At 41.2% G+C, this 120,691-nt stretch overlaps 7 protein-coding genes and 1 pseudogene across 27 annotated transcripts; 5 read left to right on the top strand and 3 right to left on the bottom strand.

Annotated features, from left to right (window-relative positions):
• Window positions 1–6,096: 6,096 nt before the first annotated feature.
• LOC138405909 (rab5 GDP/GTP exchange factor pseudogene) lies at window positions 6,097–8,600 on the top strand (annotated as a pseudogene).
• Window positions 8,601–12,952: 4,352 nt separating this feature from the next.
• stx12 (syntaxin 12) lies at window positions 12,953–22,595 on the bottom strand. 2 transcript variants are annotated; one of them, XM_020090305.2, is made up of 10 exons: window positions 22,288–22,595; window positions 21,456–21,595; window positions 19,099–19,168; window positions 18,644–18,743; window positions 17,083–17,220; window positions 16,887–16,930; window positions 15,833–15,938; window positions 15,652–15,724; window positions 13,893–13,975; window positions 12,953–13,806 (listed from the first exon to the last, which is right to left on the bottom strand). In XM_020090305.2, exons 2-10 carry the CDS (start codon window positions 21,553–21,555, stop codon window positions 13,714–13,716), a joined length of 807 nt encoding a protein of 268 aa, XP_019945864.1. In that variant the 5' UTR covers window positions 21,556–21,595; window positions 22,288–22,595; the 3' UTR covers window positions 12,953–13,713. The 2 variants fall into 2 exon arrangements, with proteins under 2 accessions (XP_019945864.1, XP_019945863.1); XM_020090304.2 differs by having other exon boundaries at window positions 22,259–22,398.
• Window positions 22,596–27,487: 4,892 nt separating this feature from the next.
• On the bottom strand, window positions 27,488–36,231 carry matcap2 (microtubule associated tyrosine carboxypeptidase 2). 2 transcript variants are annotated; one of them, XM_020090396.2, is made up of 7 exons: window positions 35,927–36,231; window positions 34,555–35,225; window positions 31,242–31,385; window positions 29,773–29,905; window positions 29,241–29,546; window positions 28,924–29,021; window positions 27,488–27,780 (listed from the first exon to the last, which is right to left on the bottom strand). In XM_020090396.2, exons 1-7 carry the CDS (start codon window positions 35,949–35,951, stop codon window positions 27,622–27,624), a joined length of 1,536 nt encoding a protein of 511 aa, XP_019945955.2. In that variant the 5' UTR covers window positions 35,952–36,231; the 3' UTR covers window positions 27,488–27,621. The 2 variants fall into 2 exon arrangements, with proteins under 2 accessions (XP_019945955.2, XP_069371856.1); XM_069515755.1 differs by having other exon boundaries at window positions 34,555–35,221; window positions 35,927–36,210.
• Window positions 36,232–38,170: 1,939 nt separating this feature from the next.
• anln (anillin, actin binding protein) lies at window positions 38,171–53,744 on the top strand. Of its 11 annotated transcripts, none has more exons than XM_020090753.2 (24): window positions 38,171–38,381; window positions 40,541–40,691; window positions 40,781–41,218; window positions 41,724–42,046; window positions 43,029–43,386; window positions 43,650–43,852; window positions 43,935–44,042; window positions 44,156–44,270; window positions 45,106–45,410; window positions 45,529–45,668; window positions 45,773–45,914; window positions 46,102–46,237; window positions 46,427–46,609; window positions 46,936–47,062; window positions 47,311–47,359; window positions 47,609–47,662; window positions 48,917–48,949; window positions 49,044–49,062; window positions 49,408–49,520; window positions 49,797–49,850; window positions 50,216–50,302; window positions 50,394–50,501; window positions 52,110–52,282; window positions 52,371–53,744. In XM_020090753.2, exons 1-24 carry the CDS (start codon window positions 38,364–38,366, stop codon window positions 52,483–52,485), a joined length of 3,552 nt encoding a protein of 1,183 aa, XP_019946312.2. In that variant the 5' UTR covers window positions 38,171–38,363; the 3' UTR covers window positions 52,486–53,744. The 11 variants fall into 11 exon arrangements, with proteins under 11 accessions (XP_019946312.2, XP_019946311.2, XP_069371852.1 ...); XM_020090752.2 differs by having other exon boundaries at window positions 43,026–43,386; XM_069515751.1 differs by having other exon boundaries at window positions 38,218–38,381; window positions 44,156–44,243.
• A 2,333-nt stretch (window positions 53,745–56,077) lies between these two features.
• On the top strand, window positions 56,078–66,135 carry LOC138405824 (asparagine synthetase [glutamine-hydrolyzing]-like). Its single transcript, XM_069515745.1, has 12 exons — window positions 56,078–56,219; window positions 57,564–57,820; window positions 58,781–59,018; window positions 59,094–59,279; window positions 59,369–59,470; window positions 59,839–59,966; window positions 60,057–60,183; window positions 61,215–61,321; window positions 63,271–63,371; window positions 63,689–63,770; window positions 63,903–64,058; window positions 64,906–66,135. The coding sequence occupies exons 2-12, from the start codon at window positions 57,572–57,574 to the stop codon at window positions 65,113–65,115; spliced, it is 1,686 nt and encodes a 561-aa protein (XP_069371846.1). The 5' UTR covers window positions 56,078–56,219; window positions 57,564–57,571; the 3' UTR covers window positions 65,116–66,135.
• LOC138404821 (asparagine synthetase [glutamine-hydrolyzing]-like) lies at window positions 56,089–84,438 on the top strand. Of its 3 annotated transcripts, none has more exons than XM_069515747.1 (12): window positions 56,089–56,219; window positions 75,995–76,250; window positions 77,131–77,368; window positions 77,443–77,628; window positions 77,718–77,819; window positions 78,188–78,315; window positions 78,406–78,532; window positions 79,521–79,627; window positions 81,541–81,641; window positions 82,013–82,094; window positions 82,227–82,382; window positions 83,218–84,438. In XM_069515747.1, the coding sequence occupies exons 2-12, from the start codon at window positions 76,002–76,004 to the stop codon at window positions 83,425–83,427; spliced, it is 1,686 nt and encodes a 561-aa protein (XP_069371848.1). In that variant the 5' UTR covers window positions 56,089–56,219; window positions 75,995–76,001; the 3' UTR covers window positions 83,428–84,438. The 3 variants fall into 3 exon arrangements, with proteins under 3 accessions (XP_069371848.1, XP_069371849.1, XP_069371850.1); XM_069515748.1 differs by lacking the exon at window positions 56,089–56,219 and adding an exon at window positions 68,666–68,798; XM_069515749.1 differs by lacking the exon at window positions 56,089–56,219 and adding an exon at window positions 76,966–77,040 and having other exon boundaries at window positions 76,123–76,250.
• A 1,439-nt stretch (window positions 84,439–85,877) lies between these two features.
• On the top strand, window positions 85,878–108,270 carry LOC109631541 (asparagine synthetase). 7 transcript variants are annotated; one of them, XM_069516685.1, is made up of 12 exons: window positions 85,878–87,134; window positions 96,520–96,775; window positions 97,656–97,893; window positions 97,968–98,153; window positions 98,409–98,510; window positions 99,340–99,467; window positions 99,817–99,943; window positions 101,292–101,398; window positions 105,219–105,319; window positions 106,648–106,729; window positions 106,862–107,017; window positions 107,683–108,270. In XM_069516685.1, exons 2-12 carry the CDS (start codon window positions 96,527–96,529, stop codon window positions 107,896–107,898), a joined length of 1,692 nt encoding a protein of 563 aa, XP_069372786.1. In that variant the 5' UTR covers window positions 85,878–87,134; window positions 96,520–96,526; the 3' UTR covers window positions 107,899–108,270. The 7 variants fall into 7 exon arrangements, with proteins under 7 accessions (XP_069372786.1, XP_069372783.1, XP_069372782.1 ...); XM_069516682.1 differs by having other exon boundaries at window positions 85,878–87,148; XM_069516681.1 differs by lacking the exon at window positions 85,878–87,134 and adding an exon at window positions 92,867–95,257.
• Window positions 108,271–108,779: 509 nt separating this feature from the next.
• tac1 (tachykinin precursor 1) lies at window positions 108,780–113,645 on the bottom strand. The gene is made up of 5 exons (XM_020090520.2): window positions 113,224–113,645; window positions 111,664–111,766; window positions 111,558–111,581; window positions 109,447–109,503; window positions 108,780–109,342 (listed from the first exon to the last, which is right to left on the bottom strand). The coding sequence occupies exons 1-5, from the start codon at window positions 113,338–113,340 to the stop codon at window positions 109,296–109,298; spliced, it is 348 nt and encodes a 115-aa protein (XP_019946079.1). The 5' UTR covers window positions 113,341–113,645; the 3' UTR covers window positions 108,780–109,295.
• Window positions 113,646–120,691: the final 7,046 nt, after the last annotated feature.

The raw sequence follows: 120,691 nt of genomic DNA, 5'->3' as shown, positions 1-120,691 counted from the left end.
AGCTCACATTCCTGGATAATTACATGCTGTGAACATTCAATTTGATTTGTATAGCGCCAAATCTTAATATACATTACCTCAAGGCACTTTACATAGAAGGTCAAGACCTTAAAATCGTATTAATATAGAGAAACCTAACAGTTCCACAATGAGCAACACTTTGGCGACTGTGGAGGAAAAACTCCTTCATTAACAGGGAGAAACCTCTAGAAGAACCAGGCTCAATATGGGCGGTCAACTGCCTCGACCAGTTGGGGGGAGCAAATGTTAGCATAACTTTACCTCTAAAGTCCCACAGTGTTTTACATTTCTCAGGTAACTTTGATTTACACACCCAATTTATTATGACCAACAAACTCTAAGTTCAGTGGCCCTGCTACACCCATCATTTATCCTTTTGAGTAACCTACTGTATGTAAACCTGGTAGCAACCATGTCAGCCATACCTGGTTTTGCTGCACTATACACCATCGTCTTGTCCACACAAAAGCTATGAAGTCGAGTTATTTAGAATATATAGCCCACTAACTTGAGTTTGACTGTATTTGTGAAAAAGTGAGTGGAACAGTTCTACAACCATGTCATTTTTTTCCTCTCAGTAGAGTGCTGACAGCCTCTGAGTGAAAGAGACTGTATCAGAAACCATTACCTTTCACCGTCCCCCACCTTTTTATTACCAGTGCTACATTTACATCTGGCATTACATTGTGTCTAGAATCCAGATTGTATGATATGATATCATACCTGATAATATTTACACTTTAATCTGTGTCTTCACATTTTCCACAATGAGATCTGATTCAGACCTGAGCTCTGTTCAGAGATCCTCCTCTTTTTGGCATAAGGCCAATAAAAAAGGAAAGGTGCATGAATAACATGAGGACTTAGACGTGGACTCCTTCCTCTGTTTACTGGCTAATGGCTGCTTGCTGCCTGGCTGCTCTCACCTTACGAGTTAGGAACAGTCGTGTGTTTATCATTTCATGACAACATGGTCTGGCTCTATCAACTGCAATCACTCAAAAGATATTTTGAGACTGAAAACTATAGTATACTACTCATTTGTTAATCTTAATCATTGACCCAAAATTTATTTTAAAACATAATCTCAGTTCCCTTTAAAAACATCCTCATTCCAAAGTATTCTCTTCATTTTTCCATGTGCACACACACACACACACACACACACACACACACACACACAGCAGGCCCTGACATCCCAGCTGTGCTAGTCCAGATGGAAAATGAAATATGAAAAGTTATGTACTGTATGCATATTGAGGTCATGATGTTGACATAAGTTGCTGGTGGGTTGGATGCTGTAACAGCTTGACCTGCATGGGGCAAGAAAAATGCATGCAAGGAGTATGGATTTTAATCTGAGACCAGACTGAGATTTACATTTTTCTCATCTAGTATTTTGTGAATGAAAGAGAGATGTTGTTTTTAAGTGAATAACACAGCGCTCTCTGTGATAATACATAACGAATGGGAAAAATGCAAGAAATGTCTTAGTCTATTGTCTCATATTCAGCTTTGTAGGCTTATTGGATTATGGAATTGCAGTGGAGTGTACCTCTGCCGAGGACCTACAGTCCCCGTGTGAAACCACATGTAATTTCCCTAGATCCAGATTTGATCTGGATCTTTGTGGTGCTAACTAATTGACCAACAAAGTTTCTGACAGTCATTATCTCTACAAAAAGCAGCAACATCCTGCTCTCTCCAAAAGTCTTGATTCAAGTTGATTTTTATATTGTATTTGAAAAATGATGAACCAGGTGTCGGTACTAGCTGTGTGCCTAGGTTGATTTAATGGTGTTTTTGAAAAAAGATTACAACTTAGAATGCACTACTAAAACTAAGATTTACAGCACTGTCATTGTCTCTGCCAAATAGATTCACATAAGGTCACTGTCACTATGGAAATCTAATCACTTGCAAACAAGGCAGAAATTGGCTTTGTGAGGTCACAAGTGAATGTTTGTGCCAAATTTGAAGAAATTCCCTCAAGGCGATATTGAGATATTGCGCATGGGCGGACAAAAACATAATGCATTTGGCCACTGGCTGTCACTAGTAGGGCGACATAAAGACAGAAATGGATGGAGAGAACACATTTTCACGACATCTGCCTGACAAATTAAAAATCTGGGGCCTGAACACACTAATAAGAGTTTCTAGCCTTGGGAGCATTCATGCGGTCAGCAAAATTTCACAAATTTCAATCAATCTGCCTATTCAACAATTACCATGGACAAATTTAGATATGGAATCAAAAACGTTTCATCGTATGTTGTGGTTGCGCTAAGAATTAAAAAATACATATGTGTATGTACATATAACAAAAAGCCAAGAATAAAAACCACTTCAGTTCAGATATCTCTGGAAGTAGCAGCTCCATAAGTTAGGACATATCAGTAGGTTTGCATTGTCCATGTCCCTCAGCCCATTTTGGAAGTCTCTTTTCTTCTTTTATTTTGTTTCAAAAACACAAAACCAATGAATAATGGCTAAAAAATGGTGTGAAGTTGCAGCAAATATTGAAATATATAGACATTTTAGTTTTCCTTTACCTTTGTCCTAGTGCAATGTCATTGACAAAATATCATTTAACATTTTGTGTGATTTTCCTTCAACCAATTGGTCGTTTATGTCTTCCTCTATGGCTTTACCGGAGAAGGCCAGTGACCTGGCAACAAATCCAGTTGGTCAATGACTTGGTTTTTGAAACCCACCGTTTTGGTTCACTCTCATCAACTTTGTCTCCAGCAGCAGTAGGAGAACTCATGTCCCTGTTGGATGCTTCAACAGAATTGTTGGTTATACACTTTGGATGGGATGCTAACATGTGATGCTACACTGAATTGTCATTCCATTGCTTTCCTTTAGAAATTGAGAAAAACTCAACTACTCAAGAGGCAGGACAGGCACCAGCCACTGAAATCAGCCCCTTGTATCAAACAACAAAATGTAGGAGAGATGATTATTGCAGTGGGGAATCACCCTGTTCTCTGTAATCAGATGTTATTTACTTACCAGAACTCAAACTGTGTTATGACGTCAAGGTGTGGGTTTGGTGATGAATGTCAATATTGTACAATACTAGTTCATTGGAACTTACTTGTGGTATCGCCAGTAGATGCGATGATGCCTGATCAGCTGAATACATGTTTAACCTCTTGTAACAAAGGCTGAAAGCACATGGAAACTGATTATTTACCCGGAAATTTGGCCAATGTAAACACGTGTCTGCATTCCCTTGGCATCACTGGAAGATATGAGAGACAGGTACCACTGTATTTCAACATTTCTACATGTGTTACACTCAGACAACTGTAATTCTTTATTTACACAAAATTAAATGAAAGCTGATGTAACCCATGTTCAAACTTCCATCACATCTGTCATTGAATTATCTTGTTGAAAACAGGAGGTAGAAAAAGAAACTTAAAAAAATCAATAAGAGCTGAAGGAATGTTCTTTACTGCAGCCATGATTCTCGTTCATGACAGGAAGTGCCAGTCAACCCACAGGAATGCAAATAACCACAGCAGTCACGGTTTTCCACAAGTGAGAGAGACCTGGAGGGAGTGTCTATAAGTCAGAGAAAAATGACTGTGTGTCCTTTTTGTCTGTGGACATGCTGAAAAAACAATACATTCTTATTATGGAGTGCACAGTTTATGTCCAGGGACATTAGGGATACTAAGAATGAAAGTAAAGTGCCCGTGATAGCTTTGTTAGCTACTTACTGTTGGCTTGAGCAACCAAAAAAAGTCAGTGTTTCTGCTCTTCATAGTCTTCATAGCTAGGTAAAATGTGCAGCCTCAATTATTTACCTTATTTCTGTGTGGGTGTACTGTGTTTATTTACACCAGCTAGATAGTTCTGTCAAAATGACTTAAATTGTAAAAAGTGACATTAAATGAGAAAAATACATAAAGCATGAAACAGCAGATGTATGGTTTTGGGAAAATTCCATTCAGGCAGCAGATTTTTGAATAAAGGTATAAAAGAATGTAATAGAAATATGAGATTAATATATCATGAAATTACATTAAATCTCTGTAAACATGGTATCATGAAAATAAGAAAGTGGAAATTGCATTGAGGTTGCTTAAAACTGTAATCATAAAAATGACATATGTAATGGGTCTTGAGCATGTTTGATAAACTGGGTCAAAACTACCCACTAGGAAATATTCAGAAAGTAACCCTATGTTTCACCTAGTTTAATGAAATTCAGACGGCACATGCTTTTTCCCAAAACTTAAAAAAAAAGCCTCTTGGATTCCTACAGCCGACGAACAGATTGATTTCTAGTGTGTTAGAAAGTTTGGATGGCTAGAGTGATTGGTTTGGAAAATGTACATCAGTTACTTGCCCCACCTCCAATGAAGTACAGTGCACAGTCACTTCCCAAAGGTTGTCAACTGAAAGCAATTAGATCTACATGCAGTATGTAGGCATTCCACACAATAAATGTATGATACATTTAAAACTTCATGAAATGTTTTGGTATGTAAATGGTAAAATGGTCTGTATTTATACAGTATAGTATATACTAGTATTGATGACCACTCAAAGCATTTACAGGACAGTTTGCCATTCACCCATTCACACAGACATTCATACAGTGTATCTATGGGCAGCACTTTTTTGCATTAGGGGCCATTAGGGGTTCAGTATCTTGCACAAGGACACAAACATTACAAGTATGAGATTCACTTGCTGGAGCTTGTAGCCACATCCAGTGGCCCTCATTAGCAGATAGAGATTGTTCAGTTGTTGGCTCAGCTGTTATCACATGATAAAAACATGGACTAACATGATAACATGTGGCTGTGAATGCATTGTGCCTCTCCCTGTTCAAACAGAGTCTAGGGTGAGATGTGTGCCCTCTTTTCCCAGCTGTCCACTCCTGGTTGAGATGCTGTCTGATAACATGCATTCAATATCTTGGCCAAGAAGTTACAAGAAGTTAGGACTGCAAACCATTCAGCAACTCTAGATCTGTGCTGATAAACGCTTAAAATAGGATCCCCCTTTGGGAATAAGACTGTAATGGTGAACAACATCATATTGACCTCAGTTGACAGCTGTTGGGAACACAACATATTTGAGTGAGTTTATTTATCTTCCTAGTGCTTCTGTGCAGTGTCTACAGAATGGGTTGCTGCATAGAGCACACATTTTAGTATGGCACCAATCTTGACAAACTTATGTGATAACAAGGGTCCAGGTTGTTGGAAGAAAAGTCATTTTTACTTTTCTCTAAAAAGTTTTTTATGGGTGCTACTTTTTCTGTAACCGTTGACTCCATACAGCTCTGTGCTTAACACACAAATATGTGATTGATATCGATGCAGCATTCTCATCTAAATCTTAAAGTAAATTTAATGCACTTAAACTATTTCTTTCAAAGTGCATCAGGATAAGTTTATGCTGAAGACATGGTTGCATGAAGGTGCCAGTAGAAAAGTACCTTGTCCACACTGGCTGGAGCTGTGCTGTTTTGTCTGCGCGGAGTTGGCAGAGTTAGTCATGTCCCCTTGGATTTCAAGTGGAGCAGGTCTGAGAGGAAATACCGCTGGCACAGAGCAGGAGCAGACATACCTCACCTCTGACAGTCTGGATAAAACACTTCAGCACTGCTGCAGGCTGAAAGCAGATCAAGGAGAAGGCGGTGGCCAACAACACGTTGCTATGTGTTGCTGTAAGCTGACAAGCCTCAAGGACAAGAGAGGGGATTTCTGAGAGCAATCCCAAAGGTTCTTTATGGAGTCTAGGGTGGCATATCACATTGCCCTCCTGCTTACCCCATTCTCTGTTTCCTGAGTTCATTCATACACACCCAGACAGGAGAGGCCCTTGAAGGCCTTCTAGCGTTAACATTTGCCCGTCTGGAAATAATTAAAGAAGGAAAAAAGGTGGATGAGTGGGTTGGACCAATTTTCCCAGAGTCCATGAGACCCACCCCAACTCTGCACTGTTTTCACTGGTATTTACTTCTTTCCTCACAATCCCCCTGTAACACCATTTCTTAATCTTTCGGTTCTCTCCTCTGCATCACACCATCTGTTTTGCCTCTAACTCAGGCACTCCACAATGAATATGTTGACCAATACTCAGCTGTGTCATTGTACTCTATGACTTGCACAGCACATTCCTATCAAAGTTCACTGTTATTCAGATATTGTCAATTCGTCTGAGCTGAGTCTAGATGAGAAGTCATTAGATCCTTCTCATTGTGGCCCCAAGGGAGACAATAAACACAACTTTAAAATGCCAACCTACCAACGAGTCACAAACAAACACTGCCTAATAAACAAGAACTTGAAGATCATCACACTGTACACACAAGTTGGCTCCTAGAGGAAGTATCTGTGTGTTGAGTTTCACGCACAGTAGTCTAACAGCAATCAAGAAGTTGTATTGATTAATGATAGTTAATGATAATTAGTGCTATGGAATACATGTCATTATGCTAAAATAGTACAGGCAAATTCCAATAATTCTATTAATGTCCTCCAGTCGTCAGACTTTATTCACTTAAAATGTACAATTTTGAATACAAACTTTTATTTTGATATTTTTCAGTGATAATGTAATGATGCAATTAACTTAAATAAAGTAATATCTTTTATCACATTTGCTGGTTAATCATTATTCATTGATTAGTATTAAGCTATTGAGCTGCATTTCTTTGTGTTTTTATTACAATATGCATTGTATGAATTCCCTGCCCTGCAAACCATACAATTATTACAGTGTCCATAGGTGAAAAGTCACTGTTCTGGGTCAGAATTATGAAGCTTTCCTTTGGATAATCTCACAATAATTATCTAACTTTGGAGTTTTGTCATCTAAAAAAAGGTGTTTTCCTTTGAAGTCGTATCATTTTACAATAACTGCATTATTTTACAGTTCTGCCATTATTAATTGTCTTCCTTTTAAGCTTTGTTATCTATTAATAACAGTAATACTCTGATCTTCTGATGACGGCATTGCTTTGAAGTTGTTAAGTTTTAAGATTGTTCTACTTTCAAGTCGTCATTGAATTATTGGTTGTGTCGTCTAACAATATCTGCCAATAAGTGTGCCATTTGACAAAAACTATCACTTTGAAGTTTTGTCTTCAGCTGGGCTAATATAAACATCCACCAACAGTAGATGGGAGCTGGAGTGACAATAACATTATTCATTATCCCTGAGAATTGTAAGTCCAAATATTCTGCAAAGATGATGAGCCAGTGGCGAAGGAATAGATCTGGACCAATCATACCTGCTTTGCAAGAAGGGATGTGGTTTTTATGGCCTCTCATTGTGATAGCTCAATGATTTTATCAAGTCAATGAAGTATGGCAGGGAGATCTTCAAACATTGCCCGTCCTTCAATGAGAGCATGGTCTATAAGCAGAACATGGGTGCTGATGAGCTGTCAGGTTGTGTGCAAGACTTCTACCAGAAACCTATCAGAGCGCCTCCAGACTCAGTTCAAAGGTTTGTCAGATCACGCACAGAACGTTATGGATGATGTAAAGAAGTACGTGATGACTCGTCTCTACAAGGATGTGTTCTGTCCTGAATACACCGATGATGAGAAAAAGGCTCTGGCCATTCAGAAGAGAATCAGAGACATGCACTGGGTCACCACTGAGATGCTGTGCTCTCCACAGGATGAGGAGATCCCTGATGTTTCTGACAACATATTCAAAGCCATTACAGATTTGATTTAAATGGACCTGAAGCATGCTCAATGACAAACTGCAGTGCATGTTGCAGCAAGCACACCTTAAATGCCATCAAAGCCATCAAGAATAAGGTTGTGTCTGCAGACGACTTCCTCCTGACGCTCATCTACATCATGCTAAAAGCAAACCTTTACGACTGCAATCCAGTCCATCACCCACTTCTGCAACCCCAGGAAGCTCATGACTGGAGAGGATGGTTACCACTTCACTACACTTTGCTGTGCGGTGGCCTTCATTGAGAACCTGGATGGTCAGTCTCTGAGCAGTTTGAGCTGTACATATCAGGCCAGGTGCCCCCCCCACTGGCCAAAGACCAATGGAGCTTCCTCCTCTTCATCCTCCTCAGGCAGCTCAGCTCTCAGTCAGGTCCACACATGGCTACACCTGCTCAAGGAGCGTGAGGAAAGGCAAGTTGTCAAGGCATGTTGATGGCTTCATGGAGAAGGCTCGCCAACTGAAGAGCGACCTTATTGACTGGATAGATGAAGTGGAGAAGAAGGAGCAGTGCGCTCTTGAGAACTTTCCACCAGAGACGCAAAACCTCTCCACAACCACAGTATTCGGGTCTACAGCACAGACAGCAATTGACTCTGATATCATTGAGAATGAGCTCCTGCCTCCACCACGACAGCCAAAGGCAACCACGTGGAGAGGTTTTACTCCACCCTCCCGCTGTTCCTCACTGTTCAATTTATCTGTTTGTGCGCACATGCCCCATTTCCACTCCAGCCACCTCCATGCCATTCATCCATTTCCTTCTTTCATAGGAGTTCTGTAGGAAGCCCATCATTCAACCCCCTGTCAGGAGCCCCAAAAACAAAACTTCCCCTCCCCCCTAATAACCCCTCCAGCTCATGCTCATAATTTCTGATAAATTGACTGTGTGTTTCCCTGACCATATGCTATAATACTGAGATGTTTCTATTGTATTTTCAAGGTTCAATTGTGTGCATGTTCGTCGGACAGAGAATCTTCTCTGTTGACAGATCTTGTAATAAACTCATATATTCAAGCAAGGAAAACTGAGGTCTTTGAGTAAACAGAAACCCAGCTGTTGATTAGGAACTTGGCTATAGTATCTATAGAGAAGAAATCCTTAAGGAGACACCTCTAAGCGAATCAGAGGTGGGCAGCTAACGATCAATGGGTGTGCATGAGTGTCTTCGTGTCAGTGTGTTTGAAGGGGCAGGAACAGTAACTGTCATATTTAAGAACTGTCAGACTGGTTGTTATAATGAAATGAAATATATGAATGGATAGATAGATAGAGAAGTTCTCAGTTCATGATAGAAGTTCCACCAGCAGTTTTATCAAAGAGTAAAATTGTAAGCCTAACCTTAAATGTAAAGCGGATGTCCAACCCAAACTGGGAGCTTGTTCCACATGAGAGGAGCCTTGTAGCTGAAGGCTACAGATTCAACGAACTACAAGAGAGAGAGCCTGTGTTTAGGGAACAAAGTCAATACAATGTTATGAGCTCTTTATTTATGTCAGGACTCGATTATTATTTTTGTGTGTGTGAGGAGCAAGTCTATGACTGAAAAGTCTATTCTGAATTTTCCAGGGAGCCAATGCATAGAGGATAAGACAGGTTTAACATGATTTTTTGTAGTTGCTGTCGTGCTGCAGCGCTTTGGATCACTTGGAGACTTTTCATAGACTTACTGTAATTTGGGCAGCAGTGGCTAGGGAGGAAGAGCCATGGCTGCTCCAGTGTGCAAATTGCCCTTGGGCAAGATAGAGAACCCCAAATTGCCCCTGATGGGTATGCCTACAGTGTGTGAATGGTGCAAGTGCAGCTTATCATGGTGGTGTAGCACTGTTAGAATATGAGAGTCAATCTGCCTTGTAGTTTAAAGTGCTATATAAATACAGTCCACTCAGCACTAACATCAAGCAGGACTTGGCCATTGTCTGAAACAATGAAAAGGTTAACCTACAGCTGTCCTGTTTCTGTGCTATGATAGATTCTTAATACTGATTGAGAGTCTTAAGGCTATTCGTGTGCAAATAATCCCATAACTGGCATGCAACATCTTTTTAAGATGTATAGAGGGGTTGGATATGGCTCTAATGTTACTAAAACATGTTAGCTACTGAGGTTGTATCATTTCATTTTAGTGAATGTGGTATTTGTCCATCTCCAAAAAAACTGAGCAGGTTATGGTACCTGTGGAGCTCTAATGAGACATTCTTTCTTTTTGCTCTTTCGCTTAAGGACTGAAATGTACCATTCTGCCTTTGGGTACTCGGTCAGCAAACTATGTGGAATATTTGAAATCTAAGAACATACTATTTTCAAAGGTATTTTATTGATGCTTTCCTTGTCTTGGGTTGTTCTAATGCTTTAAACAGTTGTGCTTGACTCTCTTTTGTATGAGCTAAAAACAAGATGTTGAAACAGGGATGCTGTAAGTGTGCAAGTACACACAGGCTCAGCTCCTCAGCCGAAGGACAGCTGCTTTCTGTGATGCTGTTTTTTCTACCCCAGTAAAATGTTCCTGGTTTTTCCATTGATGCATGAATGTCCCATCCATCCAGAACCAAGCTTTCACTAAAGGAATGTGACTGACACATTTTATTCCAAAATAGCTCAGTAGCTCTGTATCTCAGTATGTTCATATTCTAGACTACTGCTTCACATGCTCGTACAGCTCCATGCTGTATTTCTTAATATTGCAAAAGGGCAGGTGGAGCACTGGTGCATTGCCAGCAAGCAAAGCCTAATGTTTAACCTAGTATTTAAAACAGTGAGAGCCTGTATTAGCTTATTATGTGATTAGTCTCACTGGACTGTTGTGCAACTAGAGCTGAACCTGTTTCACTTAATGGCATATGCCTCAAAACTGAAATACAAGTTCGATATGCTGAAATAAAATTGCTGTCAAAAATCTTATTTCAAATCACTGTAATATAATGCAGTCAGATCCAAGCACTGGACTTGAGCTAAAAGTTAAAATTATGGTTGGTGTTATATTTGATGTTTTTTTGGCTGCATGTTATAATTTAGTTCCAGCTCGTTGCTGTTGAGCTTCTGAAGCAGCTGGATTTAATAAAAGACTGGACATTAGTCGAGTCAGTTGGAGGGAGTCCTGCCACCCCTCTGCTCCGAGTCAAATATCCATATCAGTAACTCAACCAGACAACCAACGAGGAAAAAACACAGGACACCAGAAACCTTGTGCCAGTTACAGTCGAGACATGTGAGCTCCCCCAAGTTGTCAAACTCCTTCTACACCAGTGTTCTTCCTTCTCACGCACCTCTGTGCTACTTAAAGACAGATGGAAGATTGAAACTGGCAGCAGGGAGTGGTGCCAATTACCTGCTCTGCGTGGAGGCCAAAAACATTAAAGTCAGACTAATGTGATAAAATTAGAAAACCAGTCCAAGAGCACATTAGAACTCTTCATCTTACATAACTACAGTTTTCTGTGCTGGACAAAAGTAATAAAACTCGTATTTAGTGCCATTTTTGTCATTGATAAATCAGATATGTTCCTCATCTTTATGTCGCAAAAGTCCCCCGTTCAGGTTTTAGGAGAAGGGGAGTGGTCAAGAGTAACAATCTAACGCAACATACGACGAGTGAGGAGATGGGAAACAACAGAAGGTTGGTGGTTCAATCCCTGGCACCTCCAGTCTACATTCTGAAGTGTCCTTGGGTAAAATGCTAAATCCCAAATTGCCCCAGTGATGTGCTCACAGTGTATGAATGATTTTTAAAAGCACTGTGTGAATGGGTGAACATGACTTGTAATTAAGAGGTTTGATTGGTCGATAAGGCAATTAAGAATAAGAAATTCAGTTGACATGAACCATGTGATTAGCAGGTTGTATTATAATTGTGAGGTAAACCAGTAAAAAAAAGAGAGGGGCAGTGTGACTGAGGGTAGCAGTAGTGAGAAACAGTACTTTCACCCTGTGTGACTGACGAAGAGCGAAGTTGAAATGTTGCACTTCTAATACACACAGTCCACATCCATCAGCTGTCAGACAGGTGTGATGAGAGAGTGCTGCCTCTGCACGTGGGGATGAAAAGTCTGGAAATGCACTGCCCCCTTTTGGAAAAATATTATTACTTCAATATTTTATATAATATTTCTATACTGCGTTTTCATTGTTGCTTTACCTACACGTCACTTACTGTTTTTATCTCCCATGGTTTGTGCTTTCTCTCCTTTTCTCATAAGGAGCAAGACACTACTGAACAACAGTTGTTTTATTACTATTATATTATCACTATTATTATATACTGATACAACTATCATTAATATAACTAACTCTATAGAAATCACTCTTTTTATTGTAACAACCAGTCTGACAGATTTTAAATATGGTTTCTCTCTCTCTTGTCTCCTCTCTGTTCTCAACTCACCCCAACTGGTCGAGGCAGTCGGGTTCTACTGGAGGTTTCTTCCAGTTAATGTGGGAGGTTTTTCTCTCCACAGTTGCACATTGTGGAAACGGTTGGGTTTCTCTATTACTTTACCCTATTCTTTCAATGTGAAGCGCTTTTAAATGAAGCACAAAATAGAGAGTATCAAAGACCGCAAAGATGTTGCAGTTGATGACATCCATTTTTTTTTTTTGCTGCTATATCATTCATTTAGCTCAATTACAATAGAACGTGAGTTAGATCTGTCTGTTTTTCAAAAAGTCTAGTTGGAATGAATTTGACATGACACAGTATTGCAGTCAGACAAGGTTAAGCACTCCTCTGCTGCTTACAGGTGAGCCCACAGATAAGTTTGTTTTAATGCAGTAAAAAGACGACCAAGAGCCTCAGCTTTGCTTGAAACTTTGCCATCTACATTGTAGAACCCAGAATATATCAACACAACGCTTCTCAAATGCACTGGTGTCATGATTCATGCTCAGACCAGCTTTGCTTACTAGTGTCACCCATTTTTATTGGAAAACAACCAAAACTGTCAAGTTTAATGTTCAAATTTAGAATAAAAAGTGACAGCCCTGATGTGTATCTTTCTTTGTCAAGTTTAACATCATCATAACTGATAGAAATCATGGCAGAGATCACAAAAATAAAACTGTGGTTTACCTTTGTTTAGAATCAATCAGATCAAACTTCCAAAGATTCCAGGCCAAACACAGACCTGGACTTCCCTGAAGAAAAGCCCTGAACCAACATTTTAAGACTTGGAGGGGGGAAAACTGATGACACAGTCCAAAGGAGTGTTAGAAGAGTTTAAAACATTTATTATGCATACTGCCAGGAGTCATAGAAATTCATTTAAATATGTTTTGTTTGAAGACTTTCATTTTTTAAACACTGTCATTATCATCCAGAATGATCTTAGCAGAATATAATGCAGCATTGGGATATTTACAGACATGGGTTTCATTTATATTGGTAATCAGCTTCAGTTTTCATTTTACAACATGTATAGTACAATCACACGTGCCTTCACCACCGCTGTCATACTAGTCCCATGTAATGTCATTGTGAAGGCCAAGAGCCACAGCAGATCCTGTGGCCCTGCACATACTCTACATCAGCATTAAACCAGGTGACAAATAATCATTTACAACCCTTAAAACCATGGATTTTACTTTGACAAGCTGCATTTTTTATTGTTATTATGCTTATGTCTGAACATTTCTATATACAGCGACATACAGATATACAGTTACAGCTAGTGTTAGTGCAGTAAATAAGACAAGAAATGAATGACGCAAAAAAAGGAATCTCAGGTCTTAAATCGCTCCCCTTCACCACCTCATCTTCTCAGTTTCAATGTTGTTCAGCTATATTACAGCAACAGGCTGGATCAGGTGACGACAGTATGTGTTTCCTCACTGACCAGCCCACTGCACAAATGTACTCTACTGAACTTAACACACTCATCAGCCTCTTTTCATCATTCCAAGCAGGTATTTGCAGGTGAGAGGGGGCACAGTTAAATATAGAAGTGTCACATTGGTTGTACGGCCGACTCACTTCGCAGCTTGCCAGATGATGATGCTGAGTATGACAAGTACGATGGAGCAAACCATTGCAAGGATGCACATCTTCTTCCGGGACTTTTGCTGCGATAAAGAAGCAGACACTGGGGGGTTAGTGGCAGGGACCTCACTGACTGACAGCACTCAAGACTGACAGCTGCTGCACTCACCTGGTAGTAACTGGCTCTCTGGAGCTGCTCTGTTCCTCGTTCTACGTGAACTTCAGCATTTTCCACGTTCGCCTCAATGCTATCTGCAGGGCAGGACATAGAGAAAGGTGAGCTGAGAGCTACTGTACATAGAGCTGCTTTCAGACATGCACTGAACTCCAGAGGAGATATGTGAGAACGCAAATGTCCGAATGAGAGCCTAACTACAATACTTTACACTAAATAACCATTTCAGTGTGTAATACGTTTAATATACTCCCGCTCCAAACATGTCATCAATTGTCTCCCCGCTGCTAGAGTCTGGGATTCCTCACTGCTGGCTGATCAGTCAAACACGGTGCATCTCTCTGTTTTAGAATGCATCCCATGTGCTGCCAGGTGTCTCATTAAGTCTGTTGTGTTCCACTTTTCCTTTCGGGGCCAGTTAGAGAAAGGTTCTGCAGACTTTCTCTAACTGGCCCCCTTGTATAAAGTCAGCAGGTACTGATGTGAGAACACAGCAGGAGATCCACCGCGGGATTAACCAAGAGCAAGTGCGTATTTTTGGTGAGGTTTCTAACGGAAAAACACTAAGAAATGGTGGCGTACCCACAGAGGACACAGACAAAGAAGTAAAGGGAGTTTGTGGTGATAAGAGCCACTGGGGTAGTCGATGTGCTGAGAAATTAACCAAGTGATCTCTGCAGCGGAATTAACACATTACGTTCTGCCTGCTACACCACACTCATCTGAATCCTGCAGATTTGTTGCTGTTGTGATGCATCTGGGTTGTGCATGTGTGTAAGGCAAGCTGCGGAGAAAGTTCGGACCCAATCCTCCAGAGTGCCTGCGCAGGCCATGACTGAAAATGGCTTAAGATACAATAAAGTTTGGATAATATCTGCAAAAAGCAAAGGCTAAAATATGGTGAAGCAGTTTTGTATGCAAACTTTGACAGGAGGGCTGTTCTTCACATCCTGTCTCCTCCAAGCAGTCACTGTTGGTTTGTTTGAACAACAATCGAGATCATAAAATGTTGTTTTAGTTTCCTTAGACTAGAGGAGAAACTACATTAAACTTGAACTGTGAAAGATCTGTACAATTAAGCACACACACACAAACACTATACTCTCTTTATATGGTCATATTGTTATATGTATATAATTGATACAGAAAAATGTCAAGACTCTTTGGTATTTTCTATCTTTTTTTAGTTTCATTACAAAATGTATCCAGTCAATTTGTTATTTCTCATCCAGATTCAATACTCCTCAGTGGTTTACAAGTTACAAACTGAAATATTACACTTACATAAGTTCTCAGACCCTTCACCTATAGCAGCACTGAGAGCCTAAAGTTTTCTTGGTCAAGTTCCTCCCCTTCTTCTTCTTGGTTATTAGTCTGCACATCTAGTTCCCAATAACACATTATGGCAGGATGACCAGATGCAGGAAGAGAACCAGTGGAGCCTTCCCTGCTCCTGTGCACTTTTAAAGTTACAGATGTTATTGTATCCTTCCCCCTGGCCTGCGTCTTGACAAAATCCTGTGTCAGAGGTCTATGGAAAGTTCTGGTTTGGAATTTACACAGACATACGCCATCAACTAAAAGAAATTCAGTAAAGACCAGATAAACCCCAGTCCAGTTGGAGAAGCAGTGTCTGGTTTTGAATCACAAACAGAGCACAAGCAGCTGTTTTGATATGCATTGTCTCCTGGTGATACATTTTGAACTTTACGATCCACGGAGCCCTGACAGTAACAACGACAGTGCTACTCACCAATCATTTCTCCCTGATCATGAATCATCACTGCCAAGTCCTTGAAGATCTGGTTTACGTCCATGATGTCAGACTGAAACAGACAAAAAGCTACAATCAGTTGAGGCAGTTGTATCAGCCTGTAGCCATGATTGTGTTCCACTGTGTCCTGATTAATTTTAGAAATAGTAAGCAAACAGACCTCCAGCTGTCTGATGTTGGTTTCCCTCTCCTTGATGAGCTCCAGATCCTCCTCTGTGATGGCCGCCTCCTCTGTCTGTGTTGTCATCTGACCCCAGTCCTCTTGGCTTATTACAAACAATTTAAAATCGTGTTAAGAATAATATGTGAGAAAACAGACACAAACATTTTCTCCATATGCTAAAGCCGATCGTTCTTACTGTTGTACTTTGCTTTCAGTCTTGTTTTCTTGTGTACATGTATGAGTCATGTTTGCGGTGAAAAACATTTGTTTTGACATGAATTTTCCAAGCCACATTTAAATGAACCCACATCACAGAAACTAAGTGAAGAATTATATTGTATTTCAGTGTAGCCCAGCAGGAGGCAGCAGAGACCAGCCAACACAAACTGCAAAGTATGGTCATACATTTCTTTTGAAGAGATAAGCGTTCACAACTGAATAAATTTAATCTATGGCAGTAATCTATGGTCAAAGGTCAGACACACGCAACAGATTCAGAGTGACAGGAACACAGAGTGATGGACATGTTCTCACGTAAGAGACAGAACTGCAGTGCCTGCCACAACTGCAGTGGAAACTATGAGGTCCGACCATCTGCTTGGATGATGAACATTTTATGGACAGTAGTGCAGACATGAGGCAGCAAGAGCGGCAACGCGCCATATGGTGCTGCAAATAGTGGGAAGTGTGGATTTTTTGGGTTGAATATGGCCGGACAAATTAGATCATTGGAATATGGCGGTCACCGCAGTCTAGATACTTAATGGAATACACTGAGAGATGCTAGGTTTCTCTGTTTTAAGATGGAAATTATCAATATATAATCTCCACCCAGGAGGGTGTTTTCATTTCTGCATGTGTTTGTTTGTCTGTTAGCCAGCAGTGAACTACTGGAAGGGTTACCATGAAACTAAAGACTGATGTATGGACTCTTCTAGGTGCTATTCAAGTTTAATCTTAACAACTTGGGCGTCTGTGAATCACCTAGCAAAGTTCCATTTCCCTCAAACTGCCTGACAATGAAACTCTGACTGAAAGCCAAGTTACTTACTTATCAAAAGACACCAGCTTTTCATCTCGAGAAGTGTCCTCAGCCTGAGAGAGAAGAGAAAAGCCATTCATGGCAAAGTACATTGAGTAAAACACAGATCATCAAGAAATGGCTCACTAGAATCTGATATTTCTTCACTCCTGTCATGAATGCAGTTAGGGCAATTCTTCATCTGCCACCACTGACTCTTACTTACTGACAGACGGGATCCAGCCCTCGCTCTGGCTACGGACTCCTTTTCCCTGTCTGCTGCACGCCGCTGGATTGCTTGGAAGTTGTTGAGAGCAGCTGAGAAATCATTCATCAGCCGGTCCCTCTGGATCTTTTGTTGCCTCTGGACATCACAGAGTAGAGGGACACATTCAGTATGAGACCAGAAGACAAGGAGGATCTCAGAGATCAGACTATCAGAGTAATAATAAAAAATGCTGACATATTTGTATTTTTTTTATAAAAACGTCCTGTGACCTTGATTATGAAACGTATCAAGCAGTTTCAATTGAAATGTACTTTAAGCAAGAATCTATGGCTTCATATATCTAAGTCTGTTATAACTGCTACAGGGCTGGGTACTGAAATCTGGTGCCAATTTGAACCAATTCCTACAGGGGCAGTATTTACTGGGAGCAACAGCTTGTAGAGTTGGTGGCGGTGTGCACGTTGTTTGCAATCCACCAATAAACTGGGAGAAGACAGGCGGAACACAACAAACTTAAGAGACACCTGGCAGCACATGGGATGCATTGATGTGTTTGACTGATCAGCCAGCAGTGTGGCATTCCAGACTCTAGCAGTATATTAATGATTTACACACTGAAACGGTTATTTAGTGTTAAATTATTGTAGTTAGGGTAGGTTTTATTTTTATTTTTCAGTCTAAATAAACAAAATTCAGATGGATATGAGATTACTGTGAAACGAAAAAATTAATCTTTGCATTCAAGTGACAACTAATCAAAATGTGGAGAAATTCCTTGAAGGCCGAGTTATCGTGTTTAAGGGGTCAATGTGACCTTGACTTTTGACAACCAAAATTGTATCAGGTAATCCCTGGGTCCAAGTGAACATTTGTTCCTAGTTTGAAGAAATTCCCTCAAGGTATTCTTGAGATATATTGTGTTCACAAGAATGGGATGAATGGACGACCCAAACACCTAATGCCTTTGGCCAGGGGCTGTCGCTGGCTCGGAGGCATAATAAATAAGTGAAACAGAATGATAACACAATGGTTATATAATCTGACAGATGTTAAGTGTACAAGGTTTATTGTTGGACCTGAGCATTCATCAGAATTACATGCAAGAGGTTAGAGGTGGAAATCCCACAGTTCATTTCAGAATCGAAACTTAGATTAAAAAGAGAAAAAGTAAGAACTGTATTTGGGCTCTTACTAATAAACTGAATATATACTTAATGTGTTTATATTAACACTTTACATTTACATTAACAGTGTATCTTCCTGTGGCTGCTAATGAGTGAAGAGGGACTTTGATTGCAGTTTACAGGCTGTTAGTCAGAACCACACCAGGACTTTGCTCTTAGCACGTTTAAGTGGCATCTACTTATTTGCTGTTACAATACAAAGGCTGGTGAGCTGTGGAGGTTGGTGTAGTTGTATTTGAATTGTAAAATTTGAGTTTTGTTAATATTTTCATCTATTTTTAATATAAATCTGATTGCAGAGTAGAATTTTGAACTTGAGTCCAATACTTATTTTTTTCTCCTTATGCGAGTGACAAATGAAGAGCGACACTTACCTGCTCTGAAGGTGACAAGGGCAAAGGGATTGATCCCAAATCTTTCAGGTGCTTGTTGGTTTCTTTTGCCAATTGGTTAGTGTAGTGTTGTATTTGCTGCCTGTGGAGATACAAGCATTTTAGATTTAAACCCTACTAGTCAATCTGAGTTTCTACAGACTATCCATTACTCTTCACAATGAAGTACACAATGTCACAATGGTGTTGTAGTGCAGGTGTAATTTAAGTGAAAACCTATAACCACTTTGTCGTGCTTATTCTGTAGAGATGACAATGACGTGTGCACACACATTTCCTGTTGGACAGCTGAGGGACTATCCAGAGGTGACAGTATGTCTTAGTGCGTGTGTGTGTGTGTGTGTGTGTGTGTGTGTGTGTGTGTGTGTGTGTGTGTGTGTGTGTGTGTGTGTGCGTGTGTTTGGCAGGAGAGAGGGAGACAATGATTTGATACGTACAGACGATCCTGGAGTTCACTGGTGTCCTGTCTGGTCCCCAGCTGGTTCACCATGGTTTTGATCTGAGCAGCTGTCAAGAGAGAAAAAACACAGTAATAAGTTTCAGTGTTGTGATGGAAAAACATATGTGCATGTACATGATGTCAAGTAAACAGACTTCATCAGTAAAGCACTTTTCTACTCTCACCATCAGAAGTCACATTCCTTCTTCGAACCGCGCTCCTTATAAATAAAAGCCACACACTGAAAGCATCAGGTGCAATTTGGGCAGTGACTGAACCACTGACTTTGTCTGTCAAGATTTTCAGTCATTCAAGTCATAGTAGTTTTCCAGGAATTGTATGTAGGCAACTGATTAAAAAAAAACAAAGAAGCCTCTTGACGTGTCTTCAAGAAACTCAAGCAAGCCCAGTTACACATGTACAACTCCTAGAGAACCACAACCTTCTGATTAAAGGACAACCCACTCTTTGTCGTGAGCCATATCCAGATCATGTTTATTTGTAGGGCACAGTAATAGTGAACTACATAGTCAGACAGAAGAATTGAATGGCTTTTCTCAATACAGAGCACACTGCTCCAATACTTATCGAAGGGACTGTATGGAGATCTTTTGGATATAAGATCAAAAGATGAATTTGAAATCTAAAGAGTTTAAAATGTCAGCTTGTCAACAACTCAGGACAAACAACCTTTTGTTTGAACCCAGCCATTTCTCAAGTGAGCAAAACTATTGGAACATGTGACTGACTGAGCCCTTTACACTCCTTGTTCAAACATTAAATAGCTCTGAGTGTCTGCTCTTGTTTATAGTTTTGCTTTTCACCTGTGACGACTGTGCTGTTAAAAAGGAAAAACCAACAGAGAGATGTCTGGGAGAAGAGCAGAGACACTGGGAGACTGAAACACTGTATACAGACATTATAACTATTTGTCCTGGAGTAGAGTTCAGTGTTCGTTGCTCCTAATGCTCCATCATCAGTGAGTGAACGTGTGTAAAAAACACTTTATTGGATGGCGAGCAGAAATATACTCATCGGCCAAAAACAACTCATCAGCAGATTGGACTCCTTGAAGGACAGAGATCATCTGTAGAAAGGATCTGCTCAGAATCCAGAACATCAAGCTCTGTGTTGGTGTCATGACTGCTTTTAGAACAGGTTCAATCATCTTTAATGGCTGAACTCTATTGGCAGCATCAGAATAAACTCAGACGTCTGCAGAAACAAAACAATTACTCTTGGAAGGTTTAAGACTGATCAAGTCATTGAGCAGATCCTTATCCCATTTTAAATGCTCCTCTTAAAGAGGAAATTGAAGTAAACCACCTGAAACAAACATGAAGTTAAAGAGGCAGCAGTAAAAGACTGGAGAAGCTTCATAAATGATAAAGACAACTATGAGTCATACTTTTGATGAACTTATTACAAATAACAGATATTCAACCAAATGTCATTTTTTATTTTCATCCAGATGTTCTGTTCCCTCTTTTTTTCCTCATCTTAATATTGAGTGGTGCAGGGTCCTGATCTGTTGTGGACAGGAACAACACTTACGGTCATCTGTACTCACACTTTAAACCTACATATGGACATGTAAGTGGCATATTATAATAGACTTGAAATATGTGAAGCTATCATGTAACACTGAAAACATTTTATCTAATGAAATACAGAGTGAAATCCTGGACTTTAACAGTTCAGCGGGTCTTCAGTTTTATTGTTCCAGTGTCACATGTAATTGCAGTCACATGTCCATCCCCAGACTTGCAGATTGAGAATGAACACACTCCAGTAGAACAGACAACTGAATGTCTTGACATATTTATTGAATACATAAATCATTCATCAGCTGAGCCGCTAATCCTTTTGAGGGTCGTGGCGAGCTGGAGCCAATCTCAGCTGACATTAGGAAAAAAGCAGGGTAAAGGTCTGAGGTCTGTATTTATATAACGCTTTTCTAGTTTGGATGACCACTCAAAGCACTCTACAGAACCCACTCACACAGTGAATCTATGAGGAGAGGCAATTTGGGGTTCAGTGTCTTGCTCAAGGACACTTCAGCATGGGGAATGGGGAAAACTAACACCAGTCTATCACAGAGCATACAGAGACTAACAAATGTTCACCTTTACAGTTTTAGAGTGGCACCACCAAAAAAGCCTTTTTTTTTATTAATGCGATGTCACCTTGTGCATCTTTGTGACCTGGTTGAGGGACAGTCTGATGCACCGTATTCTTATAAATAATGAGTGACCATCCACTCAAAGTCTGGTTCAGCACAGCAGGCTGATGCAGATCTTTCCAACATCCCCAGAGCTGGTTAGTGAGTGAGCGCTTCAGCATTGGGACACTTACTGTTCTGTGTGATCTTCTGGATGTTGGAGCTGCATGTCTGTATGATGGTGTTGAAGTCCTGCGGGACAGAGCGGTAGTTCTCTGCTTTGCCGTAAGACATGTCTGCTAAAATGAGTCACGCCTCTGGAGTGGAATTTCCTCTGCAGACAGAGAAACAACATTTTTATTAGAAACCATTCACATGTGTTACTTAACAACTGTCGTCTCTGCTGGAGGCAGACAGGAGACAAAGCAATGGCAGTGATCGTGTGGGACCAGAACTGACCATAGAGCATCAGAACAGCTGGAGTAAACTATCACCCTGACACAGTGTTTTCCATTAACGTTTGGTTAACACACTAAGCTGGTCACATATTTGCTTAGTCACTCTTGCAGTGGATCACACTCTTCTTACGGTTACAAAACAATAATGACTTCATTGTTTTATTGACCGTAGAGATCGACCTACATAGATATCCGTGACTCGGTCTCAGTAACATCTGCTAGCTAGCTAACAAGCTAGCCTAGTCGGGTCATTTAAGCTCAAGGATCGCGTCAGACGAGTGACATCTGTTCAAACCCGGTGAGATCACAAGGTTCGTATACACGTGTCGGTTCCACGCATAAATCGTGTTCCACGATCCCGCTGTGTTTAGCTACAGAAAGTTACGGGAGGGAGAGCAGAAACGATCTGCACAGCTGTTAGCTTTGAAGCTAACTGACGTTAGCTCGTTCTGTTTCTGTTGCCTGTGGTGAACCGGCTGTTCTGAAACAGTCACGCTCGATCCTCCTCTATTCAGAGACACAGTCAATGGACAGCATACCTTAATTAAAAAGACAACGCAATACTTGCTGGATGTTCTGCTTCTGATGAACACAGAGCCGGACTGTTTCCTTTCTGCCGTTGATACTGTGCTGTTCCTGATCCGTGACGTCACCTTCTTCTTCTATGAGTTTGCTGGCGAATCTTGAAACAAGTTTAAACGCTCACAGCGCCATCTCCTGTGCGGGGTCCCGTAGAGTTACGGCGTTCAATCAGAACACTGATAAATAAATCGTCCTGCGGCTCAACAACCTGCCAACCCTCTGTGCTCCCTGAAGCCATGTCCTCCATTCCTGTCATGTGCAGGGCCTCTCTCTCCACATAACATTTACTGCAGTGCATGATGGTCGGTGTACATCTTCCAGTGATACACCTCTGACTTGTTTCACTTCCTCCTCTAGAAAAAAACATCAAATGAAAACCTGCCTTATTATCTCCCCCCTGCTGACAGGACATCCTCCTAATACAATAACTTACTGTTAACTAACCTACCGAATCTATGTCAGTCGTGTGTTGTAGTGTGACTATGGTATGAAAAAAACTAGGTGTCTGATTGTCACATGAAAATAAGTGCAGGAAACATGCCTGTAACTACACATTAGACAACAGATAGATTATGAGGACAGTGATGTCCCCATTTTTTTATTGGCAAAATACATTTCTGAGAAACATCCTGTCTCAGAAGGATGCTGATAAACGGGTCCATGCAGTTGTTACCTCTAGATTACAATATTGTAATTCTTTATTATCAGTATGTGAGTCTGTGAAAGGCCTCCAGTTGGTCCAAAATGCTGCAGCACGAGTGCTGACAGGAACTAGAAGGAGAGATCATATTGCTCCGGTCTTAGCTTATCTTAGCTTCTCTACATTAGCTCCCTGTAAAATTCAGAATAGAATCCAATATCCTTCTCTACATTGGCTCTCCAGAGCAGGGTCCAGATGAACAACAAATTATTATTCTAAATGTTATTAATATTTTTATAATTTATCATCATCATCATCATCATCATCATTTTTATTTGCGTTATTATTATTATTGTTGTTGTTGTTATCTGGTGCTGCTATCATTAATAACATCATTACATCATTATCACTCTCATTATTCTCGTTATGACAACCAGTCTGACAGAGCTGAAACATGATGGTTACATAACTGTTACTAGTAATGTTTATTGTTTGAATGTAAAGAATACTGTGAAAGAGATGTTTTAACATTATTTTCTATTTGTCTGAGTAATGTTCTCTGTGATCCAGACAGGGTGGACCAGTAAGGTGAACATGAGAAGACAGAATTAGTACAGTGGTGCAGTGATTGTCACTGCTGCCTCACAGCATGAAGAGTTAGGGTTTGATCAGGACCTGTTTGTGTCTCCACGGTAAAAACACCTGCAGGTTTGGTTCAGTGGGTTCATTTAAAACGCAACTCAAATCTTCAAAGGTGGTTTTCTAAAAATGATTTTTTTCCCCTGTTTCTTTGAGCCAGAAATACACTGTCCAATAGGGAGGTGTGGAGCCATTTCACAACAACCAAGTAATCTGCATTTCATTATTCTGTGCACATTGTATCCATCACTCCAGGTACAAGTGTGAGGAGGTGAGAGAGTGAGGCCTGATGTGTAGACCAATACCCTTTGTCCGGCATGTCACTGCTTGGAGTAATCAGTCACCACTCTGAAACTCAGTGGTTTCCAGTTTCCCAGTGAAACCAGACACTAGTGAATAGGAAGTGTGACACCTCCGGACAGGGTTTGAAGAAGCCAGCAATGTGTTGTGACACACTATAGTTTCCTGCGGTTGATCACTGAGAAGGGCTCCACATATTTAGCCTTAGCATTGTACTCATTATGAACTGTGGCTCAACCATATTGGCAAGCAGAGACATTTTTAAATCCATTTAGAATTCTAACAACGTAAACCTGAGCATCTGAAGTCTATGCCAACACTAGATAGATAAAAAACTTTGGACTGGAACTAGGTTTCTACTGTTAAAATAACCAAACCATTAAGACTGGTTGTATTCTAGTTATATAGTACAGATATTATTCCAAGGGTGGATATAGATGTCATTCATAGTGACAAACCCACCAAAAATGATATGTTCTGCAGCTTGTTTAAGGTCATTGGGAAACAATATATCAATGCAGCTTTAAATGAACTGTTTGACTACAGGGAAATTTAATTTTTGCATTCCCTTGTGAGGCAGATTTTGGCTTAGTGTTCGAAGAACATGAATGGGATCAACTCTGATCAAGTCAAATGCCCAGATGGCCACAATGACTGGACACAACATTATACCCAGGAACTGAAAGACACCTGCATATGGGCAATGATTCCCAATTTCTTTCATTCATCACTGAAATCAAGCAAGGTCTCTTTGCACGTAACATTCTCCTCAAAATACATGGGATGAATAATAAAGATTGCACAAGACAAAGGAACATTTGAAAGTCTGTAGAAAATGTCTGATTGTATCTACTGTTATTCATCCTGTGGCCATGGAATCCATATCCTGGTTTCACTGCTGATTGAAATGGATTTGAAGGAGTACTACTTCAGTTGAAATTTTGAGGTATTTACTTGAGTATTTTCATTTTAGCTGATCTTCAGTGTAATACATTTAAATACTGTTACTGCTCAAAGAGGTTCATGTCCAGTAATTCAGAAAAAGACCGATTATTAACCAGATTTGTTGAACAAAACTTTGTGTTATCTTCTTTCTGCTCGCATCAATCATCTCACAACCCCGCCGATTCATGTGGCAGATTCATGTGGCAGATTCACGTGGCAGATTCACGTGGCCTTCTGGAGGACTATACTATCAAACTGTATATGATGTGGTTAAGAGTCACTTCAAGCAGATACACCAGTATAATGCTGTTAGGGTGTTGATGCATGTTTGAACAATCCATTTAGTGTTATATCATTATAACAGTGCATCAGTCACAGGAGCAAATTCACTTCAAGACAAGTACTCCTGATAACTTGAAAGATATTTTGGTGATATTTACCTCAGCACCTTCACAGATTGAAATACAACTACTCGTTTGTCATTTTTACACACTTGTATTGGTACTTTTACTGCTGTGGCCTGTGAACACCTGCTGTGCTTCAATGTGCTTTATCGTCTCAGGTTAATTTAATACCATCTATTGATTATCAAGTTTCTACTTCTGTCATTTCTTCTTTTCCATCTGTCTTTCTCTGTCAGAAAGCTACTCATGTATTTGGTTGAGATCTCTTATTTTGGTTTTTGATTTGAGTTTGGAATGGGTTGTATATATTTCTCATCTGATGTACATTGTTGCTTATTGTTATTTTCTCCTTTTTCTAATGACGACGCTGGAAATTCCTTGATGCAAACATGCATGGAATCACAATGGCTTCCAATGAGCAAACTATCTGGTAACTTTTAACTATCAGATGTGCAAATTGAAAGGAACACATTGGGAGATGCAAAGCACACAAAAACTCGAGGGGCGGGGGTGGGTTATGCAGGGGAACCATTTTATTTATAGATTCTACTCATATCACAAAAAATCCTTCAAATAGAAAACATCTCATAGAAATGCCATGTTATTAAACTGTACCATATAAGAGGTCTTTGAGAGTTAAACATGCTCCTTGCATCAGGTCATCCTTGGTATAAGCAACATAAAAGCTCATCAGGTTTTACAGTAAATACACAAGGCATCCAACAGATCTGTCTGTAGCTGCATATATCAGTGCAGTTGACGAAGTAGATCCAAGGTAAGAAAGTGCAAATAGTCTAACAGGGCTTCAAGTCAGTGCAATTAGACAACTAGGGCTTCACTGAACACACCTTCAAAACTTCACTAACAGTTTCACCAGAACGGTGCTCGACAGGAATTCACAATCCTCTATGTGACAGTGCTGCACCATCCTGCGTCCACCATACTTCTCTCGAGCAACAAGTGTCCGTTTAAAATCCCAACACTAGACACACTACGACAGAGAACTAAGTGCAAGAAAGTGTTCACCTTCACCCCAGAGACAGATACAGAACACTACTGTAGGTAAGTACACTTGCAGGAGAGACACATAATCCATATCTTAGTGTTAGGTAAAGCTTTGCTAAATCTCATGGATGTTTCATATGTCACATTTCACCATATTCACGAACAAGAGTTCACAAACATTGAAGCATTCAGGTATTTAGGAATTTCACTGTCAGGTTAAAATGCTTGGGGACAGTATTAACATAACAGCACTGATACATTGTCACATCACTTCTTCTTAGCTTATCATAGATACACACAGACACATTTGTATTATAGGGCTGTTACTTCTTTAAACTTGGAATTGGAACAATTAGCATCTGTTTTCTTCAGTTAATTCAAATGTAACTGCCTTTTAAACCAGAAACTATAACAAAAATAACATTTTTATGTTAACAGCGCCTCAGCTACCTCACTGTATTCACTGTACTCAGGCAGCATTACTGTAAGGCAGCTATATTTTTTTTATCTATGGTGTTAAAGGTTACAAAATTTAAAAGAACAACGTATATAACTATATTCTCTTGAAAGATGTTATGGAATAATGGTAACCTGAGCAGAGAAGAGCCACACTCCTTTTGTAAGCATCTCTGTTGTTTGATTTAGGGGCTGCTCCAGGAGCACTTTGATAGTGCATGTATGTTGTGCCTGTGAAACCGTTGGCCCTCAAACTAGAACAAAACATGGGCTGTTGTGTTATTTACCATGTCTGAAAGGTGGTTTAAATTTGGAAAACTAAAGAGTGACAGCCCTTATTGGTATCTGTATTGGTATAGTTGGGCCAAGAAAGCGCAAGAAACTTAAGAATGGAAATGTATTGTATTGGCAATGTAATATATAAAATGTTCACATTTCTGAATTTTATTCAGCCCTAAACACAACTCACTGTCATGATTCTAGGGTGATCTACTGCATCAGTGGAAGTATTATTAGGCCAAAACCAATGTTTAATTATGAGAAAATATAACACAAGTCTGTCCTGCATGCAATATAGCATCTAGAACCATGCACATGGGTGGCTGTGGCTAAGGGGTAGAGCATTCATCCTCCAACCGAAGGTCGGCAGTCCGATCCCAGTCTTCCCCATCTGCATGCCGAAGTGTCCTTGGGCAAAGTGCTGAACCCCGAATTGTCCTTCATAGAACAAAAAGTGCTGCTAATAGATGCACTGTATGAATGTGTGCGTGAATGGGTGAGTGGCAAACTGTACCGTAAAGTGCTTTGAGTGGTATACAAACCATTTACATGGATGACTAGTGGTTTTAGGGGCATGCAGGTGACAGCTGACAGTAGTTTGACAGCTTTTATTCAGGCCTGATCAGGATTGTGCAGGCAAAATGAAGCAGGCTCAGATGATGGTCTTGAGCTCCTCGTCAGTCAGCTGGTTGACCATCATGATTTTGGTCAGTTGCTCGGTATACCTCGCCTGGTCCTGCATGAAGTGAGGGATGCGAATCTTCTCCATCTGAGCCACGGCTTTCAGGCGGTCCACATCTTCAAATGACACCTGAGCCCACAGAAAAACCATGGCAATGGATTCAACCTTCTTTATGGATGCACACAAAAAATTTCAATGTCAGACTCCAAATTTTTGAATATTGTAAATATTTGTTGAGAACTATTTAACTGGACTGATTTTATAACAAACATGCAGTTATTCATGTTCAACATCAATAGCTATAACATAGTTTTATTATCATCAGTGGATTCAGCTCTTCTGAAGCAGAAGGACATGTTCTGATTCCTCTTGAGAGAGGTTAGGTAAGCTCCAATAAACCCTGCTTTCTTTTTATTTCACTATGCATCTGAACTGCTTTGGAAGGTATCAGGAACAAGTACACTATTAATTACCACTGTGTAGGTTGTTGTGTGCAAAGTTGATGGATCTTGCTCAGGACAAAGGGTCAGATAGTGTAATATCAACAGTTATGCTAATGTTGCAGATTGTCATGGTGAAGAAGGAAATTAATCGGATTTCTGATGTACCAGCAAATCTAAACTCTAACTTGTACTTATGATCATGAACTGTGGGTTCTGCCAAGGTAGTTACAGGGACAATTTGGAGCCAAATCTGGAACCAGTGTTTCGATGGCCAAAGAACTGGCTCTTGGCCAGAAAAACTGGTTACAGGCTGGCACCAACTCATTACTAATTAAAGGAACTGAGTGTTTCAATTTCAAACAAATCAATGTTGTGAGACGTCAGCTGAGTCAGTGTTTGTCTGTGTGTCAGCACAAGCAAGAGAGCTAGGGGAATAAGGTTGGGCTGAATTAATGGATTCATGTTTTTTAATATAATATGTAATAAGTGCCAGTTTGTTGGTGTGTTTATACAGTTGAGGTGTAGAGACGTAGACAGCGATGTTCATGTGACACACTAACATGGCTCTAACGCGGCTCTAGCCCATGGAAAAACAAATTGATTCGCAAGTTGAACCAGCAGCAGCCCAGCACCGGAACTCAATTCACTTTGAAGGAAAAGGGGTAACAGAAGTCTGCAAAGATTCACTCCACAAATCTGGAGGGTGGACATTTGAATTCATCCAGTGACTGTGGTTGAAGAAAAAAGAAAAAATTGGCGAGGAGCAGCATCCAACTGGTGTAAGTCTGATCAACCACAATCAATAACAGAGATAGTTGAGATTCCTCACCTTTCCTAGAGCCATCAGTAGTGGGAAGTTGATCTTGTCTCTGTATCTCAGAATCTTCAGGATGCCATCAAGGTAGACCTGGTCTTTACTGAAGCACCCTGCAATGTGAGAAATTAATAAGGTGTGAAGATGACCAATTAAACTTTGACAAATGTACATTTTAAAAGGTTCATATTAATCTTTTAAAGGTTGTTTTAAATATATCACATGCGAACATTAAGAGAAGAAGTGTTACGATGTATGACTCTAAATTAGATACGTAATCAAGCCCAACATTAGCTGCATGAATCTCAGTTCCTGTTCATTGACAGAGTAACCTGGCTGTGCTGTATCGGTCTGGCCTCTCTTGGCCCTGACACAGTAGTCCCAACGGGTGTTGGGGTCCTGGACGAAGCGTCCCAGGTTGTGGAAGAGCTGAGAGAAGGACATGTGGCTGGCCTGGTAGACAGTGTAGTAGAGAAGGGCAGCACGCCACAGAGTGGGGTCTTTCCTAAACAGCACACTGTGGATGCTGGCAAGACCCTCCTCTGTCGGATTTAGGGGCTTCAGGTTGTGCTTTTTCCGTCCCACACTGCTGCTCCACGGCTGGTGGCAGTTGTTAATTCCACGGAAATAATGTGTCCCTGATGGAACAGGATAAGGATAATTTATACAATTGTATTCAAGTTCAAATTCGAGCCAACTTTATTAGTTGCAATATCAATTAAATCTTTGCCATGATCTGCTGATTTAGATGATCAATATATCAAGACTGGATGGCCCCAATCATACCTGTGATTAGGGAGGTTATCCTTTGATAAACAAAATCAAAAAATCTAATTTCTATTTTTTTTAAACTATTTTACCCACCAATCTCATGCCTCAGCATGCCCTCCAGCCAGTGCTCTCGCGCAGTGGAGATGTTGATGGTAAGTGTGGGTCTGCTGTTCATGACTGTCATGGAGGCTCTGGACAGGAGGTCATCTGTCACCTGGACAACTATCTGTCAACACAACAGCGATAGAACATCCACATTTGAGAACTATTTCAATTAGAACCCAGGTTACACCAAATGAATGTTAAACGACAGCTGTTTCCATTAGTGAGTGGTAACAGAGTTAAAGCATCTTATATTGTAATTGATGGATTATATACAATAATAGATGTGTCTATTAAACTGACACCCACTTGTGTTAGCAACAATTACAGCACTGTGGTTGTATGTCTCCTCCAACAAGTGCTTTGAATGGTCATCAAGACTAGACAAGTGCTACATAAACACAGACCATTTACCATTTATCTTCCCTCTCATAACTATTAATCACCACTACACCACAACAACCCACGCTTGTCTACACACTTACATGACTGTTACTAATGGCATACACTCTTGTGGGTGCTGCACTGTACTGGTACAGCTCTCACAGACCAGGAGAGACTCATTTGCCACAAGAAACTAAGGCTGCTGCTTTTAGACATGTACCGAACTCCGCAGTTCCTCTGGATTTTCACTGGAGGAGGTGCATATATAATCTAGTCCGTAGAAATCCAGGAGAAGTCGATGTGAGACACAGCAGGTCATGCATGAAAACGGCTAAGTTAGACTCTGCAAAGGTGCAGCTGAGCTAATGTTTGCGGAGTGAAGCGCTGCAGACATGTAGACTGCTGAGAACTTAATTTGGCAACCGCTAAAAAACAGAACTGATATCACTGAAAGATAACTCATCTATATCAGTAGTGTGTTTTTGTATCTCCCCAGAGAGAGAGGGAAGAGGGTCTAGTGTTCGAAGACAGAGCTCATGGGAGGACACATTTGGAGAGAGAAGAGAGGAGACAATGAGAGGAAAGGGCAAAGGAAAGAGAAAGATGAGACAAAAGCCCCACTCACAGGAAGCCTGTATGGGACCCAGTTTGATCTAGTTCTCTAAGACTCAGTCCTTGGTTGACCACAATGCAAACGTTTTAAATGCAAAGTTACTGTGTAACCAGTATATGTAAATACGCATGCACCCATAATGTGATGTGTTCAGTGAAACATTATTAACTGGGTGATGTAACATTGGTTGTTAGTTACATAAACACAAAAGCAAACTGGTCTGATGACCTCAGTGTGTGGCGGCTTTTGCCATGTATCACTTTTCCCTGAGGCACATTCACTTTGATGCCCTCTTGTCTGCTGCTGTGTAATGATGATGTACAAATCCACCATGACACAGACTGCAGAGGCCAGCCACAGTAAAATACCAGGCTCCACAACACACTAAAATTTAAGCCACAAAAACATGAGATTGTGCTGCAAACACTCTAGAAACGTCCGCTTACACCATGTCCCCTCTCACCTCCCCCATGCAGCCTTCCTTCTCCATGTATTTCTTGACATTGTGCCAGATGCGACTCTTGGTAAGGAGATTACCACCAGTGACCTGCTCAAACTTCTCATAGCTGCCATATCGCTGCAGTGCAAGCTCCATGATGTGGACTGCCTGAAAGAGATGAGAAATTCATTATGTACAAGCCGTCACGACGTATGACTATTAATAGTTAAAGACAACTGCAAAAACATAGCTAAAACAAAGTTAAACAGAGAAGAAATAATTAGTCACAGACATTAAACAATAAACTGTGATATTTTTCACAGGTCAATTAAGTCCTAACTGGGAAATCCTTGTCAATCAATCAAATTTTATTTGTACAGCCCATATTCACAAATAGCAATCTATCTCTTAGGGCTCATCCACTGAGGTTTCCCAAGGTATTACAGTTGGTCACGGTCCAATACCTGTCTATTTTGTTATGCTTCTATTTCTTATAAGGTTACATTTTTTTTATCACTCTTAAAACAATGATTCCCTGATTAACCTTGTCCTGGAGCATAATAGTTTGAGCCTGATCAACACTGGATCTTTGAGTCTAATACTAATATTGATCTTTGAGAGTGTGCATTACTGGTCTGTATTATTAGTGCTCTATGATGGTCTAATTATGTAATGGAGACACTGTTTCCAGTGTTTGGCATTTATGTTCTGCAGTTTTTCTTCTAAAATGACCAACACCAGTACAAGAATGACTGCACCAACTTCATATCAGTCAATTCATCAACTTGGCCAATTTATCAGTCTGGATCTGCTAATTACTACAATAAACTTTTCTCTTCTTGTTGGATAAGTACTTTCTCCAGCTGAAGGAGCTCTCATATCAATCCACCTTTACAAACTATCTTTCTTTAGTTCAAGATGGTGTCTGTGTTTGGCTTAACCGCTGCCTGCCAGTCTCGATTTGTCTGATGTATGCTGAGGTGTTCTGCTTTATTTTATGTTAATGATGAACTTGCAGCTTACATGCACGATCACCAGACTCATCTGTATCACATCATCAATGAAAGATCACTTCCTCCACCAACAAAGTTCCAGGAGACACCAGAAGAAGTGAGTGGGAAAGGCTAGAATCCAGGTGAAGCTGAAGCTTCAGAGAACTGTTGAGAAAATGGTGCCTGATAAATGTCTCAGAACTCTAGCCTTGGCTTTTCCTGCTGGTTCATGGAATGACCTCCCTCTATGGTTGGATATGTCACATTCTCCTGTCTCCATCCCTTAATTTCTCCTCCATAAACTGCTCACATTTCTCCATGTTTCCTTCAGAAAAGAACAAAGTCTTTACAGCTCCTAGGATGGTGCTGGTAAATGCTCACTCCATAACTGACAAAGTTTTATGCTGAATGACATTATTTCATCTAAAAATACTTTTTGCTCGTGATAGAAACCTGGCAAAGGGATTTGGAAACATCCATTATCAAGCCATGCAAAAATAATTATGTTTATCAGGCCTGGAATTTCTGACTGTGGAGGACTTCACTGCAGTGTGTCCCCTGTCCCTGTCCCCTTTTTTCCTGTCAAAGCATATATCTTAAATTCAATGACATAATTTCAGGACCATACTTAATTATTTTATATATACACTGATCAGCCACAACCGGACATTTTTTTAGCTGATCTGTGTATATCACGCCACGAAATGGTTGGAACGGCATCACATTGGCAAGCTGGTTTTCCAGGTTTGGGTGTGTCAGTCTTGAACGCAGCTGAGTATTAAGAGTCAGTTTTGAAAAGAACTGCTCACACCAATAGTTTGTCCCAAACAGGGAGTTTGCAGTGTAAAAACCTAGAGTGTCACCCCTCTCCAGTTGCACTTGCCACATGGATGCATGGCTTGCAGAGACAAAGGCGGATCAAACAAAAAATTAGGAAAATAAAGACCTGGTGGTCAGACTTTCTTTACATTACTTCTTGAGGTTGGAGAGACAGGGGTGTATGTTTATCCAGTGAGCACTTTTACCAGTCACACTGCTGAATCTTTTTGCTTCACATTGAATACATTCAGTCAGAATATACGGTACATTTATGTCAGAGAGGCTGCTCCACATTTCTATGACTTATTTATATTATTATTAGACATACAATAAATATCATACTATGAGACAAATGGGGTTAAAGTGACAGTCCACTTTCAGAATTCGGCACAGAGGAAGAAAACATGACCAAATAGGGCAGTCAGAAAAACCCGAGCATCCTCCACAGTATTGCCTTACTGCATCTCCTACTCAGCTCACTCACACATTTCCTGTTCAGCTCACAAAGTGGTAATGTTGAGAGAGCCTGAAATTGAACACCACCAGGATGTTTTTCTATTTAAAAAAAGATACACCCATACATTAGTGGGGCGATCGGAGTACAAAAATACGAAATATGGTTTTGAGAGTATCGTGTTTCTTCTACAACTTAGGCTATTCACTGAACATGAAGTCATGTTTTAAGTGTTGTTTTGAGACACAAAGGCTTACACATTTGTTCCCTGAACTAATTCATCCCAGCCACTTCCCACCAGCTCTAATTGGCCCTGTCATTCAATAGCTCCAGCATCATGTCTCTGTGATCGCTGTATCCAGCTTGACTCAGCTAAGCACCAACCTCATGCACGATGGGCATTGTTGTAGATTAGGTTAATGACCTGTCACTGCTTCTGGTCAGAAACTACTTGTACTCTCCTATTTGCAGCGTGCAAGCAGGCAACTTTTCCCTTTCGTGTTATTTTACTTGTCGTACAATCAAGCAACAAAGGCCTTGTTCAGACCTGATATCTGTTGCAAGTGATCCAATCGACCGGTAGACAGCTCAGGCGATCCAAATGATCAGAGCACATTTGGAGGTGGTCTGGTTATGGTTGTTATATAGCACTTTTCTAGTCTTGATGACCATGCAAGCATTAAACCACACCTTTTTCACGTTATAAATGCAAAATGTGTCCTTGGTCACATTGGAAGACCAACAACAGTTCATAAAGACTAGACAATCTACAGAACAGATTTCCATGACACTTAGTGACAAATAAAGAACCAATTAAATATTGCAGTGGATTCCGACTAAGGGGCAGACCTTTAACATCATGAGATTGATTTTTTTTACATTTTCCCAGAGAATAATTCATGGATCTGAAAGAAATCAGGCATATATATGGACTGTTGGCCTTTGATGAAGGGATGTGCTTTACTGATTGCTATTCCAGCTCTAGATGGTTTTGCTCTTAACTGCTTGCATACAACTGAACCAAACAGAAAAATGTAATTGCTCTAAAACACATTTGGTGGAAACTCCTTACCTGTGTCAGGAAGCGATCTGAGGCATTATTATGTCGTGCCAAGAGAAGCGGAGAGATGGGGTTGCTGTACTCAAACTGTGGATTGTAGTTGAAGTCAGACGTAAAAAACTTGACCTTCTCTTTCTCTACATTTGAAGGCTTGATGGCTGTAAGGATGCAGATTTTCTTGGCATTTTCCACTTCCCCCACGAAAGCTGCTTTATGCAACGATGGAAGTTTAGTGCGAGGCGAATTGGGGTAGCACATCTTCCTGAGTTTTGTACGAGGGTTGATGCTCATAGTGCTGCCCATTACTGCGATGCTCCGTGTTGGTTTAGAGAAACTGGAGTTGGTGCCTGAGATTACACAACTTGTCTGTGCAGGTTTACCACCACCACCTTCTTGAGCACGCACCTTTTTAAAACCCATGCCTGGATGGTTCCTTTTACCCAGTGTGGCAGCACATTTCACTGATGCTTTTGGCCTCTTGTACAGAGACTGCTTTGGGCTCTCCCACTCGTCCTCCCCCGTCTGCAGCCGTATGCATGAGCTGCTGGAGCCACTGCTGAAGAGGTCTTTGAAGACACTGGATGACATCTTCTCCAGGTATACTTGGCTTGGACTCAGTGCCCTGTCAGTAGAGTTTAAAATGTACTTTTTGGACATTTCTACTTTGGGCCAGTGAAGTCTTTCTGAAATGAATAACATGAGAAACCATCAAGAGAGGACAGTGTGTATGTCTAGTGATTACTTCAGATTCACATTCACGTGCAGACTTTTTATGGATAGCTATAGACTAATCCTCTTATCAAGCCAGGATAAAATTAGATTAATTCCAGGACCAAGCTAAAACAAGGTGATAAAGATACTGATACAAGAACTTATAATGAGTTTGATAGTCATTCTTCCCATTTTGCTTTCAGCATAATGATGTGATTTTACTCAAACAGACCTAAGTTTACATATCCTTGACTTGTGTTTTGTCTGTATGACAAGTCTGTCACAGTGAATATTCCTCTCATCGTGTCTCTTGGTTGTTACAGCACAAGAGTCATGAGGGCTCTGCTGAGGAAGCCTGGTCCATCGTCAGGCTGAGAGCAGCCTCGGATCAGACAGGAGCACTGAGGCAGAATCCACTAATGAGCACAGCAGCACGGTGATGACACGAGAGCTGAGGAAAGTACACCTCGGAGCGTCACTGTCTCTCTGTGTGCTCAGATCAGATGGGCAACCGATCACCCAGCTCTCAGCTGATGTGATCGTCTATTATATTATACCAAACTGATATGATTCCGCAGTCAAAGTCAACGCTCCTGACATGTTGTTAATCCGTTAAGCAGAGCAGCTACAGTCAGAGGAAACGAGCATTACCTGACAAACAGACAAACATTACCTGTCACTTTGATCGACTCCAGCATCCTGTGTGAAGCTGGCAGGCTCCACCTGGGCAGCGCTGTTCGAGGAACGGTGAGGTGGTTTAGCAAAGTTAAACCAGCTCAATACGCCGGATAATGACGACCAAAGAGGAATTCACCGATGGAAGCGAGTTGTCTGTCGTAACAACGTAGTGGACACGCAGAAATGAACTGGTGAAGGATGACAGTGGGGACGGGCTGAGCGGACACCGTTCGTCCAGTCCGACCGAGAGATCTGAGCTGTCCCTGCACTGACTGCTCTGTTTCCATGGTTCCGCTGTTGCCTACGCAACACTCACGGACGCTGATGGGAAATGAAGTCCTTCTGAGAAAAGGTTTAGTTTAGACCATTTAGACAAAAACAGTCCTTGCCTGGTGTTAAACGGTCGAAGATACATGCACACATACATGCACATATTTCAAGTGGATTCAATTTAATCCTACTTTTGATCACACTCAGGTATTGTTGCTATATTAGACGCCATGATTGTAGTTTTCTTTATGATGGTTGCTCCTCCTAACTATTAACGGCCCGACCGTTAACATTACAGTTGTATTTGTCACATGCAAGTTAACACAGGGTCCATGTTGCGATGGTTTAACTGATATAAAAGTAGAAAGAGCTTACTGTAAAAAAGTCTAATACAATACAAATACAATAGAAAACTAAACCTATATACATTCAAAGGTGCAGTGAAGTAACAACTTTTACTGTATGTAGTGTTTGTGTAAATATTATTGCAAGTGTGCATGTATAATTATTGCTCCGTGTGTGTAAAAAGAAGCCATAATAACTATAAATATTATTTTTGACTATTGTCTATTTAAAAATTATATATGTGTATTATGTATTTTTTTGTATGTTTTTAATCATCATATTTTCTTTGTTTTGTTTTTTTCTTGTTTAGTGTGATATGTGCCAGATACCTTGTTGTTCTAATCTAACACAAGAATTTCCCAGTTTGGGAAACCCATCCATTATTTTTTTGTAGGCTATACACTACTGGACAAGCACAGGGCTATATACATATTGAAATTCCATACATATGCCCTGTTTTAACAGCTCTATATCTGATATCTTCTTTGGTGACTCATTTGTTTTAACTTCCTGTTGGGAGGGACGCAGCAAAACTTAATCTTAATGCATTACTGTTTTGTATTTGGATCTCAAATTACAGAAGGGGAGGCCATATGTCAGAGAGATGGTTAAAAATGCTATTTATTTATCAATGACTGATTATACAGTAGCAAATAACATCAATAAATTGCGTTTACAAATTAATTCATTTATCTAATAATAAAGTAATGTGAATTAGTATTTCCTTTGTAAAATTATTTGATAACTAATATTTTCAATTGCCTTTATTTGAATGTTTTTATGTTTTCATTAAAAATGAGGCTGGGGTGTCCTCCTCCCCAAAAGCTCCTGACAGAGGCTTAAAAACTGAATGCTGGCCTGGAAAGACAGCAGGTCAAATAATGAATTCATATATGAATACACTTTCACAATGATCGGGGTGGGAATATAGAATATGATGTCATCTTGAGATAAATGTTCATTTGCCACCCAGTTAGCTTATAATAGACTGTACTTGGGCTGGATGTCCACGTGACATCCATTGCACGTCTGTCCGTCCTGGGAGAGGGATCCCTCCTCTGTGGCTCTCCCTGAGGTTTCTTCCACCTTCTTTTCCCTGTTAAAAGTGTTTTTTGTGGGCAAGTTTTTCCTCACTCGAACCGAGAGTCTAAGGACAGAGGGTGTCACTACCTGTACAGATTGTAAAGCCCTCTGAGGCAAAATGTGTTTTGTGAATTTGGGCTGTACAAATAAAATTTGATTTGATTTGATACTATCTAGTCTGCGGCCGTTTTATGAATTTTGTATTTTTTTGTTTCTTGGCTTTTGATTTTGACAAAATCCTAAGAACAACTGTGTTTTTTCCTTTTTGTGTAAAACTAAAACACCCTGGGGTTCGAGTTTTTTGTTTCTGGTTTAAATCGACATCACGGGTTATACGATAATAAGATAATAATCTGACCAACTGAGCCTCCATTGAAGCTGTTGGTTTTCAGCACGACACTCACGTGACAGGAGGAAGTGTTGTAAACTGACGTCTTCCTTTCGCACGCCACATCCACGGCTGTGATTGGCTGACGGGAGAGCGAAGCTTGGCTCGCCGATTCTGATTGGTCCTCGAGCGTCTCGCTCAACGGCCGGAGTCTGCGCAGTAGGCGCAGCGCTGAAATTTGAAATTTGAACAGATGTTGTTTTGTGCGAGAGAAGAGAAGAGGAACCGAGGGAAGAGGAGCTGAGAGTCGCTTCAGCTCGGCCTGTGTGCACACATAGAGGTGGACGAGACTTGGGAAACACAGCGCGGTTGAACTCCCGCTCGACACAGGATACATCTTTCCAAAATGGATCCTTTTACTGAGGTGAGTCAGTGAGCTAACTTGAGCGTTTACTCAGAGTTCACAGAGTCGAAATGGCTGCGTCAATGTCACCTGCTAATGCTAACAAATAACGTAACGTGCATTTGTTATGAGACGCGTGATATTTACGACGGAAGACGACGTTTTTGTTTTCGGTAGCATTCAAACGTGCGCTAACGCTACCACGCAGGATTTCATTGTAATGCCTGGAAATAATGCAAACGAAAGCGTGGCACGTGTTGTTTCTTTGTCTTGTCCATCGTTAGCAGCCACAAATCTATTTAAAATGACAACTAAGACGCCCCAAGCCTCTTAAGACAGTTGGTGTAGTTTTGAACATTTGGTAAGTAATGTTGACAAACTGCTGATTGACTGGTTATTTAGGTAGTTTTATGTAATCAATATCCATTCAACACATCAGTCCATTCCACAACACATACGACAGCCAACGTTATTTTAATGATGACTGTCTCCTTATATGGTGTTGGAATGTGTCAGCACTGGGAAGCATCCAACTCTCAGCAGAACTCTTGGACTCTTTAGGCTAAACCTTGGAATGAAATCTGATAACCATTGCTGTCTGTTAGTCATGTGTCCTGGCCAGTACCGTTCGAAATTTCAAATCCAGGAACCACAAGCAGGAGTGGCTCATTCCTGAGGAATGCAGCATAATGTGACATCAGGTTTTCCACAGTGTGCCTGGAGTCAGTTTATGGGCGGCGCAGTGCAGCAGCAGGAATGTGTCGGTGCTTGCAAAGTGAAGAGTCTGGCACAGTAAATCAGACTGTGAAAGGCTGTGTCTGAGGCCAGACGAAGGGAATGTCACTCATGGAAAAAAAGAGGGCAGGCGAACAGAGGCCTTTTCATCTCTGGTGGAGAAGGACTGTTCATAAAGAAGTCTTAGTCAGTCACTAACTATGAATGAGCCAAAAGCACAAGCAGTTGTTGGATCACAAACTGTTTTGAGGATAAGTTTTGTTTATGCAATCCATACACTAATGCCTATGTATGTATAAGATGTCGATAAAGGAGCCATTGAAGTGTCAATGGGTGAATTTTGATTTAATGGACCAAAAATAATTGCCCACCACACACACTACTAGATTTCTAGGGACTGATGATACTGCTTTGTGTGTGTCTATACATATATTTATACACACTTTGTTATAGTTGTAAAAGGCAAAATAATGGGGTTGTTGTTAATTTGCAGCCTTGATTTCATTAAGTATTTAGCAGCTGATTGTGAGGTGTGACGACACTGCTTGACTCAACGCTGCTGCATGTGCTGTAGATGGTATTGACAGCATTGTAAACTGCATTACTGGACAAACTATGTGATATACCCCGTGACTTTTCCCACATTATGGTCTGGATAAAAATGTTTTTCATTTTGGATGTGTACTAATGCTGATGTTCTCGCCAGGCTCTACTAAATGCGTAGCCCCCAAATTAGCGAGATTTAGAAGCCGCCCTGTTTCCACGAAAAAAAACTTCTGCAGGTGTGAATAGCCCAGTGTCACTACAAATTAATTTATTAATAATCTTAAATAAAATAAATAAAAATGTTTAATACTCTGTATGTGGGTAATAAAGTTCAAGACATTAGTTTTGCACTGATATTGGTGAGAGAATTCCACATTGAACCATGACTGCTCTCAAAGTTGCTCATTACGTACAAAACCAGCTTTAACACAGCCATTAGAGTGGTTACGAGCTGCTTACATTTTGCAAAGTGATGAACTGTTGCTTCAAGGACTTGAACAACAGCCTCCAGCAATTTAATTTTCATGAGCACTCACAAATTACTGCTTTTCACATTTGGCTGTTTATGAATCAGAAATACTTTATTAATACGCAGAAGAAGAGCAGTTACTCTGAATTACTCTACCATTTCACTTGCTATGGGAGCATTCCTAAAGAGCGAGAATGCACTGCAGACTGTGAGGGAAACCCCATGGTTTGATAACATTTCTGCTCTATATGTGGATATATGAAAACATTTAATGCAATCCAATTCAGTAGTCCTTCTATAAGGAGTCTATTTGTGTATTTTAATGGTTTATGTGCAGACTATGAATTTTTTGGTAAGTTTTGAGCCTTTGGTGTTTTTGATACAGTAAAATTCTGCATTTGGAGTAACAATTAAACTTTTGTTCAAACAGAAACTTTTGGAGCGGACTCGGGCTCGCAGAGAAAACCTCCAGAAGAAAATGGCAGATAGACCAAATGCAGCAAACAGACCGATAGTAAAAAGGCCCAGAGAGCCATTAGCAGACTCCAACAGTGTGATCAGTGAGCCAGTCACTGATAAAGGTATGACAATGTTTATCGTCTTTCTATGGTCTGAGACATGCCCTTTTTGTTTTCGTTCTTTGTTCATATTTCTCCACCATGTCTTCCAGCTCCACAGGCATCCAGCAAGCCGTCTCCCTCAAAGCGCCTGTGTTCAGGGGAATATGTCCAGCCTGCAGCTGGTGAGGAGAACCAAGAGCCGACGATGATGCGACCTGTGGCTCAGATGGTGTCAGATCCTCCCACAGACAAGAAACCTCCAGTCATGCCAGGCTGCAGACAATCCTCCTCCCTGGAAAGGACTGCTACCCGACCTGATGTTCAGTCTCAGCCAGGGCAGCTGAAAACTGTACAGCCAGAGCCAGAGAAGATGGCCGTCACCACCGCCTCTCATAATCAGAGTGACAAAAAGACAGAGATGGTAGCTGCTAGTCCGGCCCCCCAGAGTTCCAAGGAGAACCTGGTGGAAGATTCAGGTCCATGTGCTGCTGGCATGAAGTCACGTCTACAGAGGCTAGCTGAGCAAAGAAAGTGTTGGGATGGCAATAGTAAGAATATTTTATGTGCTGCTTAAGATGATTTTGTTTGATTTGTTCACCTTAGATAAAATAACTAAAATGCAGTGGTCAGTATTAAAATATATGATCTGAATAACAAAACACTCATGATACCATTTGCTGTAACTACCAGCAGACAACACCTTTAAACTTTTAACTTTTAAACTCTCTCAGTGAAATATTGTCGACTTGTCCTCTGGTTCACTTATATAAAAGTAAAAAAAAAAAATCTAAATAAAATTTGAGTTAGTTAACCTGTCTGTATTCAGTGGGGCTATCATTGTTGGAGCACCCAGCAATTATGAAGTGTCAAAGAAAGAAATGGCTCCAATGTATGAAAAGAAAAACATTGGTTTTTGTGATTCACTGGACTGGGTGCTGTTAACTTGATGCATCAGTAACGCAAAGTTGGTGAATTCTAGTTGATTATGTCTATTTTGCCAATCATCTGTTAGAATTTGTCATTGTCTAAATGGAGCATATTTTTACTTTTCAGGCACCTCTGATCCACTTCCAGACTCTACTCCTCTTTCCCTGCTGAAGAGACCAGCAGAAGTCCAACCAGCTGCCGTCCCATCCGTGTCTACAGGAACTCCAGTAGGGAGGAAAGGCAGATTGGCCAATCTCGCTGCCACCATTGGATCCTGGGAAGATGACCTAAGCCATGCTAACATCACCAAAGAGAATACAGAAGAAAAGCCGGGCAAAGCTGTTCCCAAGTCAGCTGTCAGAGATGCCACAGTGGCTGCAAGCCCAAAGCCAAGTGTAGCTAAAGGCTATTCAGCTGCAAGCAGCAAGTCTACATCCAGCTATAATCAGGTGGGTTGATCTGGCATCATCTCATTCTTTATCATAATTGTTTCTTTTAGAGCATCAATTCAGATGTGTGATCCAGGATGGGACAGTGTCTGGGACCCTGCAGTGAGATATGAAATCACATAAACTCTTAAGATTTGCATGAAAGTCTTCCTCCCCTTCTCCTTTCCCCCCATGATGCTATTCAGATTTTACATTTGCCATCTGACCTCCCTCCCACCACAGCCGCATGTCCTCTACAAGTGCAAGGAAGCTCTGGCATTTACTGCGTCTCTTCCGCGTAACATTGCATGGACAATGAATCATGACAAAGGGTTTTTCTTTGTGCACTGCATAGAACTAGAATATTGTAAAATATGATTTAGCCTACTCACTGAGTATGTATATTGAAATAATTGAGTATTGACAATATTCGTTGGGATTTTCTTGTGTGAACATGCTAAACTTGCTAACAGTAGATGTGTTGTAGAGATTTGAGAAAAACTTGTGAAAAATTGTTTGATATTAACAGTGAAGTATAATTGGTATAGTGATTAGTATAAGGTACATCCTGTTCACAAGTGGGCCACTACACTACACTTAAATCTTCTGACCAAAACAGCTGAACCTGATTTAATATTTACCTGAATGTAATATCATCATTTGACAACACACAATCAAATACATGCAAACACGTATTCTAAGTAGATAACTTGAATCTTGGAATAAAATGTGCTATACTACAGTTTACCTTAATAAGAGATAGTATTTGATTATAGAATTATTGTATAAAGTCTCACTGCGTGCAATGTTAATGAGCCTTCAAACACTTTTTTTTTTCCTGTGTGTCGTCCACTGTCTCACTGATACCTGAATTCATACTGCCCAGCACCAGAGCAGCCCATTGTTTTCTGTCTGAATATCCTGTTAGTCTACTACATATGTAAAACATTTGTTGTTATATGTAATAGAGACCTGACTGTTAAATGTTTTTTTTTCCCAGCAGGATGTGTATTCTCCTGTCAAGCCGAACCGAGTGTTTCCCCCAAGCCCTCAGAAAGATGACGTCCCTGCTGCCAGACCAGTACTCCAGTCAGTGACCAGTCCTCAAAAGAGTTCCAACCAGGGTATGACCTCCATGTCTAGTCCTCAGAAGAGCTACAACCACGGCATGGCCTTCCCGTCCAGTCCCCAGAAGGCCGGCCCCTCCTCCACAGCATCTGTGCCCTCAAGCCCCCTGAAGAGTCAGGTCCCTTCCAGGGGCCTCAACCTCACTGCCAGCCCCCAAAAGCCAGAGCTCCGTGCCAAGCCTGCCATTGTCGGCCCCTCTGTCCCCCAGGAAAAGACCAATGCTGGAGGTCCTGGTGAGGTTCAAATCATCCAAGGATTATTAGTCAAGGGCAGATTTGATCTATGCTGTTTGTAGGGAGAATTTTAATCCTAAATCTTGTATTTATAGGAGACCTTGCATTTATGATATTCAGAACTTTTCATGTAAAGTGCCTGCAGATTACATATGCTGTGATTTGGCACTATACAAATAAAATTGAATTAAATTATTGCTGTTTGGATAAGCTTCCTCTGCATGTGTGATTTAAAAAAAAATGCTGCTTTTCATTTCCTATAGTTGTAAAATCTTTCCTGGAGCGCTTTGGAGAGAGGTGCCAGGAGCGTAACAACCCGAGTTCTCCAGTAGGGGGCACTATCCAGACCAAGACTCCCACTGTAACTCCTTCAGTCACACCAAACACCAGACTGGTACAGGAGAGACTCAAAGCTGCCCAGGCTGCAAACACAACCACTGCTGATCTCACCCAGAAACAGAGGATGGTGGGTTAATCGTCTTATTGTTCTAAACATGTTTAACATCATGAAAACAAAAAGAGATTTTAAAAAATTCCCTACTTTTCAGGAGCGCGAATCTGAGCTGGCTAAGATTCGCAGTCGCTTCCAGAAGGGAAACAACATGTGGAAGAACAAAGATGAAGCAACAGAAACCAAGATGAACACAGATATTAAGGTGGGCTGAAAAACTTGTATCTGACAGAGAAAAGACAAAGTTGTTCTGTTTTTCCATTTTCCTTTTCATATCACATACAACTACAAAATTTTAATTTGTAACATGCTTCTTAGGAACAGGTTGTCACACCAGTGGAGAGTGAAGTGGCCCCATGTGAGCCACAGGATGAATTCACACCATCCATCTCTACCAAGACACCAGGTGCGCCCACCACACGCACTCCTGCAGGTACTTTGTGATATTTCAGATTGATGATTTTACAGTTTTAATATTGATGGTCATGTAGCAGAAGCCTTTACTTATTCATTAGGCTTTTATAGAGCCAAATCAGTGCCAGCTGAAAAATAAATAAAAAGCTGAAAGTTAAAAATGCATATTTTATATTTTCACATGCAGAACCTACTTTTCTTCAGTTTCAAATCCCATTTTTTCAGGTTCATAAAATGTTTGGTCATGATCTGGTATGGGGGGGGACTGCATCAGCTGAGAGGTTTTTGGAATCAGGGATGACAGTAAAATATGTCTGTCAATTACAGTTATTTTTCAAAGCAATAAAAAAATTGGCCCTGATTTGGCTCCATAGACTTTCTGTCTCCGGGTCAATCTAACTTATGCTCAGTTGCAGCTAACAACTCCAGCTATCTTTCTCCCGGAGGGTTCGTCTTTACAACATAATCTCAGTTTATTTATTAGCTATTCATAGCTTCATCAGACTCTAACACAATCTCCTTTCTTCAAGTAGAAAAATACAGATCTAGCATAGCACTGTGACAAGGGTGAAGATTCAAATGCAGTTTTTATTATATATATTTCTGAGTGTTGCAAATACACAACCCTTTAAAAAATACACATTTTCTTTTCTCCGAAAATGCAGGCTCATGTAGCTGATAAACAACTTTAAAACCTTGATCTCAGAAATTCTACTTGGTTTTTCAGCAGGAAAAAAATTGCAATTATTTTTGTTACTCACTTACTATGTTTAGCTTTTAATGTAACAGCCTTTTGGAGAATGTGTAGATATGTGTAGATGCCTTTTACAAGTGGGTAACAAACTGTCAAACAGCAGGTCCTGTGTTGGCGGTCTCACCTCCAGCACTGACATCCAGCCCTCTGAGGATTGGTTATACGGAAGAGAAAGCAACTGATGAAACACCAGAAAATGAGGAGGTGGTCACGGAGATAGAGATGAACGTGGACCAGTCCATCAACTCTGCAGTTATCAATGATCTGTTTGATGGAGTTCTGGAGCAGAGTGAGGACGACGAGGACGACGAAGAAGACGCTTTGAATATCTCCTCCATGTCCCTCCTCACCCCACTGGCAGAGACGGTGGCTGCCGTGGTGAGGAGTCCAGAGAGGAAAATGATGGTAAGTCCCAACACCACATCTGACTGCCACAGATATGGTGATGAAAGATTTACTGTCACTTTTCACAGCTTTTTTTGTGGAAGGCAAATGTTTACAATATAATATGGTCTTTGTGCAGACGTCAACTCCAGCCAGTTCATTCATTGTGAAGTCTCCAGAGAGTGACTCCAAACCTAGCAAGTTTCAGAGGGCTAATATACGGCCTGGCTCCTCAGATAGTGTGGAGGCCCCAGATGAAGACCACAAACTACCATATAGGTGAATTCTCCCACAGATTACTCAGATGCATATTTAAGTTGCCGTTTCTTGTTGTTACAGTACATTTGATTCTTAATACGTGAATCTGTTTTTGTTTGCTTTAGCATCAGTGCGTACAGGTCCACCAGAGTAAAGGAGACAGAGAGACCACATATGAAGCAGGTCATTGTGAGAAAAGAGGATGTTTCTCACAGAGCAGAAGAACCCAGAGGTTCTGCTCCCTTCAGTGTCAAACAGAAAATAAAGGTTTGGAGTAAATACTGTCACCTTTCATTCAAAAAATGCCATGCAGTTATGATCGATTTTTTGTGCATGGGGAAAAAATAACTCTCTAGCTGTAGAGTATTTCAGAAACATGTTTTTAAATAGATCCTCCTTCTTTGCTCTTGGTCTCTGTGTGATAGATAATCACTATGTTTTTACGTGTCTGTAGATTTTGACGAATGAGATGAACCTGCAGCAGACAGTTATTCATCAGGCCAGTCAAGCACTCAACTGCTGCACAGATGAGGAGCACGGAAAAGGATCCCAGGTGGAGGCTGAGGCAGAGAGGCTGGTGCTGGTGGCAAGTGAGTTCATCCACACAACAGATGAAAAAGCAACGAATAGTAGGCACAATAAAATATACAGGGTTCCCATACATCCTGGAAAATCTAGACCAGATGATACATAGATAGATAGATAGACAGATAGACAGATGAATGCACCACAAAACAGGACACCTGCCTTGTTGCTGACTTTAATACCTTTTGACTCAGTGGAGAGGAGGGAAGCGCTGAAGACAGAGCTGGACCGTCTGAAAGGAGGTGCAGCGGGGCAGAAAAAGACTCCTGCGGCCCCAGAATCCACCAACATGTCTGCCTCCAGAGGCTCCATCACCCTGCAGGAATTGCGTCTGCCTCTTAAGGCAGACTTTGTTTGCTCCATTGCCAACAAGCCAGGTACACCAATTCAAAACACGCAGTTCAACATGTTGCATTGGTATCACCTTTTAACATAACATCACCTTTTTCGTCTTCTTGCCATGTCTTAAATGTTGGATTTAAAGGACTGGTGTAGATTTTAGCATTAGAAATAACGTAACTACACTCCAACCTCTCTTATTTGAATCTTGTTCATACAGTCTGTATATTTTGATTTCAAACATTAGATTACCCGCCCCCCCCTATCTGTTAAACAAATAATCAAACTGAAAATTATTGAAACATTATTGTGTATTTATTGTATTGCTCTTAATTGATATGATTCTCTCTTTTGATTATTTTAGAGTCAACCAAACATTCCTTCTTCATCATGATTCGGGCTGGAGCCGAGAACAATGTGGCCACTCCGTTGGCCAGCACACATCGTGGCCTCAGTGGAGACACCCTCACCTTCCCTACAAAGTTCACCATGCAAGTCAAACACTCCGGCCATGTTTAATATAGACATGACAGATTATAATTAACATTATCAATCAATTTAAGCACATTGTGTTTGTTTATACTTGTAACTTAGATGAAGATTTCATCACATTTTATATGATGTTCTCCTTTCTTATGCACATTCTAATCAAACCCTACGCTGCTGCACATAATATGATGATATTGAACATGATTGTTGAATATTGACTGAAAATACCACTCTCCCTCTTCACTTTCAGATCTGATGTCTCCAGTGACTTTGTCATTGATATTCAGGTCTATTGCCTAGTAAGTAATTTTAATACTGACTTTAGCTCCAGGCAAAACCCCAAAAAAGTGCACAGTGTGTCTCATTTAAAACCTAATATATGAGATTTTGTTTCAACTTGTCTCAATGTTGACATCTTTGCTGGGTCATAAGTGCTTGAATGCTTGAATTTTTTGTTTATTTTTATATTTCTGCCATGTAAAATATATTCGGGATACCAAAATGAATGCTTCTTCATTGGACTGTTATTTAATTACTGTCACCTTCAGGTGCAGAAACGTGACGTCTGCAGTGACAAGAAGAAGAAACCCAGCAAATCAAAGGTAAATCCACTTTGTTTTTTTTAACACACTGTGGTACATTGTCAGTCTGATGGAACATTTTTAAATTGTGTGTGTGCAGAAAATCTGGAGACGCGCTCATGAAGCACATGATTTGTGTATGTCGGTATGAATAGTTTCTGTGTCAGATCGCTCACTTAAGCCTAGTTTATGCTTCTGCGTCGCATCCGCCATCGACGCGGACCCCTACACCGTAGTCTGACGTGCACCTCCAAAAAATCCTAACTACGCGTCGCGTTGACCGCAAGCGCTGTGATTGGTCCGCTCAGAACGTAAGTTCTGGCAGTTGCTTTTTTTTTTTTTTTCTTGCGCTTCAACATTTGCAATATAAGCATTTGTTCTTCAATATTGATGAGCTCCAACAACTAATACAGCTGCTCCACCTCGGTCGCCATTGTTTACTGTTGTTCACTTTACAGAAGAAAAACCGATGATTCGGCTATAACCACACAAACACACAGCCACACCCCCCTAGCGGCATGGCGGTGAATTGCAGAGCAACGCGTTCCCTCGAAGCAGAACTTCGAATGCTCAACGACTGCGTCACGGCGTCGACTTGACCTAGAAGCATAAACTTGGCTATTGGTGGGTGTGCACTGTATGTCAAAATGTCATCACTGCCAAATGATTAGAATTATTAAACCAAGTAAAAATATAAACACAGCAATTAAGATATTTTACATGTGTTAAACAAGAAGGGGGGGCTGAGTGGTTTGATATCACGATGCAATGTTTGGTACAGATCTTGTGCAGGCAAGGTGACATGTGCTTAGCGAGCATGCGGACAGTTCGCACTGCAACCAAACTCTTTGAAACGCCTCCTCAGAAGGTTGAATGATGGACGCTCAGTTCTTCAGACGCTGCTTTGGTGTATAATTCCATGTTCAGCACCCTGACTGCAGTTATCAACATTTGTTGCATCGTGACATTTAAATACATTCAACTTCTTGTCGGGTTTTTTTTTTTTTTGTGATGATTCTGCGGCAGACCTACGCAATATGTACACCATTTTAATAGCACTGTTGTAAAGAAAAACTGATTAATCAGAGATAAATTAGTCTGTGCTTAGAAAACATGAAAAACAATAGTGCTGCATTTATATTTTTGTTCAGTATATTCTTCACAGCTTCAGGTGGTGAAAAATAATATAAACTTTCTAGATAGATGCATCCAACTGTCAGTCCAATCGTCACATTACAGCCACATATATTAATTTTTTTAATTTTATCTTTCTAGGCTATCACTCCAAAGAGACTCCTCGGCATCACGGTAAGATTTTAAATCTGTTCGCCTGCTGCCCAACAATTTCAAGATGAATTGTGATTCCAACTAAATTTGTCCCTTTTTATCTTTTGCTTTGCAGAAAAGTGTGCAGACACCAGGCAAGTCAAAATACTTCTAAAACCCGTCTTAACAAATGTTTGTACTATTGAGTAAAATGCGTTTCATAAAAATCTTCAGGAGCCATGGTATGCTTTTTAAATAATTTTAGTGAGGCACTTCAGTTGAGTTAAGAGATTCACAATAGACAAGTCTAAAGTGAGAATTGTTGTAACTTCTCAATCCTAAATTTTCCATATTGGTTATAACCTGATCACCTGGAACTATTCCGTCAGATGACTTTAAATTCTGACATCACATTTCTCCTTAGAACAGGAAAACTAACCGTGACATGTAAAATGGTTTAGTGTAAGCTTCATGTGTGGTTGTAACCTTTCTTTTTGTAGTTTTGGCAAGTCCCGGAGGCCCCAACGCTGTTCGCACCAGTAACTTCGTCCTCGTTGGGTCACACAAGCTCACTCTGTCGTCAATTGGAAAAATCAAATTTCCTTTGGAGAAGGTATAAAATCCATTAATGTCATTTTAAGATTCTTGTGATGTCTTTTCACATTCACCCATCAGAGCACTTAGTTCTTTTCTTTGACCTGCATTTCATATATGGCTGGCCTTTGTCTCAAAGTCCTTTATTCATGCTGTGTGTATGATACCAACAAATGGCTCACACAGTATATCTGTGTGCTGGCTTTACAGGGATTCTCAGTAACCCTATTTGTTCTCATAGAACGGTACCTTCTATCTTTGCATGCTTTCACCTGCCCTGATATCTGTCTTCTAGATCAAATATGAAGGATGTGAAAGAGAACTACTCAGTGACATGTTTCATACCAAGGTTACTACTTGTTCTCTGTCTGCTATTTTCTGTGTATGTGGGGTGGTGTGAGTACACTATAATAAGCACCATGCTGAACTGCATCACGTTATCTGCACACTGTCAACTTGCTTACAAATATGTTCTCATCAGAGAATGTAAATTGCTTTTCCTCTCTGGCTACAACACCTCTGAAAAAACCTGTCACATGACAATGCACCGAAACTGTAAACAAGAAGCCGAATAACTTCTCAGCTGGCAATGCTTTAAGTCATTGGTCTTAACCATCTTGCATTTTATTCTTTTATCCAGTATATTTTTGAAATGTGACAATGATGTTTAAGCTTTTCATCCAGCTTCTTTTTTCTTTTTTTTTTAAATCCAAGGTGCCGTTCTTGTGCCCCCTGGAGGGCCACATCTACCTCAAGATGCAGTGTGAAGTTGGCTCAAAGGTGGAGGAGAGGGGCTTCCTGGTTAGTATGGAGAGCATTAATTAGACATTGGTTTGCTCATGCTACTTTCCAGTTGTGCATCAGTGTTAATCCCTCTTTTCTTAAACCTCAGACAATGTTTGAAGATGTTAGTGGATTTGGAGCCTGGCACAGGAGGTGGTGTGTCCTATCAGGATACTACATCTCCTACTGGACCTACCCAGATGATGAAAAGTGCAAGGTAATTGTCAGTGAAGTGCTTCTTCATTTGATTTCAATTAGGGATGAACCAGTTACCGGTTTCACAATTAACCACAGTGAAATTCCCAACTGTCATGATTTCCAAGTTAAATTTAAACTATTATTAAAACCACTGTGACTACCACGGCCTGCCCCCCGCTACTCAAAAATCCCAGAGGAAACACTGTGCGGTGATGATTTGGTTGACACTGTCTATCATCAACCAATGTCAGCAAGTCTCCAAGATGCGGGCACAGCAAGTGCAGCATTTGTTATATGTTGTAAAAACATGGCCAAAAGGAGCGGCAGGCAGGTGGCGGCTGTAACAGCAGGAGAACTGTAACATCTGGCCACAGCTAACAAATGCTAACATCCACGGTTGCCAAATTACATGGGTTTAACACACGCTGATATTTTGTTGGGGTCGGTGTCTGCACTTAACATAACACAACATAACAAGTTGTAGACCTGAAATAAATAATATATGTAATATCATCATTTTTATTGATAACGGATATTGTGTCAATATAAAACGTGGTGAAATTACTATAGCTTATGTATCTGGAATGTCTGAACATTTACAGCACATTTGATATCACAATAATACTGATAAATGTGATAATTTTGGTTACTATAATCTATGAAAACATTTTCACACCGTTTCATTTCAAAATTCAATATGATCCAGCTATTCTTCCTTTTTGTATCGATAATATTTTATGTTCACAGCCAACACATGCTCCATTTTTAGCGATTCAGACTTGCACCACACAACTTTTTATGCCAAACTGTGTCTCCAATAGCTTCCAGACAGTAATGATTGATGATTTTTACGTGAGTCCTTTCAAATGTTTGACTCTTAGTTTGTCAACAACAGCGATTATGGCAAAGATCCACATCTTGGTCACTGCGTGCACTGATTTGTTTTCATGTTTGAGGCTGTGAAGTGCTGTCTGTGTTGCATGTTTGAGACCAAAAAGTATAAACAGATGAAATAAAATAATTTCCTCTGTACAGAATATTTAAATTATTTGGGTCAAAGACCTTCAGGTATATGCTAACAGATGGAGTAACCATCTTTATGTACAAAAGGCAGACTTCACAGTGACTGAACATTAGAAACATTACATTAGTGGCAATAGGTAGACCCTTGTGTCTCAGAGGGAGCTCCTCATCACAGGTGTCAAATAATGACTTGTCACTGTGAAGCCTTGCTGTTGTGTATAAAGATTACTTTGTGTGAGCATATACCTGAATAGTTTTTTATTGATTAAGACTGGAATCTGATTGGTGCTCATTGGGGAAAAACAGTTTCAAACAAATGGTACTGTTCAATTCTAGTGGTGATGTTGTAAATATATTGTTGCCATGGAAACAAAATCCACATGATGCTTTTTTGATGCTGTGTTCCGTTCTGCTGGAGCACAGTGATGCAACGCTTCATCACAAAGAAGTACAGAGAACTGCACTTTCTTCTTTAAGCCTCAGAAATAAGGCCAAAGAACACATTACAAAGATCATATATACAGAGACAAAAAATTCTGATAGGGCCTGACACCTGATGTTTCTGCTTTGACCCTCTGTTGACCTCTTCTGATTCTTTTGGCAGAATCCGATTGGTCGTATCAACCTGGCTAACTGCACAAGTAAGAGAGTAGAACCAGTCAACAGGGAGTTTTGTGCCAGACCAAACACGTTTGAGCTCATCACAGTCAGACCACAGAAAGAAGATGACAAAGAGACACTTGTCAGTCAGTGCAAGAATACCATGTGTGTCACCACGTAAGTACCCTATAATTATACATACTCATTCATATACAATGTTTTTAAACGTGACAGTGCATGTGCTTACCACTGGCTGTGTTTGCAGAAACTGGCTGAGTGCTGACACCAAGGACGAGAGGAATCTGTGGATGAAGAAGCTGAATCAGATTGTGGTGGATCTGCGTATGTGGCAGCCAGACGCCTGTTACAGGCCTCTGTGATTACCACACTTTGTCGCAACCAGCCTTTCATCTTTGGACTGACGCATGCAATTACTGAGTGCAATACAGTATGAGGATTGTAAAATATTTTTTATTTGTGGATATTTTACAGGACCTCAAACACAAGTTCATAGGAGAGTAAATAAAGCCATATGTTAGGAACATTTCAGGGCAGTATTTTGTGCATGTGTCTGGGTTTGACAACATATTTTTTTACATTTACAGACTGATTTGACACTCGCTTCTTGGGTATTGTTGAGTCACCAGCTTTTCATGTTAATGCCACTTACTAGGTGTTGTGTAGCATGATGTGTGGCTTTAACTCAATTGGTTTTATTGCCGTATTTGATATTCTGTATAAAAGGTGTTGAAAATATAGATGAATGCTAATTTGAAGCACCACAGTTTTATCACTGAATTTTCATTCTATTTTATCTTGCATGGCAGCACAGAACATTGCTAATAATTTTGTTAAGGTTTAACTTTATATATTAGATTTTATACATAACTAGTGGCAGGACTTTTAAATGTGTTTCTTCATTTTCATGCACAGATGTTTGATACCGTTTATACCCACGCTTTCAATCTGTCTCCACTGTTTTATCAGTGTTTGTGTAGAAGTTTGTATTGGGTTTAATATCTGTTACATATTCTGCTCTTGAGCTTGTCCAACACTAATTTAAGGCCAAAACAAACAATTTGTCAGTTTAAAAAGCTTCATAATGGCTATTTTGTTGAATATAAAATAGATTACAGTTGTAACTGCTCTTTAGCATACACTTAAATGTTTTTGGTTTCCTGTATTACGGTTAATTATTTATCAGCCAACATATCCTACATTGATTCTGATATATTGCCTTCAAACTTTATTCCATGTTTTTTGTAAAAAAAAAAAAAGTAAATGCAGCCAGACTAAGTTTCTGAGTTCCACTCCTCGTGTTGCTCAAAGAGATTATGTAACAGACTTTTCAGTGACCCCTCAGGTGTGTGAAAATGTGTATAAAGGTATAAAAGACAATGTTTTATCAGCATGTTGGTATTGAATACAAATTTACTTAACCACACTGCTTTGTTTTTGAATACCCTCTGTAAGTTTTCATGTTGAGTGGGAGAGGGCTGTCAGTCTTGAGGTGGCCAGGTACATATGGATCAATCAATAAATTCCTGCTCTGACAAAAGCCAATCCTGTTACTCGAGCCTGTTTCCCTTTTTAAAAATAATCTTATGGATAAACAATATTAAAAGCAAGCTAAATTGTTGGTCTGGTTTTGAGGTGTTTAAATATGGTGTCTTTCATGTACTATAAAATGAAAATGATGACTTCCTATTAACTTCATAATGTGAACAATTGAAATTTCTAGAGTAACAGTGATTGTAAGCCGGCTGCTGTAGTAGGGTGATTCTGGGAAACTATATGAGAAAACATTAGCAGGGGATTACTCATCTCTATTGACTTCCTAATGACACGAAGGCTTTTCTGTATGTGGAACATCTCACATGAACAATTCCTTTTATCTGCATCACACTTTACATGTGTATTCTTAATGGTCCAACAAAGTGCAGTGCCAAATTTGATGGGATTTGCAATATGTTCAATGATAATAAAATTTGAATAAACAGGCAAACATAGCCTTGCAGTCAGAGGGGGCGGGCATAAACCTGTCTTCTATATGTCCTCGAATAAACATCAGTGGGTGACAACTGGTGGCCCGTGAGTTAAAAGTGCTCTGTCATCTGGTCCGACAGATCATCATTTTTGTGTTTCACCATATTGGACTGACACAGATATTCATGGGGGTTGTGGATGATGGCAGCAATCTTAATAGATTAACTTCCACAAAGTACAACGTTTTTTGACGCAAGTCTTTAACCAAGTGGAATTGAAGAGCTTTTATTTTGAAAGTTTGGGAAATTGGGTCTGAATATTGTCGATTGCCTAGCGGACCTCTGAACCAGCTGACATGCAATTTATGAAAAAATAACAGCAGTTAAATAAATCATTTGAATTTTATATGCCACACACGTGAACAATATCAAAAATAAGTTTAGTTCCTTTTTATGAAAAAACTGACTATAAAATCAGTGCCAAAAACACTGATAGTAGCTTATGCAGTTTCAGAAAGATAGGTTCAACCAGTATTACCAGAGGCCATAAGCAAACAGGCAGGTTTAGAACAGGCCCTGCACGAGACACCAAAATGAGGTAAAGGGGACATTGCAAAATGTCCCATATATCACATGCTTATAACATAGGAGCGCAAACATTTCTGAATGGTTGCATAAGTACTTCTGCCATAATTAATCTGAGTTTACTAATTACTGATCAGTCTTTCAACGTTTTCTGTCATCATCCTGCACTGAAACGTTTTCACTGCAGACGATAGGGAAGACTGTTTTTAAGTGTTCATTCAACCCTCCTTGAAGGGTGCTGTGCTTCATTGCAGTTTTTATATTATTTGAGTGTGGTTGGAGGAACTTTGTTCGGAAAAATAGCCTGACTGTTTCTTGTAGGTACTAAGACTTCCAGGGTGTTCCTTCAGCCTTCAGATGGGGTTGCGTTTACCCTGTTCACAAAATATGAACGCTCCCCCTCTTTGAGTGTTCACCACCTCAGACCTCTTACCTCAGAAGTTTCTGAAGGCCCTGAGCAGTTTGGTTGCTTGTTTTAGTGTCTATAATGGACTTGATATAATCTTTAAATTCATATAGAAGTCCTGTGAAATTTAGCATACAGAATGATCAGGTTTATATTTAACTCAGTGTTATAAATTGCACATTTAAAAATGTTATGATATTTTTACACTCAAATTTAACATTACATTAGATTTACACAATATATTATTCTTCAATCGAGTCCAAGGAAAAGTAATTGAATGGATACAGTGGTAAAATAATTGCATCAAAGATTCTGCTTCATCATAGTACAATTTGTTTTGTTTTTATCTGCATCTGAATTATCTCATAAAATGTATGTTTATTGTCAAGCTGACTTACACGTGCAAGTTATTTGCTGTGTTGTATTTGTGCAAGTATAAAAATAGGAAACAAAATTAAATCAAATACAAAACATAATATAAGACCAGGGGACGGGTTGTGTAATAAGTTGTAAGTAAGCACTAGAGACCGGATTGTGCAAAGTATACAACTTATTCCTCTTGAAAACGAGTATCACTTTGCATTAGACGGGATAAACCATGAGGTGAAGTCATCACATGAGTAACTTCTCTGATTGTTAAGCGTGACAAAAAAAAGAAACCGTTATTCTATATTGTCTATTGTCCGAGACTGCAGGGTGGGCCTGGTTACTGTGACGTCACCCATTGTCCCTCAAAGCGACCACTCATTAATTATGCGTAAACTTGGAGAAGCCCCTGACTACAGTGTGCAATTCGGGGCGGGGCTCAACGTGGTCATGGTTTGACTTGTACTTGTACTTGTACTTGTAATTCACAGCCCTCACACAGTTTAACACAGTTATAAACTCATTCTCCTCCTACAGCAACTGAACAAATTACACGAAGAGACCGTGACTATTTCTATTGCAGGTTTCGGCTGCGTGTCACCCATAGACCAGGCTCGAGTGGCCATTTTTCTTTAGTTCTTTTAGCCACTTCTGAGTCGGTGCGAGTAGCGGGAGCATCCGGAGGTTGTCCTCACGCCTGCGAGCGGAGCAGACGCACCAGTGTGACCGGAGTCCAGCGCGACGAGGGACATCGCGGATCGTCCAGAACGAGGTACGTGACTCAGCGAGGAAAACCGAAGCGGATCCCGCTTCTACGCGTTTGATTCCACTTTAGATGTCGGTGATAAATAGCGCGGTGGCACGTGGGGGGGGGGGGGGGGCTGAGGTGTCAGTGCGGCGTGTGCGATCCTGCCACCAGTGTTTCATCAGCTCTCTGATGAAACACTTCATCACCTCCCCGTCGGCGATACGTGCGTCTGCGTGCGACAGCGCAGCGTCATCTTTTATCAGAGGTCGTCCGGTGTTAAAGTTTCTGCACACCTCGAAGCGCACTTTGAATCGGTGCTGTTTTCAAACGGGCATCGGCGTGATTTGAAAGGAGCATGACATTAGTTCAAGAAAACCCCCCCGCACCGCACGGTCCCCCGAGTGACACCGTTAAGAGTCCGGGAAGTGTTCCTCACAAATTCGAATTAAACAAGATCTGATTGAGAATCTACATGCATGCATGCAGAGGTGATGATACTGATATCCCAGTGTCATGTGCCAGGTGCCTTTACAAGCTTTTCTTTTAACTTGAAAAGCCAAAGTAATGCTGTCCTATCAGGAGCCTCTCACTGGGTGTCTGGTGTAACACTGATGTTAACACAGTGTGCCAGTAGTGCTTTCAGAAAAAGGCTTGGCACAGCTGCACCTGGGAAATCAATCCTTCACCCTTTTGTAGACAGTGGAGACAGTGTCTGTTCCCATGGAACAAGTGTTACAAGCTCACTATTGAAAATATTCTGTTGATTTCACCCCTGATATTAATGCTTTCAATGACGAAGAGTAAGACTACTATATTATACACCAGTAGGTGTTAGAACTGGACTCCTTTTAGTTTGTATGCCAGTTATTTGAGGCCTGGATTGAGACTGATGATGCAGGTGTCAGTAATTTAAAATATGTTAGAAAACAAGTTCAACAGCCTGGTTTGCTTTAGTAGATGTGAACACACTGCGTACACACTTTGGCTTGGTGGTCCTCTGTGTAGTGTTTTGGGTTTTTTGACAGCACCTGAAGGCAGCAACACAAACGAAACTTGTGATTATGATCGATCCGTCCTTTTCATGAATTCTTTTTAACCAGAGAATAGTTTTTTAATCCCATTCCTATGTTCAACCAGCAATTCAGAAAACAAGAAATTCTCGCAGGGCGATTGAAGTTAATGTGATTGACAGATTCAAATGGGAAAGAATAAAGTTGACAAACTGCATGTCCGGAGTAGAAATTTGGATGGGCATTGCCCGCCCCTACCCACCTTGAGATCCAGGCCTGAGTTATTTAAATGTCACACATTACTGTTATTAAACCTCGTATGAATAAATACTGTATGTGCCTGTCTCTCTTTTTCCAGCGGTCGACATGTGTGGAATCTGGGCTTTGTTTGGCAGTGATGAGTGCCTGTCAGTTCAGTGCACTAGTGCCATGAAGATTGCTCACAGGGGCCCTGATGCCTTCCGCTTTGAGAATGTCAATGGCTTCACCAACTGCTGCTTTGGTTTCCACCGGCTGGCTATCGTGGACAAGCTGTATGGCATGCAACCCTTACGCATCAAGAAGTTTCCTTTCTTGTGGCTCTGCTACAACGGAGAAATTTACAACCATCACACGGTAAGGATAAGCAAGCTGCATCCTCAGAGACATTACCTGGTGGAAGTTTCAGAAACTCTGCCCTTGATAAAATAATACATGCTCAATTCCTATGTTATACTGAGACACTGTTGAAATAGTCACAGATCCAAACACACAGAACTATCACACAACCCGTGGATAATACTCCCCGTGTTTGTTATGCTGAAACAAGCCTAGATTTTAAGCACACAGTGGGGATGAAAAAAGTGTGACAGCTTGAATTTAAAACTATAGTAACCAAAATGGTCATGGTTATAGTTAAACTTCTAAACGGGCCACCGTTTGGGTTGTTTGCTATGCCTGTGGCTATGTTGTTTGCTGCTTACTTTCTGAAACTGTAAAAGTGATCCACAGCAATTGAGTCACGACAAGTGCAGCGGCTGCAGTACTTAGTCTGCTGAACTCTGAAGCTGTACCACTGCTGCTGCACAAAGAGCTGTTCATCTGCTTATTCAGAGCTCGGTGAAGCGCGACTCAGTCACAGAACCCCAAACTGGAGAATCGGTCGTCCTTGCTGTTGTCGTGAACAAGCTGTTGACACCTTCATCTATGAGTCTATGAGAGGGATGTTCATTGTTATCATTGTTAAAGAACACTTCATATGACCATGGAGCACAGAGACAGACTTCTTCCACTGTCTCTCGGTCTTCGTAAACCCCCATTTTACACAACAAGTTCTATCTGTAATACAGGGAGATAAAACAAATGAATGAGAAAAAAATCATTCCCCTGAGGCAAATCTCTGCAGCCATCTTGCTTGGTTGATTCAAGAAAGCAGCCAGTTAAAATGCATGCAGGCCAGTTGGAACTTTTGAGTTCAGGAAGCAGTTAATTGGTATAGTCTTTTTAAATAATTTAAAAAGGTTTACTCACATGTTATCTGTTCACATAAAGAACCAGAGAAATTAAATTAGACCCTTGTGCGCTATGTTCTTTCAGCTGAGGGAGCAGTTTGAGTTCGATCACCAGACCAATGTGGACGGTGAGATTTTGCTCCACCTCTATGACCGCTTTGGCATCCAGAAGATGGCTTCTCTGCTGGATGGTGTGTTTGCTTTCATTCTGCTGGACACTGCCAACAGGAAAGTCTTTTTGGGACGGGATACGTATGGTGTGCGTCCTCTGTTCAAACTCCTCACAGATGATGGATTCCTTGCAGTCTGCTCAGAGGCCAAAGGTAATGGTTTATTACCCCCATTTTATACTCTAGTTAAAAAAAACGCTGCTTAACTTCTTGTTATTCTGATCACAGGCCTTACAGAAATTACCCATGCAATGGCCACCCCTGCCAACATTGTTCCTTTTCTTCCTGGGCACGTTGAGGCCTTTGATTTAAAGCAGAATGGCAAAGTTCACTCTATTCAGATGGAACAGTTTCACTGCTGCACACAGGAGCCTGCACATGCCATGTATGACTCCTTGGAGAAACTACCTACAAGTATGTGATTGCTCATTCTTAACTACTGTAGATTTGAATGATTTGAGAAGCATTTTGTTTAGCATTCTTTGAAACTGTTGTCTCCACAGGCTTTGATGAGGAAGCAGTGAAAAGCAACATCAGAAGTCTGTTTGAGAATGCTGTAAGGAAACGTCTAATGGCTCAAAGGAGAATTGGTTGTCTTCTGTCAGGTAATTTATATTTCTGCCATCCCAAAATATATACGGAAACTGCTCTAGTGTCTATTTGTCCCATGAAATTTTGAAGGTAAATTATATATTATATTTTAACAGAAGCCCTTATTAAAAAAAACGATGATGAAGTCAATCACATTGCACACCGACTGTAAAGATAAGACTTGGTAAGATAATATAAATTATAGGTCCGGTTTATTAGCATATTTTCATCGTGTAACACTTTTACACTTGACATGAAATTTAGTAATTTGTTCAGTATTTTGTTGACATTGACATAGCCTGAATTTAGATACTTCTTGGAAAGTGTTAATGATAAAACGTTTTGGAATGGATCTTTGTGTCGACGATCCTCTTTTCTTCAGGTGGCCTGGACTCCAGTTTAGTTGCTGCTACACTGGTGAAACTGGCCAAAGAGGAGAAGCTGCAGTATCCCATCCAGACTTTTTCAATTGGCTCAGAAGACAGTCCAGATGTCATTGCTGCTCGCAAGGTCCACAGAACTGTCTGATAAGCGATGTGTGTGGTTGGTTCTCTTGGAAAGAAAAAAATTGGACATTTGATCGTGTTTTGTGTTTGTCAGGTTGCAGCTCATATTGGCAGTGAACACCATGAGGTAAACTTCACTGCGGAAGAAGGCATCCAAGCAGTAGAGGAAGTGATCTCCCACTTGGAGACATATGACATCACTACAATACGTGCCTCTGTTGGTGAGTGCAAAATGAAATATCACATGAACACAAAAACATAATGCAGTGTAAGTGGCTTGCCAAACTGCTATCCGGCCAACTGAAATTGTAAAATGTACCATGATGCTGTGTTTTTTGACAATGATTTAAAATGACATGAAATTAGAATAAAAAACAGTTATAATTAAAATTAAATGAAACAGAAAACTGAACACTAGGATGTTACATTGGTAGTTACATTTTGAGTGCCAATTTGCAGTTACACTATATTGCATAGAAAACCCCTTTATTTGAAATGTACTTGAATCCTCCAGTCCATTTCTGTGAGAGGTTCATGCTACTGATACAATGCTTTGTCACATGCTATGAATACAGACTCATTTCTTTTTGAGACTTTGAGGTGACAAAAAAAATGATTATCTGGACTGTAGTCCCTCACATTTCGGCTGCTCACAGTGTCTGTTATGCTGAATCGCTGCATTCCTTTTCCTCCTGATTTAACTATTTGAATAGCACTGGACACCAGTGGAATTACTTTAAAGTCAAAAGGTCAGTGAGGGCAACAGCAATGCCACTAACTGTGCTGTGAAATGATCGTGATTGATAATAAAAAGTTAAAAACGTCCAATTAAAATAACCACAAGTAATTAATTCGGTAAAGTAACATTACTCAACATCTTTACATTGTGTCACTTCAGTGTCAAGTGATTTTGCCGCTGAGCGTCTCTCCTGACAGAACTCCACACTCACTTTGCAGCATTATATTTAAAGTGGGTTCAAATGTGTTTTGTTTTGTTCTCTTCTTCAGATAATGTTTGAAGTTAGATTTCAACAGATGTCCCCATTTTATTATTAGATGTTGGAATTTGGCACAGAAGACCCTTAGTGGGAGCAGCAGTTGTGTAGACCTTTTTAAAAAATCCTAAAAAACACCTCTCAGAGAATCTTGTATGTACCTCACTCATTTCTCATATCACCTATCTTTCTATTAAGGTCATCAACTGTGCCGTCTCCTTTTAATGACATTTCTACTTCTGTGTGTTCCACTTCAGGGATGTACTTGATTTCAAAATACATCAAGCAGAAGTCAGACAGTGTGGTGATCTTCTCTGGAGAGGGTTCTGATGAGCTGACTCAGGGATACATTTACTTCCACAAGGCAAGTCGTCAATAACTCAATCAGTCAAATTCAGGTTTTGTTGCTGTTTTGAGGCTTTATGTGTTGTGGGTTGTCCATCCGTCCGGGACATGTTGATGAGAATGTCCCCAGATATCTCAAGAACACCTTGACGGAATTCCTTAAAATTTGGTACACATGAGCTGTTTTCAGACATGACGTGCAGGTAAAGTCTTGAGAATTGGGTCCTGACTTTACCCAGAGTTTGCCTTTCGCACAGTACAAGGCAGCAGGACCTTAATACTAGGAAGTAGGGGTGGAAATTCATTGTTTTGCCAATGCATTGCGATGTGGACGTGGAAGACTCTTCATTGATGCAGGGACAGAACATAATCGATTGTTTTCAGCTACGTTAATTGTTATAGCAATGTCCTGCGGCTGCATAATTATAACCACCACTCATTAAGGATCAGGGCAGGAGCACACTAAAGGTCCGGTAAGTTGAGCTCTCAGGTGTGCCTGCACCATCTGGGGTTCGAGAGCACTCGACCTGTGCTGTGGCTACTTCATGGGCTTTATGTAACTCAGCTGCTGCCGTATGTGCAGCAGCCTCATGGGCATCACAGTCTACATTTACAAGGTTCTACCATTTAAACGTCGAAGCTAGCCCCTCCTTCGGGCAAACGGGTAATGGGTGTGACTTGTTAATAAAAAGGCCCAAGCCATGCATATCTTTTAATGGTTTGTAGTCTACCTAGGTCAGCTGGGGCTATCCTGGTTACAGGTTTGGCCTCTGCATCTGGTGAGGTCTTTACCTGTCTATAGGTCAGTCTTGTGTCATGCAGCCTAACCTATGCAGCTCTTCTGCCTCTCAGGCTGGGCCTTTGCATCTTGCGGGACCCTGACCTGGTTGGTATGTAAATAGTGTACATTTGCAACTTGTTTGCTTGTCATGTATTTAGCCTAAACGTCCTCTGATATCCTCCCTTGGAGCCACGTTCATGTTCACACGCACATTGACGGAAAAACCCTGTGAAGGATCTGAATATCTTTAATTTATAATCTAGGGCAGCAGGCCTCCATCTGATTGCAGAGTGTGAATGCATGGCACATGGAACCCCATTTATCACAGTTCAAGCAGTTTTGCAAAATGTATATTGCACTTGGTGATAACGCGATGACAATAAATTTCCAATAAATCGTGCAGCCCTAATAAAGACACACAAGTATAAACTGAATGAATGTCAAATCCAGCTTGCCTCATGTTCTGGCATATCTTCTTTCTGATTTATTTCATTTCTCCTTATCAAAATGTGAAGTTCCATAAATGTGGAAATCCATGGAAATGTACCGGAGTTACCACATTGTATAAAAAGGGCGAACAATTTGGATTTCAACAATAGACCCACCTACAATTATTTATAGATCGATAATTTACCTCCTTATTGATACACTTTATGTTATTTGTCTTTCCAAATCTTCCTAGCTATGGTTTAACTCTTATGTCCATTACAAACATCACTGTGGTTCTTTTCAGGGCAAACAATCAGAATTCAAGATCATGGATAAAGTTGTACAGCAAGGTTCATCTTTAGGGCCTCTACGATTTTTTTTAAATTAATGACTTCCCACAAATATGCTCTGACTGTCATACTCAATTATATGCAGATAACACTGTAATCTACAGTATGTGTTTCAGGCAGATTTTGATGTCTTCAACAATATATATATTTTCTTTTTTGCATTGATTGTAGAAGGTGGAGAAGCAGGCACATTTAATCTATCTGACTGTATTCATTTCGGACTCGTGATGTGATAAAAGTGTTACAGATACAGCTATTAAGATTGTTGTCATGAGTTTTTTGTAAGTGTGATTTGGCTGTTAGTTCAGAGAAGCCAACAGGTATATTCCATCTTATGAATGTGAAGGGTTTCAGTATCTTAAACTTGAACAAAGTGTAGCTAGTGACAGATCTGTGTTCCTCCTCCAGGCTCCAACCCCCAAAGCAGCAGCAGAGGACAGTGTTCGTCTGTTGAAGGAACTCTACCTGTTCGATGTTCTTCGTGCTGATCGCACCACTTCTGCACATGGGTAGCAACTCTCACCTAATTTATCAGCTCAAAGAATTACTATTTAGAAAAATTACACTGTCATGTCCATCAAAATCAATAAGGTAAAACTGATTTTGATCAAATGTAAGAAATAGAAAATGTGACAAAATCATATAAATTGTATGTAATTACTGTTTCTTTTGTTGTAATTTTTGTTTCTCATGGGGGTTTGGCAACGTTTACAATGTTTTTCTCTGACTACATATCCTTTACCCATGTGCCCAGCAGTCATCATCCCAGCTCTTTATTTGCAGAGATCATATAATGAGTGAATGACTTTGTAAATGTGTTTTTTAGTCTGGAGCTCAGAGTGCCCTTCCTGGACCACAGATTCACAGCATACTACCTCTCCCTGCCTGAGGAGATGAGGATTCCTCGGGTCAGTTGATGTTTGCAGCAAGGGTGTTGTCTGACAGTTTTCTTCACTACAGATGTCTGATGTCCAAAACAGGCACAGAAATAAATAATAATTATTACAGTTATAATTGTGTTGTTGGTCCTGTGTAAGCAGCACGGAGTGGAAAAGCACCTTCTCAGGGAATCCTTCAAAGGTCTCAACTTGATCCCTGAGGAGATCCTGTGGAGGCGTAAAGAAGCCTTCAGTGATGGTATGATGTCTGTGAAGAAGTCCTGGTACACCTACCTGCAGGAACACCTACAATCCATGGTATGTGTTAATGTAGGACCAAGATGGCAGCTGATACAGCAGCTGATACTGGTGTTTAATTTCATTCCTTTCACATTTGGAGAAGAAGAAATATTAAAGTGTAAATCAGTAGTTATGTATGTAGGTTATTAAGAATGTATTAACTTTGTATGTATTGTACATATAGCAGCTTCACCTGTGGATTTGTGGAGTAGATAAAGAATCCAATTTTGCACCACATGCAATCAACATCTGCCTCCAATGTCCACTTCCACTCATGGATAAACTTATTCCATGACTTATTTAGAAAATTGTAGTAATGCACTTTGCAATGCAAAAGAAAAGGTAGAGATCAAGGTAGATATGGACACTAAAATTATTACAATCTCTGGGAAACTGAACCCACTGGAAAACACAACACACATTGAGCAGAGATAAACGTTCAATTGTCATAAAAATAATGATAAAATTAATTATTGACTTATTGTACGACAAAAATTTGTTCCATCAACTTCATCTTCATGACCTGACTATTACCATTGACAACTCCGTGGTAGCCCCCACCCAGAGTGCTATGAACCTGGATGCGACACTGGACAGTCAACTCTCCCTAACCGCTGCATGTGCAGAGTATTTATGAACAACTCACACAGGGATAGTGACTTCATTCTCTGCTCAGGAGACCAACTCCACTATATATTTACATAGAAGTCAGATCTTTGCTGCTCCGTTTATGTTTAAAATGTATTTGAGAACCTTTAAGGTACACATATTAGCTGTTGTTTGCGATCAAAGGGATTTTATCAGGAGACTGTTTTTGCCAATTTTATTTTACTCATGGTGTCTAATCTGATCTGTCTTCTCTCAGGTGAACGATGATCAGATGGAAAAGGCTCACAAGACGTTCCCTCACTTGCCTCCATGCAACAAAGAGGCCTACTACTTCCGACAGGTGTTTGAGAAGTTCTATCCAGGTCGGGAGGAGTGGCTCTCCCATTACTGGATGCCTCGCTGGATCAATGCCACCGACCCCTCAGCCCGGACCCTGTCTATCTACAAACCAGATAAAGACCAGTAATGGACGGGAACAGTTTAGTGCCTTAGTCTTTCAGTCAGCTTTATGATGACCCTCTTTATATTCCATTTGTGTCATACGTAGTTTTCTTTAGTTTGAACTTACAGGGAAATTTAACTTAGTAGAATTTAATTTGTGTAGTTTTGCTCATTTTCAGATGTAGCTGTATTCTTTGTCGTACTTATTCACTTTACAATTTTCTTTTGGGATATATCACAGGTTAGTAACCATTTGAAAGTCATAAGGCTGATGTATGTGCTTCAGCTGCACCCTGTAATTTTTTCTCTTTCGACAACCTGCTACAGGCTCTCTTAAACTTAGCTCACTGTTTCTGCAATTCTGTTTTCAAAAAAGTAACACCTTGAACATCTGCAGTGTAGTTAAAACAGCATGTTGGCAGCCTTTGCCATTCGCCTGTTCAGCATTTGCACTGCTGTACACCGAAGTTAAAACACTATGTAGGTAAGTACAAGAAGAAAGATAGAAGATCTAAGAAAACAGCAAAAAAGCCTTGGGTTGCATTGAGACAAGAGAAAACTTGCTGTTAGATTAAAATGAAAGCAAATCTGTTCAATTTGATGATCACAAAAACAGCAGATGGCACCTAAAATATGTCTGGTGTTGATAACCTGATTGAAATAATAAACTAAATCTATATATATCACCTTTGAAAACCCACAATAAGCAAGACAACAAAGCCTCTCTGTTATAACCTAGTCTAAATTTGACAGGTCTAAGAATAGTGGTTTTGGGTCAGGAACTGGGTCAATAAGGTGTAGATGCAAAAAAAAAAAGCAGTGAAACGTACCATTCTGGTATTTCCACAAATAAAATTAAGGTGTCACGAATTTGAAAGTGAATTTTAGAAAATGGTGATGGTTTATCTGGAATGTTGAATATGATTTCACAACAGTAAATGCCTGGTAAATGGAGAACTGTTCGCTTAGCTGTGTAATTCAATTTTCCCTCATAAGCTTCCCCTTAACTGTCAAATTGACACAATAAAATAACTGATTACCAGTATATGTGTAGTCAATGATGTTCTTAATTTAAATCCAGTAGTCACTGCCGGATACGAGGGTTTTTACAGCAGCTCAAGTTGTGTTTTAAATGTACAGACGTTGGACTTTTATTGTATAGATTTTCTATATCTATAAATTAAAATGACAGTCTTTCAGTGATCTTCTGAATTTTTAGAGATGAAGACTTAAATGCACAATTGTCTGTCTTTTAATTTGTTATTTCTCCAAAGCCATACAACAAAAAAGACATCAAAATGACTTCAGAATTGTCCTGAACTCAAATGAATCAGTTATTGCCAGAAATTTTGCAGCCCAGTGTTTTTACAGCAGCTCAAATTTCATGAATTAGTGCAGTGCCTGTTCTAAACATACCTGTTTGGAATGGGTTGTTTTCTTAGCCTGTGGTAATGCTCTCTGCAGCTTTCTTTCAAACGTCACTGTTTATTGATACAGAATGTATCGTGTCACAGACAGACAGAGTTTTGTCGAATCTTTAGCCAGATTAAATGCTTTGAACAATCTATGTTTCATCTCTGCTCCCCATATTGTGAATCATACATAACGCAGGGACCCTGGTCACTCTTACTTTTTGACAGCTTAAAAAAATAAATGCACTTCACTCTCACCACAGCTGATAAGTGTTCAGTCTCAGATCAGATAATAGATCTATCTCCACTATTAATCTTGACACCCAGGTAAAGCCCCATACAAACATATTACGCTCCATTTGCTGTCAGCTACATAACATGCATATTTAACCGTCTCATTATTACTGGTACATTTCCTTAGGTTTGTAAAACTGCTCATGTAACACCTGTGCATAAAGGTGTTGAAATAGATTGAATAGACCTTAATAATTCAAGGCCTTTTTCTAAATGAATATACCCAACAAAATAATTTGAGTCTCTAGTATCAATCAATCAAATGTATTTATATAGCACGGTATCACAACACACAGTTGTCTCAGGGTGCTGCACAAAAGTCCAAGATCTTAAGAAACACAAAATCCAACTTGTTCCACACCGAGCAAGCATGAGCTTGCGGGAAGGAAAAACTCCCAGGTGGAAGAAACCTCCAGCAGAACCGGGCTCGGTGTGGACAGCCTCTCCCAGGACTGGTTCGGGGCGATGGATAAATAACAAGTAATACAGGGGAACAAAAGGAAATGAAGGGGGGGGGGGGGGTTGAGTCAGTGTCAGGTCAGGGGCTTGAATCCAGCCCGGGAATCTCCTAGTATATGATCAACTCAAGTAATGACTGCATTCCAATTTTGCCCCTTTTAATAAAGTGCTGCACATAGATGCACTGTTTGAATATGTGTGTATGTACAGTATGTGTGTGTGTTAATGGCAATAAACTACTGTAAAGGCCCTTTGAGTGGTCATCAAGGCTAGATAAGCGCTATATAAATACAGACCACATAATTTCTCTCAGTACTTGGCTATCTACTGTCAGGTTTTTGAGAAAGGCACAGCACAGTTACTGCTGTCACTCTGCATGACATAATTTCTGCTTTGGACAGAAATAAACACTTTGCTACTCTTTTTAGACCTCATCATATTAGTTTGGACTCTATCACCAATAAATTATATTAGGGTGGTCTCACACAGTGATGATGATGCTACCACCTCTATTTATTTATTCTTATACCGATGACACCATTTTGTACTGTACACAATTCAGTTCTCCATGTAGACTAAATTAATAACTAACTAAATTTGTGTTAGAGGCAAAGAATATAAATGTCTTGGAATCTGGATTGATGAGAAGATAACCACTGCATTTCTGTTTGTCCTGGGAGAGGGATCCCTCACATGTGGCTCTCTCTACATTATTTTTTACCCTGTTAAAAGGGTTGTTGGTAGTTTTCCTTCCTCTAGTTGAGGGTTAAGAGCAGAGGATGTCACACCTTGTTAAAGCCCTATGAGACAAATTGTGATTTGTGAACATGGGCTATACAAATAAAATTTGATTGATTGATGATTTATTACTTTGCAGTTGACAAATACTTGGCCCGAACCACCTAGGAAAAACTAGTCCATGCCTTTGTTACATCCAGACTTGATTATTGTAATCCCTTATCAGGCTCCAGCTGTAAACTGAGAGGACAAGAGACCACGTATCTCCCGTATTAGCTTCACTACATTGGCTTCCTGTTAAATCGAGAATAGAATTTAAAATACTCCTCCTCACCTACAAGGCCCTTAATAATATGGCACCATCATACCTTAAAGAGCTCATAGTATCATATCACCCTACTAGAGCACTGTGCTCCCAGAATTCAGACTTACTTGTTGTCCCTAAAGTCTCTAAAAGTAGAGGAGGAGCCAGAGGTTTCAGCTATCAGGCTCCTCTCCTGTGGAATCATCTCCCAGTTTCAGTTCAGGAGGCAGACACCCTCTCTACATTTAAGAGTAGGCTGAAAAGGAGGCCACGTGGTGCAAGGATAACAATTTCTTTCTGAATGTAGGAAAAACAAAGACATCGCTATCGACAACAGGAAGCCCCACACCCAACACCCCCGCTGACCAACAATGGCACCACTGTGGAACACATCAGCAGAACCAGCTTCCTGGGGATGCACACCTCACCTGGAAGAACAACACATCATTACTGGCCAAGAAAGCTGAACAGCGCCTTTACTTCCTCCGTAAGCTGAAGAGAGTAAGAGCATCATCACCAATCATGTGCATCTTTTCCTGAGGCACCATTGAGAGAAAAAGGACTGTATTTTTGCACTATTCCAGTTTGCACTACTCTCATCCAATCCACGGTGTGCCTTATCTCTGTGTAAGATTCAAGATTCAAAGATTTTTATGGGGTGGCTTGGTAGCTGGCAACATGGCACTTTCTTTGACCGGCTTGATTTTGCGCGCTGCGGCCCAGATGCCGCAGAAGCGGCGGATTAGGGCATGGGCGGAGGGGGACAGACACCTCAGGTTTGGACTCAGAAAAGACCGGGGGTTGGAAAACAAAAACACACTTAAAGTTGGACATACCGGTGGCTGAGATGGGACAGGAATTATGGGCGTACTCGACCCCCAATTTGCTCCATGACACGGGATTCTGTGCCACCAGGCACCGGAGGCTGGTATCCAGCTGCTGATTGAGGCGCTCCGTCTGGCCATTCGCCTCTGGGTGGTAACCCGATGTGAGGCTCGCAGTGGCACCGATAAGTTTACAGAATTCCTTCCAGAACCGTGAGAAATTGTGGGTCCCCCGATCTGACACGATGTCCTGTGAGAATCTGTGAATCCTCAACACATTGTACATCATGATTTCGGCCGTTTCTTTGGCTGACGGCAATTTGGGCAAAGCTATAAAATGTGCCATCTTAGAGAATCTGTCCACCACGGTTAAAACCATGGTGTTACTTTTGGAGATCGGGCGCCACGTGACAAAGTCCATAGAGATCTCCGCCCACGGCCGGGACGGAATGGGAAGAGGCTGCAGCAAGCCTGCGCGGGCTCTGGAGGAGTTCCTGGCACAGACTTGACACGCCTCAACGTACTCCAGAACCTCCGGCTCCATGGATGGCCACCAGAACCGCTGCGCGATGACAGGTGAGCAAAGACACGTGAGCCCACCTGTGGGCACAGATCAACAGGGACATACAGATGGTTCTCAGGGCACCCACTAGGTGGTGGGGTCTCACCATTCGCCTGCTTCATCTCGGCTTCTATGTGCCAGGTTACCGATCCAAACACACGGTTAAGTGCAAGGATAGGCTCTGGTTCCGTGGCAACAGGCTCGGGGCTGAATAGGCGGGACAGGGCATCAGACTGGTGAGATGGATCGGGAAGCGTGAGGATAGGCGCCGTGGTGAACCGCCGCTTAAGCTCTTGGAACGCTATGTCTGTGTCGCCGGGCCAGCGGGATGGCACCTGCGAGGAACTAAGAGCGCGGAGAGGAGCTGCTATTGCGCTTAAGCCTCTGATAAACCACCTGTAAAAGTTAGCGAAACTTAGCAATTGCTGCACTTTCTTGCGGCTATCTGGTGTAGGCCACTCGGCTACTGCGCTCACTTTAGCCGGGTCCACCTGAACCCTTCCAGGAGCTACGATAAAGCCCAGGAAGGAGATGGTATCGGCATGAAATTCACTCTTTTCTCCTTTGACATATAAATTATTCACTAGGAGACGTTGCAGAACGAGCTTGACATGTCTTTGGTGGGTCTCCAAGTTGGGAGAGTAAATAAGAATGTCATCTAAATAAACATAAACAAACTGATCTAAAAAGTCTCTTAATACGTCATTGATCATAGCTTGGAATACTGCTGGGGCGTTGGTGAGACCAAACGGCAGAAGTAAATACTCATAATGTCCACTTGGAGTGGTAAAACCAGTCTTCCACTCATCCCCCTCCCGAATGCGGATGAGGTGGTATGCGTTTTGCAGGTCTTACTTGGTGAAGATCTGCGCTTGTTGCAGTTGGTCGAACACTGACGTCATGAGGGGGAGGGGATATCTATTTTTAACTGTGATTTCATTGAGGGGGCTATAGTCTTTACAGGGACGGAGGGTCCCATCCTTTTCCCCCACAAAAAAGAACCCAGCTCTGGCCGGGGATGAGGAAGGTCAAATCAGCCCAGTTTTCAGGGAAGTTTCAATATATTCCTTCATGGCTTGTCTCTCAGGCCCAGAAACCGAATAAAGACGGCCCTTGGGGATGGTGAAACCCGGCAGGAGCTCGATAGTGCAGTCATAGGTGAGGTGGAAGAGAGGTGGCTTTTTCTTTGCTAAAAGCTTCAGCTAGGTGGTGATAACAGCTCGGCACTGTGGTCAGGTCGGAGGTCTCCGGGTCTGTGACAGAGTTAGCAGAAATGACATTAATTATGTTACCGTGTTACTCCGGGGCTCTGGCTTCGGGCCCTTACAACTCTCCACCCACCCAATAATGTCCCTGGTGCGCCAATCTATGGTTGGGTTGTGGCGCACTAGCCACGGGTGCCCGAGGATGAGGGAGTGCAGAGGTGAGTCCATCAGGTACAGTCTAATGCGCTCCCAATGATCCGCTTTATGGATGTCTACAGGTTCAGCGATATGTGTAATGTCAAAAAGTGCGCTTCCGTTGAGGGTGCTCGCCTCAAAGAGCTTGCTCAGCGGTTCGATAGGGAGCCCCAGTTTCTGAGCTAACCCCCAGTCAATCAGACTCTCGTCTGCCCCTGAGTCAATCAGAACCCCATTCTCAAAGTCTTTGCTCTGGTGCGTGGTCTTGACAATGGTAAATTTACGTGAAGTGGGGGTGGCAGCTGTGAAACGACTCACCAACAGACCAGTTTTGTCGGGCAGGCGTCGATGGGGTAGCCCTGTGTGCCGCAGTAAAAGCACCTGCCTTCCTGGAAACGTCGCTGTTGCTCCTCCTGAGAGACCTGGGCCCTTCCCAGCTGCATGGACTCCTCTTCCCGCTCCAAAGAGGGTCGAGGACGGTGATCGGTAGACGACTGATGTGAAGCGGCACGCCAGAGAGCAGCGGAGGCACCCTGCGTAGTTGCTGGCACAATCTTGGTTCCGCGCTGCTGCTCCTGCAGCCGATTATCCGTGCGGATGGCGAGGGCGATGAGGGAGTTGAGGTCCGGGGGGGAGGTCTAACGGGACCAGATAATCCTGGATAGGATCTGACAAACCCTTCAGAAAAACGATGTACAATGCCGTGGCGTTCCACCCGCTCTCCGTCGCCAGGGTGCGGAAGCGGATAGCGTAATCACAGACTGATACTCCTCCCTGCTTCAGTTCACTGAGCTCCCGAGCCTTCTCCCTATCATCAAAAACCATTCTGAGCGCCCTGGCGAACTCACTGAGTGAGCCACACACATCGGAGTCCCTGGGCCACTCCACGGTGCCCCACGCCTTGGTCCTCCCTGTGAGGTAAGACATCATAAATGCAAGTTAGATCGTTCTGTGGGAAAGTCATGGGGTGAGTGTTTTGAGTGCATCTCACATTCTGTAATGAACAACCTACTTTGTCCCAGATCCCCAGAGTATCGTTCCGGGGGAACCGGCCTGGTGCACGTGCCTGCGTGTGTGGTTAAAGGGGAGGGCTCCGAAGTCGCGATGGGACGGTCAGACGCTGCGGCTTTGTCCTCGGTCAGAAGGGTGAGAAGTTGCTGCACCTGGGAGCTGAGGAGGCCCACCTGGTATGACACGTTTTAAAATCCTCCTGGCTGTGGGCGAGTCCTCTGACTCCTCGGCGGAGTACATTGTTCTGGGTGTGGCGACACACATACGAAGGAATGCTGTCTGTGCAGATACATACTGTATCTCACTGTCTGAGGATACTAACTGTGATAACTGCTATCACTCCAAAGAAACTCCTTGACATTTCTGTGTACCTGCTGATCAACAAAATACTTTTTTCTCAAGAATTTAAAGACAAAAGGAGGTTTAAATTTAATTGGTTTCTTTAAATCTTTCGCCTTGCAGAAAAGTGTGCAGACAACAGGTACGTTCAAGGTTCACTTTCGATGCTGCTGAATCGCCTGCTGACAGCTTGGAGGAGCGTGCTTTTCATTGTTTTGATGCCGCTGTCAGTACTGTTCTCCTCGGCGAGCAGGCGTTTTAAAACGGTGACGGCAGGGATTACGTCGGCTGCAGTGGAGGTCGCTGAGCTGATTTTCCTCGTTAACTCCTCAAAGGGTTCCAGCACCGTCACTGTTTTTTCCAGCAAACCCCACTCGTTGGCTGACAGTGTTGCAGGCAAGTTGTGGTCGGCAGCATATGCACAGAGAGGTCGCTTCTCTTTCAGAAGGCTCTTGGTCATATAGAAGGAGCTGTTCCATCTAGTTTGAACATCTTGAACAAGACGAGCTGGGGTGGTTCCCGCACCTTGCATTTCACGCTGCAGGTCTTCCAAGCGAGACTGTGCGAGTTGTGGATGCTTGAAATGTGCTACGGTTTTTCTGCTGTTTGCTAATGCATCACTAACGCTGCGTTGTGATATCAGCCCTTCGTGCACAACAAGCTACAGCGTGTGCGCAAAACAGCCCGGACTAGGAACTGCCATGTCTTCCATCGCAGCCTTCATGTTACTCGCATTGTCCCGTAGAATGACATGCACTTTTTCCAGAGGGATCTCCCAGTGATTTAACGTCTCCGTAATAGAGGCTGCGATTGTAGCTCGGTTGTGTGCACTTTTTTACCCGAAGCACGGCACTACAGAGGCCATGTGTAACCGAGTCAACCCAGTGCACTGTGAGGCTTATCAGCGACATTGCGCAGACATCTGACGTCCAAATATCTGTAGTAAAGCTCACGGCTTGAACTCCTTTTAACTTCTCAGCTAACTTGGTTGACACTCGGTTGTATAGTTCAGGTAGCGCAGTCTCTGATAAATATCTCCTGGACGGTAAATTATACCTTGGTTGCAAGTGTTCAATCAGGTTGCGAAACCCCTCGTTTTCCACCACCGATAACGGTTGGTCAAGCAAGCTTGACCAAATCTGCAGTATTCAGGGAATACACAAGGAACTACAAACAGACAACGGGACACACTTTCGCAATTCACAAGTGGGTCAACGGTGTCAACAAAATGGAGTAATGAGGATTTACTCTCCACCATACCAGCCGCAAGCTAATCGAATAGTGGAAAGGGTCATGGGCTTGGTGAAGGGTTGATTGGTAAAAATGCAAACATCAATAAGTGGAGTTCAAAGGCCCTGGAGATAGGGATGGCCTTGAATGACAGACACCAGACTGAAAACCCCCCCCCCCAGAGAAGCTGAACCAATGCCCATTCAGGTCACAAGAAGTGGGGCAGGGCAAGGAGGAGAAGAAGGAGGTCCCAAACCAGAAGATGTCTTTCCACGTTGGACAACGAGTTTGTGTAAAAGCTCATGATCATCCAACCAGCAAAGCAGTTAATGCGAAGTGCGACGAAGCTAACATAGTAGAACAGATCTAAGATAGCAACACAGTGCTACTAAAGAAAAAAGGAATCTAAGGAGTGGAGCAGCTTAAGCCTACAATACACCAAGCCTACCACTCTACGTCAGATTGGCCACTGTCAATGGGGCGGTTATCATGAGAAGAGCATATTCTAGGTTTTGGGCAGGCTAAAAAAGGAATCCTGTCGGATGTGATAGAAGTAATATGGTGGAATGAAATCAAGAATGCTTGTGCCAACCTTAGCGGTGCAGTGTCAAGGGCCAGGCCATGAAAAGCCGACCTGGCCCCAGAGGTCAAGGAGTGAGTACAAAGGGATGTACCATAGACCGGTTAAAGTCCTTGATGCTCACATTTGTGGATTATGTCCACAGATGTGAGACATAATGTGAGATCACATAATGTGAGATCACATGATGTGAGATAAAAAATAACATCTTTACACTGTTAGTGTTTTCATTATAACTAGTCAGATACCTGATGGTGCACAAGTGTTCCAGGTCTCTCTCGCCTTGTGTGTGGTGCTGAAGATTTTCACAGAGTTGGATGGTACGGAGTATGTTAGTAATGGCAACTCCCCTAGATGTCCAACGCAGTGGGCTAAGGTGTGGGGGTTTTGGTTTAACAATTGCACTGGATTACAAGTCAACAAGACAGCTAAAGGTGTTCTACAGAAATGGAAAGAAAAGCAGGGAAAAGGGCTGGTGGACCTGGTGTGGACTTCAATCCGAATAGGTAAGGCAATGGGTGATACTGTGCCTGAACTGGTTAGAATGTTAGAAAATGCAACATTTTGCAGAGGCAGGAATCAGCGTAGAAGAGACCATTTCCTCCGAAATTTCTGATCGAGTGCATTCAGGTGGTGGAATATTACTCAGGAAGCACACCGCAGCCACAAACTCCTCATCCAGTATTCGATTCAGAAATGTCTCAGCCTTCTTGTGCCAACAATCGCAGAGAAAAGCAGCAGTTCCCTCTACGAGTACACAAAAATATTTCACAGCATTGCCTTTGCTTAGTCACCCTACGTAATTATTGAAAGCAGTTCCTTGTGCTCCACAAAATTGTCTGATGTTTTTTCCGGCTGGATATAGATAAAAAATTAATGACAGACGTAACAGAGTCCATTGTGTTCTTTATCTCATCAGTGAGTTTGGTGCATGGCACAGCCTTGTGTTGAAGGCAAAATTGAGATCTCATCAGCTGTGTTCTTAACCCCATCTGTGACAAACATCTTGACCCTCTTCTTTTGGAAATAAGAGATAAAGTACCTGTCTTGTTTTGTGTCCCTCCAAAGGAATTATTCCCAATATGGTTCTGTGAAAATGTTTGCTGTCAATAAGTCTCACATTAAGACAGAGCTGCGCAACATCAGTTTTGTCAGTAGACTTGTCCATTGCTAATGACTTTACCTCTGCGTTTTTAGATTTATCCATGAGCATTTTGAATACCTGTTTCCAAAATATCCACTTGCCAGATGGTCGATGTGTCAGACATGAATATGTTATTAATTACTGACTCCACATTATTTCTCACTTTATCCTCATTCACTACCTCCCCCAGAACAACTAACATTGCTGTCTTTAACAGTCTCTGAGTCTGTGACAGGTTTCCTCTTTTCAGTTAGGATCCATGACTCATGAAGTGATGCTGCAGTAGCTTTCACTTAATCTGAGTAAGTTAAAAATGGTAAATGGTCTGTATTCATGTCCTGGATGTAGACTGTTCGCGGCACAGTACAAACATAGGAACTTTGCCTCTTGGTGAAAGGCTTTAGTACATCAAGCTTATTCCGGTGGCGACCTGTTGGCCAAATCTGGCCCTTTCATCACTCATAAATAAATTCGAAACCTAACTGTTTAGAATGGGCTGTTGGTCCGTGATACAACAATCTCTTGCCACAGTTATTTAAATGTCACACATTACTGTTATTAAACCTCGTATGAATAAATACTGTATGTGCCTGTCTTTTTTTTCCAGCGGTGACATGTGTGGAATCTGGGCTTTGTTTGGCAGTGATGAGTGCCTGTCAGTTCAGTGCACTAGTGCCATGAAGATTGCTCACAGGGGCCCTGATGCCTTCCGCTTTGAGAATGTCAATGGCTTCACCAACTGCTGCTTTGGTTTCCACCGGCTGGCTATCGTGGACAAGCTGTATGGCATGCAACCCTTACGCATCAAGAAGTTTCCTTTCTTGTGGCTCTGCTACAACGGAGAAATTTACAACCATCACACAGTAAGGATAAGCAAGCTTCATACACCTGATAACATCTACTGTTAGTTGTTTATTGTGCTTAAGCTCTTCAAACGTACAAGGGACATTCATCATCTTATCCTATATTCTAAAATTCTTGGTGGAAGTTTCAGGATCAGTTTCAAACTCTGCCCTTGAGAAAAAACATGAATGTTGTATTATAGAGCTCTGAGGTTCACATCAAAGTTCTCAAACTAAAACTTTAAAACCCACCGATATCAACCTCTCTACATTTGTCTGTGACAGAGAGCAGATGATGATGACTAAATTATTTTTGCCGATACAAGCCTATATTGTAAACACACAGTAAAAACATATATAAGGTTAAATGGTATAAGCAAGTAATATTACAATAACACAGAAATTGTAAAATTTCCAAAATTACTGATACACACACTGAGATGATCTCATTATTATTATTTACTCACTTACTGCTATCTTTGTGTTGCCTTTGAGTATATACTGTCCCCATGCACAGTTGCTATAAATTTAAATAAGTAAACAGATGTTGACAGTAATTACAATGAGCCCAACAATTACTGTCACTGTTCTGTATTTAGACTCCACAGGATATGACCATGTGTGCCGACCATTGAAGATAGAATCCATGCTGCACACATTGAATGCAGATCTCGGTTATGTTTTCATCCCTTTCTTTGGGGTTAGGCGTTTGGTTGATTTCTTTATTTGTCAGCAGGGTTACACAAAAACACAATGACCAGATTTCCACATAACTGGGACATGGGCCAAGAAAGAAGACATTCATTCTATGGTGTGGATACAAATATTGCCTTGGCACTCTACTTGAACCCATGTGTCCATTTAGTTATTTTTTTGACCCTTGTGCGCTATGTTCTTTCAGCTGAGGGAGCAGTTTGAGTTCGATCACCTGACCAATGTGGACGGTGAGATTTTGCTCCACCTCTATGACCGCTTTGGCATCCAGAAGATGGCTTCTCTGCTGGATGGTGTGTTTGCTTTCATTCTGCTGGACACTGCCAACAGGAAAGTCTTTTTGGGACGGGATACGTATGGTGTGCGTCCTCTGTTCAAACTCCTCACAGATGATGGATTCCTTGCAGTCTGCTCAGAGGCCAAAGGTAATGGTTTATTACCCCCCTTTTATTCTCTAGTTACAAAAACGTTGCTTAACTTCTTGTTATTCTGATCACAGGCCTTACAGAAATTACCCATGCAATGGCCACCCCTGCCAACATTGTTCCTTTTCTTCCTGGGCACGTTGAGGCCTTTGATTTAAAGCAGAATGGCAAAGTTCACTCTATTCAGATGGAACAGTTTCACTGCTGCACAAAGGAGCCTGCACATGCCATGTATGACTCCTTGGAGAAACTACCTACAAGTATGTGATTGCTCATTCTTAACTACTGTAGATTTGAATCATTTGAGAAGCATTTTGTTTAGCATTCTTTGAAACTGTTGTCTCCACAGGCTTTGATGAGGAAACTGTGAAAAGCAACATCAGAAGTCTGTTTGAGAATGCTGTAAGGAAACGTCTAATGGCTCAAAGGAGAATTGGTTGTCTTCTGTCGGGTAATTTATATTTCTGCCATCCCAAAATATATACGGAAACTGCTCTAGTGTCTATTTGTCCCATGAAATTTTGAAGGTAAATTATATATTATATTTTAACAGAAGCCCTTATTAAAAAAAACGATGATGAAGTCAATCACATTACACACCGACTGTAAAGATAAGACTTGGTAAGATAATATAAATTATAGGTCCGGTTTATTAGCATATTTTCATCGTGTAACACTTTTACACTTGACATGAAATTTAGTAATTTGTTCAGTATTTTGTTGACATTGACATAGCCTGAATTTAGATACTTCTTGGAAAGTGTTAATGATAAAACGTTTTGGAATGGATCTTTGTGTCGACGATCCTCTTTTCTTCAGGTGGCCTGGACTCCAGTTTAGTTGCTGCTACACTGGTGAAACTGGCCAAAGAGGAGAAGCTGCAGTATCCCATCCAGACTTTTTCAATTGGCTCAGAAGACAGTCCAGATGTCATTGCTGCTCGCAAGGTCCACAGAACTGTCTGATAAGCGGTGTGTGTGGTTGGTTCTCTTGGAAAGAAAAAAATTGGACATTTGATCGTGTTTTGTGTTTGTCAGGTTGCAGCTCATATTGGCAGTGAACACCATGAGGTAAACTTCACTGCGGAAGAAGGCATCCAAGCAGTGGAGGAAGTGATCTCCCACTTGGAGACATATGACATCACTACAATACGTGCCTCTGTTGGTGAGTGCAAAATGAAATATCACATGAACACAAAAACATAATGCAGTGTAAGTGGCTTGCCAAACTGCTATCCGGCCAACTGAAATTGTAAAATGTACCATGATGCTGTGTTTTTTGACAATGATTTAAAATGACATGAAATTAGAATAAAAAACAGTTATAATTAAAATTAAATGAAACAGAAAACTGAACACTAGGATGTTACATTGGTAGTTACATTTTGAGTGCCAATTTGCAGTTACACTATATTGCATAGAAAACCCCTTTATTTGAAATGTACTTGAATCCTCCAGTCCATTTCTGTGAGAGGTTCATGCTACTGATACAATGCTTTGTCACATGCTATGAATACAGACTCATTTCTTTTTGAGACTTTGAGGTGACAAAAAAAATGATTATCTGGACTGTAGTCCCTCACATTTCGGCTGCTCACAGTGTCTGTTATGCTGAATCGCTGCATTCCTTTTCCTCCTGATTTAACTATTTGAATAGCACTGGACACCAGTGGAATTACTTTAAAGTCAAAAGGTCAGTTAGGGCAACAGCAATGCCACTAACTGTGCTGTGAAATGATCGTGATTGATAATAAAAAGTTAAAAACGTCCAATTAAAATAACCACAAGTAATTAATTCGGTAAAGTAACATTACTCAACATCTTTACATTGTGTCACTTCAGTGTCAAGTGATTTTGCCGCTGAGCGTCTCTCCTGACAGAACTCCACACTCACTTTGCAGCATTATATTTAAAGTGGGTTCAAATGTGACAACAGATGTCCCCATTTTATTATTAGATGTTGGAATTTGGCACAGAAGACCCTTAGTAGGAGCAACAGTTGTGTAGACCTTTTTAAAAAATCCTAAAAAACACCTCTCAGAGAATCTTGTATGTACCTCAGTCATTTCTCATATCACCTATCTGTCTATTAAGGTCATCAACTGTGCCGTCTCCTTTTAATGACATTTCTACTTCTGTGTGTTCCACTTCAGGGATGTACTTGATTTCAAAATACATCAAGCAGAAGTCAGACAGTGTGGTGATCTTCTCTGGAGAGGGTTCTGATGAGCTGACTCAGGGATACATTTACTTCCACAAGGCAAGTCGTCAATAACTCAATCAGTCAAATTCAGGTTTTGTTGCTGTTTTGAGGCTTTATGTGTTGTGGGTTGTCCATCCGTCCGGGACATGCTGATGAGAATGTCCCCAGATATCTCAAGAACACCTTGACGGAATTCCTTAAAATTTGGTACACATGAGCTGTTTTCAGACATGACGTGCAGGTAAAGTCTTGAGAATTGGGTCCTGACTTTACCCAGAGTTTGCCTTTCGCACAGTACAAGGCAGCAGGACCGTAATACTAGGAAGTAAGGGTGGAAATTCATTGTTTTGCCAATGCTTTGCGATGTGGACGTGGAAGACTCTTCATTGATGCAGGGACAGAACATAATCGATTGTTTTCAGCTATGTTAATTGTTATAGCAATGTCCTGCGGCTGCATAATTATAACCACCACTCATTAAGGATCAGGGCAGGAGCACACTAAAGGTCCGGACGTCTTGTGGAAGCAATTCAGAAGGCACATGAGCTCTCAGGTGTGCCTGCACCATCTGGGGTTCGAGAGCACTCGACCTGTGCTGTGGCTACTTCATGGGCTTTATGTAGCTCAGCTGCTGCCGTATGTGCAGCAGCCTCATGGGCATCACAGTCTACATTTACAAGGTTCTTCCATTTAAACATCGAAGCTAGCCCCTCCTTCGGGCAAACGGGTAATGGGTGTGACTTGTTAATAAAAAGGCCCAAGCCATGCATATCTTTTAATGGTTTGCAGTCTACCTAGGTCAGCTGGGGCTATCCTGGTTACAGGTTTGGCCTCTGCATCTGGTGAGGTCTTTACCTGTCTATAGGTCAGTCTTGTGTCATGCAGACTAGCCTATGCAGCTCTTCTGCCTCTCAGGCTGGGCCTTTGCATCTTGCGGGACCCTGACCTGGTTGGTATGTAAATAGTGTACATTTGTAACTTGTTTGCTTGTCATGTATTTAGCCTAAACGTCCTCTGATATCCTCCCTTGGAGGCACGTTCATGTTCACACGCACATTGACGGAAAAACCCTGTGAAGGATCTGAATATCTTTAATTTATAATCTAGGGCAGCAGGCCTCCATCTGATTGCAGAGTGTGAATGCATGGCACATGGAACACCATTTATCACAGTTCAAGCAGTTTTGCAAAACGTATATTGCACTTGGTGATAACGCGATGACAATAAATTTCCAATAAATCGTGCAGCCCTAATAAAGACACACAAGTATAAACTGAATGAATGTCAAATCCAGCTTGCCTCATGTTCTGGCATATCTTCTTTCTGATTTATTTCATTTCTCCTTATCAAAATGTGAAGTTCCATAAATGTGGAAATCCATGGAAATTTACCGGAGTTACCACATTGTATAAAAAGGGCGAACATCTTGAATTTCAACAATAGACCCACCTACAATTATTTATAGATGGATAATTTACCTCCTTATTGATACACTTTATGTTATTGGTCTTTCCAAATCTTCCTAGCTATGGTTTAACTCATATGTCCATTACAAACATCACTGTGGTTCTTTTCAGGGCAAACAATCAGAATTCAAGATCATGGATAAAGTTGTACAGCAAGGTTCATCTTTAGGGCCTCTACGATTTTTTTTAAATTAATGACTTCCCACTAATATGCTCTGACTGTCATACTCAATTATATGCAGATAACACTGTAATCTACAGTATGTGTTTCAGGCAGATTTTGATGTCTTCAACAATATATATATTTTCTTTTTTGCACTGATTGTAGAAGGTGGAGAAGCACGCACATTTAATCTATCTGACTGTATTCATTTCGGACTCGTGATGTGATAAAAGTGTTACAGATACAGCTATTAAGATTGTTGTCATGAGTTTTTTATGTGTGTGATTTGGCTGTTAGTTGAATAAAGTGTAGCTAGTGACAGATCTGTGTTCCTCCTCCAGGCTCCAACCCCCAAAGCAGCAGCAGAGGACAGTGTTCGTCTGTTGAAGGAACTCTACCTGTTCGATGTTCTTCGTGCTGATCGCACCACTTCTGCACATGGGTAGCAACTCTCACCTAATTTATGAGCTCAAAGAATTACTATTTAGAAAAATTACACTGTCATGTGTTATACAATAATTGTAGTTTGTAACAATGAAGTAAATACTGCCTGATCAATATCCATCAAAATCAATAAGGTAAAACTGATTTTGATCAAATGTAAGAAATAGAAAATGTGACAAAATCATATAAATTGTATGTAATTACTGTTTCTTTTGTTGTAATTTTTGTTTCTCATGGGGGTTTGGCAACGTTTACAATGTTTTTCTCTGACTCCATATCCTGTACCCATGTGCCCAGCAGTCATCATCCCAGCTCTTTATTTGCAGAGATCATATAATGAGTGAATGACTTTGTAAATGTGTTTTTTAGTCTGGAGCTCAGAGTGCCCTTCCTGGACCACAGATTCACAGCATACTACCTCTCCCTGCCTGAGGAGATGAGGATTCCTCGGGTCAGTTGATGTTTGCAGCAAGGGTGTTGTCTGACAGTTTTCTTCACTACAGATGTCTGATGTCCAAAACAGGCACAGAAATAAATAATAATTATTACAGTTATAATTGTGTTGTTTGTCCTGTGTAAGCAGCACGGAGTGGAAAAGCACCTTCTCAGGGAATCCTTCAAAGGTCTCAACTTGATCCCTGAGGAGATCCTGTGGAGGCGTAAAGAAGCCTTCAGTGATGGTATGATGTCTGTGAAGAAGTCCTGGTACACCTACCTGCAGGAACACCTACAATCCATGGTATGTGTTAATGTAGGACCAAGATGGCAGCTGATACTGGTGTTTAATTTCATTCCTTTCACATTTGGAGAAGAAGAAATATTAAAGTGTAAATCAGTAGTTATGTATGTAGGTTATTAAGAATGTATTAACTTTGTATGTATTGTACATATAGCAGCTTCACCTGTGGATTTGTGGAGTAGATAAAGAATCCAATTTTGCACCACATGCAATCAACATCTGCCTCCAATGTCCACTTCCACTCATGGATAAACTTATTCCATGACTTATTTAGAAAATTGCAGTAATGCACTTTGCAACGCAAAAGAAAAGGTAGAGATCAAGGTAGATATGGACACTAAAAATTATTACAATCTCTGGGAAACTGAACCCACTGGAAAACACAACACACATTGAGCAGAGATAAACGTTCAAGTGTCATAAAAATAATGATAAAATTAATTATTGACTTATTGTACGACAAAAATTTGTTCCATCAACTTCATCTTCATGACCTGACTATAACCATTGACAACTCCGTGGTAGCCCCCACCCAGAGTGCTATGAACCTGGATGCGACACTGGACAGTCAACTCTCCCTAACCGCTGCATGTGCAGAGTATTTATGAACAACTCACACAGGGATAGTGACTTCATTTTCTGCTCAGGAGACCAACTCCACTATATATTTACTTAGAAATCAGATCTTTGCTGCTCCATTTATGTTTAAAATGTATTTGAGAACCTTTAAGGTACACATATTAGCTGTTGATGCGATCAAAGGGATTTTATCAGGAGACTGTTTTTGCCAATTTTATTTTACTCATGGTGTCTAATCTGATCTGTCTTCTCTCAGGTGAACGATGATCAGATGGAAAAGGCTCACAAGACGTTCCCTCACTTGCCTCCATGCAACAAAGAGGCCTACTACTTCCGACAGGTGTTTGAGAAGTTCTATCCAGGTCGGGAGGAGTGGCTCTCCCATTACTGGATGCCTTGCTGGATCAATGCCACCGACCCCTCAGCCCGGACCCTGTCTATCTACAAACCAGATAAAGACCAGTAATGGATGGGAACAGTTTAGTGCCTTAGTCTTTCAGTCAGCTTTATGATGACCCTCTTTATATTCCATTTGTGTCATACGTAGTTTTATTTAGTTTGAACTTACAGGGAAATTTAACTTAGTAGAATTTAATTTGTGTAGTTTTGCTCATTTTCAGATGTAGCTGTATTCTTTGTCGTACTTATTCATTTTCTTTTGGGATATATCACAGGTTAGTAACCATTTGAAAGTCATAAGGCTGATGTATGTGCTTCAGCTGCACCCTGTAATTTTTTCTCTTTCGACAACCTGCTACAGGCTCTCTTAAACTTAGCTCACTGTTTCTGCAATTCTGTTTTCAAAAAAGTAACACCTTGAACATCTGCAGTGTAGTTAAAACAGCATGTTGGCAGCCTTTGCCATTCGCCTGTTCAGCATTTGCACTGCTGTACACCGAAGTTAAAACACTATGTAGGTAAGTACAAGAAGAAAGATAGAAGAGCTAAGAAAACAGCAAAAAAGCCTTGGGTTGCATTGAGACAAGAGAAAACTTGCTGTTAGATTAAAATGAAAGCAAATCTGTTCAATTTGATGATCACAAAAACAGCTGATGGCACCTAAATTATGTTTGGTGTTGATAACCTGATTGAAATAATAAACTAAATCTATATATATCACCTTTGAAAACCCACAATAAGCAAGACAACAAAGCCTCTCTGTTATAACCTAGTCTAAATTTGACAAGTCTAAGAATAGTGGTTTTGGGTCAGGAACTGGGTCAATAAGGTGTAGATGCAAAAAAAAAAGCAGTGAAACGTACCATTCTGGTATTTCCACAAATAAAATTAAGGTGTCACGAATTTGAAAGTGAATTTTAGAAAATGGTGATGGTTTATCTGGAATGTTGAATATGATTTCACAACAGTAAATGCCTGGTAAATGGAGAACTGTTCGCTTAGCTGTGTAATTCAATTTTCCCTCATAAGCTTCCCCTTAACTGTCAAATTGACACAATAAAATAACTGATTACCAGTATATGTGTAGTCAATGATGTTCTTAATTTAAATCCAGTAGTCACTGCCGGATACGAGGGTTTTTACAGCAGCTCAAGTTGTGTTTTAAATGTACAGACGTTGGACTTTTATTGTATAGATTTTCTATATCTATAAATTAAAATGACAGTCTTTCAGTGATCTTCTGAATTTTTAGAGATGAAGACTTAAATGCACAATTGTCTGTCTTTTAATTTGTTATTTCTCCAAAGCCATACAACCTAAAATACATCAAAATGACTTCAGAATTGTCCTGAACTCAAATGAATCAGTTATTGCCAGAAATTTTGCAGCCCAGTGTTTTTACAGCAGCTCAAATTTCATGAATTAGTGCAGTGCCTGTTCTAAACATACCTGTTTGGAATGGGTTGTTTTCTCAGCCTGTGGTAATGCTCTCTGCAGCTTTCTTTCAAACGTCACTGTTTATTGATACTGAATGTATCGTGTCACAGACAGACAGAGTTTTGTCGAATCTTTAGCCAGATTAAATGCTTTGAACAATCTATGTTTCATCTCCGCTCCCCATATTGTGAATCATACATAACGCAGGGAGCGTGGTCACTCTTACTTTTTGACAGCTTAAAAAAATAAATGCACATCAGCAGTAAGAAAGGCCAAAGAAAATTTCTATTTTTATTTAAGTCTCACTAATTTCCTGCTCTCAGCACAGCTGATAAGTGTTCAGTCTCAGATCAGATCATAGATCTATCTCCATTATTAATCTTGACACCCAGGTAAAGCCCCATACAAACATATTACGCTCCATTTGCTGTCAGCTACATAACATGCATATTTAACCGTCTCATTATTACTGGTACATTTCCTTAGGTTTGTAAAACTGCTCATGTAACACCTGTGCATAAAGGTGTTGAAATAGATGACCTTAATAATTCAAGGCCTTTTTCTAAATGAATATGCCCAACAAAATAAATTGAGTCTCTAGTATCAATCAATCAAATGTATTTATATAGCACGGTATCACAACAAACAGTTGTCTCAGGGTGCTGCACAAAAGTCCAAGATCTTAAGAAACACAAAATCCAACTTGTTCCACAGCGAGCAAGCATGAGCAACAGCGGGAAGGAAAAACTCCCAGGTGGAAGAAACCTCCGGCAGAACTGGGCTCGGTGTGGACGGCCTCTGCCAGGACCGGTTCGGGGTGATGGAGAAATAACAAGTAATACAGGGGAACTAAAGGAAATGAAGTGTGTGTGTGTGGGGGGGGGGGGGGGGGTTGAATCCAGCTCGGAAATCTCCTAGTATATGATCAACTCAAGTAATGACTGCATTCCAATTTTACCCCTTTTAATAAAGTGCTGCACATAGATGCACTGTTTGAATGTGTGTGTATGTACAGTATGTGTGTGTGTTAATGGCAATAAACTACTGTAAAGGCCCTTTGAGTGGTCATCAAGGCTAGATAAGCGCTATATAAATACAGACCACATCATTTCTCTCAGTACTTGGCTATCTACTGTCAGGTTTTTGAGAAAGGCACAGCACAGTTACTGCTGTCACTCTGCATGACATAATTTCTGCTTTGGACAGAAATAAACACTTTGCTACTCTTTTTAGACCTCATCATATTAGTTTGGACTCTATCACCAATAAATTATATTAGGGTGGTCTCACACAGTGATGATGATGCTACCACCTCTATTTATTTATTCTTATACCGATGACACCATTTTGTACTGTACACAATTCAGTTCTCCATGTAGACTAAATTAATAACTAACTAAATTTGTGTTAGAAGCAAAGAATATAAATGTCTTGGAATCTGGATTGATGAGAAGATAACCACTGCATTTCTGTTTGTCCTGGGAGAGGGATCCCTCACATGTGGCTCTCTCTACATTATTTTTTACCCTGTTAAAAGGGTTGTTGGTAGTTTTCCTTCCTCTAGTTGAGGGTTAAGAGCAGAGGATGTCACACCTTGTTAAAGCCCTATGAGACAAATTGTGATTTGTGAACATGGGCTATACAAATAAAATTTGATTGATTGATGATTGATTACTTTGCAGTTGACAAATACTTGGCCCGAACCACCTAGGAAAAACTAGTCCATGCCTTTGTTACATCCAGACTTGATTATTGTAATCCCTTATTATCAGGCTCCAACAGTAAACTGAGAGGAAAAGAGACCACATATCTCCCGTATTAGCTTCACTACATTGGCTTCCTGTTAAATCGAGAATAGAATTTAAAATACTCCTCTTCACCTACAAGGCCCTTAATAATATGGCACCATCATACCTTAAAGAGCTCATAGTATCATATCACCCTACTAGAGCACTGCACTCCCAGAATTCAGACTTACTTGTTGTCCCTAAAGTCTCTAAAAGTAGAGGAGGAGCCAGAGGTTTCAGCTATCAGGCTCCTCTCCTGTAGAATCATCTCCCAGTTTCAGTTCAGGAGGCAGACACCCTCTCTACATTTAAGAGTAGGCTGAAAAGGAGGCCACGTGGTGCAAGGATAACAATTTCTTTCTGAATGTAGGAAAAACAAAGACATCGCTATCGACAACAGGAAGCCCCACACCCAACACCCCCGCTGACCATCAATGGCACCACTGTGGAACACATCAGCAGAACCAGCTTCCTGGGGATGCACACCTCACCTGGAAGAACAACACATCATTACTGGCCAAGAAAGCTGAACAGCGCCTTTACTTCCTCCGTAAGCTGAAGAGAGTAAGAGCATCATCACCAATCATGTGCATCTTTTCCTGAGGCCCCATTGAGAGAAAAAGGACTGTATTTTTGCACTATTCCAGTTTGCACTACTCTCATCCAATCCACGGTGTGCCTTATCTCTGTGTAAGATTCAAGATTCAAAGATTTTTATTGTCAAATACACAGAGAATACACATTTCCCTATGAATTGAAATTCTTGTGCTGTCCTTTCTGGAATATCGACCAAATTTACATAGGAATACAATATTTACATAAAATACAATGAGGCTATGAACATGTTAAAAATAAGGCAGAAACAAGGGGAATGAGGTGAATAAGGTGAGGATTGTGCAAAACTGAGCAGTGCAAATTGAACAGTAACAGTGAAAAATAAAATGTATACAATATAAATTTAAACAGTACAAATGGAATACTTTAAGTTAAAGTGCAGACCAGTGTTACAGTTGTGAGGTAGATTAGAGTCCTGTCAGCTGTTGAGGAGTCTAATGGCAGTGGGGAAGAAAGAGTTTTTTAGTCTGGTGGTCCTACATTTAACACTTCTATACCTCCTGCCTGAGGGTAGAAGTGTGAACAGTCCATGTTTGAGGTGGGTGGGGTCTTTAAGAATGGAGGCAGCTCTCCTGTGAACCCTGCAATGGTAAATGCTCTGCAGAGAGGGCAGTGAGGTTTTGATGATTTTTTCTGCTGTCCTCACCACTCTCTGCAGGCGTTTGCGGCCCATCGTAGATGTGCTGCCGTACCACACGCTGATGCAGCTGGTCAAAATGCTCTTGATGATGCAGCTGTAGAAGTTGCTGAGGATCTTAGGAGACATCCCAAACTTCCTCAGCCTCCTCAGGAAGTACAGCCGATTTTGAGCCTTTTTGACCAGCTGTGTTGTGTTTAATGTCCAGGTGAGGTCCTCACTGAAGTGAAGCTGCTCACCCTCTCAACTTCAAGCTCCCGGATGAAAAGGGGTTGATGAGGTAACCTCTCCATCCTCATGTCCACTATCAGCTCCTTGGTCTTGTAAGTGTTGAGGGTTAGGTTGTTATCCTCACACCATGACACCAAACTGGCCACCTCCCTCCTGTAGGCTGCTTCGTTTCCCCCAGTGATGCGTCCTATCACTGCGGTATCATCAGGACGATGCTGTCTATGCGATGTGTACTATGTCGTACTATGTTTTTCATACTTTCATTTCATTTAGTGGAAAATATATCTGTCCAGATGGATACATATCTCACAGACAAAGTATATTTTCATATAAAATTTTAAGTAAAAATATATTGATTTCATTTCCCCTATGATTGAATCTTTGCAATGTAACCTTGATCATTCTAAATCTTGTACAACTGAATTTATCTTGGCCTGATTGCCTGATGCCTTAAGGCATTGTTCTGACCTTTGGCTTAGAAACAATCTCAACCAGATGGGGAGGAACGAGCCAAATGTATAAAGAGAAAGAACAGCTTTCCACCGGTGTGCATATTACAAACCAACCTTTGTCTTGTGTACCATGCTCTGAGCATTAAAGTGTGACAATACTGTAAGAGATTTGTGTCTCATTCCTCGTTGTCAGGGTGGGATTGCAGAATTTGTTATGATCTGTTTCGGAGTAGACCCAGAGCCCAGAACACACACACACACGGCAGGTTGAGGGTGGCAAAAATCAGGAAAAGTTTATCTGTTAGATGGTTGGGGGGCGGGCACTGGTGATCTGGTGGTGCAGGCAGGCTGAGGCCAGAGGAGATGCAGGTGAGAAACGAGGAGATGCCTGCCCCAGCCCCGTTTGCGCACCGCCAACAGTTTCTTTACAGTATAAACTGGCCCTCCATTAACCATTCGGGGAGACAGGGGTGGCTTGGTAGCTGGCAACATGGCACTTTCTTTGACCGGCTTGATTTTGCTGACTTGGAAGGTGGGATGTACTTGGAGGGACCGAGGCAGACGAAGACGCACATCCACTGGATTGATAATCCTGGTGATGGGGAACGGACCGACAAAGCGTGGAGCCAGTTTACGCGACTCCACCTGAAGAGGCAGTTCCTTGGCAGCGAGCCAGACTCGCTGGCCAGGCTGGTAGACAGGGGCTGGTCTCCTCCTGCGGTCTGCCGCTCTTTTGACTCTGTTCCTTTGTCGTATTAGCGTCTGGTGCGTTGTGGCCCAGATGCAGCGGCGGATTAGGGCATGGGCGGAGGGGACAGACACCTCAGGTTCCCACTCAGAAAAGACCGGGGGTTGGAAAACAAAAACACACTTAAAGTGGGACATACCGGTGGCTGAGATGGGAAGGGAATTATGGGCATACTCAACCCCCATTTTGCTCCATGACACGGGATTCTGTGCCACCAGGCACCGGAGGCCGGTTTCCAGCTGCTGATTGAGGCGCTCCGTCTGGCCATTCGCCTCTGGGTGGTAACCCGATGTGAGGCTCGCAGTGGCACCGATAAGTTTACAGAATTCCTTCCAGAACCGTGAGAAATTGGGGGTCCCCCGATCTGACACGATGTCCTGTGAGAATCTGTGAATCCTCAACACATTGTACATCATGATTTCGGCCGTTACTTTGGCTGACGGCAATTTGGGCAAAGCTATAAAATGTGCCATCTTAGAGAATCTGTCCACCACGGTTAAAACCATGGTGTTACTTTTGGAGATCGGGCGCCACGTGACAAAGTCCATAGAGATCTCCGCCCACGGCCGGGACGGAATGGGAAGAGGCTGCAGCAAGCCTGCGTGGGCTCTGGAGGAGTTCCTGGCACAGACTTGACAAGCCTCAACGTACTCCAGAACCTCCGGCTCCATGGATGGCCACCAGAACCGCTGCGCGATGACAGGTGAGCAAAGACACGTGAGCCCACCTGTTGGCACAGATCAACAGGGACATACAGATGGTTCTCAGGGCACCCACTAGGTGGTGGGGTCTCACCATTCGCCTGCTTCATCTCGGCTTCTATGTGCCAGGTTACCGATCCAAACACACGGTTAAGTGCAAGGATAGGCTCTGGTTCCGTGGCAACAGGCTCGGGGCTGAATAGGCGGGACAGGGCATCAGACTTTGTGTTTGTGATCTGTCCAAACCAAGAACGGGTGTTGTGCCCCCTCCAGCCAGTGCCACCACTCCTCCAGCGCCACCTTCACTGCCAGCAGCTCACGATTTCCCACTTCATAATTCCACTCAGCTGCCGTCAAGCATCGAGACAGGAAGGTGCAGGGGTGAAGTTTGTTGTCCACCTCTGCCCATAGGACAGCCCCGATCCCCTCGTTGGATGCATCCACTTCCACCACGAACTGGTGAGATGGATCGGGAAGCGTGAGGATAGGCGCCGTGGTGAACCGCCGCTTAAGCTCTTGGAACGCTATGTCTGCGTCGCCGGGCCAGCGGGATGGCACCTGCGAGGAACTAAGAGCGCGGAGAGGAGCTGCTATTGCGCTAAAGCCTCTGATAAACCACCTGTAAAAGTTAGCGAAACTTAGCAATTGCTGCACTTTCTTGCGGCTATCTGGTGTAGGCCACTCGGCTACTGCGCTCACTTTAGCCGGGTCCACCTGAACCCTTCCAGGAGCTACGATAAAGCCCAGGAAGGAGATGGTATCGGCATGAAATTCACTCTTTTCTCCTTTGACATATAAATTATTCACTAGGAGACGTTGCAGAACGAGCTTGACGTGTCTTTGGTGGGTCTCCAAGTTGGGAGAGTAAATAAGAATGTCATCTAAATAAACATAAACAAACTGATCTAAAAAGTCTCTTAATACGTCATTGATCATAGCTTGGAATACTGCTGGGGCGTTGGTGAGACCAAACGGCAGAAGTAAATACTCATAATGTCCACTTGGAGTGGTAAAACCAGTCTTCCACTCATCCCCCTCCCGAATGCGGATGAGGTGGTATGCGTTTCGCAGGTCTTACTTGGTGAAGATCTGCGCTTGTTGCAGTTGGTCGAACACTGACGTCATGAGGGGGAGGGGATATCTATTTTTAACTGTGATTTCATTGAGGGGGCTATAGTCTTTACAGGGACGGAGGGTCCCATCCTTTTCCCCCACAAAAAAGAACCCAGCTCTGGCCGGGGATGAGGAAGGTCAAATCAGCCCAGTTTTCAGGGAACTTTCAATATATTCCTTCATGGCTTGTCTCTCAGGCCCAGAAACCGAATAAAGACGGCCCTTGGGGATGGTGAAACCCGGCAGGAGCTCGATAGTGCAGTCATAGGTGAGGTGGAAGAGAGGTGGCTTTTTCTTTGCTAAAAGCTTCAGCTAGGTGGTGATAACAGCTCGGCACTGTGGTCAGGTCGGAGGTCTCCGGGTCTGTGACAGAGTTAGCAGAAATGACATTAATTATGTTACCGTGTTACTCCGGGGCTCTGGCTTCGGGCCCTTACAACTCTCCACCCACCCAATAATGTCCCTGGTGCGCCAATCTATGGTTGGGTTGTGGCGCACTAGCCACGGGTGCCCGAGGATGAGGGAGTGCAGAGGTGAGTCCATCAGGTACAGTCTAATGCGCTCCCAATGATCCGCTTTATGGATGTCTACAGGTTCAGCGATATGTGTAATGTCAAAAAGTGCGCTTCCGTTGAGGGTGCTCGCCTCAAAGAGCTTGCTCAGCGGTTCGATAGGGAGCCCCAGTTTCTGAGCTAACCCCCAGTCAATCAGACTCTCGTCTGCCCCTGAGTCAATCAGAACCCCATTCTCAAAGTCTTTGCTCTGGTGCGTGATCTTGACAATGGTAAATTTACGTGAAGTGGGGGTGGCAGCTGTGAAACGACTCACCAACAGACCAGTTTTGTCGGGCAGGCGTCGATGGGGTAGCCCTGTGTGCCGCAGTAAAAGCACCTGCCTTCCTGGAAACGTCGCTGTTGCTCCTCCTGAGAGACCTGGGCCCTTCCCAGCTGCATGGACTCCTCTTCCCGCTCCAAAGAGGGTCGAGGACGGTGATCGGTAGACGACTGACATGAAGCGGCACGCCAGAGAGCAGCGGAGGCACCCTGCGTAGTTGCTGGCACAATCTTGGTTCCGCGCTGCTGCTCCTGCAGCCGATTATCCGTGCGGATGGCGAGGGCGATGAGGGAGTTGAGGTCCGGGGGGGAGGTCCAACGGGACCAGATGATCCTGGATAGGATCTGACAAACCCTTCAGAAAAACGATGTACAATGCCGTGGCGTTCCACCCGCTCTCCGTCGCCAGGGTGCGGAAGCGGATAGCGTAATCACAGACTGATACTCCTCCCTGCCTCAGTTCACTGAGCTCCCGAGCCTTCTCCCTATCATCAAAAACCATTCTGATCACACACATCGGAGTCCCTGGGCCACTCCACGGTGCCCCACGTCTGGGTCCTCCCTGTGAGGTAAGACATCATAAATGCAAGTTAGATCGTTCTATGGGAAAGTCATGGGGTGAGTGTTTTGAGTGCATCTCACATTCTGTAATGAACAACCTACTTTGTCCCAGATCCCCAGAGTATCGTTCCGGGGGAACCGGCCTGGTGCACGCGCCTGCGTGTGTGGTTAAAGGGGAGGGCTCCGAAGTCGCGATGGGACGGTCAGACGCTGCGGCTTTGTCCTCGGTCAGAAGGGTGAGAAGTTGCTGCACCTGGGAGCTGTGGAGGCCCACCTGGTATGACACGTTTTAAAATCCTCCTGGCTGTGGGCGAGTCCTCTGACTCCTCGGCGGAGTACATTGTTCTGGGTGTGGCGACACACATACGAAGGAATGCTGTCTGTGCAGATACATACTGTATCTCACTGTCTGAGGATACTAACTGTGATAACTGCTATCACTCCAAAGAAACTCCTTGACATTTCTGTGTACCTGCTGATCAACAAAATACTTTTTTCTCAAGAATTTAAAGACAAAAGGAGGTTTAAATTTAATTGGTTTCTTTAAATCTTTCGCCTTGCAGAAAAGTGTGCAGACAACAGGTAAGTTCAAGGTTCACTTTCGATGCTGCTGAATCGCCTGCTGACAGCTTGGAGGAGCGTGCTTTTCATTGTTTTGATGCCGCTGTCAGTACTGTTCTCCTCGGCGAGCAGGCGTTTTAAAACGGTGACGGCAGGGATTACGTCGGCTGCAGTGGAGGTCGCTGAGCTGATTTTCCTCGTTAACTCCTCAAAGGGTTCCAGCACCGTCACTGTTTTTTCCAGCAAACCCCACTCGTTGGCTGACAGTGTTGCCGGCAAGTTGTGGTCGGCAGCATATGCACAGAGAGGTCGCTTCTCTTTCAGAAGGCTCTTGGTCATATAGAAGGAGCTGTTCCATCTAGTTTGAACATCTTGAACAAGACTAGCTGGGGTGGTTCCCGCACCTTGCATTTCACGCTGCAGGTCTTCCAAGCGAGACTGTGCGAGTTGTGGATGCTTGAAATGTGCTACGGTTTTTCTGCTGTTTGCTAATGCATCACTAACGCTGCGTTGTGATATCAGCCCTTCGTGCACAACAAGCTACAGCGTGTGCGCAAAACAGCCTGGACTAGGAACTGCCATGTCTTCCATCGCAGCCTTCATGTTACTCACATTGTCCCGTAGAATGACATGCACTTTTTCCAGAGGGATCTCCCAGTGATTTAACGTCTCCGTAATAGAGGCTGCGATTGTAGCTCGGTTGTGTGCACTTTTTTACCTGAAGCACGGCACTACAGAGGCCATGTGTAACCGAGTCAACCCAGTGCACTGTGAGGCTTATCAGCGACATTGCGCAGACATCTGACGTCCAAATATCTGTAGTAAAGCTCACGGCTTGAACTCCTTTTAACTTCTCAGCTAACTTGGTTGACACTCGGTTGTATAGTTCAGGTAGCACAGTCTCTGATAAATATCTCCTGGACGGTAAATTATACCTTGGTTGCAAGTGTTCAATCAGGCTGCGAAACCCCTCGTTTTCCACCACCGATAACGGTTGGTCAAGCATGCTTGACCAAATCTGCAGTATTCAGGGAATACACAAGGAACTTCAAACAGACAACGGGACACACTTTCGCAATTCACAAGTGGGTCAACGGTGTCAACAAAATGGAGTAATGAGGATTTACTCTCCACCGTACAAGCCGCAAGCTAATGGAATAGTGGAAAGGGTCATGGGCTTGATGAAGGGTTGATTGGTAAAAATGCTAACATCAATAAGTGGAGTTCAAAGGCCCTGGAGATAGGGATGGCCTTGAATGACAGACACCAGACTGAAAGCCCCCCCCCCCCCCCCCAGAGAAGCTGAACCAATGCCCATTCAGGTCACAAGAAGTGGGGCAGGGCAAGGAGGAGAAGAAGGAGGTCCCAAACCAGAAGATGTCTTTCCACGTTGGACAACGAGTTTGTGTAAAAGCTCATGATCATCCAACCAGCAAAGCAGTTAATGCGAAGTGCGACGAAGCTAACATAGTAGAACAGATCTAAGATAGCAACACAGTGCTACTAAAGAAAAAAGGAATCTAAGGAGTGGAGCAGCTTAAGCCTACAATACACCAAGCCTACCACTCTACGTCAGATTGGCCACTGTCAATGGGGCGGTTATCATGAGAAGAGCATATTCTAGGCTTTGGGCAGGCTAAAAAAGGAATCCTGTCGGATGTGATAGAAGTAATATGGTGGAATGAAATCAAGAATGCTTGTGCCAACCTTGGCGGTGCAGTGTCAAGGGCCAGGCCATGAAAAGCCGACCTGGCCCCAGAGGTCAAGGAGTGAGTACAAAGGGATGTACCATAGACCGGTTAAAGTCCTTGATGCTCACATTTGTTGATTATGTCCACAGATGTGAGACATAATGTGAGATCACATAATGTGAGATCACATAATGTGAGATCACATGATGTGAGATCTTTCTATAAAAAATAACATCTTTACACTGTTAGTGTTTTCATTATAACTAGTCAGATACCTGATGCACAAGTGTTCCAGGTCTCTCTCGCCTTGTGTGTGGTGCTGAAGATTTTCACAGAGTTGGATGGTACGGAGTATGTTAGTAATGGCAACTCCCCTAGATGTCCAACGCAGTGGGCTAAGGTGTGGGGGTTTTGGTTTAACAATTGCACTGGATTACAAGTCAACAAGACAGCTAAAGGTGTTCTACAGAAATGGAAAGAAAAGCAGGGAAAAGGGCTGGTGGACCTGGTGTGGACTTCAATCTGAATAGGTAAGGCAATGGGTGATACTGTGCCTGAACTGGTTAGAATGTTAGAAAATGCAACATTTTGCAGAGGCAGCAATCAGCGTAGAAGAGACCATTTCCTGCGAAATTTCTGATCGAGTGCATTCAGGTGGTGGAATATTACTCAGGAAGCACACCGCAGCCACAAACTCCTCATCCAGTATTCGATTCAGAAATGTCTCAGCCTTCTTGTGCCAACAATCGCAGAGAAAAGCAGCAGTTCCCTCTACGAGTACACAAAAATATTTCATAGCATTGCCTTTGCTTAGTCACCCTACGTAATTATTGAAAGCAGTTCCTTGTGCTCCACAAAATTGTCTGATGTTTTTTCCGGCTGGATATAGATAAAAAAATAATGACAGACGTAACAGAGTCCATTGTGTTCTTTATCTCATCAGTGAGTTTGGTGCATGGCACAGCCTTGTGTTGAAGGCAAAATAGAGATGTCATCAGCTGTGTTCTTAACCCCATCTGTGACAAACATCTTGACCCTCTTCTTTTGGAAATAAGAGATAAAGTACCTGTCTGGTTTTGTGTCCCTCCAAAGGAATTATTCCCAATATGGTTCTGTGAAAATGTTTGCTGTCAATAAATCTCACATTAAGACAGAGCTGCGCAACATCAGTTTTGTCAGTAGACTTGTCCATTGCTAATGACTGTACCTCTGCGTTTTTAGATTTATCCATAAGCATTTTGAATACCTGTTTCCAAAATATCCACTTGCCAGATGGTCGATGTGTCAGACATGAATATGTTATTAATTACTGACTCCACATTATTTCTCACTTTATCCTCATTCACTACCTCCCCCAGAACAACTAACATTGCTGTCTTTAACAGTCTCTGAGTCTGTGACAGGTTTCCTCTTTTCAGTTAGGATCCATGACTCATGAAGTGATGCTGCAGTAGCTTTCACTTAATCTGAGTAAGTTAAAAATGATAAATGATAAAAGTTAAAAATGATAAATGATTCATGTCCTGGATGTAGACTGTTCGCGGCACAGTACACACATAGGAACTTTGCCTCTTGGTGACAGGCTGTAGTACATCAAGCTTATTCCGGTGGCAACCTGTTGGCCAAATCTGGCCCTTTCATCACTCATAAATAAATTTGAAACCTAACTGTTTAGAATGGGCTGTTGGTCCGTGATACAACAGTCTCTTGCCACAGTTATTTAAATGTCACATTATTATTATTTAACCTCGTATGAATAAATACTGTATGTGCCTGTCTTTTTTTTTTCCAGCGGTGACATGTGTGGAATCTGGGCTTTGTTTGGCAGTGATGAGTGCCTGTCAGTTCAGTGCACTAGTGCCATGAAGATTGCTCACAGGGGCCCTGATGCCTTCCGCTTTGAGAATGTCAATGGCTTCACCAACTGCTGCTTTGGTTTCCACCGGCTGGCTATCGTGGACAAGCTGTATGGCATGCAACCCTTACGCATCAAGAAGTTTCCTTTCTTGTGGCTCTGCTACAACGGAGAAATTTACAACCATCACACAGTAAGGATAAGCAAGCTTCATACACCTGATAACATCTACTGTTAGTTGTTTATTGTGCTTAAGCTCTTCAAACGTACAAGGGACATTCATCATCTTATCCTATATTCTAAAATTCTTGGTGGAAGTTTTAGGATCAGTTTCAAACTCTGCCCTTGAGAAAAAACATGAATGTTGTATTATAGAGCTCTGAGGTTCACATCAAAGTTCTCAAACTAAAACTTTAAAACCCACCGATATCAACCTCTCTACATTTGTCTGTGACAGAGAGCAGATGATGATGACTAAATTATTTTTGCCGATACAAGCCTATATTGTAAACACACAGTAAAAACATATATAAGGTTAAATGGTATAAGCAAGTAATATTACAATAACACAGAAATTGTAAAATTTCCAAAATTAGTGATACACACACTGAGATGATCTCATTATTATTATTTACTCACTTACTGCTGTCTTTGTGTTGCCTTTGAGTATATACTGTCCCCATGCACAGTTGCTATACATTTAAACAAGTAAACAGATGTTGACAGTAATTACAATGAGCCCAACAATTACTGTCACTGTTCTGTATTTAGACTCCACAGGATATGACCATGTGTGCCGACCATTGAAGATAGAATCCATGCTGCACACATTGAATGCAGATCTCGGTTATGTTTTCATCCCTTTCTTTGGGGTTAGGCGTTTGGTTGATTTCTTTATTTGTCAGCAGGGTTACACAAAAACACAATGACCAGATTTCCACATAACTGGGACATGGGCCAAGAAAGAAGACATTCATTCTATGGTGTGGATACAAATATTGCCTTGGCACTCTACTTGAACCCATGTGTCCATTTAGTTATTTTTTTGACCCTTGTGCGCTATGTTCTTTCAGCTGAGGGAGCAGTTTGAGTTCGATCACCAGACCAATGTGGACGGTGAGATTTTGCTCCACCTCTATGACCGCTTTGGCATCCAGAAGATGGCTTCTCTGCTGGATGGTGTGTTTGCTTTCATTCTGCTAGACACTGCCAACAGGAAAGTCTTTTTGGGACGGGATACGTATGGTGTGCGTCCTCTGTTCAAACTCCTCACAGATGATGGATTCCTTGCAGTCTGCTCAGAGGCCAAAGGTAATGGTTTATTACCCCCCTTTTATACTCTAGTTACAAAAACGCTGCTTAACTTCTTGTTATTCTGATCACAGGCCTTACAGAAATTACCCATGCAATGGCCACCCCTGCCAACATTGTTCCTTTTCTTCCTGGGCACTTTGAGGCCTTTGATTTAAAGCAGAATGGCAAAGTTCACTCTATTCAGATGGAACAGTTTCACTGCTGCACACAGGAGCCTGCACATGCCATGTATGACTCCTTGGAGAAACTACCTACAAGTATGTGATTGCTAATGTGTGTTTCAACTTATTCAACACAGCTTTTCACCAAACTTGGTCAGAATATTACTTGAGAAGATATTGTCAGATGATTCACCTTTGGAGCAGATCTGTCAAAGTAAACAACATACTTATTTTTCCAAGTTCTCCACAAATAATAGAGAATCTGAAGCTTATACCCTCTGATGCTGTCCATGAAACCAATGTTTATTTGGTTATTTTGTTTAGCATATTTTAAAACTGATGTCTCCACAGGCTTTGATGAGGAAACAGTGAAAAGCAACATCAGAACCCTGTTTGAGAATGCTGTAAGGAAACGTCTAATGGCTCAAAGGAGAATTGCTTGTCTTCTGTCAGGTATTTTTAAATTCTGCCATCTACAGTATGTACTGTAAACTGTATTGTTCCACCTGCCTGTGAACATAGCCGATAGTCAGACCTTAAGCTTTTGTCAAAATATCACAATCCTGTAATCGGTTCAAAGAGGGCAGGAGACAAGAGACCTAGTAGTTTTAGTTAATCAACCTAATACATTAGTCCTCAAATATTCAACTGGAGAACCTTGTGAAAAGTAAACTACATATATGTGGGAATACTCGGCCCACTCCGGGTACACAAGGGAGGTGAGAATGGCATTTGAGCAACGGTCTTTATTTCAGGTCACCTCGCCTGGCAACCACACATATATACACGGGTCTCTCCAGTGTCAGGAACCCAGCCTACTGCAAGAGAACAGAACCAGGTTACCAGCATGCTCTTATTGATAACCTGATTACCTGATTCTGCACAGCTGTCTGATCACCAGCTGAGCCACTCCTCCCTGTTGTCCAGCAGTTGGCGCCCTAACCACACCCTGCCGTCACAATATATTTTCAAGCATCAGGTGCATTTATTCTTCTAATTCATTTTAAGATTGTGAATATTAATGAGGCAAAAAATACTGCAGATTTGAATTGAGACTTTAGGTTTGTCACTTTTCATTATTCAATGAGTTAGACCTAGTTCAATCTAATACGGAATCTAGGATTTAAATTCAATAAAACCTAGCTGTTTATACAGTAGTTAACCACCAACTCCTGTCCTTTAATGGTAAATGTTATATCACAGCATAGCATGCAAATATAAAATTGGATGGTGTGACAGTAATATTTGTCAGTGATCCTCCTTAATGTTGTCTTTTCTTCAGGTGGTCTGGACTCCAGTTTAGTCGCTGCTACACTGGTGAAACTGGCCAAAGAGGAGAAGCTGCAGTATCCCATCCAGACTTTTTCAATTGGCTCAGAAGACAGTCCAGATGTCATTGCTGCTCGCAAGGTCCACAGAACTGTCTGATAAGGAGTGTGTGTGGTTAGTTCTCTTGAGAAAATAAAAAACAAAAATTTGATTGTTTTGGGCGGCTGAGGCTTAGGGGATTGAGCGGTCGTCCTGTGAGGTTGACGGTTTGATCCCAGTCTTTTTTGAATGTAGAAGTATCCTTGGGCAAGCCACTGAGCCCCAAATTGCCCCCTTCTATAGAGTAAGTGCTGCACTGTATGAATGTGCCTGTGAATGGTAAAAACTGTACTGTATAGTGCTTTGGGTAGTCCTCAAGACTAGAAACGCGTTATATAAATACAGATCATTTACTGTTTGTTTTTAATCATAGTTATTTTGTGTTTGTCAGGTTGCAGCTCATATTGGCAGTGAACACCATGTGGTAAACTTTTCTGTGGAAGAAGGCATCAAAGCAGTAGAGAAAGTGATCTACCATCTGGAGACATATGATATATGTAACATACATGCCTCTGTTGGTGAGTGAAAAATATCACAGTATAGTTGTACAAAAAAACCCAAAACCCATCTATGCATAAGGAATTAAAATGGCTTGTAAAACTGCAAGTTGGCCTAATTGTGAAATCTTCCATGGTTCTGTGTGTTTTGTCCATAAGATTGTACATTGCCGAATCCAATACAATTGAAGTAAATGGTGACCACTTCTTCAAACTTAAAAAAAAACAACAGCAAAGGGGGGAATGAAGTCAGAGAACTCTAACATGTTCTATTGTTGTAAATTTGAAACACGAGTTGTCTGACTGAAATATATGTAATGCAGCAATACAACTCTCCAATGACAGGCAATCACTTTCTGCTATTGAAAATATAGTTACAATTTTTTAATATAAATTTTTTTTCATCAATGATATTGCATGTTGATAAAGTTACAATCATTGTTTAATGAGGCTGGGACCTTCTGAACTTGGTCATGGAAGAAAAGTTATTTGACAAACACATTTCATCATAGTTTTCATTGATGAAATCAACACTGTATAAGAACCAGTAATTATATATTATATGTATGGGTGACATGACCATTGGTCAACATCAAAACAAGAAACTGTGCTTTTGAAAACATGACACATCATACATGTGTATGACACAAAACAAAGCATAGTTTATCAGATTTGTTTCAATGTTGTGATTCACTTTATGCTTGCTATTTGATAGGAATTTGTTTTTGTAGACTCTTATTAATATTAGAGTCTGAGCACTTGTTTTGCTGGACTCTACCAGCAACACAAGAGAGATTAAATATGTGTTTTTGGTGTTCCAGGATCTTCAATGCATAAGTCAATCATTGACTATCATGATCAAATACAAGATAACTATTGGGGCGGCTGTGGCTAAGGGGTAGAGCAGTTGTCCTCCAACCAGAAGGTCAGCAGCTCAATCCCAAGTCCTCTGAAGTGTCCTTGGGCATGAGGCTGAACCCCGAATTAACCCCCATAGAACAAAAAAAGTGCTGCTGATTCATGCACTGTATGTGTGTGAATGGGTGAACTGTACTGTAAAGCACTTTGAGTGATCACCAAGACTAGAAAAGCGTTATATAAATACATCCATTTTTGCTTGGATTATGATTATTATTTGTTGTAATTCGACACAGAAAACACTTAAACTGAGCATTAGTTGTAATGTGTAGCCCTTTTATAACATCCTAAAACTACAATGACACTCAGTAGAGCTCACACCTCCACCAAAACCCCAAATCCTTACCACATCCTTCCACCAGATTTCTTGGTGTATCTGTCTTGAAGTGAATCCTATAAAGTGTGCTGTCACCTTCTGATGAAACTTCTACTTCTGTGTGTTCCACTTCAGGGATGTACTTGGTTTCAAAGTACATCAAGCAGAAGTCGGACAGTGTGGTGATCTTCTCTGGAGATGGTTCTGATGAGCTGACGCAGGGATACATTTACTTCCACAAGGTGAGTCTTCAATAACTGAATCAGTCAAACCTAATTTTCTCGGCTCGAATTGGAACGATTCAAATTTACAAACTCTAAATCTCAAAAACGAGTTCAGAAAGTAAGATGTCATTCGAAATTCACTAAGAGGGACAGATCATAACAGTGTAATAAATCACATGACCAAGTAAAGTCACTGAAGGAAGAAAACGTATGGCTTGAGAGGCAGGTTAGTTAACTGTAACTTAACAGTGGCCAAGGTTTTCTTTGCTCACCCCAATCGGTCGAGGCAGATGACCGTCCACATTGAGTCTGGTTCTAGAGGTTTCTTCCTGTTAACAAGGGAGTTTTTTTCTTTTCTAAGTTGCCAAAGTGCTGCTCATTGTGGGAACTGTTGGTTTTCTCTATATTAAATAAGATTTTAACGTCTTGATCGTCTATGTAAAGTGCCTTGATATAATGTTTTGGCGCTATACAAATCAAATTGAATTGAAAGGTTCTCATCTTGCTGTAGTGATAAGAAAGAAGAATGTTGGCAGAGAGAGAGACATCATCCTGATGATGAAGTCTCTCATCATCCTGCTTTCACAACACATGATACTTGGAAAATTTATTCAGGGGAGTGACATGAATTTGCAGTTAAATGCCCTGATTTTAAGCTCTGTTCAGACATGGAAAACCCTTCCTCTGTGTGTCAAAGTGTTTTACAGTCCGCATTGCTGATGCTGTGTTCCACAAGGGTTTATTTTTTTTCTGGAATTTTTTCAAGTTCTAGATTCACCTGGTGTTTTTAGAAGACAAGAACAAATGGTTTGTAAAGCGCTTAAAGACCACTCAAAGCACTTACAGTACAGTTTTTGCCATTTGTTATGGAAGTTTTCTAGAAGCTGGTGAAAGGAGAACTCAGGCAGCAGCGGATGTCTTATGCAGAAGATTTGAATGTAGACTTGATGCATCAAAGAAACCAGAAGGTGCAACAATATACAAACGCTAACAGAGTAACATGAGCAATTGTCACCCCCAAGTCTGAAGATGTCTCCCACACAGCCCCATATATCTTCCTCTACTTGTATCGCACATTCTTACAGCAAATCAATGAAGGGCTAGAATTGCTGTCACTTTTCTATGCAACATGTAGGTGTTTGCATCCTATTGGATACTGGTATAATACACAAAAGAGTTCAAGTTGGTGCCTCTCTGTCTGGAGCATCTGAGTTAGATATGAAAGTCTCTAAGCATAGACACAACAATGTACTGTTGGTTGGTCCTTTAACTATAACCTGATCTTGGGTACTGCTTAGAGAGAGAAGGGAGAATCTGTGGAATTAGCCAGGCACTCTTTTCTTAATGGTGTACAGATATAATGTAATATACATTATATATACATAATACGGTATATAGTGGCATATATCAATCAATCAATCAATCAATCAAATTTTATTTGTATAGCCCATATTCACAAATCACAATTTGTCTCATAGGGCTTTAACAAGGCCCTTAACCCTCAACAAGAGGAAGGAAAAACTACCAAAAAAACATTTTAACAGGAAAAAATAATGTAGAAACCTCAGAGAGAGCCACATGTGAGGGATCCCTCTCCCAGGACGGACAGAAATGCAATAGATGCCACGTGTGATGGAGAACGTCAGAAAAATAACAGTAATTATAGCATTGGTTAGAGTAAGTAGTTTGTAGCATGATGGAAGGTAAATGAATTGAGGAATTATTGTCAGTAATGGTCGAATATCTGAGGAGACATATTGTATATCAAGCAGTCTTGTTGTAGTCATAGTCCACCATCAGCTGCCACCTTAATCATGGTCCATCACTACGATCAGAAGACAACACGATACAGGATCCGCCGTTATGATCATGATCTCTGATTCACAATCCACCATCATAATCCACGATGTGGCCACATTCACGGCCCTGGATCTGCGAGTGATAAGGCACAAGGACTCCAGGGAAGAAGTCAAGTCAGTAACATGTATTGATGAGACATTAAGTTATTTGAAGTGATAAGGAGGGAGAAGAGGAAAGAGAAGCTCCATGTGTCGTGTGTCCCTTAACATTCTAAACCTATAGCAGCATAACTAAGAGCAGATCTGAGACAAGCCTGGACCAGCTCTAACTATAAGCTTTATCATAAAGGAAGGTTTTCAGCCTACTCTTAAACGTAGAGAGGGTGTCTGCCTCCTGAACTGAAACTGGGAGATGATTCCACAGGAGAGGAGCCTGATAGCTGAAAGCTCTGGCTCCTCCTCTACTTTTCGAGACTTTAGGGACAACAAGTAAGTCTGAATTCTGGGAGCGCAGTGGGTGATATGATATTTAAGTTATGATGGAGCCATATTATTAAGGGCCTTGTAGGTGAAGAGGAGAATTTAAAATTCTATTCTTGATTTAACTAGAAGCCAGTGTAGTGAAGCTAATACAATTCAATTCAATTCAATTTTATTTATATAGCGCCAATTCATAATTTACATTATCTCAAGGCACTTTACATTTAAAGGTCAAGACCTTAAAACAATATTAACATAGAGAAACCCAACAGTTCCCACAATGAGCAAGCACAGGCGACTGTGGAGAGGAAAAACTCCCTCATTAACAGGGAGAAACCTCTGGCAGAACCAGGCTCAATGTGGGCGGTCATCTGCCTCGACCGGTTGGGGTGAGGAAAGAAAAGTAAGGGGGAGGAAAGGAGAGATGGGTGGAAAGCGGGGGAGAGAAGAGAGAGATGAGGTGGAGAGAGAGAGACCGGTAACAATTTGGCACCATCAAAATCAAGGCTAACCATAACAATAACAATGTATAGATCTACAACATGACTAGATATATTAATGAATTGCTGAGTTCTTGTAATAAATGCAGACAATGGTGATGGTGGTCATTGTGGTCCTGTAGTCCCGGTGCCGGAGTTATCTGAAACGAGATAGAGAGAAGAGCCAGAGGGACTATGGGAGGACAAAGTGACACTTTGACATGATGACATGTTAAAACTAATAAATAAATAAATAAACAAATAAAGAGGTGTGGGGGGGCAGAGAGACAGAGAGACAGAGGGAAGTGAAGAAGTGCTCAGTGCATGATGGTACAGGAGATGTGTGTTCTCTTTTCCTGGTTCTTGTCAGGACACGTGCTGCAGAATTTCGGACAAGCTGCAGGGTCTTTAACAACTTACTGCTGGAGCTTGATAATAGGGAATTACAATAATAAAGTCTGGATGTGACAAAGGCATAAACTAGTGTTTCTGCATCTTTCTGAGAAAGGACATGTCTGAGTTTTGAGATATTGTAAGTGAAAGAAGGCGGTCCTAGAAATTTGTTTTAAGTGACGATCAAAGGACAAATCGGGATTAAAGTTGACTCCCAAATCCAATCCGGATGATTTATTCTCGTTTTTACTGAGGTCTTTTGTGGCACCACGGTGAAAAGATGCTATTTGAAGGTATATACAGTAATGTGTGAGGATATACGAAAATTCCTCAACACCATTCACCCACATTAGTGCATCTATGTGCAGCACTTTCTCTTAGAGAAATAGAAATTTGGGTTTGATTTGGCCCAATTGATTATCTCGTATTTGATCTTGATAGTGAATGATCCATTGAACATCCTGGAACACCAAACAAATGGTATTTATCTTAGTTTGCCGATATTTTATTGAGGTAACAGAGAGATGGAACTAGGTCCAAGCTACTGATTTTTGTCATTTGTAAGTGTGATTTGGCTGTTAGTTCAGAGAAGCCAACAGGTATGTTCCATCTTATGAATGTGAAGGGTTTCAGTATCTTAAACTTGAATAAAGTGTAGCTAGTGACAAATCTGTGTTCCTCCTCCAGGCTCCAACCCCCAAAGCAGCAGCAGAGGACAGTGTTCGTCTGTTGAAGGAACTCTACCTGTTCGATGTTCTTCGTGCTGATCGCACCACTTCTGCACATGGGTAACAACTCTTATTTTATTTCCCAGCACTGCCATTATTCAAAGATACAGGGATACAGGTACAGGGCTGGAAATAGAAAGCAGTTCAAAGTTTTTATATAAAACACCTGGTTACAACATTAGTAGCAAAAAAGGATGCATGGGACCACTTCAGGACCTGGAAACGAATGGAATATAGTACCTAGAGAGCATTGAGGGACCATTATGAGCATAAGGTTGGAAATTGTGCATATCCCAGGTCACTGCAGTGACCACACAGAAAACAAGTGTTAGTACATTTGGGAATTCCATATCTGTCATACTTGACACATGTCTTATATTTCATTCATCATGATCCAAAATCAGAAGGCAAATAATCATTTAGCAAGTCCAAAGTATAATACACAAAATACCTAAGTAGAAATAGAAAAGGACGACTATATTCACAGAGGTACAAGGGAAATCTGATAAACAGGAAATGAACTGCGGGTGGTATAAATACCATTAAGTTAGATTGAATCATTGAAAATAGGTCATCTGAAAAACTGGTGGGAAACTGAACAAAAGCAGGAACTAGAACATACTGAAATGCATATAGGAAAGACTTAACAAAATAAAATCAGTGAGTCCAATAACAAAAAGTCACAAAAGGGACAGATCTCAAAGTGTGCAGTTGGATTTGGAGGGAAGCTAATAACCAGGCCCCACAGTCGTCACACTCACACACAGACAGAGACAAAACTGGGGGAAACAAGACACAAGAGGACAAAATTACACAGCAATGTTTACAATTGCAATTTCCTTTTCAATTTCAATACTTCAATTTGATGATAGAAACAGCACTGATTAATCTCCTGCAAGAGATTTTAGGAATGTTAAGCTTCAGTAGCCTTGACGATCTTGTCTTCAATTTAACCACAGAGAGGACAATCCCTCATGAGATGTGGTGAACAGCAACATGATTGAAGAGCACCAACAGTAATATTAATAATACATTATAATTACAGCAAAGCGTGATTAGTTAAATTTTAATCATAAGCCTGAACATCTGCAGGAATAAAATCCATCAAAATCAATAAGGTAAAACCCATTTTGCAGTTTACCCCTGAAACTCCAAAAATGTTTTGTGGACTCAAACACTTTACCCACCCCTCCATCAGCATAGTGGTGAGTAGATAATGAGTGACATTTTTTTCATTTTTGGGTGAACTATCCCTTTAAAACTAGAAAAGCTATATATCCTTACGAATGATGCATAATTACTACTTGGTCAAACAGCAGTCATCATCCCAGCTCTTTATTTGCAGAGATCATATAATGAGTGAATGACTTTGTAAATGTGTTTTTTAGTCTGGAGCTCAGAGTGCCCTTCCTGGACCACAGATTCACAGCATACTACCTCTCCCTGCCTGAGGAGATGAGGATTCCTCGGGTCAGTTGATCTTTGCAGCAAGGGTGTTGTCTGACAGTTTTCTTCACTACAGATGTCTGATGTCCAAAACAGGCACAGAAATTAATAATTATTATTACAGTTATAATTGTGTTGTTTGTCCTGTGTAAGCAGCACGGAGTGGAAAAGCACCTTCTCAGGGAATCCTTCAAAGGTCTCAACTTGATCCCTGAGGAGATCCTGTGGAGGCGTAAAGAAGCCTTCAGTGATGGTATGATGTCAGTGAAGAAGTCCTGGTACACCTACCTGCAGGAACACCTACAATCCATGGTATGTGTTAATGTAGGACCAAGATGGCTGATATAGCAGCTGATACTGGTGTTTAATTTCATTCCTTTCACATTTGGAAAAGAAGAAATGGCTTCCATGATAAATGTATTTAGTACCACAGGGTACTGTATCTAATGAAGTCAATTATGAATTGTTCTGGCCCTTTTTCTTCTTCTAATTGTTATTGTTATTAATTGTTATTATTCCTTTCTTTTACATGGTCACATCTGTGTTGCTGGAAAACCAGAATCAGAAATACTTTATTCATCCTCAGAGAGAAATTCAAAAAAACAGGTAGACCTTTGAAATCTGGTTAAACCCTTTTACCAGCAGACATTTAAAATAATCCAGGTGTCAGAAATGTCTGCATTCTATTTAGGTTCAGGTCAGATCGAGAATCCTTTGGCAATGTGCATCTCATTCTCTAACATGGCTTATATGAGGATCATAAGTTAAGTGGCATGCCTGAACTGATTCTTTAATTCATGTCAAGCAAGTCATGCATCGTTCAAATGATTTGAATGACGTGATTTAATGTGGCGATTTACAACACCAAACAAATTTGAATGTAAGTACTGGAGTCAGCTTATGATAGGTTTTCTATTATTTTTTAGAGGCACAAACTCAGTTGTACTTGGTGTCTAATCTGATCTGTCTTCTCTCAGGTGAGTGACGATCAGATGGAGAAGGCTCACAAGACGTTCCCTCACTTGCCTCCATGCAACAAAGAGGCCTACTACTTCAGACAGGTGTTTGAGAAGTTCTATCCAGGTGGGGCTGAGTGGCTCTCCCATTACTGGATGCCTCGCTGGATCAATGCCACTGACCCCTCAGCACCTGTATATATACAGTATGAACCACACAATGAGCAGATTGAATGAAACATATTTCAGCTTTTTTCTTGAGATTCATTTCCGACATTCCAGTCATTGATTTCACTCAATGTCATTACTGTGAAATGAAAATAAAGCATCAGACTTGGAACTTTAGTGAAATTGGTAATCCATAACAGTGAACCAGTGACCTTATAGAATGGCATATTTTACACAAGGATAGATATAATTGAACTAAACTCAGACTAATAATTTACCTCATTCTGATCATTCCTCATCATATACTGCTGTCATTAGATTGAACCTCAATGTTAGTTATGGGGTTTAACCTCAAATGAATCACGTTGACCTGCTAACACAAACGAGTTGTAGACTTGCACTGCAAATTCTGCAAGTTGTGTGAAGTACATCTTGAGTGTATCATAAACGGAGGTGAGTGTTGTGTTTTAGTGAAATTTGCATTGCTTTCCTTGCTAATACCATCTCTACAAATCTGATGCTTGGACTGCAGTGTTACTTCATGTCAGAGCGGTGATAGAAATTTGTCAGCCCTTGCGATGCTACATAAATGTGAAGTTAGGTAGCATGATGTAAAATGGGATCCATATCACCTTTTGCTTGTTTGAGCAAATTAACATTGTAAGCTCTTAAAAAATATTCATTCAATGCCCTTGTATCACATCATTACTTAGATCATTTTGTCCCCTCCTTTGCATAATCATCATCTGTCTCTTATTTTCAAGTAATTGTTTCTATTTCATTCTTACTTATTAAATTAAATTCACCTCTTGTTACTAAAATGTGTTGAATTTGTGTGCAGCACCTCTGTCGACCACCAGAGTGTGCACCTACTTCACCCTTTAAGATGGGTTGAGCGTCTGCAGGTTTAGTCACGCTCATTAAAGGAATTCACGACTTGCAAGCTGAAGTTGAACCAGTAAAGAAAATAATTTTAATATTTGTCAAACCATTGAAACGCACAGGTATCCTGTCACATCAAACCATATGTCCAGGGGTAGAACATGAAGGCTCCTCTAAAGTCACTTAAAGACAAAATGAGAACCTGTCCCAGTGTGTTGTATTTCTAACAATCAGTTGCAATCAAACAGTTATGAGGCACTATACAGTGACTTTGGCAGTGCAATTTTCAGCATACCCTGGGGTACAGCCTTGCTTTAATGGTCCACAACAACATGTAGTCTTTGTGGCATGACAGATGGTCAAAAAACGCTCACAGAAAGCACTAACACTGATAATGAATGCCCCCTTCGTCTCACCCCAATCTGCTGGGACAAATGAAACTGGCACAGATACAGTACTGCTACATCACTACAATGTGGAAACAGAATCATTTTATTTGACTAACAGCTAAACACAATCTGGAGAAACTGTCAGATGCCCCTCCCACGGACGAGGAATGGCTAGATGAGAAGAGAGGTGACCACTTAGCGGCGCTTGTCATACATCTGTACTGTGCTCCACTCATACGAGTCTGCAGAAGAAGAGAGCATGTTAGCTTTACTACTCATTTTACTGTTCCTAGTCGTTATAATCGTTATCAACACTACAAATAGACTTTGACTGAATTTAACTGACCTGGCTCCTCTTGGCTTCTTTTCCCCATCAGTCCAACAAAAGAGTTTACTTTATGTCCTTAAAAAAAAAAGATACTTTAGTTTGACAGAGACATTTATCTACCAACAGCTGCCTGCAACCAAGATTTTAAGAATACTGAGGTCAACTATCTGTATTATATACATAATATTTCAGTTATAACTTCTCAATTTATTAGGTGTCTTCATTTGTATTTTTGTGTGGAAGCAGCTCAAAGACAAACATCTGGATGTGTGTGTACATACATGATTCAGGGTGAGTGTGTTTAAACTGTTGACGTAAAGTCTGGCATCTGAGATAATTTTAATGTTAACTTTTAATCTAGTGGCCCCAACATTTTTTGGTTTGTAAACCCATAAAGCAAAACTCTTCCTACTTGCTAACCCTCATCATGGTTCACATCTGGCTATAGGTTCTGATCACTTAAACAAATAACTCATTAATCCTTAAAAGAATATTAATTGGTCTGAAACCTCGTCAAGTCAATTAACAGCCAGTAATTCACAGAAGAAAAAAATCTAATTTGAAAGGTAAACTCCTTCTCAAGTTGTCAAACTTCCAGAAATAATACCTCCGTGTCTTCAGACTTCTGTTTGCGACATGTATGGACCGGGATACAGAATGCAGATTCAGTTTTATTGATTGCGATACTGGGTATTTGTCAGGTTTGCAGTGATGCACGTGACGGACAGTTGCAGTGCAGATTGACTGGTGCTCCTGTCAGTTACAGTTAATGGACGGAAAAACGAGCATGAGGCGGGAAGGCACACTGACAGTATTGGATGGAGTGTTATGAAACTATAGAGAGCCCTTAGGGAATATCTCATATTACAAACATCAATATTTGCATTAGACTGATTAGATTCAACTGTGTAAAATGTGCTCTTCTAACTCAAAGCACTGAACCTTGAACTTACAGGAGATAACGTAATACATAAGGCTTGCCTTCTATCAGATTTGTTTTATTTTGCGTAAAAAAAAAAGAAGTAAGCCTGTAAGGGTAGAAGTGGCCCTCGTTTTAAGTGAAGGGTAAAAAACGTAGCTGCCTCAATCCATCACAGGCATAAACAATCCAATTTAACTCTCACATGTCCTTGGGGCATTGATCCCAGCACTCTCCCTCTCCCTTAATGATGAGTGACTTATAGTCGTGCCTGCATAAGAGGAATAAATTAGATGTATACTTACTTACTATGCTGCGCTGTGTTGCATCACTGAGTGGGTGACTAATTTAGACGCAAACCCCTGCCAGTGAAAAGGGAAAATCCCCTCCTCCACATTCTCTTTTCTTTGGCACTCTTTATCTCTTTCCTCTTTGTCGCAAACAGACGTCTGCTCTGCACCACCTTCAGTGCTGACAAATTAATGTGGTCCCGCATTCAAATGCTAGAATCATTTGTGTTTGCTCTCAGTTAATTTAACAACTCATTTAATAATAATGTGAGCAAAATCTGTAAGGCTTAATGTTCTTTTTTTTTGTTTTCATTGAGCACACTGATGTCAACTGATGTCATGCTCTTGTTATTCTTACATTTGAAAGTTTGGATTTTTTAGCAACCTAGTAGGAGTTTATTTTGCAATACAAATTTTTTGTCTGTTTCTTGAATTTTTTAAGCTTAGTATTTTTACACGTAAAATATAAAAATGTTTATATTAAAACATAAAAACGTTTAGGCCGACAAATGATCAATTGAGTATGGAGAAAGCTTTAAAACAGCATTTAGGATGTCATGCTGGGGAGGACAAAACATTACATTGAACACATTGAAGTACACTGAACTTATAAGTGAATAAATAAAGTGTGAAAAGTATTTCCAGTGTCTGAGGGGTTAGGGTGGAAGTGCAAGTGGAACACGACACAGTACATGATACGGCCTTGAACAGAATCATTTTTTTGAATGCTCTAAAGAGCATTTCAATCCTTACGTTAATGAGAAACGGATCAGTACATCTGGAGACAGGTGTTTTTTTTGACAGATTTTACCGGTATGAGGTTTTGAGAACACGTTTCCTCTCTGCTTCAGTGACTTAAGACTTCTGACTTTTGTAGAAAATTAAAAAGTATTGTATGAATGTGATATGTCTATACTTACTTTTTCGGGTGATCTGTGAATTTGCTGTACAAAGAAAGAAAGGACAAAGTTTAAAAAAGGGATTCCAAAAAAGGAAATAAATGAGAAACAGAGAATGGATTCTCACCCATAGACCGCTTCCCCATCAGACCAATGAACTGATGCGGCCGCGGCTTTCGTGTCATCCTCAGGAGGATTTCTCTGAAGGGGTCAGTGGAAAGCCAGCCATCCTGAGGGGGGGGGGGGGGGGAAATCTCAATGAATGTGAATTGAGACCCAGGACATATTGCTATACAGTCCCTGTGTCTTACGTAACCTGACACCCACATGTTGAAACCTCTTTATAGAGACAAAACATTTTGAGGACAAATGTAACAACATTGGCTAAATGGAGAGGCACCTGAATGAATCTCACTGTGGAGTTTTTTTGATAGCTTACCATTTATAGCCATAGATATATAGTTGTATGTATTTTTTTCTCTCTTGGTTTTTACTCTTCTGCTGATGAAATGGATATATGCCAGAGATCTGACCTAAGCATACATTTTTCTTTATCTGCCACCACCACATAATCCACATTAGCCTTGAATTTCCAACTTTCATTAATCGTTTCTATTTCCATCTGCGGATATATTTCTTAAGTGTGCATTAGTCTGACTGAGATGTGGTCCTGGGGGCCACTGATGTCCCAGAAGCTAAGTTTGAATGATTTATTGTGAACTCATTTGTCTGCAAAATGGCAGCCAGCCTACAGTGAAAGGTATACGCTGAGGAGCTTTGGCTCATGGCCAGCTCTCAATGTCAAACAGGATGGAGATGGTTTGTTCTTCACTTCCCATACTGTGCACTTAAGGGGTTTATTTCAATTCCTAATGGAGAACTGCAACAATCATCCTCACCTTGAGTGTTACTGATTCTTAAAACCTTATTTTACAGAGGAGACTGTTCCACCTGTTTTGTTATGTCTGAAAATAAAATTTTCTTTTTTAAAGTTCTAAAATTATTATTTCATTGAAAGTCTGCTAACACATTCATTGGCTGGATTTGTTTTATTCTGGAGACATATTTCAGAAATGAAATAAGTACCTTAGGATAGAAATGATGCTGGCAGATACTTTGTGTTTGTAGTGTCAGCCTAACGCCTTGAGGATTGAGCCGATTCACTTCAGATAGATTCATCTTTATGGCAGCGTGACACTGTGCACGTTTGCCATCTGCTCTTAAAATTAAGTTAAATACCCTTTTCTACAAAGCAGATCAGAAAACGTTCTAATCATTATATATCATTATAAATATTATATACAACATCTGGATGAGCGTTTGTAACAAGTTGGTGTAAAACCCCAACATGATTTGCTGCCTCATCTCTTGGGTATTGCTCTGCTTTACGCACAGAAACAACATTTCTGAATTCAATTCTGCAATTTCTTTTTCCTAAAGGGTTACTGTGTGGGATAACGGGTTGATCCTATACTCTCTCTGTGAAGTGACGAACTCAAGTAGAATAATCTGAATAGCCAGTCTCATCACACTTAACTCTGCATCTTTCATACTTTGGTTCAAACTAAATTAGAGAAGAGGCTCGGCGCAAGAAAAGAATGGAAATCCGTCTGATTCCTGCAGGTTCATCTCACACTATAGTTATAAGAACGAGGTGTTTATGAATGATGAAGTGAAGAACAAATACCTGAATTTGATTACTACTCGTCCAGTAGTCAGCCTCTGCTTTAGGGTCGTTATCTTCGCAAAAAACTTGGGCAACAGCGAAAAAAATCACCAAAACATGTAAAAGCAGCAACTTCATGATGCCGGAGGCGCGCAGGTAAAAACTCAGCACAATGAAAAGAACCGTCAACAACAACAACAACAACAACAACAACAACAACAACAACTGCAAAACTAAAGTAAAAAAGTAAATGAGTGAGGTTTCAGGCACGAGCAGCTGCTGTCCTGTGCGCGCACTGGTTCTTCCCTTATAGAATCTAACAGTAGTCCATAGCGCGTGCGTGCGTCCCGCTGTGTCGCCGCTCCCCCCACTGTGTCCGCAGCTCGCGCGCTCAGCCTCTGCAGCAGCTCCTGTGAGTCCGCAGAGGCGCCCCTGCGCGCGCTCCTATATAGCGGCACGAGCGAGGTTGCTTGGTAACGCCGCTACAGTAGCGGGGGTAACGGTACTTCCGTTTAGTTACAGTTACGAGTTCCCAACACGTGTGTCATCGCCGCCAACTGTAGCTCGCGTGCGTCACCGAGCAACTCTCCACAGTGTTCCGAGTCAGAGACGAGATCTGGGTTCGTCCCAAGAGAATCATTCAACATCTAGAGTGGGATCATTCAACTCAGTTTTATTTGTATAGCGCCAAATCATAATATACATTATCTCAAGATCATACTCACTTAGAGAAGAAACGTTAGTCAAACCAAGGTCCAATTATTTCTCATTTTCTCATCGACAAATGTGGCTTCAAGAAGGCTGGGCCTTGTGTGTGAAGCTGCTTATTTTTTACTTGTATTCACGATTGTATTTGGATATTTTTTAATTCTTACTTTTTTATCAAAAGGTCGCGTTTCTAAATGGGAAATCTGTCTCTTGAGTAATCCCAGTTTTAAATGTTGTAATTCTTCTTCTTATTATAAACTATATTTTTTGTTCTGATGAAGTGGATGTGACCTGTATGCAGAAACCTAGATCTACATTCACATAATGACGTAACACATACGCAAGTCTATGATGACGCACTTAGCGCGCAGCGTAACTTTTAAGCCAAACTTAATTAAGGTCTGTAAACCCATAGGCAATAAATTGTACCGTTTTTATATTGACTCAAGCGATAATGTTGAAGGCTACAGCCGCAGCCTTTCACAGGCTATTTGATGATATGATGTCCTGCAGCTCAGAGAAAACAGAGCCCTCATATCAAAGGCTGAATGAGAAGAAGAAGAAGGGCGTGTGACCCCAGGGTGCCACTGATTTCCATCAGAAAAGCAGTTTTTTTTAAGTGTAGGATGTTGCAGATGAATAGAGGACTACACTGCCACACCGAGTTCACTCTCCACTCACCTCAACAAGTGCTTGATTTGCCTGAGTGCCTTTATTCCATTAACAATAAGTTCATTTTTATTTACTCATGTGCTATCGGTAAATGCAAATGGTTTACCGAATGGACCTCAGTCTGTCTTTTACAGCAAGTGTTATTCATCTATTTGTTCAATTGATCCAAGGAACAACAGCAATTTACATTAACAGGAGTATGCTTGAAGGATGCTTTGCTCTGGCTCTATTTGACCTTGATATTCTGCATATTTTGTTATTACAACTGAGCCCAAAACATCAAATTCAAACCCCGAACATGTTTCTTTTTTCTTTTCTAAATTCCCATCATGCCTAATTTTGTGATTCATATGATACATAAAGTGAAGAAGTCCTTTACGTGAGCCATGGACGGATTTATACCAGTATTCACTGCTTATCTTTACCAGTGGGGGCTCCGTGGTCACAGAAGCACTCCGGACTGGAATTTAATCATCCTCACCACTGTGACACCTCATCCGATTATCAGATGGAAGGGGGAGGTGAGGAGAGAGAGGTGGAAAGAGAGAGGTGACAGAGCTGTTGGAATCATGAGGGGGAGTTACCACGAGGGAGGAAGATGTAGGAGGTAAAGAGAGCAGGGCACCACTGAAGTTGGGGCACAGAGATAAACAGATATGCAGATTATGTGTGGGGACAAATGGGACTTCAGTCCACTGAGGCCGAGGGGCGATTGCAGTCGTTGCTGCTCGTGCAGCTGGGACACCATGGGCACTAACTTTGATAAGACATCCAGCAGCAAATTGGACTCTGACATGCTGATGTAAAGCATGAATCCATTAGAACACAAGTGGATTCTGTGCATGGAATAAATCAAAAGCAGATCACTTGGTGAAAGAGAGTGCCAATAGTTAATGCACACACTTGAATTAGAAAATCCCAGGGTACAACAACAAACATTCAATTTATATTTAGATTAAAATAGCCCAGGAAATGCCACATAAAAAGCAATTGATAAGATATTAAACACAGAGAAGAGACATTTAATGCAAGCCTTTTTTAATCCTCTGTGAAAAGATTTACAGAAGAGAAGCTCTTTGTTTTTTGGCTAAACTAGTTTATTTGCCATGTACTGTATGTAACTGCCGAATGAGAGAGAAGGTAATTCATTTCACTGTAATTTCACTGTCTGGCAATTAATGTGGTTATATATTATTCATATCAAAATGTGGTACCATTCCCAACTCCATGAAACTTGATCCCAACTTTAAAAGTGCAGCATTCTCTCAGATTAAAGATGCTGTGATAATTTACATGCAGGTACAACATGTTGATTTTCTCTGTGGGTGTAACATGCTCACCAGATACTTCACAACAGGAGCTCCAGCAGTTAATTTTCCACATGAGGGCAGGCGATTTATAGGAGCTGAAACAAGTGAGTCTTTTGCACATGTGCAAAACCCTGTAGTTTAAAAACATGACACTCCCAAACTGACCCTAAGGAGTATTTTCATCTCTGCCGCCATAATACAATACAATACAAAAATGATAAATGTAGGTTTAGTTTAGTCACTGGTTTTAAGATTAGGGAGAAATGTGAAAAGTAATCAAGTACATTTACCTAATTTACTCAAGTGTTGCGCTGGAGTTGAGTAGTTCTATTTTGTGCCATATTATACATTTACTTTACAATTCAATGGGAAATGTTTAATATATCTAATTTCATTTCTTTTATACCTTTTACTTTTACATTTGTATGATAGATGTATATTGAAAACAGTCCCTATATGGTGCTTGTCATATTTCAGATGTGTGAAATTGTCTCCACCCAAATTTTATTTGCATGGCCTCAATATCACAAATCACACATTTTGCCTCCAGAGGCGTAACAGTTTGTACAGCATAGCGATTCCTTACACTCTTGAGTCAGACAAGGTAGATCTTTCTAAAAAAACAGGAAAAACTGGAAAAGATGGATAAAACCTGAGGAGGGGTAAAAAAAGGAGGGCTCCCTCTTCCAGCAAGCAGGTTTACGGTATCAATACAATCAGAATGACAACTTTGCAGATTGTCCACATTACTGTGGAATATGATCCGTGAGGGTGTCGAGTAACTTGCAGGTTCCACCAACCTGAGACCTGAGCCACACAGCTCCCTCTCTGCCTTAAAGAGCATGGCAGCAGCCAGGAGAGAAAGGCATCCCAGGACCTCATCACGTTTATAGTCAAGAGGACCTGATTGAACATCAAATTGATCTGAAATAAATTGTGTGTGTGTAAAGTAGCCTCACTCTTATTTAGATCATGCAGGTGAGTGCTGATCTGCTGCAGGATAGGACCTCTCAAGTACAGTATTGCCTCTGAGTAAGGCTGTGGTACATTCAGGAGCATGATATTGAAATAAGATTTATTGCTCTGTAAAACTGCCTTTATACCCCATGTGGCTCCATAAAGGCCAATATTTTATTGTCACATAAGTTTGCTGAGCACAAATGCTCTGTTCCAACATTATCTCCTTCATGTTGTATGTTCACATTTTAAGGTTAGCTGGGACACACAGTCTCCTGCTAGTGGTTATTCAATGGCCTTTAATTAAAATTACTAGAGAAGTTCTTTACTCCTGTGGTTCCTACACTGGTGTCCAGGCGTCACCGGGGACTGTTAATCCCAGCAAAGATGAATTAAACCACACATCGCTTCAGTTCCCCGGATGTTTGATTGACTTACATCACAGGGAACACAATTATCAGATAAATGCCAGACATGACCAGGTTCAGCAGCACAAAGTGAAAATCAGTGTGATTTACTGGAAATGGCTGATAACATTGGTGCGCTGCTGCTGCTGTCGCACCCTGAGAGTGTTTGTGTGTCTTGTGACGATTTGGTGATAAAGCGCTTGCCATTTATATATTTATACATTGCCAATTATATATATCACACTGTATATTATCTCTGCTTATGCATACTATATATCTGCTTGTGTAACTGCCAAGATGACATCAGAACCACAAATGTGAGAGTGTGCACGTCTCTCCCCACCAAGACCTCAAAGAGACCTTCAGCCTTTGTCTTATCTCCTGAGATTTTACTTCTTACTCGGTTCACACACACACACACACACACACACACACACTCACACACACTAAATCTGCATAAAAGCGCACGCCTGAAAACGTTTCTTTGTAATTCCCTCTGCAGAATGCTCTTCGCATGCTGTATGATTGTCTGACCTCCCTTGCAAGGAATAAAGTATACTTAAAAGACTATTATTCTCAGATCTCTATATTCAGAAGTCTAGGTCAAATTTCCATTACACCATCTCAGAAGGCCATGACAAATAAAGAGGGAGTAGTGTCGTGGTATCATATATGGATTGTTACGAAAATAGGGGCTAATAATAAAGCTGTACATACAAATGGGTATGCTTAAATCATTTTGAGCAGCAAGATTATACAGGTAACAGTTAAGGTTGGGGATGTTTAGTAATGGTCAGGGTCAGGGTTGGTATACTGGGTGCTGGGCATGATACACAATACTTTATAGAGTAATACTATATAGAGTAATGATAATGTCAACACAAGATTATGGTTGTTTATGTTAGATAACTGCAGCCAGAATATTAGATGATACACAAGCAAAGGCGCTGAGAGTATGCCACGGGTACATCTCTGTTTTCAGTATTATTTGTAGAGATGAGAGAAGCCCAATTGGGAGCGAAACTTGTAATGCAGTACACAAATAAGCTGAGGTGACGTTGAGGGGATCATTCAGGAAAACTAGCTCTCGGTTATAAATTGCAGGGGGGAGTAAAAGTGATGCGGAGAAGCTGGGAATGGAAGACGTAAGGGTGTCACCACTATACACAACAGATTTTATCCTCCCCAGAAATAGACTTTAGTGTCTCATAAATAATAGGAACACATAGTACTGCAAAAGAAGGATAAAAACAACTACTGGAAACTGTATTTCCATATTTATGCAGATGAACCAAAGATCCAATAACTCGAAAATCTTGCTTTGCATTTTAAATTGCGGTTTAGAACATCAACCAATCAATCAATCAATTGAATTGTATTTTTATAGCCCATATTCACAAAAAAACCTCAGAGAGAGCCACATGTGAGGGATCCCTCTCCCAGGAAGGACAGAAGTGCAATAGATGCCACGTGTGATGGAGAAAGTGAGAAGAAAAAAAAAAGAGTATTTACAGCATTGGTTCGAGTAAACAGTTTGTAGCATGATGGAAGGTAAATGAATTGAGGAATTATTGTCAGTAATGGTAGAATTTCTAAAGAGACATATTGTATATCAAGCAGTCTTGTTGTAGTCATAGTCGACATGGCCACCATGATCAGGATACACAATTATAATCCATCATCATGATCCACTGCTGCCATCAGGGTCCGCCATCAGCTGCCACCTTAATCATGGTCCACCACTACGATCAGATGTCAGCACGATACAGGATCCGCCGTTATGATCACGATCTCTGATTCGCGATCCACCGTCATAATCCACGATGTGGCCACAGCCGCAGCTCTGGTTCTGCAAGCGATAAGGCACAGGGACTCCAGGGTCCGGACTTTCTCAGCGGTTTGCATTTCACACATGCACAACACAGCAGGGGTTCTCTGCTCGGACATGTTCACGACAGCAACATATCTCTCTCTGCAGGATTCAAGTGAGGTCTGGTGTAGGCAGAGGCAGGAAACAACGTATTTATTGTTGTTTTGTTTCAGAACAGATTCTGTTCATCGACTGTTGAGATACAGTACAACCCAAGAGAGGCAGCATATTAGTCTAATGGAATACCAAGGGAATAAAAATAATGTGTTGGGTGTTGATTTTGATATCACACACACACGTATATCTGCAAATGTGAGTTCATCATTTTATTTTTATGTTTATCAAGTTTGGATTCGGGCCGAACCTGCTCTCTTCCTTTGAAGCTGAATTGCTTTCTATACTGAGGGTTTGGTTGCACCTACAAAACTGGGACCTACTGATGGAGTTGGCCCCCTGGGCTCCATCTAGGTAATTGATACTCACTAGTGGGCGAGAGGGTGATGTGAAAGGAATGCTGATAAATGTTGCAGATAAGGAGGAAACTAGCTTCACCATAGGAACTACTGTTCATTTTGCTACACTGGACAAGCATCAGGTTACCTTTTTAGGTAAAAAGTTACTTCAAGAAGCCACTTCATTTTCCAATTATATTAGATTTTATTTGTATAGTGCCAAATCATAATATACATTATCTCAAGGCACATTGCATAGAAGGCTGAGAACTTAACAATTATAGAGAAACCCAAAAATTCCCTTAATGACAAGCAAAAAACATTTAGCAGAACTACCGTGGCTCCTTTTGGAGGGGGATACTACCAGCGAAGGGCACTATGCAGATCTTGTCAATGTGTAGCAACAGAAGATTGAGTGAACTGAGTTGTCCCTTTTTATCCAGCTGTTGTTAGTTTTTCAAATCTTGGCACCTACTGTACGTCCTATCCTTGGCTTTCCCAACCAGGTAAAATGTGATCTCTCCAGCATTTTCTGGGTCTCCTCCTAGATAGTTAAACCTGTAGGAGGCAAGGAATAACCTCTGCAGGGGGGCTTCTAAATTTAAGAAATCTTTATTTCTCACTTAATGGTGGCAGAGCTGTTTGTGTGTCCCTGTGGCCCTATAGTTAAAAATGTTTCTGTATCCATGTATCCATCATTATCATGCCTCAGATATACTTGTCTTCGAAAAGTGTCTGAAATCCTCATTTCTGATGTTGGAATTGTGGAAGCATACCCACTTGACACTGATTGGCCATGTTTGTAGAGGCAAGAAAGAATACATCAAAATCAAGCAGGTCACATTTAACAAGTTTGAGTCAATCATCAGGCTTTTCACAACTTGAAAACACATATTTTTAAACTTTTAAGCCGAACCCTGAGCGATGAAGAATATGTGTGTCTGTCAACATCTCTCCTCCCTGGAGCCAGTTCTTCAACGGATCTTATTGTCAAGTGCCTGCTGTCCAGGCTAGTTTCCATTAAGGTTCAGTAGAGCTACTACTACTACTACTACTACTATTACTACTGCTACACACGCACAATCGTCCCAAACCTTTTACAACTTGTGTGAG

This window comes from Paralichthys olivaceus, chromosome 20 (genome assembly GCF_024713975.1).
Source record: "Paralichthys olivaceus isolate ysfri-2021 chromosome 20, ASM2471397v2, whole genome shotgun sequence".
Taxonomy (NCBI): domain Eukaryota; kingdom Metazoa; phylum Chordata; class Actinopteri; order Pleuronectiformes; family Paralichthyidae; genus Paralichthys; species Paralichthys olivaceus.
This window is presented reverse-complemented; position numbering and strand designations above follow the sequence as displayed.

What these genes read in the sequence shown, in the direction of transcription:
- stx12 (XM_020090305.2), bottom strand. Translation starts at nt 21,555, where the DNA reads ATGTCTTACGGCAAAGCAGAGAACTACCGCTCTGTCCCGCAGGACTTC. An exon ending in CCAACATCAGACAGCTGGAG is followed by an intron (nt 15,725 to 15,832) that starts GTCTGTTTGCTT and finishes TGTCTGTTTCAG; the next exon opens with TCTGACATCATGGACGTAAA. An exon ending in TGATCAGGGAGAAATGATTG is followed by an intron (nt 13,976 to 15,651) that starts GTGAGTAGCACT and finishes CCTGCCCTGCAG; the next exon opens with ATAGCATTGAGGCGAACGTG.
- anln (XM_020090752.2), top strand. An exon ending in AAAGTGTTGGGATGGCAATA is followed by an intron (nt 41,219 to 41,723) that starts GTAAGAATATTT and finishes TTTACTTTTCAG; the next exon opens with GCACCTCTGATCCACTTCCA. An exon ending in CAGATGATGAAAAGTGCAAG is followed by an intron (nt 50,502 to 52,109) that starts GTAATTGTCAGT and finishes TTCTTTTGGCAG; the next exon opens with AATCCGATTGGTCGTATCAA.
- LOC109631541 (XM_069516681.1), top strand. Translation starts at nt 95,199, where the DNA reads ATGGAAAGAAAAGCAGGGAAAAGGGCTGGTGGACCTGGTGTGGACTTC. An exon ending in AGTCTGCTCAGAGGCCAAAG is followed by an intron (nt 97,894 to 97,967) that starts GTAATGGTTTAT and finishes TTCTGATCACAG; the next exon opens with GCCTTACAGAAATTACCCAT. An exon ending in AGGAACACCTACAATCCATG is followed by an intron (nt 107,018 to 107,682) that starts GTATGTGTTAAT and finishes GTCTTCTCTCAG; the next exon opens with GTGAGTGACGATCAGATGGA.
- tac1 (XM_020090520.2), bottom strand. Translation starts at nt 113,340, where the DNA reads ATGAAGTTGCTGCTTTTACATGTTTTGGTGATTTTTTTCGCTGTTGCC. An exon ending in TTCACAGATCACCCGAAAAA is followed by an intron (nt 109,504 to 111,557) that starts GTAAGTATAGAC and finishes TTTTTTTTTAAG; the next exon opens with GACATAAAGTAAACTCTTTT. An exon ending in AAGAAGCCAAGAGGAGCCAG is followed by an intron (nt 109,343 to 109,446) that starts GTCAGTTAAATT and finishes CTTCTTCTGCAG; the next exon opens with ACTCGTATGAGTGGAGCACA.
- matcap2 (XM_020090396.2), bottom strand. Translation starts at nt 35,951, where the DNA reads ATGCTGGAGTCGATCAAAGTGACAG. An exon ending in GGAGTCGATCAAAGTGACAG is followed by an intron (nt 35,226 to 35,926) that starts GTAATGTTTGTC and finishes TATTCATTTCAG; the next exon opens with AAAGACTTCACTGGCCCAAA. An exon ending in CAGATCGCTTCCTGACACAG is followed by an intron (nt 31,386 to 34,554) that starts GTAAGGAGTTTC and finishes CATCTCTTTCAG; the next exon opens with GCAGTCCACATCATGGAGCT.
- LOC138405824 (XM_069515745.1), top strand. Translation starts at nt 57,572, where the DNA reads ATGTGTGGAATCTGGGCTTTGTTTGGCAGTGATGAGTGCCTGTCAGTT. An exon ending in AATTGGTTGTCTTCTGTCAG is followed by an intron (nt 59,471 to 59,838) that starts GTAATTTATATT and finishes TCTTTTCTTCAG; the next exon opens with GTGGCCTGGACTCCAGTTTA. An exon ending in AGGAGATGAGGATTCCTCGG is followed by an intron (nt 63,771 to 63,902) that starts GTCAGTTGATGT and finishes CTGTGTAAGCAG; the next exon opens with CACGGAGTGGAAAAGCACCT.
- LOC138404821 (XM_069515747.1), top strand. Translation starts at nt 76,002, where the DNA reads ATGTGTGGAATCTGGGCTTTGTTTGGCAGTGATGAGTGCCTGTCAGTT. An exon ending in ATGTCATTGCTGCTCGCAAG is followed by an intron (nt 78,316 to 78,405) that starts GTCCACAGAACT and finishes TGTGTTTGTCAG; the next exon opens with GTTGCAGCTCATATTGGCAG. An exon ending in CGCACCACTTCTGCACATGG is followed by an intron (nt 81,642 to 82,012) that starts GTAGCAACTCTC and finishes TGTGTTTTTTAG; the next exon opens with TCTGGAGCTCAGAGTGCCCT.